This window comes from Coregonus lavaretus (genome assembly GCF_964263955.1).
Source record: "Coregonus lavaretus genome assembly, chromosome: 14".
In the NCBI taxonomy this organism is placed as follows: Eukaryota; Metazoa; Chordata; class Actinopteri; order Salmoniformes; family Salmonidae; genus Coregonus; species Coregonus lavaretus.
This window is the reverse complement of record NC_140001.1, coordinates 20877027-21020748: the sequence shown is the minus strand read 5'-3', so window position 1 is coordinate 21020748 and position 143722 is coordinate 20877027. Positions and strand designations below refer to the sequence as shown.

The window sequence follows — 143722 nt, the reverse complement described above, 5'->3', positions numbered from 1 at the left end:
TTTGTTATATACCCTTTGTTGGCAATGACACTGTTACGGTCCGGCACTGTTGGTCCTGTTTCCGCTTGTTTCCCTTTTCCTTTTTTCCCTGTGTGTGTGTGTTGTCTGTGTCTGTCTCCCCCTGCTGTGCAGACCAGTCAGAGGATCTAGGTCAGGGGGCGTGGCCATTCTCTATCATGCTCCGTTACCTCCAGCTGCGGCTCATTGTCATCAATCAAACAGCAGTTATCTACCCGGGCTGGACACCTCTCCAGCGCCAGTTCGTTCCTACACCACCTGTGGTAACTTGGCCCTGTACAGCAAATCTCAGTTTAGTTGTACTCTCTCAGTATTATCGTTGTTTCTGCCACGTTTGTAACCTGTCTCTCCTTCGACCAGATCCCGTCTGTTCCTGCTGCCTGCCTGCCTGCCATTCCCACGCCGCAACCTGCTCCTCTGTTGTCTGATATCCTTGTCATCCAGCTCTCAGGACTACTGGCTCTCCACCCCACTCAGCTCCTACCCCGGCCTGAAGCTACTCCACCTTGAACTGCTTCTCTCTGCCAAAACACGCTGAATAAACTACATCCTAATTCACCCTCTTTGTTCGTGTGTCCGTCTCTGCACCTGAGTCCCCCACCCAGCCTAACAGAACGAACTGGCCAACATGGACTCAGCAGAGATGCCACATGAAACAACGGGTGATGGCGTACAACGCGCCCTCCATTCACAGGGAATGTTATTGGGACAACACGACCAACTCATCCGGACTCTATTGGATAACAACCAGCAGTTGTTGGATCAAGTATCTCATCTCACCTCTCAGGTAGTTAACCTGGTCACTCAGGCTGAGATCCCTGTTAAGCCCCTGCCTAAGCCTATTACAGTAACCGCTATAGACGGCCGTCAGTTTGCCAACATCACCCACCAAACTGTCCCCGTTTCTCTCATGCTGTCCGGCAATCACAAAGAAACCATCCAGTTTAAAGTAGTCTCCTCCTCGGCCTCCCCCCTTATCCTCGGTTTCCCTTGGCTTAGCCTTCACAATCCCCATATTGACTGGCAAAACCACAAGATACACAGTTGGAGCACTCACTGCCATTCTGCTTGCCTTGGGTCGGCTATTCCGCCCTCGGTAGGTTCCCCTGCTTCCCCTGTCAAAACCCCAGACCTCTCTTCAGTCCCTGAGGAGTACTTGGATCTGGCCGAGGTATTCAGTAAGTCCAAGGCACTTTCACTACCACCTCATAGGCCATACGATTGCGCTATTGAGTTACTGCCTGGAGCCCCTTTGCCGTCCAGTCGGCTTTTCAATCTATCCCGTCCGGAGAGAGAAGCTATGGAAACCTACATAGGCGACTCCCTAGCCTCTGGCATCATTCGTCCCTCATCTTCCGCTGTTGGTGCTGGGTTTTTTTTTGTAGAGAAGAAGGACAAAACATTACGCCCCTGCATTGACTACAGAGGACTAAATAACATCACAGTCAGAAATACATACCCCCTGCCTCTCATCAACTCAGCCTTTGAACCCCTTCATGGTGCCACCGTGTTTACCAAACTCGACCTGCGTAACGCTTACCACCTCGTTAGGATCAGGCAGGGAGACGAATGGAAAACTGGGTTCAATACCCCTCTCGGACACTTTGAATACCTAGTCATGCCATTCGGTCTCACCAACGCCCCAGCAGTATTTCAGGCCATGGTTAACGATGTGTTGAGGGATTTTCTACACCGTTTTGTGTTTGTCTATTTGGATGACATTCTTATATTCTCTAAGTCACAGGATGAACACGTCTCCCACGTCCGTCTGGTTCTCCAACGCCTCCTGGAGAATAAACTGTATGTGAAAGCAGAAAAATGTGAGTTCCACCGGCAGTCCGTCCCCTTTTTGGGCTTTATTATCGAGCGGGGACAAGTGTCACCAGACCCTGACAAGATCAGAGCGGTTGTGGAGTGGCCCACACCCACGTCTCGGAAGCAGCTACAACGCTTCCTGGGCTTCGCCAACTTCTACCGCCGCTTCATCAGGGGTTTCAGCCGAGTGGTTGCCCCCCTGACCAAGCTCACCTCCCCAAAGGTGCCATTCCTGTGGACGCCTGAGGCCGAGTCAGCCGTGAGTACATTGAAGGAACTGTTCACCACCTCACCTGTTCTTATTCATCCAGACACTAGCTTGCAGTTTATTGTGGAAGTGGACGCCTCTGATTCGGGGGTGGGGGCTGTCCTGTCACAACGTTCCCCCACGGACCAGAAGCTCCATCCTGTGGCCTTTTTCTCCAGGAGATTGACCCCTGCTGAGAAGAACTACGACGTGGGTAACCGGGAGTTGCTTGCTGTCAAGTTGGCGTTGGAGGAGTGGAGGCACTGGCTAGACGGAGCAGAGCAACCCTTCATAGTCTGGACAGACCACAAGAACCTGGCTTACATCCAGTCCTCCAAGAGGCTAAACTCCCGTCAGGCCAGATGGGCTCTGTTCTTCAGCAGGTTCAAGTTTATTTTAACATATCGTCCTGGCACACGTAATGTCAAGCCTGATGCTCTCTCTCGCCAGTTTACAGACAATGAAGACTCCAGCAATCCTGAACCTGTTCTGCCCGCTTCCTGTTTGGTGGCGGCTGTTCGCTGGGAAATCGAGTCCCTCGTCCGATCGGCACAAGAGTCGGAACCTGGACCGGCCGATGGCCCCCCCGACCTTCTCTATGTTCCCGCAGCCGTGCGGCCACAAGTGCTCAACTGGATCCACACCTCGCGCTTCTCCTGCCACCCTGGTATGAACCGTACACTGTCGCTACTGAAGAGGCACTTTTGGTGGCCATCCGTCGAGACTGACGTCCGGGAGTACGTGGCGGCCTGTTCCATCTGTGCCCAAAATAAGGCTTCCCACCGGGCTCCTTCGGGCCTGCTGCGGCCTCTCCCAGTCCCGAGTCGTCCTTGGTCTCACGTGGCTTTGGACTTCGTCACTGGACTTCCTATGTCTGAGGGTAATGACACCATACTCACCATCGTGGACAGATTCTCTAAATCTGCCCATTTTGTTGCATTACCAAAATTACCGTCTGCCAGTGAGACAGCCGACCTCTTTGTCCTACATGTATTCCGTCCCCATGGAATACCTGTGGACATAGTGTCCGATAGAGGTCCACAGTTCATTTCTCGGGTATGGAAGGAGTTTTGTTCTGCTCTGGGTGCCTCTGTCAGTCTCTCATCAGGTTTCCATCCCCAGTCCAATGGCCAGACTGAGAGGACCAATCAGGACCTGGAGGCTGCTCTACGCTGTGTGACATCCCAAAACCCGTCCACCTGGGCCAAACACCTCCCGTGGGTCGAATATGCCCACAATTCCCTCACCTCATCTGCCACCGGCCTTTCACCATTTGAGGCGGCTTTGGGGTACCAACCGCCATTGTTCCCGTCTCAGGAAAAGGAGTTAACCGTCCCGTCAGTTCAGGATAACCTTCGTCGCTGCCGCAAGGTGTGGGTGGACACCCGTGAGGCCCTTCTACGGACAGCAGAGCGTAACAAGAGGGTGGCGGACAGGCACAGGGTAGTCGCTCCCCAGTTCCAGCCTGGTCAGCGAGTCTGGCTCTCCTCCAGCAACATCCCCCCGCGCACTGACTCCCGTAAGCTGTCGCCCCGGTATTTGGGTCCTTTCGAGATCGACTCCATCATCAACCCTTCGGCTGTTCGGTTGAAGCTTCCCCAGGCCATGAGAGTCCATCCTACATTTCACGTGTCCCAGCTGAAGCTGGTCTCCTCCAGCCCTTTGTGTCCGCCTGTGGATCCCCCTCCGCCACCGCGTATTATTGACGACCATCCAGCCTACACGGTGCGGAGACTACTGGACGTCCGGAGGCGTGGTAGAGGGCTTCAGTACCTGGTGGACTGGGAGGGATACGGTCCCGAGGAGAGGTCCTGGATTCCCCGACGATTTATACTGGATCCACAGCTAGTGGCTGACTTCCATAGGGACCACCCTGACAAGCCGGGTGGGTCGCCGGGTGGCGCCCGTTGAGGGGGGGGTACTGTTACGGTCCGGCACTGTTGGTCCTGTTTCCGCTTGTTTCCCTTTTCCTTTTTTCCCTGTGTGTGTGTGTTGTCTGTGTCTGTCTCCCCCTGCTGTGCAGACCAGTCAGAGGATCTAGGTCAGGGGGCGTGGCCATTCTCTATCATGCTCCGTTACCTCCAGCTGCGGCTCATTGTCATCAATCAAACAGCAGTTATCTACCCGGGCTGGACACCTCTCCAGCGCCAGTTCGTTCCTACACCACCTGTGGTAACTTGGCCCTGTACAGCAAATCTCAGTTTAGTTGTACTCTCTCAGTATTATCGTTGTTTCTGCCACGTTTGTAACCTGTCTCTCCTTCGACCAGATCCCGTCTGTTCCTGCTGCCTGCCTGCCTGCCATTCCCACGCCGCAACCTGCTCCTCTGTTGTCTGATATCCTTGTCATCCAGCTCTCAGGACTACTGGCTCTCCACCCCACTCAGCTCCTACCCCGGCCTGAAGCTACTCCACCTTGAACTGCTTCTCTCTGCCAAAACACGCTGAATAAACTACATCCTAATTCACCCTCTTTGTTCGTGTGTCCGTCTCTGCACCTGAGTCCCCCACCCAACCTAACAGACACAGGTCAAACGTTTTCTGTAAGTCTTCGCAAGGTTTTCACACACTGTTGCTGGTATTTTGGCCCATTCCTCCATGCAGATCTCCTCTAGAGCAGTGATGTTTTGGGGCTGTCGCTGGGCAACACAGACTTTCATCTCCTTCCAAAGATTTTCTATGGGGTTGAGATCTGGAGACTGGCTAGGCCACTCCAGGACCTTGAAATGCTTCTTACGAAGCCACTCCTTCGTTGCCTGGGCGGTGTGTTTGGGATCATTGTCATGCTGAAAGACCCAGCCACGTTTCATCTTCAATGCCCTTGCTCAAAATCTCACGATACATGGCCCCATTCATTCTTTCCTTTACACGGATCAGTCGTCCTGGTCCCTTTGCAGAAAAACAGCCCCAAAGCATGATGTTTCCACCCCCATGCTTCACAGTAGGTATGGTGTTCTTTGGATGCAACTCAGCATTCTTTGTCCTCCAAACACGACGAGTTTAGTTTTTACCAAAAAGTTATATTTTGCTTTCATCTGACCATATGACATTCTCCCAATCCTCTTCTGGATCATCCAAATGCACTCTAGCAAACTTCAGACGGGCCTGGACATGTACTGGCTTAAGCAGGCGGACACGTCTGGCACTGCAGGATTTGAGTCCCTGGCGGCGTAGTGTGTTACTGATGGTAGGCTTTGTTACTTTGGTCCCAGCTCTCTGCAGGTCATTCACTAGGTCCCCCCGTGTGGTTCTGGGATTTTTGCTCACCGTTCTTGTGATCATTTTGACCCCACGGGGTAAGATCTTGCGTGGAGCCCCAGATAGAGGGAGATTATCAGTGGTCTTGTATGTCTTCCATTTCCTAATAATTGCTCCCACAGTTGATTTCTTCAAACAAAGCTGCTTACCTTTTGCAGATTCAGTCTTCCCAGCCTGGTGCAGGTCTACAATTTTGTTTCTGGTGTCCTTTGACAGCTTTTTGGTCTTGGCCATAGTGGAGTTTGGAGTGTGACCGTTTGAGGTTGTGGACAGGTGTCTTTTATACTGATAACAAGTTCAAACAGGTGCCATTAATACAGGTAACGAGTGGAGGACAGAGGAGCCTCTTAAAGAAGAAGTTACAGGTCTGTGAGAGCCAGAAATCTTGCTTGTTTGTAGGTGACCAAATACTTATTTTCCACCATAATTTGCAAATAAATTCATTAAAAATCCTACAATGTGATTTTCTGGATTTTTTTCTTCTCAATTTGTCTGTCATAGTTGACGTGTACCTATGATGAAAATTACAGGCCTCTCTCATCTTTTTAAGTGGGAGAACTTGCACAATTGTTGGCTGACTAAATACTTTTTTCCCCCACTGTATTGGGGTTGACATCCATACAAGCATTATACTCTGATTGTTACCTCAACATAGTGTCAAATACACATAAACAGTAGCCTAAATGTAGGCTAATTTTTCTGGGGGATAATGAGGTGACTCAGGATCTTTTCCCCACGCATTTCCATCGCAACTCAATCAAATGTATTTATAAAGCCCTTTTTACATCAGCAAATGTCACAAAGTGCTTATACAGAAACCTAGCCTAAAACCCCAAAGATATGTAGAAGCACGGTGGCTAGGAAAAACTCCTTAGAAAGGCAGGAACCTAGGAAGAAACCCAGAGAGGAACGAGGCTCTGAGGGGTGGCCAGTCCTCTTCTGTTGACTAGCAGGGTCAAATAATAATCACAGTGGTTATAGAGGGTACAACAGGTCAGCACCTCAGGAATAAATGTCAGTTGGCTTTTCATAGCCGAGCATTCAGAGGTCGAGACACCAGGTGGACTGGGGATGTGGACAGCTAGGAGTCATCAGGCCAGGTAGTCTCGAGGCATGGCCCTAGGGCCCAGGTCCTCCGGGAGGGGAGAGCGAGAGAGAGATGGGAGAATTAGAGGGAGCATACTTAAGATCACACAGGACACCAGATAAGACAGGAGAAATACACCAGAAATGATAGACTGACCCTAGCCCCCCTTGCACATAGACTATTGCAGCATAGATACTGGGGACTTAGACAGGGGGAGTCGGGGGACACTGTGGCCCCGTCCAACAATATCCCCAGACAGGGCCAACCAGGTAGGCTATAGCCCCACCCACTTTGCCAAAGCACAGCCCCCTCACCACCAGAGGGATATCAACAGACCACCAACTTACTACCCTGAGACAAGGCGGAGTATAGCCCACGAAGATCTCCACTACCACACGAGACCAAGGGGGCACAAGACCGGACAGGAAGATAACGTCAGTGACTCAACCCACTCAAGTCGAGTATAGCAAAAAAAGACTGGCAAGGTGTGATGCACCTCTCCTAGGGACAGCATAGGAGAGCACTAGCAAGCCAGTGACTCAGCCCCCGTAATAGAGTCAGAGGCAGAGAATCACAGTGGAGAGGGGAGCCGGCCATGCAGAGACAGCAAGGGTGGTTTGTCACTCCAGTGCCTTTCCATTCACCTTCGCACCCCTGTGCCAGACTACACTCAATCATAGGATCTACTGAATAGATTAATCTTCAGTAAAGACTTAAAGGTTGAGACCGAGTCTGCGCCTCACATGGATCGGCAGACCATTCCATAAAAATCAAGCTCTATAGAAGAAAGCCCTGCCTCCAGCTGTTTGCTTAGAAATTCTAGGCACAATAAGGAGGCCAGCGTCTTGTGACCGTGCGTGTAGGTATACTATATATACAAATGTATGCGGACACCCCTTCAAATTAGTGGATTCAACGGCTCAGCCGCGAAGTGGTAGGCCACACAAGCTCAAAGAACGAGCAAATGGAATGGCAACAAACACCTGGAAACCATGTGTGTTACGAACCCCGTGGCTTTAAACGTCTAGGGTGGATGGACAAGAGACCCGTAACATAATTCATGCAAATTAGAAGCGTGACATGGAACAGTGAGAACAAAAACTACACGACAACCATAAACTACAGTCAAACATAAAAGGTTTATTTTTGAACACACGGTAAAGGTTTGGGAAAAAGGGCTGAGCAGGACCCAAGAAATGAAACAATAGTGTAAAAAAAAACTAAACTGTTCTTGCCTGCCTCAAGAACCGCTAAGCTACTGCTAATCATACAAAAATTACAGTGGGTGGTCCGCTCAGGTCTAACTAGTGTTTTTAGACAGTTTTCTTCCTACGGGTAATGTACGCCCAAGGGCAACTTGCTTAAATTCCCCTTTTCCCAGAAACACAAAGTTACCAAACAGAGTAACCAGCAAATGAGTGAGTACACAAAACACAGGACACCACAGTATCCATACTCACATACGGAAAATAGTCTAACAAAGTTACCAAACAGAGTAACCAGCAAATGAGTGAGTACACAGGACACCACAGGATCCATACTCACATACGGAGAATAGTCTCTCACAACAAACACAACTGACCGGCTTTTAAACAATGGGATGTGTTATTGACAAACCAGAAACAGGTGGTGCAATGCAGAGGAATGTCCACTGATTGGTCCACCTCAGCAATCAGCAGACACCCCAACGACCACCAATCAGGAACATACAGGACACCTGTGATTAGGGCAGAAGGAGAGGAAAAACACAAAAAGACACAGGATACCTGTATCCGTAACAATGTGTTTGATGTATTTGATACCATTCCACCTACTCCGGTTCAGTTGTTAACACAAGCCTCTTCTCCCCAATTAAGGTGCCACCAACCTCCTGTGATACATACATACAGTCTAATACTCAATGGGGAGGTCATGAATGGCAACAACAGCGGGACACGGTGCCCTTCACTCCCGCTTGGCAAGCAGGACTGTCCGGCAACGGCCTGGGAAGTAGCTACCTAGTAGCCAATATCAGGGTGACAGTCTCAGTAAGCACATGCATACAATGCATGAAGCAACAGTACACCCATCATCAATAATTTTAATCAGAAATAAACAATCGTCTGAAAATGAAAATGTCAAACTGAAATGTAAAATTATTTGTGTAAAACTAACAGTGAAATACAACTCAGACTTATCCTCTGTCCAAACTCTCGTGGTACGGTGGAGTTTAACGGCGGTTGGCATCCAATATGTTGTACTACCGCCCCCAACTGCCCCAACTGAACAATAGTATAAATCATTACACTTTTTAATAACCCTACACTCATTAAACCCCACAACCCCATTCCACTACTTTAACCCTATCTGATCCTTCCATAGTCCAACGATCTGAGAGGACGGGGCACCACCACTCAACACACCCTGTAACTCTTCTGAAGTAAATTATCGTACCCCAAGGACTTCTCTGCAGCTGCCACCACAACAGACCCGGGTTCGATCCCAGGCTGTGTCGCAGCCGGCCAAGGCCGGGAGACCCATGAGGCGGTGCACAATTGGCCCAGCGTCGTCCAGGTTAGGGGAGGGTTTTGCCGGCCCGGATGTCCTTGTTCCATAACGCTCTAGCGACTCCTTGTCGCGGGCCGGGCGCATGCACGCTGACTACGGTCGCCAGCTGTATGGCGATTCCTACGACACATTGGTGCGGCTGGCTTCTGGGTTAAGCGAGCAGTGTGTCAAGAAGCAGTGCAGCTATGTTTCGGAGGACTCATGGCTCTCGACCTTCGCTTCTCCCTAGTCCGTACGGGAGTTACAGCGATGGGATAAGACTGTAACTACCAATTGGGGAGAAAAAGGGATAAATAATACCCCCCCCCCCAAAAAAAAATAACATGTATTTTTTTATTCTGTGACTTATGTTCCATCACTGCGGTACAGTTGATAACCATTGCTAAGAACACTAAGAAGCCAACCTTACTTAAATATACAGTACCAGTCAAAAGCTTGGACACACCTACTCATTCCAGGGTTTTTCTTTATTTTTACTAAATAATAAATAATATGCCATTTAGCAGACGCTTTGGACTTACAGTCATGCGTGCATACATTTTTGTTTTTGTTTTTGTGTATGGGTGATCCCGGGGATCGATCCCACTACCTTAGCGTTACAAGCGCCGTGCTCTACCAGCAGAGCTACAGAGGACCACGTTGTAATAAGACACATGAAATCATGTGGTAAGCAAAAAGGTGTTTAACAAATCAAAATGTATTCTATATTTGAGATTCTTCTAATAGCCACCCTTTGCCTTGATGACAGCTTTGCACACTCTTGGCATTCTCTCAACCAGCTTCACCTGGAATGTTTTTCCAATAGTCTTGAAGGAGTTCCCACATATGCTGAGCACTTGTTGGCTGCTTTTCCTTCACTCTGCGGTCCGACTCATCCCAAACCATCTCAATTGGGTGGAGGTCGGGGGATTGTGGAGGCCAGGTCATCTGATGCAGCACTTCATCACTCTCCTTCTTGGTCAAATAGCCCTTACACAGCCTGGTAACTCTAATGAACTGTCTTGAGCCCCACCTGTTTTGCATGTTATTTTGTCATTAATACGTGTCACATATCAGTTTGCAAACAATATTTTTAAAAAAAGTTAATAAAACCGCATACAAACATGGTCTCTTTTTTGCTTTCTTGAGTAAGGCAGCTCCAAAATGCAGGTGTTTCAACCTTGCTCCGTGCTTTCTGTGGTGGTGGGGCAGCCAGCGGAAAAATGGAGCGTAGGGGTTGGTAATGTTCTCTAGTTGCGCTGTGATTGGCTCAGTGTTCTGTCACTCATGGGGACACAACATCACCACAAAATCTACTGGGAGAGCTTGAAAATTCAAACCCCTTGGGTGCTCCCATACAGTTACATTAGAAGTGCCCATCCAAGAAGGCTCAAGGTCATTGGCCACAGATAAAATGATGTCAAATCACGTTATATCTACTTTAGCGTGGATTGGACTGATCATGTCAACATCATACTATCAAAATCTTAGCTAGCAAGCTAGACAAGCAGTCATCATCATGAATCAAGTTGACAATCTACTGGCAAATCCTTTTCAATCCTTGTCATATGAAGAGAAATTATAGATAAAACGTATCGGTGCTCATCGGCCATTGGACATAAACATTACACAATAAGTTGGAAATCGCAAATTCAACAACGAGTGGTTTGGAAGGAATCAGTGGCTAACAGCAAGCGTTGCAAAGCAATCACTAGCATGCTATTAAGTGGAGTGGGTGTGTGGTCCAAGTCTGGGTTTAAGGGTCTCTTTTCCAAGCTTAAAAGGATAAACATTCACATGCAGCACCATGGGCCAAAAAAGTTGACTACATTGGCCATGCTGTCAATCCAAAATGACTTCTGCCGTGTTCACAACAACTGGAAACTCGGAACTGGGAAAATACGTTTTGAACGGTCATCCAACTCGGAATTCCAAGTCGGGAACTCGGGCCTCTTTCTAGAGCTACAACCTGAAGATCACTGACGTCATTATTCAACCTTGTTTTTTTCAGAGTTCCCAGTTGTCTTGAAAGCACCATAAATCCAGAGAATGCCAGACTTTGATGACAAAGTTTGATGACAAAATTTGCCCACAAGAAGGACCGCCGCGCCACCTTCCTGTTCAAGTGAGCACAGCACAACAAGGTGAGTCCACAAATGTATTGTATGCTGCTGTATAAATTATGTAATATGCCAGGGAGATATGTATACTGTAGCTAAGAATGTAACACTAAGTGTATATTGTATAGTAAGCTGTTAGTAGCCAATGTGCCTTACCCTAATAATTTGGTCCCTTTCCCCCTCATAACTTAGCCTATTGTTCTGACTTGGTGGTGGACATGTAGCCTATAGCCTGTTTTAAAGAAATGTAATCATCGAATATTGTAAGAGCTTTCATTGTCTGCTTATATGCCTACCTTATTTATCCTACGTTTCTGACTTGGTGTACAGGGAGAGTACTGTAAGAACGGCCCATGTTCTGAATTCTGTCACTGTACATTTCAAAAGTGCTGAACAAATAGTTATATTGACTACGTCCGTCCTAGCTCGCTCATTAATGTCTTAATCCAAATTACAGATTGCTTCTTATCCGCCCGTCGTCCCCTTATGCCATAGCTTGTACATCTCAATTGTCAGTAGAAACCACATTTGTTTAAGCAAGTCAGCCATATCAGCTATGTTATTTAAAAAGGCAGTAAATGAGGCTGAATTAACCATTTTTGCTGTTGGGACAGCTTTATGCAGGCCCTAACAGTTTGTGGGCACCGTTTGTCACCGTTATAGTGTAATTAATGTATTGTTTAGTATTGTGTAGTGGTTTTGCTGGCATGCATCAAAACATTGTTTTAAAAATTTGTCCCACCAAGATTTACATGCTAAAATCGCCACTGGTCACTAGTGATGATGATCAATGGGACGTCGGATTATCGCGTCTCATTGTTTGTGGACTATTGCCACGTTCATACACTAGTTGGAACTAGGAAACTCAGAAATTGCCGAATTGCTAATACAAACAGTTAGCGAATCGGACATTTCTGAGTTTCTTAGTTCCGACTAGTACATGAACGCAGCATAAAATATAAATCCCTGTCATAGCTCACAAGGGCATATTGGGAACTGTAGTTGAAATAGTAGAGGGACTGGATGAGTTGCCAAAGTCTTCTGTCCTATAGAGTTTTATAGGCTACTGGCTACATTATTACAAGGCGATTTAAGGTTATCTTTACGGACACATATCGTTTATAAGTATTTTGAATTTACATTCTAATTTGTGATGGCCTATATTTAATTTTAAATCGAAAGATTAGCTTGCACGCCTATACCGGGGCAGATTGATCTGACTTCCTGTTGCACTGCGGTGCTTTGTACGTGCTTTGCCTGCTGTTAGTTTACTAGAAATCGCTGTGAATATCATGCAACAACACAAGATAAGTAGGGCCTAGTTATGATTGACAGGTAATTATAGGTTTATAGCCTAGATAAAGAGGACACTAGCTGCTTGGTAACATGATAAACCTGTAGGTGAGATATCATCCACAACCATGACAATTGGGTGAGTTATTATTATTATTATTATTGCGCAGACCTATCATGTTGCATTCGTCCCGAGTTTTTATGGGCTACAAGTCTAGCTTTTACAGATCTTTACACAAGATTCTGTCAGAGATTCTGTCATGGTTTTATGCGATTGAATGATGACACGTAGGCAAGCATGAGGGCATTAGAGGCAGGAATGTTGGATACATTGAGAGGGGGGGGGGGGGTGAGAGAGACAGACGAGTGTGTTATGGATGGTTGTCCCCATTCCTGTAGGGTTTGTTAATATGACAGTTCCTCAAGGCAAGGCAGCAGACAACGAGCGTATAGGCTATAGCTCAGTGGAGGTAACTGTGTAGTTGTGCCAGAGAGGTTCTGTGGGGGCGTGCGTCTCGGTGGACTGTGATCGGGGTTGTGTTTACCTGAGAGGAGATGGCTGTTCTGGCAGTCAAAGCAGGTTTTCCGGACCATTCTTGGTGAGATGGTTTTGCAGGAGAAGCATAGGAAGTAATGTACAGTGTGAGCTCTGCTTATGCGTGTTTATGTTTACTGCATACAGTGCATAGTTTTCTTGTTACAGTGTATCTTTTCTGCGTCGTGACTCGTGATTGTGGGTGCTTCATACTGCAGTTACTGTTCATGTATATATGCTGGTGCTAATCCTTTGTTCTGTTCATGCACATCATTGTTGTTTTCATTGCCATGATCCTGTTTCACTTTCCTAAGGGACAGTTCGAAATTTACTTGAGGGGGGCTGGTCCAAAATAGGGGAGGGTTGTCAAAAAACATTTTTGCTTTGGGGAGTGTTGTGTTTTTTTATATTGGGCACAGGGGAGGGTAGTGCGTTTTTTCCCTGATTTACATTTGCCATTCTGCATGTTTTACTATATAATGTCTTCCATATAGCCAGATTTCCTAATCTGCTTGCATGCTCCTCCCCTATCAAGGTGTTTTGGTACTTCCCTTATGCACTATGCTTTTCCTGCACGCTTACTATACCACACACAGGTCAATATAGTCTACCAGTCAACTGTCTATCCTGCCCTCTATTCATAGTGACAATAGTGGTAGGTGGATCATTTGTCCAGATCTGGAAATAGGTTAAGAAGAAATCATACCACACAAAATAATTTAAATCTGCACCATTTTTCAATATACACTACCAGTCAAAAGTTTGGACACACCTACTCATTCAAGGGTTTTTCTTTATTTTTACTATTTTTTACATTGTAGAATAATATTTTAGACATCAAAACTATGAAATAACACATGGAATCATGTAGTAACCAAAAAAGTGTTAAACAAATACAAATATATTTTATATTTGAGATTCTTCAAATAGCCACCCTTTGCCTTGATGACAGCTTTGCACACTCTTGGCATTCTCTCAACCAGCTTCATGAGGTAGTCACCTGGAATGCATTTCAATTAACAGGTGTGCCTTCTTAAAAGTTAATTTGTGGAATTTCTTTCCTTCTTAATGCGTTTGAGCCTATCAGTTGGGTGGCTATTTCAAGATTCTCAAATATAAAATATATTTTCATTTGTTTAACACTTTTTTGGTTACTAGATGATTCCATGTGTTATTTCATAGTTTTGATGTCTTCACTATTTTTCTAAAATGTAGAAAATAGTTGTAAAACATGTTTTAAAAAATTTGAATGAGTAGGTATGTCCAAACTTTTGACTGGTACTGTATATCACAAATTTGATGACTTGTGACTCGACTTGATATAAAATAAAATAACTTGCGACTTGACTTCAACTTGGAGCCTCAAGACTCGGGACCCGACTGATGACGTGAAATTATCTGGCCAGGTTTTGTAATGTTTTGTCACTTATTTTGTGGCACAGAGTCTCCGTGGATTAGGCTACTCTCCACACAGCCAGAGACAGTATTGCACATGCAAAAAAACAAATTAGCTAATGAAACGCACACTCGGCCCTCTGATTGGACCAGCAAACTGTCAATTAACACAGGTCGGGTGAGCTACAGTAGCGCAGTGAGAAGGTTTTGAGGGGTCACCTGGCAAAAACAGAGTAGTCTACCTACGTTAATATTATCCATATACAATTCAGTTTAGCAATCTGCTACGGACACATCTTTGCCAGAACAATAGGCTACCTGGGGATTTCGTTGATAATTTTTATATTTCAGATAGGCCTAGTTTGGGTGAGTTATAATCATATACCTCAGTGGTGGTACTGGCTGTATGTCTAACATCGCACTACCTTCAGTACTTATGGGATGAAGATGTAACATATTCTGGTGAATTAATGATAATATTTGTGAGGAAGAAAAAGACTACGACAGATCATGCTTTCCATCCGATCCTGCAACCCCCGCTGCATCAGGTAGGCCTTATGATCCTGCTTGCTATGGACTCCAGAGAAGTGAAAATTGTGACAATATATCCCTAGTTTATATTGACTGCTAATATGAATGACTTTCAGCTCAAAATGCAGGTGTAAAACACAGTTTATTTCTGTATCTTTCGTTTTCAAAAATGCATCACATGTGCGCGGGTGCATGCGTGGGGGGGTCACAAGTTTTGAACCACTTCATTTAGGGGTCTGTGGGTCAAAAAGTTTGAGAACCACTGAGCTAGCGAACAGATTGCTGATTTGCTGTACAGCTATAGGAAGCAACAATTACTAGCATAGGGCTACTGGTCTTTTGGTATGTCAAAATTGCTTGAAATTGATAATTGACTTATGAAGCTTGCATTTGGAATTTGTTGTTAAAATGAATTATTACATAATCAAAATGTGTTGTAGACAAAATAATGAAAAAAGTTGTCTGGTAGCGTCAATAACTGCACTAAGATTTTGTGACATTGGGACTATAAGGTTCTATCTGCGTGAAGCATAGTTCTGAGATATTGAGCATCAAAGTTTTCACATCCCAGATCTCAGAACTGTTTTGTACAGTGAGGGAAAAAAGTATTTGATCCCCTGCTGATTTTGTACGTTTGCCCACTGACAAAGAAATTATCAGTCTATAATTTTAATGGTAGGTTTATTTAAACAGTGAGAGACAGAATAACAACAAAAAAATCCAGAAAAACGCATGTCAATAATGTTATACATTGATTAGCATTTTAATGAGGGAAATAATTATTTGACCCCCTCTCAATCAGAAAGATTTCTGGCTCCCAGGTGTCTTTTATACAGGTAACGAGCTGAGATTAGGAGCACACTTAAAGGGAGTGCTCCTAATCTCAGTTTGTTACCTGTATAAAAGACACCTTTCCACAGAAGCAATCAATCAATCAGATTCCAAACTCTCTATTCCAGCATGACAATGACCCAAAACACACGGCCAAGGCAACAAAGGAGTGGCTCAAGAAGAAGCACATTAAGGTCCTGGAGTGGCCTAGCCAGTCTCCAGACCTTAATCCCATAGAAAATCTGTGGAGGGAGCTGAAGGTTCGAGTTGCCAAACGTCAGCCTCAAAACCTTAATGACTTGGAGAAGATCTGCAAAGAGGAGTGGGACAAAATCCCTCCTGAGGTGTGCAAACCTGGTGGCCAACTACAAGAAACGTCTGACCTCTGTGATTGCCAACAAGGGTTTTGCCACCAAGTACTAAGTCATGTTTTGCAGAGGGGTCAAATACTTATTTCCCTCATTAAAATGCAAATCTATTTATAACATTTTTGACATGTGTTTTTCTGGATTTTTTTGTTGTTATTCTGTCTCCCACTGTTCAAATAAACCTACCATTAAAATTATAGACTGATCATGTCTTTGTCAGTGGGCAAACGTACAAAATCAGCAGGGGATCAAATACTTTTTTCCCTCACTGTATATGATTATAAATAAAGCATCAAAATGTAGAAAACCTGATTTCCCCCTAGCTGATCATTGTCTGCAACCGGATCTGATCGTAGTGTAATGATACAGGCAGGGAGAGTGAGCATGTCCGTGGTGGTCGGCGAACCCTTAACTTCCAGGCCCGTTAGCTCTGCGTGGCATCGACTGTGCCACAAAACCATGCTGAAGTGGTAAAGTTGATAGATTTTATGAGGGAGGAGGGTGTGCAAAAAATGTTTTCCAGTACAAGGGGAGGGTCATGTGAAAATGTGTTTTATGTTGGGGAGGGTGGTGCAATTTTTGGGGGGACACCTAGAATTGGACCAGCACACCCCCACCCCCAGTACATTTCTAACTGTCCCTAATGTATAACAAGCCTGTACAGTAGTGCTATTCTAGAACACCGTAGTGGCTCTCATTTAGTATACACAGCCTTAGAGCTGCTCTCACTATTGATTCATATAGGCAGATGTCAACACTGTCTATTTATGTTTCATGCAAAATCTTATCCGAATGCGTGCTCTCTCTCTCTCACTCACTCACTCACTCACTCACTCACTCACTCACTCACTCACTCACTCACTCACTCACTCACTCACTCACTCACTCACTCACTCACTCACTCACTCACTCTCTGTCTGTGTGTGCAGTGTTTCCCCTAGGATTCTTTTCAGCAGTGATGGCAAAGTTAGTGAGGGGGTAGTGGGCGTGGCCAATGGTGCGGTTTTAAAGGCTGCAGAGACAAAATGTTACAGTTTTAAAGCTAATTTCCTGCAATTCTACACATTTTGTCATGGGGCTGAGAGAAACATTGCAGTTTCATAGGTCATTTCCTGCAATTCTACACATTTTGCCATGGGGCTGAGAGAATTTGTAGTTTTAAAGCTAGTTTCCTGCAATTCTACATATTTTGCCATGGCTAATGTCGTATTCTTATGCTATCTGAGTGACTCAAACTTTATAACAAAATCAATGGGGGCCCCATGCCATGCCATTTTTTAAATATGAGATTCTCCTTGTCTAGTTTTTATTTTGGTGATTGTTAGTTCTCAAAGATAATCTTATAAAAAAATATATTGCTCCATTTATATTGTCTACATACTTTTATATCTGGTTTTAGTCAATTAAGTTTACACTGAAAAAGTTTTACCAAGTTTTACCATACCAACCCCCCCCCCCCCCCCCCCCCCCCCCCAAAGTGCAGTGGCGGCCAGGAATTAGCAATGGCACACGCCGCTGAAAAATGCATATAGGGGAAACACTGGTGTGTGTGCATTTGATAGACAGAAATAGACATATTTAGGTGTTTAAATGCAGCAATGTGACTCATGGCTTTGTACAATGCAGTGCGGAGGTGTGTGGAGACCTGAATTTGAAAGCCATCCGAATGGGTGTGCATGGTGCACTGTGTATGTCCAGTGCTGAGTGTGGGGGTGGGAGTTTGTACAAAGGGTGGTGCAGAGGGTGGGAGTTAGCTGGTTTAATACGGAACTAAGTGGGGGAGGTCATGTTGAAAACGGAGCTTGCAATGAGATCTGCATGTTGGTACTCTACTTCTGTATTAGGTGCTGCCTAACGTCTTGAGTGTATCTGTTTGTGCAATGCCTATGTCTAATGACCTATTCCCTGTCTTTCCCCCCATCTCTCTCCCTGATGTAGAGGCCAGATACCCTGAGGTGTGTTGTCTGTCTGCATTTGTCTAAAATGAAAAAGGGAGGGAGCAGCACAAATACCGCACAGCCAGACGCCATGCAGGGGGAACCCTCCCCTCATCCCTGAGTGCTGAAATGTCTGGACTGGAGCCTTAGTGTGTCATATCAGATTGTGTCAGACTGCATCCAGTAGGGGGAATATAATAATAATATATAATATGCCATTTAGCAGACGTTTTTATCCAAAGCGACTTACAGTCATGCGTGCATACATTTTTTGTGGATGATAAGAGCTTCTTGAAAGCCTTTCAGACACTCTGTGGAAGATTTTCCTCTAAAAGCCATTTTCAGTCAGACAGGTTCGGTCATTGACCTTCTCAACAGTAGTTTCTCCATACCAGACCGTCAGTGGTTTTAGCGAGGAGCCAGTATGGAGTGGTCACTAGAAAGGGTGAGGGAGATGGTGGCTGGAGGGATGCAGTCTATGAGGGACTGTGAGTCCAGTGCCTTTGGCACAGCCATGTGTCTGCTACTGCTCTTTGTGTGGTACTGTTACAGGGTAGGTCGTGAGCACAGCTCCTCTCCCCTGCGTGGGGGGTACAGCACTGAGCCCAGTCGAGTAGGAGGGGGTGGAGGGGCCTTGATCAGCACTGAGAGGGATGGTAGGGCTAAAGGCAGGCCGGTGTCAGGGGTGGAGGAGCAGAACGGCTTTGCTTACTGCCAGTCCACCGAATGTTTTCGCTGCACCAACACAGGGGAGGGTCTTAATCAGAGGCTGTACCACAGTTTACAGGATTACGCCAAACGCTACACCTGGTCAGGCATGGGCAGGGTGCACAAAGGGGTACGAGACCAGGGCCGCTACCTCACCAGCCGGCCCACCATTCAGAGGCCAGAGGTGTTCTTCCTCCCTGACCTGCCCTCAGCACCCTTCTTTTCCCGGGATGCACAGAAACACGATGTGGAGCTGCTGGAGAGGAGCTTCCCTGCTCTGCTGGCTGAGTTTGAGAACATCTACCATGCCCCCCCAGCGCGGGCTGGCTCCTCCCTGCCTCCGGGCTGGAAGGCCAACAGCACCCCCCATGGCCAGTGGTGGACCTTCTACCTGGTGAACCAGGGCACTCCGCTGGCCCTCAATGCCAGGAGGTGCCCCCGGGCCTGGAGGATGCTGGGCCAACTGCGCACCTTCATTGCCAACAACGTGTTTGGAAACGCCTGCTTCTCTGTGCTGACCCCCGGAGCCCTGATAACTGAGCATTACGGCCCAACCAACGTCAGGCTGCGCTGCCACCTGGGTAAGAAATGGAGGGAGCCCCCTGGAGGGCTCCAACACTGTTCAATTATAGGGATTTCAAAAATGCACCTGTGTCTCTGTGAAAGTATTACAATGATAATAAGGATCTTTACTATAGTATGGTTGATTTTAAAGCTTGCTTTGCTTGCAACATATACAGCTGACATTTTAGAATATATTCATATGTGTTTGTGTCATATAATATTATCCTTGGTTTCTTTAGTAATTATATAGACTGACTTGCTGTCTGTCCTCTGTAGGTCTTAGAGTACCCTCTTCCTGTGAGCTGGTGGTTGGAGGGGAGCCGCAGTGCTGGTCTGAGGGGAGCTGTCTGCTGTTTGATGACTCCTTCCTCCACAGGGCCTTCCATGAGGGTGAGAGGGGGACAGCTGTTTGTGAGGAGGGGGTGAAAGGGGTCGCCTTTTTCTACCCTGGGTTGCGTGTGTGTGTTTGTAATATTCTGATGTGTTATTAAGCTGTTATAAAGGGTTGATTGGAGGAAGACTTTAATCTGTGTTTTCTCTATGTTCAGGCGGCCCAGAGGACGGCCCCAGGGTGGTCTTCATGGTGGACCTCTGGCACCCTAATGTGGCAGCTGCTGAGAGGCAGGCTCTGGATTACATCTTCACCCCTGGACGCTGAGCAGATGGGGGGGGTGGGGGGGGGGGGGGGGGGGGGGGGTGAGAAAGAGAAACAGAGCTACAGAGAGAAAAACAGAGAGGTAAAGAGAGACAGAGAGAATGTGTCAGAATTTAAGAGAGAGTTGGTGAGAAAAGTAGAGAAGAACAGTGTGAGTGGGGTGGGAGAGAGCACTTCTTTGTCTCTTGTTCCGTTCCCACACTCACTGTGTACATATTCTTGTTCGAGTCGGCTCTCTCCCTGTAACTCTCCCTTAGCACCTACTGACTTTGACCAAACAGACGTAATGTATAATGTTACATTTGAATGTTTACAGCCCCAATCCTTATCTCTGTGATTATCCCTGTGTGATAGTTTACTGTGCTCTCCTTTAGAAATCAATACAGCTTTCACAAAAACTGTTGGATAAGCACATAGAAAATGTTTTTTAGAGATCAAATGATTTGCTTGAGACTGCCTGTGTTGTTGCTACACAGGAGAAATGGTTGTATTTGCAGTAGCAGTGAGCGGGTAAAATCACTGGGGAAGCAAAAAAACAAGCCTTATTACAACATATGTGTTGTGATAATTGCGTTATTTGCTCTATAACTTGTTAATTCATATGCCTTGCGACCGTGATATGTAGGCCTAAAGGCCGAGACAATAAGAAGACAGTGGCAGAATAAATTCAACCACACCTTGTGTTTTTATAACAAAACCGGATAGCAACCTCCGTCTGGTTTAGTCCACAAAGCATATTGCATGTAACAGACAGTTACATGACCTACAGCATTGTCAAGCAAGTTAATGTTGGCGACATTTTTGGACCACTAAACAACTATTGATTTAGAACCACAGAGAGTTACCGCAAGTCGCAAAGAAAACAGGAGCTGCCTCCACTATTTCAGCACCATTTCAACTTCTACATTTCAACATCATCAAAGCACCTCTGCTTAGTCTAATACAGTGAACTAAAAGATACCAAAAACAATTTAGTCCAATCAACTTAAGCTAAATATGATGTGGCTGTCCATGATTCTAATTTCTGTGTGCGTTCGTGCAAGTAGAATAATAATTTGATTCACCCTACTTGTAGAGAAATGCCAATGCCATCCTTCTCTCTTTCATGTTGACGAAACTGTATATCACTCCTAGGCTACCTGGCTAAAATGCTTGCTGACCTAACTTCCATTCATGGGCAACGTTAGCTAGTTAACATTTGCCTTCTACATCTAGCTACATATTAAACTAACATCCTCTCAGGCCAGAGTCACAACAATGTATGAATGAATGGTCAGAATGAAATTAAAATCATTGGCCAGTACGGAGAATTAAGTAAAACAACAATCCATGGCTAATTTAGGAAACTGGCTAGCTAGCCACTGGAAGACAACAACACAACGAGATGCAACAATTCAAGTTGTTTCTATCAATGATGTATGCTGTCAATGCGATTTTGATAGTAGTGATGCCAAAATCCAAGCTGGCTTCCCTTGACACTTTTTTTTTGGTGTGCCAGGACCATTCACAGTTGAGCTCGCTCAGTTTAGCTCAACGCTGATTGGCAAAACATTTTATACTTTTTTTTAAATCAAGGGAGGCCAAATGCTCGCAGGCTTTCCTTGCATTCCATTCAATGCTAGGGGCGGCAACAATGTCATACATCTATCTGATGTTGTCCATCGTTTGGACCAGACAGCATCAGATAGATGTCATACACGTAGAAAGACAGAGGGGCGCTGTTTCGCTTGTTCGGATGCTTTCTCAGGTGAGATATATTCAGCCTCTTGCGAATTGAAGGAAAATTATGAAACAGAGAGACGAAAGATAAATGATTTTGTTTTTTTCTTGTTTTCTTGGTCAATTTTTTGGGGGAGCCTGGCTTCCCTTGGCATACATGAATACACGCCACTGTGTATTTGGTAAATTATCTAATTAATTAATGGTTGTAATATGGTTGGTTGTATTTGATATCAACTTTGTATTTCTGTAAATATAGGTGGAGTACAAAACATATCTGAGAGGTTTTGAAATATAATTGTCTTACAATCAGTAGTTATTGTGTGGTCTTAACTTCCTGGTACTGTAATGTCATCTTCTCTCCCGAGCATTTGTCATTTTGATACATTCATTTTTAGATATTTGAAATGTTTATCAAGTGGTTTGGCTATTGTTCAGTAACATTTTATACCATTCTGTGATTTTTCAGCTGCATATCAAATGTATGGTGATATTCTTCCCCAATAGTCATATTTGTGGCATTTGTACTCATTTTGAACAGTATTTAATAAATGGCAAATTATCTGAATCAGCCAACTTCAGTCTTGAATTCATAATCTAATTTGTGCATGGTAACATGGTTGTAACAGTTTATGTATTCAGTGTGTGTGTCTGTATATCAATTCCCTTGGGTAGAAGGTTATTCTGCAGTTTCATATTAGTGGCACCAGGCGGGGTAGGTGTGCCATATTTCAGTATGAGCAGATGGAGAGGTGAATATGGAGATTCCACTGATGCAAAGCAAGGACAGTACACTAACACACCTATGCTACTCAACCTTAGCAGCAGAGGAATTATAATGTACTGTAAAAATATTTTAAAGTTGTATAGTCAGTAAAAAAAAAATGGTTACTGGAATTAACACCTGTTCCTCTACATATTACAAAGTACACTGAACAGAAATGTATACGCAACATGTAAAGTGTTGGTCCCATGTTTCGGGAGCTGAAATAAAAAATCTTCCATACGCACAAAAAGCGTATTTCTCTCAAATGGTGCATACATTTGTTTACATCCCTGTTAGTGAGCATTTATCCTTTGCCAAGATAATAAGGGGGGGGGGGGAATCAGTCAACTAAAGAGTAGCCAGTTTCTGCTCTGCTTACTTTTACAACTCGAAGAAAAAGCACAAGACAGCAGCTGCCTCTGTTCATCTCTCCTGTGCTGGTCCTATACGCCAGCCTTTCAGGAGCTTTGCCTTCACACAGCCTGTCAGCACGATCTGTGGTGTCCGTGTGGTCCTAACTACACCCGGCTGAAACCGGAAAACAGCCTACCTGACCGCTCTGAGGCGTCTGCATGGTCCTAAAGCACGCCGGCGCCACGTTTTGTATCACAGTGCAATGATAAAACTGAGGGGGACAAATATGCAATTTCAGAATGTGGCGGGGGGGTCATGTCCCCCACCCATCCCCAGTGAAAGTTGCGCCCCTGCAATTATTCAATAAAGTGTGTACATGTGTTTGTGTGTGAGAGTGTGTGTAGCAGGGAGGGGTCAGCAACCTGCTGTTAGGGGAAATTCACTACCTCCTGTGCCATAGAGTGATGGGGAATATATGATCTATTATGCACATTTGCTTACATTATTAAAAACTATGGAGGCCTTGACAGCAGAAAGACCTCAGAAACCTGCAACCACAATTGCCACATTGTCTTTAGACATGTCTGGTTTTATTGTCTGACACCTCACCCCCTGATACTGACTTCGTGGGAAGACAGGATTAGGAAGAATACTTTGTTGTTGCTAGGGCAAGTTCAGGGTCAGGGGTAAACATCACGCTATGGGAAGGGAGTGCTAGTATAAAAAGCAGAGATTGTTTTAGACACTTTGCAGAACTTATGAAGAGCTATACAAATCCTGTTGACTCTGTATTAACTTCTGCCTGCAATTGCATAACTAAAGATATTTTACATATACTCAGAAGCCGTTGTCTGTGTCATTTTCTAAAGTTTAAAGTTTGTTTAAGAATAAGAGAATATCATCACTGTGCAAAGAACCCTCAACAAGAGGTCTAGACCTTTTGGCAGACATTTGCTTGAAATTATGCTTACATAAAATGGCCTACTGAGTATAAATAAATGCAGTTGATAATGTGAGTGTAACGGAGTTAAGAACGTATCGTAAGATCAGTCCACAGCTAGCTTGAAATGTTGCGGATGGAGCCTTCCAATCGGTAGTTTTTGGGTGGCTCAACCCCCATGGAACGTTGTCAAGAAAGGCAGTCACGTGTGCTGCGAAGCAGAGGATCACTGGTTCGAGCCCAGTATCGGACAGGGGGGGAAGCTTTTAGCAGCAAACTGACCCCCGTTACACGAGCATAGAGGAAGGATTAGACGTTAATTAATTACAGTTGATAGTATGTTAAAAAAAAAAGTACTTATGTATCTACATGTTTTTTGATAGTATCTCAAAATGTTTAAATAGTATCACAACATTTTGAGATATGTCAGTCAAAATTTCAAGATACTATCTCAAAATATCAAGATGTACTTACGTATCTAAACATTTCTACATACTATCTCAAAATGTTGTGATACTATTTAAACATTTTGAGATACTATCAAAAAACATGTAGATACATAAGTACTTTTTTATTTTTTTTACATACTATCAACTGTAACCTACTGTAGTCTGATCAACTGTAGCCTACTGATAACAACCACAGCTGCAGGTAGCCTAGAGAAGCCTATGCGCTCTGATCCCCTCTGGCCAGGGGAAATGTAGCGGGTAAGGCCTGTTCACCCTGCTATCATCCAGAAGGCAAGGTCAGTACAGGTGCATCAAAACTGGGACTGAGAAACTGAAAAACAGCTTCTATCTCAAGGCCATCAGACTGTTAAATAGCCATCACTAGCCGGCCTCCACCCAGTACCTTGCCCTGAACTTAGTCACTGTCACTAGGTGTCTACCACCCGGTTAGTCAACCCTGCACCTTAGAGGCTGCTGCCCTATGTACAGTTGAAGTCGGAAGTTTACATACACCTTAGCCAAATACATTTAAACTCAGTTTTTCACAATTCCTGCCATTTAATCCTAGTAAAAATGCCCTGTCTTAGGTCAGATAGGATCACCACTTTTATTTTAAGAATGTGAAATGTCAGAATAATAGTAGAGAGAATGATTTATTTCAGCTTTTATTTATTTCATCACATTCCCAGTGGGTCAGAAGTTTACATACACGCAATTAGCATTTAGTAGCATTGCCTTTAAATTGTTAAACTTGGGTCAAACGTTTCGGGTAGCCTTCCACAAGCTTCCCACAATAAGTTGGGTGAATTTTGGCCCATTCCTCCTGACAGAGCTGGTGTAACTGAGTCAGGTTTGTAGGCCTCCTTGCTCGCACACGCTTTTTCAGTTCTGCCCACAAATGTTCTATAGGATTGAGGTCAGGACTTTGTGATGGCCACTCCAATACCTTGACTTTGGAAGTATGCTTGGGGTCATTGTCCATTTGGAAGACCCATTTGCGACCAAGCTTTAACTTCCTGACTGATGTCTTGAGATGTTGCTTCAATATATCCACATACATTTCCTTCCTCATGATGCCATCTATTTTGTGAAGTGCACCAGTCCCTCCTGCAGCAAAGCACCCCCACAGCATGATGCTGCCACCCCCGTGCTTCACGGTTGGGATGGTGTTCTTCGGCTTGCAAGCCACCCCCTTTTTCCTCCAAACATAACGATGGTCATTATGGCCAAACAGTTCAATTTTTGTTTTATCAGACCAGAGGACATTTCTCCAAAAAGTAAGATCTTTGTCCCCATGTGCAGTTGCAAACCGTAGTCTGGCTTTTTTATGGCGGTTTTGGAGCAGTGGCTTCTTCCTTGCTGAGCGGCCTTTCAGGTTATGTCGATATAGGACTTGTTTTACTGTGGATATAGATACTTTTGTACCTGTTTCCTCCAGCATCTTCACAAGGTCCTTTGCTGTTGTTCTGGGATTGATTTGCACTTTTCGCACCAAAGTACATTAATCTCTAGGAGACAGAACGCGTCTCCTTCCTGAGCGGTATTAAGGCTGCGTGGTCCCATGGTGTTTATACTTGCGTACTATTGTTTGTACAGATGAATGTGGTACCTTCAGGTATTTGAAAATTGCTCCCAAGGATGAACCAGACTTGTTGAGGTCTACAACATTTTTTCTGAGGTCTTGGCTGATTTCTTTTGATTTTCCCATGATGTCAAGCAAAGAGGCACTGAGTTTGAAGGTAGGCCTTGAAATACATCCACAGGTATACCTCCAATTGACTCAATTGATATCAATTAGCCTATCAGAAGCTTCTAAAGCCATGACATCATTTTCTGGAATTTTCCAAGCTGTTTAAAGGCACAGTCAACTTAGTGTATGTAAACTTCTGACCCACTGGAATTGTGATACAGTGAATTATCAGTGAAATAATATGTCTGTAAACAATTGTTTAAAAAATAACTTGTGCATGCACAAAGTAGATGTCCTAACCGACTTGCCAAAACTATAGTTTGTTAACAAGAAATATGTGGGGTGGTTGAAAAACGAGTTTTAATGACTCCAACCTAAGTGTATGTAAACTTCCGACTTCAACTGTACATCAAACACATGGTTTCCAGGTGTTTGATGCCATTCCATTTGTTCCGTTACGGACATTATTATGAGCCGTTCTGCCCTCAGCAGCCTCCTGTGATGAATATACTGTATTCTACTGTAATCTAGTCAATGCCACTCCGACATTGCTCGTCCTAATATTTATATATTTCTTACTCTCTGTTTACTATCTATGCATAGTCACTTTAATAACATTACATTTACATTTAAGTCATTTAGCAGATGCTCTTATCCAGATCCAGTTAGTGAGTGCATACATTTTTCATACTGGCCCCCCGTGGGAAACGAACCCACAACCCTGGCGTTGCAAGCGCCATGCTCTACCAACTGAGCTACAGGAGGCCTCAATAACTCTACCTATGTACATATTACCCCAATTACCTCGACTAACCGGTGCCCCCGCACATTGACTTGGTACCGGTACCCCCTGTATATAGCCTCGCTATTGTTATTTTTACTGCTGCTCTTTAATAATTTGTTACTTTTATTTTGTATTATTTTATATTGTATTTTTTTGTGTGATTTTTTTTTGCATTCTTTCTTAAAACAGCATTGCAGGTTAAGAGCTTGTAAGCATTTCACTGTAAGGTCTACACCTGTTGTATTCGGCGCATGTGACCAATACAATTTGATTTGATTTGATTTGATACTAATGCACTGTTGGAGCTAGGAACAGAAGCATCTCGCTACACCCGCAATAACATCTGCTAAATATGTGTATGTGACCAATAACATTTTATTTTATTTTATTTCAACACCATGTATTTATAGCCTAAACTATATACTGTATTTATAGCCTAAAATACGCCAATTTATTTGTGTTAAGAGAAAATGTGAATGTGATCAAATTTTGTTTATATTCAAACTTCGGGTGGCTAGGATACCTAGTACCTTTCAATACAAAATGATTGACTGGAATTAATCAATCAACACAATAGTGATTGAATAATGGGTGAGTAACTTTTTAATTAGATTCAAAGGCCTACATGATGCAACCCTGCATAAAGCAAGCTCAGCCCTGTTAGTTCTATATTCCAATCGCAGTCGCGATTTGTTTCCTTTACACACTTTGTCTGTGTAAAGGAAAATTGCCACACAATGCTCAGAATTCATATGAACAAGGTTGCCGCAGTTTGTTTACTGCTTCATTTCCCATGGCCAGAAGGGATCAGGGCGCATAGGCTTCTCTAGGTCAGGGTTTCCCAAACTTTGTCCTGGGGCCCCCTTGGGTGCACATTTTGGTTTTTGCCATAGCACTACACAGCTGATTAAAATAATCCAGGCTTGATGATGAGTTGGTTATTTCAATCACCTGTGTAGTGCTAGGGCAAAAACCAAACGTGCACCCCGGGGGGGCCCAGGACCGAGTTTGGGAAACCCTGCTCTAGGCTACCTGCAGCTGTGGTTGTTATCAGTAGGCTACAGTTGATCAGACTGAAGCACAGATTAGTTGTGCACGAGTTGACAAATCACGAGGCAAATCAGTCTAAACAACATTACTTTGTCCTTATTTTTAATGGCTTTGTGTCAATAATTTGTATTAAACCAAATCAAAAATGCTGGGGAAAATGCCAGCTCGCCACACTTTTGATGGCGGCCCTGCTGTGCTGATCTCTGCAATGTCAATGTGGATAGATGGAAATCGCCACACAATGCTACAAATGAAGAAACATATCCTCTATGATCTACTATTTCAACATTTTAAAATACTATCTCAACATTTTGAGGTAGGCTAGTATCTAAAAAATGTGACTTGGGTATCTCGAAATGTTTACATAGTAGCCTATCTCAAAATGTTTAGATAGTATCGACATTTAAAGGCCCAGTGCAGTCAAAAACGTGATTGTCCTATGTTTTATATATATTATGATAATGCCCTTTTAGTGTAAGAGCTGTTTCAAAAGACTGCTTGAAATTTCACCCTGTTTTGGTGGGATGGAGTTTTGGCATGCCTGTTGACATCTCCAGGTCATAAATTAGTTCCAAACCTCTCTGCCAATAACAGCTATATTTCAGTTTTCCCCTCCCCACTCAGACCACTCCCAGATTATTATTTTTTAAATCATTTGAATTGAAAACAATTACAGTAAGGTACTCAATTGTTACCCGAAAACAATTTAATATTGAGATAAAAACTGCTGCATTGGAACTTTTTTTTTAAATGGTGGAGGAAATGGGTTTCCATATCCATAGTTATTATCTGCATTCATTTTGGAGCTTTGCCCTCTCGTTTTAAATCATTAGGGGTGTAGCCTGCCATAGCTGGCAACCGAGAGATGGGCATTGACATTTACTGCTGAATTATGACCCATTCCATTTGAAAACAGCATAGACTACCACAATAATTTATGAGCACGGTGTTTGGTCCTCCCACAACGGAACACGCACGGTAAATTTAAGGTTCCACGGACGTTCACATTAGTGACAGGATAACGCGACGTGAACATCGTGCTCTCCCTCATCACTATGATTTTGGTTACGCGTCTGCGCGCGCCCTGCATCAGCCGCGGGGCCACATAGCAATCAGGTGGTAAAATCAACTTTTCAGGATAGCTTTTGAAGACAGCTATGGTGTTGTTGTTACCTTACGAGGGCCGACAATGTGAGAAACGGACATATTTGATAGGTAACCAAACGGCAATGAGTAGGTTAACCGGATGAAACGAGACAAGGAGTAAGACACAATCATGAGCTCCTCTTTTCCCAAATCCGAATCCAAGACCTCATTGCTGAAATCTTCCTCGGCAAGCGGAAGATCGACACACTTACCTGAACTCACGACAGAAACCGACCGAAGTCATCATCATCACCACCGTCCAGCTGCAAGTCAAGTAAGCAATGCCGCAGAGGAGTCATTCTGGTCCGCAGAGTGCGACGTTAGTGCGCGGAGACCCCTGTGCCACCCCTCGCTCCTCGGTACCCGGAATAGGGCAACGACCCGAGCTAGTAAGAGCCAGTCCCACGCCCCGCACGGCCACGTCCCCGCCGCCCACTCCCAGGATGACCCATCTGAGCAACATGGTGTGGGCCGAGGTGTGAGAGAACGCTGCAAGTCATCCAAGCATCACCGACACCACCGGAAAACGACCCGGGACGACCCGCCACCTGCACATCAACACATTCACACTCACCCTACCCGCTTAGATCCAAGAATAGGCAAACAGCCCCACTCAGACTGCAAAGACGACACCGCGCTCTTGTTTGAATCGAGGGACCATACAAGGGCCAGTTCGTCCGCTAGCGGGGATGCCAGCATCCCGTCCCCAGGTTCCTCCTCACCTATCCCCGTATCCAGCCAATCATCACATCGCTCTGGAAGGTCCAGTGCGGCATCATGTGAATCCGACTTTTTGCGGCCAATTCTCAACTCGGTTTTTGGACAGGTAAGACCCTTGCCTAAAACATAATACACATTAAATTGTTAATTAAAAGTATTTCTTAATTATGAAAAATAATGATTCATTTGCAATCACAAATTATAAGGCTAAGCTTCTTCAAAGCGTTTGGTCTTTATGATTAAACAGATTAAATTGTGGTGAGGACATGAATGGATAGACTGTATTTCATAATCAATAAGGCCTATTTAGCCCTGTAATGTAGGCTATTTCTTAAGAGGGAGTAGGCCTACCTTTATCAGAGTATTGATCTCAGATAGAGAGGTAGTAGTCTGAATGTAATTGATAGTGCATGAAAACTATTGTATTTGAGGGTCACATTACTGTCTTGTAGTGGAATCTTACAGCCATTGAACATGCCTGGCTCACTGAGCCCAGTAAATCAATGACATTAATAATGGATGAGCTTGTCTGTGAAAGTGCAGAGGGCTTCAGTGAGTGTTTTTATTAGAGCTCCTCTGTCAATGAACCGTGAACAGGAAACCTTATAGGCTATCCTCATTGTACATTTCACATTAAATCATCCAGAAATGCAATGCCCACATTTGGTGCACACATTGTTATCCTCACATGTACCATGATGTCACAGGTGATTTAGCCTTACATTCCAGATTTTTCTGGCATTGTAATATTTACAGCTGCACACATTGCCATATAAAGCCATGTCTCGATTTATGGTTTCTCAGCATGGATGTACAGTAGTAGGCCTACACATTGGAATGAGAGAGGGGAGAGTCAGAGAGGCAGAGGAGAGAGAGAGAGAGAGAGAGAGAGAGAGAGATACAGAGAGTAGAACGTTCTGAAGTGTTAATTTGTATTACACTGAAATCAATGCTATTTGCATATTCATAGATACATTGATTTTTAAAAAACTATGAAGATATATTCTTTGTATTTTGTTCTTTGAAGGTAGCCTAGTCACTTTGAAGTATCTCGTCATGATGAAAGGATGTTAGATGTTCCTCACAGTTGTCACTGCACCCAGAACAGGTGTTTTCCAAACATGTGTTGGATGTGTTTATAGATATTCTAATTATTGCCCAGAAATAAATAGCCAATTATTATTCATGTACAGAGCTTGAACTCAATAGTGACATAGGCCTTCACATAGTCGATTTACTGGTGTTTAGGTATGCCTATCTATAGCTTAAGTAATTGGTTTAGGATGGTTGTGTAAATGTCATAATACATCAACTACCATTGATGCTTATGAGCCACATGGTATACAGTAGTAACTACATTAAGGCATTATAATGTCACTTCACACTAGAGGGCACTCTGATAATGTATTAGTATTGCTCAAAATGAAACATGATAAGATCAGAAAACATTCATATATGATTTGTGTCCCTGCTCTGTAAACATAATAATGTGCTTGTGCTGACCCTTCTGCAGACTGGGGTCTTTAGTGTTCATAAAGAGGAAGTTGGTATTGGTCTCTCAATGGGAGTGTGCGGAATCATGGAATGGGCTCTTGACTTTGTGGATCGCTCTTGACTTGTATAGTGATGGTGTGTTGTGATATGCTATGCCTCATACTTTGGTATTATCTTTTCAATAAGTGTCCTGCGGATTAGGTGGAGTATATTATTTGTTCTCAACGTTTAATTAGTTTCCTTTTTATTGTGTTTTTGCTGAGCATTTGCAAACTGAAGCTTTGGTGCTTCTAACAATGAAGTCAGTGAGTCTGTGTGACAACCCTCAGCTCAGCAGCCAATCTATTTCCATAATTGTTTTGTCTCTCGGGTGTTTTCTCTGTCATCTGTGAGGCAGTCAGGAAGTGGGTGCCAGTGAAACATAAGCTCAATATGAATCAGCTCTTTATGACACAGTAATTGAGAGGTGGTGAGACACAGGGAGAAGCATAACACATGTTCTATCAGATCCCCATATAGCATGTGTTATACGACACAATGTTTCTGAGACAAATAAAGCAGACATCTCATTCTACCTAGTTGCTTTTTTTTAATAACAGAATGTTCCAAAATGAATGCAATGCTCCAATGTTCTCCCTCCCTCTTCTCTCCCTCCATGGTTTTCTCTCCCTCCCCTTCTATGACGTTCTCTGTGCATTTGGCTCTGTATGTCTGTTAGGTCAGTGTGACCTTGTCATAGTCTACAGAGGGGTGGAGATGGGAGAGGAGAGGGGAGGAGAGTGAAGGATAGAGGGATGACGGGGAAAATAGGGGGTAGGAAATAGAGAGCCAGGTGACAGTTGAGCAGAAAAATGTATTCATCTCCGATGTACCTGTACATTTACAATGAATTATTTACAGGCACATTAAAAAGAACTGTATCATTTGACAGTCAGAGTGCCATCTAGAGCTTATAACCAAGTGTCAAATTGAACATAGGTTGATGTGTACGTGTGTCTGTGTGTCTACATGTGGATGTGCATGCGTAAACATTAGCATGATGCAAACATGATGCAAACAAACCAAGAATGTCTCCAATAAGATGTGTGATGTGTTCTGACGTTCACCATAACCCTGAGAAAGAGTGCTACATTAGCTAAATGTGCTCCTACCTAGATGAATCATCACCTGAGAGAGAGAGAGAGAGAGAGTGCGAGTGAGGAAGGTTATATCAGAGATTTTGTACGAATAACTTACACCATCTGAGTGATTCAGTGTCATCCAATGTGTCATCCAATTCTCATTGCCTGTCTCCCAAAGTAGCTGCATATTTTGCTGGTTTGACATTTATAGCCTATTCATGAACAATTGAAGGAAATGGCTCAATAAATGAGTAGGGCATGTTGTATTCGTCTCACAGTGATAACTGTGATATCAATGGCAGTGCTTCCAACCACAGCAAATTGCCCCCTCTGCTACGGCTGAAAGAGAAGACTCTAGAGGTGTAGAGGTCTACTGTTTCATCCAGCAGTACTGTACAGTCAGGGATCATTTTCATGGCTCGGCAGTTAAGAGAAAGTGGAATTAAAAACACTCAATGGCACAGCAGTATATAATAATCCATTAATTAAACAATTTATTACTACTAGTCCCACCTAAACATGCAGTTAATCCATAGTGAAAACATTGTTACAAATACTTTTGATAATTACCCTGCATATATCCTAATTTTGTTATATATTTGCTTAACATTGTTGATGTTGTTTAGTCAAGCTTGCATTCTTTATATGTGCCAGAAAATGGTATCCTGCCGCTTTTATTCAAATGTGCCTTTTTTTAAACACCTGCTGCCCCGTAAATATCTCTACACAACCTTCCTGCTGATTAGAATTGTGTATGTAATGGTATGTGTCATGTGTTTTGAGAGAGACGGAAGGAGAGTAAGTGGGTAAAGGATCGGCATCTTCTCTCTGCATTATTTGTTTCAACTTGTGCATTTCATGGGGAAGTTGGACCTACCTCCTCCTTTCCCCCCTCTTCCATCTCTTGTTCCCTGCCTCTTACTCCTTCTTCCTCCCTGCTCTCTCCTTCTCTCTCCCTCTCTTTGACTGTTTTTGTTGGTTCTGTCACAGTCGTTTCCACTTTCGTTAGGTGCTAAGCAGCTCAGCTCTCTCTCATAATCATTCTTACACTCAGTACCTCAAATAAAATAAAAGTACATTTTATTTGTCACATGCGCCGAATACAACAGGTGTAGACGTTACCGTGAAATTACTCTTACTTACAAGCCCTTAACCAACAATGCAGTTTTAAGAAACTGTGCGGGGGTACAGGTTAGTCGAGGTAATTGAGGTAATATGTACATATAGGTAGGGGTAAAGTGACTATGCATAGATAATAAACAGCGAGGAGCAGCAGCGTTAAAAAAATGAGGGGTCAATGCAAATAGTCCGGGTAGCCATTTGAAAGGTGAGTTTGTATTTGATGTGATGCACTGTAGCCAGGGTTGATGAGTAATTGATTACATGTAATCAGTTACATGTTATCTGATTACAAAATACTGTAACTGTCATCAAGATACGTTACCTGAACAAATATTGTAATCAGATTACAGATACTTTTGAAAAACTAGATGATTACTTATTGGATTACTTTTAAATTCAGAAAGGATGTTTGCGAAAAAATACATTATGACACCTTTCTGTTTTCTTAATGACATTCAATTCAGCATTGAAAAAAGGAGGAAGTTTAAGTTTGTTGAGTGAGTCTAACCACAAGTCAGAGACCACTATGTGCGTTTGATGGATCCTTTTTGTGTTCTTTTATTGCCACTCAAGGGTAAAGTAATCTGAAGTAATCAGATTACGTTACTGAGTTTGGGTAATCCAAAAATTACGTTACTGATTACAATTTCAGACAGGAAACTAGTAACTGTAATGGATTACATTTACAAAGTAACCTACCCAACCCTGACTATAGCGCATGTGCCCTACCTCTCCAGCTGTCTATCCTCTATGTCTTGTGTCTGTTCCCATGTGCTGGACTATTTCACAATTTGTACAAACTGCTGTACAGAGATATGCTAGTTGAAACAGTAATGAAATGTGAAAGGATTTTTATTTGTAGAACTGCTTTTACTACTGTGTGGTGTATTTAGGGACATTCATATTTACAGTTGGTGTGTGGAACTGTTGCCCTGATGAGGAGACTTTATTTTGTTACTATGCACTGCGTATTTCGTTTTAATCTACCACCTGACAATTATGTCAAATATATTACTAGAATAAGAACAAGTGACTTGTCATTGATTTATTACATTTACATATACAGTAAAGTCCATTACAATCTGCAGACTAGAGAGCACTTCAGCTCTGTAAATTAGTTTACAAAGTGATGGAGAGTATTATTATGCTGTTTGCCGACTGATGTCATGCCACGTTTTTACAATTATATTTCACTCATGACAGCAAAAAATAAAAAAGTGGGACATCTACTACTTTCACAATGTCTCTTACCATGAGTAATTATACCTCTACTTGGCCTGCCTCTTGAAACATGCACTTTCGTAGAATCTTTTTTTTTAACCAAACCAACATTGCAAGTGAAGTCTTTGGCACAAATGGTCGGTCCTGGGCATCAGTGTAGAATGATGGGCAGATCCAGGTTCTAGTAGCAGATCCAGGTTCTAGTAGCAGATCCAGGTTCTAGTAGCAGATCCAGGTTCTAGTAGCAGATCCAGGTTCCAGTAGAGGATTAAGAGTTAAATGGAGTGCAGTCCTAGTTCACTGAAAGAAAGTGTCTTCTCTTCAATCTATTCTCTGTCTTTCATCCATTAGTCTCTCTCCCCTCTCCCCTTGTGTGTGTTTACTGTCGTTTTGACAGTGTATAGGTCTCAAGTGCCAGTCTACACAATGTGACCAGTAAACTGTTATGATGAATGAATGGAAAGTTGTCCACACACTTTTTTATTGATGTGGATATACAGCCTCCACCCCTCTCTTTTGCACTCTCTCTCTCTCTCTCTCTCTCTATCTCTCTCTCTCTCTCTCTCTCTCTCTCTCTCTCTCTCTCTCTCTCTCTCTCTCTCTCTCTCTCTCTCTCTCTCTCTCTCTCTCTCTCTCTCTCTCTCTCTCTCTCTCTCTCTCTCTCTCTCTCTCTCCCTCTCTCCCTCTCCCTCTCTGTCTCAAACACAAACACACACACACACACATTAAAACATTCACATTTAGAACACATTTTACTGACAGCAATGACAGCAAGTGTCACATTACTGATAACAAGCACTGTAAATGTCTCCACTGATGTGCCAACAGGCTGGCTAACAGACCCCATCCCACTGGCAGCATTAGCAGATCTACTATAACTATAGCAATCAGTAATGTTTGGTGTGTGAAAGGTTTATGTAAAAAAAAAACACTTTCATAAATGAGGAAGTGGGAGTAGGATGAGTGGGAGTAATGTATTAAACAGGAGAGGGCTTTTGGGTGTGAAAGCTGTCGATAATTCCTGCTAGACTAGCGTAAAGGAAATTTGATAAAAAGTAGCAAGCAGCACAAGCTAATGACTGATAAGTATTACAACATGACTGCAGCATGACAGAATTAACAGGTCAAAGGTAGGGCCCTAAACACATTGAACAGGTCATTCATATGAAAAGGATATTATGCACTACAGCCCTTACAACGTGTTTTTTTTTCTATCAAATTTATTTGACAAGGCATGTAGATTGTTAAGAAATTAGAGACTCACTGACACTATACACATCAAATTTACTGACTACTCCCTCTCAACTCTACCTCTGAGTTCATTCTGTCCCGAAGCTGCTGTTGACTACGGGTCTCTGGCCCCCTATACCCGAACCCCCCTGGCCCCCCTGGAAAGCTGGTCCAGGAAGACAGGAGGCAGTACAGAGGGGGTTCAGTCCTGTGATGAAAGGGGCCTCCCCCTTTGAGGGGCCTATCAGGAGCCCCTCATAACCCTAGCACTAAACTGCGCTCTCATTCACAACATTATGGGGCCCACCTGCATCTTCCTGCGCAAGAGCCTGGCCGATATCAGGCAGGCTGTAAGTAAGTCTGGACACACACAAACACATATACACTGAGTATACCAAACATTAAGAACACCTTTCTAATATTGAGTTGCACCCCCTTTTGCCCTCAGAACAGCCTCAATTCGTTGGGGCATGGACTCTACAAGGGGTCGAAAGCGTTCCACAGGGATGCTGGCCCATGTTGACTCCAATGCATCCCACAGTTGTGTCAAGTTGGCGGAATGTCCTTTGGGTGGTGGACCATTCTTGATACACACGGGAAACTGTTGAGCGTGAAAAACCCAGCAGCATTGCAGTTTCTTGACACAAACCTGTACGCCTGGCACCTACTACCATACCTGTTCATAGGCACTTAAGTTTTTTGTGTTGCCCATTCACCCTCTGAATGGCACACATAAATCCACGTGTGTTATCTCAACGCTTAAAAATCCTTCTTTAACCTGTCTCCTCCCCTTCATCTACACTGATTGAAGTGGATTTAACAAGTGACATCAATAAGGGATCATAGCTTTCATCTGGATTAACCTGGTCAGTCTATGTCATGGAAAGAGCAGGTGTTTTTAATGTTTTGTATACTTAGTGTACATTGATGTATCAATGTGTGGGTGTGTGTATGTGTGTGTGTGTGTGTTAAATGCAACCAGACATGAGGTGTGTGGCAGATAGAGTACAAATATGTGGATGAGACTGTAAACAGGGACTTACCTACCTGGAGCTACTGTATTCCTTGGCCAACGCTCTGTGTTTTACATTCTATGTTTGTGTTGTGACTGATGTCAAAAGAAACCCCCGCGCTTTGTGTGACATTATTGGATTAATTTAGGATTCTGATGGCTGCTTTATGTTTAGCCTAATATATTTCATTGGGCCACTCTGGTTCCGGTCAGACAGTCCTTTGGGCCTGACGTCAGAGTTGACGCTGTGTTTACAGTTCTCCCTGCAGATTAACCCCTAAGGTTTCTGGAATATGTCTCTCTCTCTCTCGCTCTCTCTGTCCTCTATCTCCTTTAAAGGTTGCTTTCATCATAAGCAAGAGCTGAAAAAAGAACACAGCTACATTCCTTGCAGACTGAAAGAGATGCGTTTCCCGGTTGTGCTCTGTCTCTAATGACGCTGGGAGCAGTCTGAACGGATGTCATTAAGATATTTGAAACATTCCAGTGACTATATAGCTATTGTCCCTTGCTTGAGTTCCACCAGAATAGATAGAGGATTATCATGGAGCAGACTGCAGATTCACCTTTTGAAGTCACTATGTTCCTGGTATTGTTAACATCAGATAGTGTAAGAATATAATGTGATGGACTTTGACGATTGTTTTCTCTAAATGACTTAATCATAATCTTTATTTATTAATTGTCAACTTAATTTTATTGGAAATTCTGATTACACTGACACTGTCTTCTTTGCCCCAATAGGACAGAGACCTGAGGCCAGAGGAGATTGATGGTAAATTGTTTTTCATTTATGTTCCTGTGCTTGTCTCTCTGTAGTTGTGTCTCTGGTAGTGGCAGTAGTTTTCAGATTACCGCAGAGTAATCTTTCTCTGTATTCTCTCTGCAGAGTTGCGGGATGCTTTTAAGGAGTTTGATAAGGACAAAGACGGTTTCATCAGCTGTAAAGACCTGGGAAACTGTATGAGAACCATGGGATACATGCCTACTGAAATGGAGTTGATAGAACTGAGCCAACAGATCAACATGAATTGTAAGAGTGTGCCCTAGTCTAGATATTTGCAGTACAGGTACATTACACCATGGTTTGCTAATTCCCTCCCCTAACATCTTCTCTTTCCCTCGTTCATTCTCTTTTTGGGAAGTGGGAGGTCATGTCGACTTTGAGGATTTTGTAGAGTTGATGGGCCCCAAACTTCTCGCTGAAACTGCAGATATGATTGGTGTGAAAGAACTAAGAGATGCCTTCAAAGAGGTGAGAAACTGGATTGCCAGAGAGAGGGAGGAGAGGGTGATTACGGAGAGAAGTAGTTATGTTGCCTGTCTATCTAATATTTCATGATCTGGATTATGAATGTGATCATTTGTTTTTTTCCTCATGAAGTTTGACACCAATGGTGATGGAGCGATAAGCACAGCTGAGCTGAGAGAAGCCATGAGGAAGTTGCTGGGACAACAGGTGAGGTTACAGATTGAAGTCTGTCTGAGTAGCTTAATCGATGTATGCATCACTACTAAAAACGGTTTGTTCCACACACTTATTCCTCCTATGTTACTGGACTGTAGGTTGGCCACAAGGACTTAGAGGATATTCTGAGGGACATCGACTTGAATGGTGATGGGCATGTTGACTTTGAAGGTAAACTGATGCAGGGTTTGTTTATCTATACCAACAGAATAATAAAATCACAGAAAATATTGTAATAGCTAGAGATTTTGCTATTTATGCTGTGTGCAAGCTAGTCTCCAGCTGATGGGACAGGAGTGCTTCATGAACGCTTCATGTTGACTGGTCTTCCTTACTCTTCAATTTCATTATATTTCCTTCCTCTTATCCACTTTCTGGCAAAGCTTCAAATAGATTTGACATTTGCAAACTGTCTGTTTCAACCATGTAAGGAAAGTGTGGTCTCCTCCTGTGTTTTCCTTATGACAGCGAGAACACAATCCCTACAGTGAGGGAAAAAAGTATTTGATTCCCTGCTGATTTTGTACGTTTGCCCACTGACAAAGAAATGATCAGTCTATAATTTTAATGGTAGGTTTATTTGAACAGTGAGAGACAGAATAACAAAAAAATCCAGAAAAACGCATGTCAAAAATGTTATAAATTGATTTGCATTTTAATGAGGGAAATAAGTATTTGACCCCCTCTCAATCAGAAAGATTTCTGGCTCCCAGGTGTCTTTTATACAGGTAACGAGCTGAGATTAGGAGCACACTCTTAAAGGGAGTGCTCCTAATCTCAGTTTGTTACCTGTATAAAAGACACCTGTCACGGTTCTCTAAGACAGAACCCAGAAGCAGACCAGGACACGGTGAGTTGAACGAAGGTGAGGGTTTATTTACAGATTCAAAAGATGCAGAATAATCCAGGAGACGGAGCGGGTGGCGGAGATGAGTAGATGGAGGTGAAGTGGCAGATTAAATGATGGCACGGCAGGGGTTGGGTGAAGGTTCCGGGAGAATGACTGTAGACAGAAAAAACTGAGGTAAGTACAAGGCAGGTCAACAAGGTGCAAAAACAACAAAACTAACGCTAGTACTCAGAGGCTGATACGCTGACAAAACATACTGTTAATGGCTAACGATCCGGCAGGGAATGGATGTCAGGTCAGAGCTTAAGAAGGGGTGATGATCAGGACCAGGTGTGCCGAGGCTGATGAGAAGCAGGTGCGGTTAATCGAGAGATCACCCGCCTAGCAACGTCGCCCGGCAACCGGACAGGGTGCGTTCAGGCACCTACAGGAAACAGGAGATACCGAGCAGAAAAACGGCAACACAGGCAGGAACAGACTCAGGACGCAGGGTTCATGACAGAACCCCCCCTCCGATGAACGCCACCGGGCGGACTACCCGGAGCGCCAGGATGGAGGCGGTAGAAGTCACGAAGGAGGTCAGCATCAAGGATCTGACACCGAGGAATCCAACTCCTCTCCTCAGGACCATACCCCTCCCAGTCCACGAGATACTGGAAACCCCGGCCCCGCCGTCTGGAATCCATGAAGCGGCGCACCGTGTAGACAGGACCTCCTCCGATCATCCGAGGAGGAGGAGGCGGAGGGGGCAACAGAGGGCTGAGGAGAACAGGCTTGAGGCAGGAGACATGGAAGGTGGGATGGACTCTGAGCGTCCTAGGCAACTTGAGTCGAACCACAACCGGATTAATCACTCTCTCCACCACAAACGGACCAATTAACCTCTGCGACAGTTTCCTTGACTCAGTCCGCAGAGGAAGGTCCCGTGTAGCCAACCAGACCCTATCTCCGATGGCATAAGCGGGGGCTGGAATACGGCGACGATTCGCCTGGAGCTGATACCGGTCAGAAACTCGAAGGAGGGCCTTTCTGGCCCGATGCCAGGTCCGATGGAACGACAAATGTGGGCCTGGACAGAGGGAACCGAGAGATCCTTCTCCTGAGAAGGAAACAAGGGGGGTTGGTAGCCATATAGGCACTGGAAGGGAGACATCCCAGTGGCAGAAGTAGGGAGAGTATTGTGGGCATACTCAACCCAAGGCAACAGAGAGACCCAAGAGGTGGGGTTGGAGGAAACAAGGCAGCGCAGCGTGGATTCCATCTTCTGGTTGGCTCTCTCCGCCTGTCCATTGGATTGGGGGTGAAATCCAGATGTGAGACTGACTGTAGCTCCAATGGCCAAACAGAAGGACTTCCAGACAGCAGAGGTGAACTGAGGACCACGGTCGGAAACTATGTCACTGGGCAATCCGTGAACCCTGAAAACCTCCCTAACCAGGATCTTGGACGTCTCAGAGGCAGAGGGAAGCTTGGAGATGGGCACAAAGTGGGCGAACTTGCTGAATCTGTCCACAATAGTCAGAATGACCGTATTCCCCTCAGAAGAGGGCAACCCAGTGACAAAGTCCAGGGCCAGATGTGACCATGGTCGCCGGGGGATAGGTAGGGGGTGAAGAAGTCCAGAGCTGGGCCGATTGGCACTCTTGTTCTGCGCACAAACTGGACAGGCAGCAACAAACCTCTGAGTATCCTCTCCCATGGCAGGCCACCAAAATCGTCTGCGTAGAAGCGCCATCGTCCGAGCCACGCCAGGGTGGCAAGCCATCTTGCTGGCGTGGGACCATTGGAGGACAGCCGAACGGACCGACTCAGGCACAAACAACCGACCGGGTGGACCGTTACCAGGGCCGGGCTGCGTCCGAAGGGCCGCCATAACCTCCTCCTCAATCCTCCACATAACGGCTCCTACGACAAGGTTCCGGGGAAGAATCGTCTCAGTCTTGGCCCCACTCTCCTCCGTCTTGGAGAACATCCGGGACAAGGCGTCCGCCTTGCCGTTCTTAGACCCCGGTCGGAACGTCAAGGAAAAATTAAAGCGTCCAAAAAACAACGACCACCTGGCCTGACGGGAGTTGAGACGTTTAGCCGATTGCACGTAAGCAAGATTATTGTGGTCAGTCCAGACAACAAACGGTTGCTCCGCCCCCTCCAACCAGTGGCGCCACTCCTCCAAGGCAAGTTTCACTGCGAGAAGCTCCCGGTTACCCACATCGTAGTTCCTCTCCGCAGACGAAAGACGACGAGAGTAGTAGGCGCAGGGATGGAGTTTACCGTCAGTGGAGCATCGCTGGGACAGGATGGCGCCAACCCCCACATCAGACGCATCCACCTCAACGACAAACTGACGGGCAGTGTCAGGTTGAGAGAGAATCGGAGCGTTGGTGAATCACCTCTTCAAATCCAGAAATGCTCGGTCCGCCTCAGGATTCCAACTGAAGGTTCTGGTACTAGAAGTCAGGGCAGTTAAAGGAGCGGCCACACGGCTGTAATCACGGATAAATCTACGATAGAAATTCGCAAACCCCAGAAACCTCTGAAGCTGCAATCTCGTACCGGGCTGGGGCCCAATCCAGAACCGCCCTAACCTTCTCTTGGTCCATCCTAATCTCTCCCCTGGAGATGATGTACCCGAGGAAGGATGTAGTGTGGGCGTGAAATTCACACATCTCGGCCTTCACAAACAGGCGATTCTCCAACAATCGTTGCAGAACCTGCTTGACATGCTGGACGTGGCTGGAAGGCTCCTTAGAGAAGATAAGAATGTCATCCAGGTAAACGAACACAAAAAGACCGATCATATCTCTTAGGACGTCATTCACCATACTCTGGAACACTGCTGGAGCATTGGTCAGTCCAAACGGCATCACCTGATACTCGAAATGACCCATCGGTGTATTGAAACCAGTCAACCACTCGTCACCCTCTCTGATCCGGACCAGATGATACGCATTGCGTAGGTCCAGCTTGGTGAACACCGTAGCACCCTGTAAGGAGTCGAAAGCAGAGCTCATCAAGGGCAGGGGATACTTGTTCTTGACCGTGATATCATTCAACCCCCGATAATCAATACAAGGTCGAAGAGAGCCATCCTTCTTACTCACAAAGAAGAATCCTGCCCCCAGGGGTGATGACGAGGGACGAATGAGACCAGCAGCTAGGGACTCCTTTATGTAGGTCTCCAAAGCTTCACGTTCAGGTCGGGAGATGCTGTATAACCGTCCCTTGGGATAGACAGCTCCAGGGAACAGGTTTATGGCACAATCATATGGTCGGTGGGGAGGAAGTGACAGAGCCCTCTGCTTACTGAACACCTCCCCCAAATCGTGATATGTTTCGGGGACCAGGGACAAATCTGGGGGGTTAGCCTCAATGACCTGACTGGGAACAGAATGGGAACAGGCAGTCTTGAGGCAGTTAACATGACAATCAATGCTCCAACTAGTTACCTTGCCAGTCACCCAATCGAACGTGGGATTGTGTTCCTTCAGCCAGGGGTATCCAAGGACCAGAGGAACATGGGGAGAAGGCAGAATGAAGAATGAGATAACCTCAGAATGATTCCCTGACAACAGCATCTTAACCGGTTCCGTCCTCATCGTGATACGTGCCAGACTACTGCCGTTCAGAGTGGTCGCTTCAATGGCTTCCGGTAGTCGCTCCTTGGGAAGCCCCAGCTGTTCCACCACGTCGGCATCAATAAAGCTGCCATCGGCACCTGAATCGATGAAAGCGTTAATCGCTAAACTCTGATTCTTGTTCATGAGGGTAGCCGGGATACGGGGTCTGACAGGGGTATTGAGAGGTTGAAACCGGCTCGCTAAAAGTCCTCCCAAACTTAGCGAGCCGGGCAGTTTGACGGCCGCTGGGAACAAGTGGAGATGTAATGTCCCGAACTACCACAGTAGAGGCAGCGGTTGGTCTCACGTCTATGTTGGCGCTCCTCCTTGGTTAACCCGTGCCTCCCCACTTGCATGGGTTCAGAATCTGGAGCCAGGACCTCTCCACTAATCCCGTGTGGTGGACAATGATCGACGCGTTCTGGTCCACCTCCTGACCCGACTGGGAACCGAGAATCTGATTGATTGGACGGGCCCCATTGCTTCTCCCTCCTTCTCTCTCCAACTCTGTTATCCACCCGAATAGACAAAGCGACCAAACTGTCCAGGTCACTAGGCTCCGGATAGGAGATCAGCTCATCCTTGAGTTGCTCCGACAACCCCTGATAAAAGGCCGCTTGCAGTGACTCTTCATTCCACCCACTCTCCACAGCCAATGTCCTGAATTCTATTACGAAGTCGGCAACTCTGCGAGCTCCTTCCATAAGAAAGGAACGGCATCTTCCCAAATCCCCCTCATATTTATCAGGCGTCGGAACCTTGGGCTCACGGAAGGGCACAGCTCCAGAAGCGGCAGGCGAGATGGGTGAAACCGGTGGTGGATTCTCCACCGGCAAACTGAGCTGAGCCTGGATCTTCGTCAGACTGGTAGAAAAGTTCCGAACTGACAACGCTATCTCCTGTAGCGCCGTGCTATGTTGTCCCAACATCTTCTCCTGATGGGTAATGGCATGGCGAACAGAGTCCAGGTCCGCTGGGTTCATTTCTGGCCGGATCGTTCTGTCACGGTTCTCTAAGACAGAACCCAGAAGCAGACCTGGACACGGTGAGTTGAACGAAGGTGAGGGTTTATTTACAGATTCAAAAGATGCAGAATAATCCAGGAGACGGAGCGGGTGGCGGAGATGAGTAGATGGAGGTGAAGTGGCAGATTAAATGATGGCACGGCAGGGGTTGGGTGAAGGTTCCGGGAGAATGACTGTAGACAGAAAAAACTGAGGTAAGTACAAGGCAGGTCAACAAGGTGCAAAAACAACAAAACTAACGCTAGTACTCAGAGGCTGATACGCTGACAAAACATACTGTTAATGGCTAATGATCCGGCAGGGAATGGATGTCAGGTCAGAGCTTAAGAAGGGGTGATGATCAGGACCAGGTGTGCCGAGGCTGATGAGAAGCAGGTGCCGTTAATCGAGAGATCACCCGCCTAGCAACGTCGCCCGGCAACCGGACAGGGTGCGTTCAGGCACCTACAGGAAACAGGAGATACCGAGCAGAAAAACGGCAACACAGGCAGGAACAGACTCAGGACGCAGGGTTCATGACAACACCTGTCCACAGAAGCAATCAATCAATCAGATTCCAAACTCTCCACCATGGCCAAGACCAAAGAGCTCTCCAAGGATGTCAGGGACAAGATTGTAGACCTACACAAGGCTGGAATGGGCTACAAGACCACCGCCAAGCAGCTTGGTGAGAAGGTGACAACAGTTGGTAGGATTATTTGCAAATGGAAGAAACACAAAATAACTGTCAATCTCCCTCGGCCTGGGGCTCCATGCAAGGTGGAAACATTATGCTTTTGGGGGTGTTTTTCTGCTAAGGGGACAGGACAACTTCACCGCATCAAAGGGACGATGGACAGGGCCATGTACCGTCAAATCTTGGGTGAGAACCTCCTTCCCTCAGCCAGGGCATTGAAAATGGGTTGTGGATGGGTATTCCAGCATGACAATGACCCCAAAACACACGGCCAAGGCAACAAAGGAGTGGCTCAAGAAGAAGCACATTAATGTCCTGGAGTGGCCTAGCCAGTCTCCAGAACTTAATCCCATAGAAAATCTGTGGAGGGAGCTGAAGGTTCGAGTTGTCAAACGTCAGCCTCGAAGCCTTAATGACTTGGAGAAGTTCTGTAAAGAGGAGTGGAACAAAATCCCTCCTGAGATGTGGGCAAACCTGGTGGCCAACTACAAGACACGTCTGACCTCTGTGTTGCCAACAAGGGTTTTGCCACCAAGTACTAAGTCATGTTTTGCAGAGGGGTCAAATACTTATTTCCCTCATTAAAATGCAAATCAATTTATAACATTTATTACATGCGTTTTTCTGGATTTTTTTTTTGTTATTCTGTCTCTCACTGTTCAAATAAACCTACCATTAAAATTATAGACTGATCATTTCTTTGTCAGTGGGCAAACGTACAAAATCAGCAGGGGATCAAATACTTTTTTCCCTCACTGTATACCCCAATCCTTAGACTGGTAAATCCATTATGATACAGTATTCAATATGTATGTCGGCTGTAGACAACTATGGGGCCCCACTGGTCACTGTGACTCAAATATAGACATGTGCAGTAACATATGAAACTGTCCACTTTCACCCATAGTCTGCATGTCCTATGCATATTTTAACACACACACACACACAGACTGAACTTCTAATATTTGACAGATCTTATCGTCTCTTTTCACAGAGTTTGTACGAATGATGTCCCGCTGAGAGGAGGAATGGTCGATATGGCTTCAAGTTATTTATGCTGAATGTGAACCTCTGTCCTTTTGTCATCATCATCGAATGAGCAAAACGGAGGAAACACTAGGACCTCTGAGCTATCTTTTCCTGAGAAAAACTGGAATTAAAGCCCTTACCTCTAAGGAGAAATGGAAGACCACGGTACTCCTCAAAATAGTGTTCTTCCCTAAAAGTCCCACATTCCAACTGAGACAGATTCTACTGTAGCTTACAGACTGACCCGCTAATGGTTTCCACACTATTAACCCTCCACAAACTGTATACACTTGTGTGTAGCCTGCTGTTTAGGCAAGTTTAGTTTCTCAACCTTTAAATGGCAATATTACTTGTGACAACTGATATGTTCTTCAAGTTTGGGTAATAGAGTGAGAAAAGCAGAGAGTGTTATTTGTGTGTATGTGTTTGTCACTGTGATCTTTTGTGAGGTGATCACTGTGTTTACCCAGCACCATAAAAGCACCGGATCCTCTCTAATGCACTGGGTTTATAGGACAAGCAAGAGCTAAGAGGACCTCAGCAAACACGCCAACCCCAGATCTGGAAAATAGTAGCTTTTCTTCACATTTGTGTGCAGTGCACTCATAAAAAACATGATGGTTTATGTGTACAGTATCTTGTCTTTCTGTCTGTGTGTCTGTCTGTTGGTACAGTTTGACAAGAAATTGCGGAGTCCTAGTATGTCATTGTGCTGTTTTTATGCATGCCAGAGACAAACCTTATTTGAAATACAGTATGTATCTGTATGGGTGTGACACAGTAAATGTAATACATTGTCTAATGTATATAGTACAGTCGTGGTCAAAAGTTTTGAGAATGACACAAATAGTAATTTTCACAAAGTCTGCTGCCTCAGTATTGATGATGGCAATTTGCATATACTCCAGAATGTCATGAAGAGTGATCAGATGAATTGCAATTAATTGCAAAGGGCCTCTTTTCCTTGAAAATGAACTTAATCACAAAAAAACATTTCCACTCTTATTTCAGCCCTGCCACAAAAGGACCAGCTGCCATCATGTCAGTGATTATTTCGTTAACACAGGTGAGAGTGTAGACGAGGACAAGGCTGGAGATCACTCTGTCATGCTGATTGAGTTAGAATAACAGACTGGAAGCTTTAAAAGGAGGGTGGTGCTTGAAATCATTGTTCTTCCTCTGTTAACCATGGTTACCTGCAAGGAAACACGTGCCGTCATCATTGCTTTGCACAAAAAGGGCTTCACAGGCAAGGATATTGCTGCTAGTAAGATAGCACCTAAATCAACCATTTATCGGATCATCAAGAACTTCAAGGAGAGAGGTTCAATTGCTGTGAAGAAGGCGTCAGGGCGCCCAAGAAAGTCCAGCAAGCGCCAGGATCGTCTCCTAAAGTTGATTCAGCTGCGGGATCGGGGCACCACCAGTGCAGAGCTTGCTCAGGAATGGCAGCAGGCAGGTGCGAGTGCATCTGCACGCACAGTGAGGCGAAGACTTTTGGAGGATGGCCTGGTGTCAAGAAGGGCAGCAAAGAAGCCACTTCTCTCCAGGAAAAACATCAGGGACAGACTGATATACTGCAAAAGGTATAGGGATTGGACTGCTGAGGACCGGGGTAAAGTCATTTTCTCTGATGAATCCCCTTTCCGATTGTTTGGGGCATCCGGAAAAAAGCTTGTCCGGAGAAGACAAGGTGAGCGCTACCATCAGTCCTGTGTCATGCCAACAGTTAAGCATCCTGAGACCATTCATGTGTGGGGTTGCTTCTCAGCCAAGGGAGTGCGCTCACTCACAATTTTGCCTAAGAACACAGCCATGAATAAAGAATGGTACCAACACATCCTCCGAGAGCAACTTCTCCCAACCATCCAAGAACAGTTTGGTGACGACCAATGCCTTTTCCAGCATGATGGACAGTGGCGGCTCCTGAAAAAATTCTCAGGGGGGGCAATTTTTCTGATGATTTAGGTGACCTACACACATTTTTAAAAAGATATGTCCAGCAACAACATGAAGACAGGGGCAGCATATAAGTCAATACTGATATACACATTACTTGCTTCAAAAAGGCCTCATGGTTGAATTGGAAATATGTGCACCTGAGCAAGCAGGAGCTTTTGATAGAGGCTACTGAAAACATTGATGCAAGTTATTGGTAATAAGAATTTTTATAGACTTCCATATTCTGCCCTCTTGTATAGATTTGTGAAAATGAACAGTGATAGACATTTTGCCTGAAAACAGAATTTGAAAATAATTTCTAGAAAAGGTAAACACAGCTATCTGTATGGCTTTGTAAATATGAACAACCATATTCTGGCCAATTGTATAGATTTGTAAAAAAAATTGTTTACTTTTTTTAAAATGAAAAATAACTATTTTAAACAACATCAACTGTGAACTGATTTGGGCGTGTGTGTGTTAAAGAGACAGACAGGGAGGGACAAAGAGAGAGAGAGGCTACATTACTTGTACTGAAACTGTTCTCTTCTCTCTTTCAATGCAGCAAAGCGGTCAATGACTTTCTCATTGAAATCAGGCATGCTGAGGACTAGTTTACTAGTTACTTTTTAGCTTGCTGCATGATCCAATTCAGCTGATGCGCATAGCAATGCACGTAATGGCCTTTCTTGAAATGCTCACGCACCTTTTGCCTTCTCTCGCCTCATCACACTGGCTCCATCGTAAGCTTGCGCAATGAGTTTGACTTTCACGTCGTCGGCAAAAAGACCGGTCAGTCTCTCCAAAAGCACACTGGCGATTGAGACTGAGGTTGATTCCGAGATGGGAAGGAACTCAAAAAAGCGCTCCTGCACTTTGTGGTTGTCTCTTTGATGTGAACTTCTTTCAAAGAGACAATCGAGTTGCACTGAACGCTATAGCCATCTTGATAGTAGTACGTGAATTGATTGATGCTGCTACCCGCTCTTTTCTTAGTTACGTTCATGGTTACGTTACGTATGACGAAAGCGCGTAAGTGCAAGCCCTCAGAAACCCATAGAGATTGTATTGAAAGCTCAGAAATTTGAAAAAAATAGATTTTACATGGGAGTCTATGACAGACTTCTGGGCGATTTTCAACCTGACTGAAATCTCCCCAAAAGGGGGGGGGGCCATTTGAAGCACGACTTTAGCCTGATTGGACATTTAGTGGCAGTGTGGCACTGTGGCAGATCAGACGTCTAGATTACAACACTGATAACTACTGTTGCCGTGATATAATTGATTAGAAAAAAAATCCCTTCCTTTTCCCGTTTGGCAGTGCGTCGCCCATATCGCCCTATTGAACACACCGCCCCTGATGATGGAGCACCTTGCCATAAGGCAAAAGTGATAACTAAGTGGCTCGGGGAACAAAACATTGACATTTTGGGTCCATTGCCAGGAAACTCCCCAGACCTTAATCCCATTGAGAACTTGTGGTCGATCCTCAAGAGGCGGGTGGACAAACAAAAACCCACAAATTCTGACAAACTCCAAGCATTGATTATGCAAGAATGGGCTGCCATCAGTCAGGATGTGGCCCAGAAGTTAATTGACCAGCATGCCAGGGCGGATTGCAGAGGTCTTGAAAAAGAAGGGTCAACACTGCAAATATTGACTCTTTGCATAAACATAATGTAATTGTCAATAAAAGCCTTTGATTCTTATGGAATGCTTGTAATTATACTTCAGTATACCATAGTAACATCTGACAAAAATATCTCATAACACTGTAGCAGCGAACTTTGTGAAGACCAATACTTCTGTCATTCTCAAAACTTTTGACCACGACAGTAGGCTACGCAATCTACTAAAAATAAATGTCTACTTGTGAACCTCTGTTTTTTTTTCCAGTGATGCAATAAGTCCCAGGGCTATAGCCATATGCTGTAAAGCCAGGAAAGAAGAGATAGATTTAACTATTTCAATACAAGACAAACATGTAATGGGCCTATACTAGGGGCTACTGTGAAGTGAAGAAATGTCACACAAGGACATTGGACTGACACATTAAACCTTCTTTTTTTTGTTGCATAATAGACAAACAATACAAAGCAATAGGCCTAGACCATTCTGGGCTCAAACAATATCAAAACTAAAGAAAACATTCAAACAGAGATGGCTAAAGGTCGACCTCGACAGAACATAAATGATTTGGAGACTACCGGTATTAACGTTTTTGTGTTATTAGCGGGAACAGGATCCGAGACAGAGACGTTTTCATGGTACCGGGACACAACACTGGTGCGCGAATGAGTGGCTGGCTGGAACAGAAGAACAAGTTGTCATGGCAACTGTCTGCTCCTCCACCTGGATCAGCAGGAGCGGCGCAGCATCTCTCTTCTTTGTTCACTATTGTCTGTCTTGACAGGACCCAAAATCTGGACGGGCTCCATCGTGTGGTAAATGTGACTAACATTTTGTTTTGAGTTCTTGATGTTCTCAATTTTCGAAATTCAAGAGACACAACTGGCTCATCGCTAGCATACAGCTAGCTACAACAGGTGTAGACCTTACCGTGAAACTCTTACTTACAAGCCCTTAACCAACAATGCAGTTTTAAGAAAAATAAGAGTTAAGAAAACGTTTACTAAATAAACTAAAGTTTAAAAAAGTAACACAATAAAATAACAGTAACGAGGCTATATATAGGGGGTACCGGTACCAAGTCAGTGTGCGGGGATACAGGTTAGTCGAGGTAATTGAGGTAATATGTACATGTAGGGAGAGGTAAAGTGACTATGCATAGATAATGAACAGCAAGTAGCACCAGCATAAAAAATAAAAAAGGGGGGTCAATGCAAATAGTCCAGGTAGCCATTTAATTAACTCTTCAGCAGTTTTATGGCTTGGGGGTAGAAGCTGTTAAGGAGCCTTTTGGACCTAGACTTGGCGCTCTGGTACCACTTGCCATGGAGTAGCAGATAGAACAGTCTATGACTAGGGTGGCTGGAGTCTTTACCATTTTTAGGGCCTTCCTCTGACACCGCCTGGTGATGTACTGGGCCATACGCACTACACTCTGTAGCGCCTTGCGGTCGGATGCCGAGCAGTTGCCATACCAGGCGGTGATGCAACCAGTCAGGATGCTCTTGATGGTGCAGCTGTATAACTTTTTGAGGATCTGAGGACCCATGCCAAATCTTTTCAGTCTCCTGAGAGGGAATAGGCGTTGTCGTGCCCTCTTCTCGACTGTCTTGGTGTGCTTGGACCATGTTAGTTTGTTGGTGATGTGGACACCAAGGAACTTGAAGCTCTCGACCTGCTCCACTACAGCCCTGTCGATGTGAATGGGGGTGTGCTCAGCCCTCCTTTTCCTGTAGTCCACAATCAGCTCCTTTGTCTTGATCACATTGAGGGAGAGTTTGTTGTCCTGGCACCACACTGCCAGGTCTCTGACCTCCTCCCTATAGGCTCTCATCATTGTTGGTGATCAGGCTATTATTAGGCTTTTATTAGCAGTTCGTCATGTCTATTTTAATATTGAGGAATATTTCACTTTCTCTGGTCATAGCATGAATTTGTGCATGAGGCAGATGCAATGCGACTCGAGTTTCGCCATCAGGTGGAAGACATTGTCCCCTCTCTCTGGTCAGTCTCACCACTGAGACTAAACTCAAGCTTTGATAACAAAATACATCTCTGACTTCAGTCCGTTCAAGACAACTGGGAACTTGGGGAAAAAACGAGATCCGACTGGGAAAAATCGTTTTGAACGGACATCCAACTTGGAATTCCAAGACGGAAACTCAGCATCTTTCTAGAGCTCTGACTTTCCGACCTGAAGATCACTGACATCATGATTTTAACCTATTTCCCCCTCCTCAAGTTCCCAGTTGTCTTGAAAGCCACATAACCATCAGATGCAGTTCCATCAGTCCAGTAAAATAAAAAAGCAAATGATTAGCAAATTATTTCAATTTATGCTCAGCTGTGCCTTGCACGTGCTACACCAACTGATCTATTTTGTTATCAAAGCTTGAGTTTTGAAATAGCCTATAATATGGTCTGAGAAGAACAATATTGGCAGGCCAGGTATAGGCCAATAGCGACTATGCTGTGATAATGTATTAGGCCACATTCCTACAGAACTATTTTTATTTAGTAAACATTTTTGAGCGGTAGATCTCGGCTTTGTTTTTTGACTGCGAAAGTGATCCTGACTCCTGACAGGTTGGTGACCACTGTTCTAAACCATACTAAACTATCTTTGCCCAGAGAGCACTCATATGAAATCTAAGCGTCAATTGTTACTACGGCAACGTTATTTCTTCATTCATTCTTTTTGACAAACCAAGGGTGCTCTGCAAGCGCGCTGCGTTGGGCTCTCCTGATTGGCCAAGATTTAAGACATCAGTTAAGTTCAAGGTCGTCTATATTCTAGTAGCGCAGCGCCGATTATCAGATCCCAAAATGCCTGAGAGGGGGTTTTAATTTATCGTGAGCCACATTGCTTAGTATCATATTAATGTTCTTCCCGAGAAGTTAAACACTTCTCCTGTCATTGTGAGATCGGATCATCTGCACAGCACAACTACAATAAATGCGACCTGGAATAGGGCCACTGCAATACAGTCGTTTAAACAATTTTTGTGATTAGGGGAATCGTCCTTCAAGTTTGCACAAAATAAATCGCATACATGTGGACTGCAAATTTATTTTTTAATGACATTCGTATATATATTGTATTCTAAATGTTTCATTTTCGAAGATTAATACAATTACGAAAAACTCCCATTAGGTGTGTGTACCTTTCACTTTCTGCATTTTCCCAACTAAACAGCGTTGCACCTCAAACATATACAGTGGTTGTATGGAATTGTATTTGATTCACGAATCCGATGCATTTTCTATGAATATGCTAAACATTCTATACATATATAGAAATGGTTCAGTAATGCCATGTGATTGGTTGTCTCTTCAGTCATCCACTCCCTCTACTGTGAACCAGCAAGTTCACAAGCTCTCTCTCGCCTCAGCCTTCATGCACTGTTTGTGCCTCTGAGGAAATCAACGTCAGTCATACCGGTTTGGTAGAGAATACTAAACGGTCATTGCTGTCAATGAGAGCTGCAGTGTAGATTGTGGACTATTCGATTTACATCTTAAAGCAAACAGGCATAGAAGCAAGTTGCACCAAGGATTTTGAAATGTAAGAACATCATATTCCGCTAGAGCTTCTGGGAATGTTGATGACCGAGCAAGAAGAAGTCAGCTAGCAAGCCAGAGATAGCTTATAGCTACTCTAGTTAGTTATAGTAAAGGCCAACGAGGCTGTTCGTTTAGCTGAGAGTATTGGAGATTTAGCCATGTTTAGTGTTGGCGAACATTTGCCAGCTGCAACAATTCATCAGTCATACTTGGCTAATGTTAGCCAGGTAGCTAGCTACCTAAATATATTTGACTACCATATCTGGGGAGGGGAGGGTTTTGTGCTGTCATTCATGCTAGTTGGCTAGCTAGCTACAATTGATGCCTTCTCTCACACAGCTTCCTTGGGCCAACTCGTGTGTGTCTGCTTGTACCAAGCTGTGTATGGCAATGCGGCGGGTAACGGTGCCATTGGTCGCCGGGCTGGTCGTGGTGGTGTTGTCGCTGCTGGCTGAACACTGTTGGGCGGATGGTGGGGGCCCAAGCCTTGCTGAACGAGTTATTTGGGCAGTGAACGCTGGCGGGGAAGCTCATACAGACATGCATGGCATTAATTTCAAGAAGGATCCATTGGAAGGAAAGCTTGGGAAAGGTGAGTCTATGTAGGCATGGCTGGGTCATCAAAATGGCCCTATTAGCTTGGCTAACTATTTCCTGTTAATAATAGCAAAGGTGACTGCTAAATTGAATTGAACGCTATAGGCAGCTAGTCAGATCTGTGTGAAATGAGCTACAATTGTAACCATTTGGCTAAAAGCAAGTTAAATATTTGCTTCTGCCAGAGGGTGATCATGTTGTTGTAGAGATTTGTATTTCCCATAAGAAGATATGTAAAGCTAACTCATGCATGGTTTTGACTTCCGCTATTGAAGCTATTTAACCCAATGAAGAGTCTGCATTAGTAGGGCTGTCATATTTGTTGAGCTTCTCCCTCGAAATTGAAGCACCTCATGGAAGAATAGTAAACCCAACTGTGATAATGACTGATGATATTCAGAAATGTATTTCTTTAAAAGTAATTGGAAACTAATAACATGAGCAGTTAACAGTAAAGTATAATATAATGAGGTAAAGGATGCATTGATGAAATTTCATGTTTGATGTTGGATTATAGCAACTATGCTTAGTTCCACTGCATGTTCATTGATTTTTAAAAACACTTCATTCTGAAGGACATTTCATATTGTTTCTGACATCCATCCCACTAAAACTAAAGACCAAATGGGTCTGTCTGCAAATAGAAACCAGACAGCTAAGGAAACACTGACACTTGACACAGGTATATCGCCTCCCACTTGCCAGAACAGATACATCATGAATATTTTAACATGCCAAGCTATGGTTAGCCAGCAAGTTTGCATCTCACGTTTTTAAAAGGACCTTATCAGCCATAAAATGCATGTGCTATTTTCCTGGTTTTCACAGTTTGTGTGCAAATACAGTACAATAAATAAATGTATGCAGGTATCACTATACTGTTCGAGTACATGGGTAAGCAAATGGGTTTGTATTGTGTAAGCTTATGTAAGGAGTGTGTTGGGTGCATATGTGACAGAATTGCTTATAAATCGACAACGTAGTGAACAATCTACTCTGTATTTCCCTCTAGCTTCAGATTATGGAGTGCGTCTGCCCATATTGCGCTCTAGTCCCGAGGACCAGATTCTCTACCAGACAGAACGCTACAATGAGGATACTTTTGGCTATGAGGTGCCGATTCGTGAGGAAGGAGACTATATACTTGTCATGAAGTATGCAGAGGTCTACTTTGCCCAGTCTCAACAGAAGGTACGACTCAGATTCCAATCAAATCATCAAAATATGTTTTCTGTTTACATCTCAAAGTTATCACGCCTGTAAACATGAAGTCATAGTAATGTTATTCTAATTTGGCAGCAAATAATGTTGTTCAACTTAGATGATGTTGATAGTCTCCAAAAAAAGACAGTTTCCAACAGATGTTTTATTGCAAGGTAATTGATTACAAACTTTGACAAACTTGTGCACTTTGGACTGAGGATGTCTCATGCTATTTTCATGTTGCAAATCTGTCTGACTGAAATTATCCATTCTCTAGGTATTTGACGTGCGTCTTAATGACCATGTGGTGGTGAAAGATCTGGATATCTTTGAGCGGGTGGGTCACAGTACAGCTCATGATGAGATTGTGCCCTTCTCCATACGCCGCGGTAAGCTGAGTGTCCAGGGGGAGGTGTCCACCTTCAACGGCAAGCTCACTGTGGAGTTTGTCAAGGTGAGTTGACACAGCCAAAGTGTGTCACTGCTCAATGTTTTCTCCTCTCCTCCTGACCCATTAAAAAAATATTTTTCAGATGCATCCTCAAATTAAACAGTCAAGTACAAAATTGTCTTACCTGCACACAACTCTGAATGTATGTTTGTTTATGATTTTCTCTGTGTTACTAATCTTTTTTTGTGCAAATAATGGTAGGACAGTGTTTCTCTGCATGTTCATTCGACACATGGCTTTATCTCTGCTGTGAACTGATAACCTGCCCTATGTTTTCTCAGGGTTATTACGACAACCCCAAGGTCTGTGCTCTGTACGTGTTGAAGGGGACATTAGATGGTGAGCCTCATCAGTCTATTAACAGGAGAGTCTTCAGCAGTGCCAGTCAAAAATAGGACTTTCTAAGATGTTGTCTTTATAATTCTGAAATTATTAAAACAATTATAATGGCATGTCGTATTATTACAAAATTATTGCTCCCTTTTTTGTTTTAATCTCGCATTCCTTTTCAATAACATTATTAATTGGCTGCTCAATTAATTAATTGTATGCACAATCCAGTCTAAAGACATCACACCCTCTCCTCAATGTCTTACCTCTAAATTCTGTATGAACTTAATTTCACTCAACCCTATCTTTAAACCCATGATATCTCCCATATCTATATTTTCTGCATCTCAGATGTACCAAAACTCCAGCCTCACCCTGGACTGGAGAAACGTGAAGAACTTGAGGAGGAGGAGGACGAGGAGACTGAGGCAGGAGAGGAGGGTGGTAAGAAGAGTACCACAACAGCTCCCAAGTACAGGGTCCAGTCAGGCCCCAGAACGCCAAACCCGTATGCGGCCGACAATAGCAGCCTCATGTTCCCTATCCTGGTGGCGTTCGGGGTGTTCATACCTACACTCTTCTGCCTGTGTCGGCTGTGAGAATGTAAAATAGAGGGGGAAACAGGGGACATGATGGACAAGAGACTGAAGAGGGAGGGGGGGGGGGTCAAAGTGACATCAGAGACACAAGGAAAGGCAAGCAAGCAAACAGACAGGAGAGAGCATGAGAGCCAATGGTGATAACAGAGGACAAAAAAGAGACAACAAATTTGGAATGCAGGCGACAGAATAAAATGCCTTCCTCACTGACTTTAAGGTCACGCAGAGAAAAGGGGATGTAGAGAGTGAGTTTGTGTGTGTTGTACACATTTTCACCATGTTGTACATTACCACATCGCAAAGACATGATCTCACATGAGACAGGATTGACCACTTTCAAACCAGGTTTGTCTTGTCTTGCAGGAAGAGGCTGGGACTATACTGAGGGGTGCTGAAATGTGATTGGCTGTCCCTCTTTATAGACTAGTATGGCTTTGGATGAGGTGTGGCTTGACTGCAGATAGTATTTAGTCAGATGGTACAGGAGGTGATATCCAGAAAATTTACTGATTCTTAAAAATGTGTTTTAGAGAATGCGTGTTTGGAGGGGGCGGTGGGAGATGGTTGCCAATGCGGTCAGTTAGGCTTTTGAATGTTGTTTTTGCTCGCTTTTTTTTACTTTATTTTTGTTCTTGATTATCTCCAAACATGCTAATGTTGTAAAGCTAAAATTTATTTGAGCTTTTGATACTTAAGCTGTGCCATAATTTGTTAAGAAAAATAACATACTAATAATTTCAACAAGTCTGTACTGTTACAGCCTCATCTTATTCTATAGCAGAGAAATTATGTGTTTCATGTGCTGTTTGAAATGAAGGCTAATTGTGTTTTCACATCCAAGGTGGGTTTCACAATTATGTTGCATAATGTGTTTAAAATTGCAAGTTTCCTCAAATGTGATACTAGCAGGTACCTTTTTGAGACAGCTAGACTATGGAGTTATCAGAAATTGCAGGGTAAGAGTGCAGGGCTTGACATTAACTTTTTTAGCCACTTGTCCTTTGGACAAGTAGGACAGATGTTCTTTTTTTTACTTGTCCAAAAGCTCAAGTCACATGTCCAAAAATAAAAAATGGTCTGTAACACAATTTTTACATAATTGTAAGATGCAAGGAATCACTTTACAAAATAAAATGCATTTATATCTTTTTTTATCATAGGGAATGAGACAAAAATGTAGGCTACACTCTGCCTATTGGCTTCTTTGCATATTCAAGCCTGTCTCAAAACACAACACTGCCCCTTTAAGGCTCTCCTGGAGGATGGTTGGCCAATGGCCACCCTTGGTAGCCTATAAAATATTGCAACATTACGATTACAACCAAATACTTTCTTGTCTTTATAAAATAATTCCCTCCAGGGCTCGAGATTAAGGGACGATAAAAAATGTATATGGTTCAAAACAGACTAAAAAAGCAATGAGGCTGATGCAACAGATCAGAACGTTTAGCTTAAAATGTTGATAAAGTATTATTTCTTCATATTATAAGCTCAACAATGTGCTCATGGCTGTAGGCTATGCGGGAAGGTTCCAAAATGCAATTAGCGGGAAAACACTTGCCAAAAGCACACCACACGTGTGAGCGGTTTCATGTGATAGAGATAAAAATATATGTTAGAAATTAAGAAAGAGGGGAGATCTAAAGATGCATCAACTAGCATGGGTTACTTATATGACTAGGATTATGCCTTTGGCTGCTGGACATAATTTTTTTTGAAAACCAATAGAACATTTGGCATGTTAGGTGTTTCTAAAATAATTATTTCAAAATGTCTATGGTTGTATTTTGGCTAGGCTAGGCTACTTTTAAACAAGGTAAGCAATGCTTCATAAAATGACATAAAACGTCCAGGTTTTAAACAAGTTTATGGTTAAATAGTTAAATGCTGACCGCCTCCGCTCAGATTCAAGGTGGGTGATGTGCGGTGCGCAACAGGCACTGTCCTTCACTCTCCGGTCTTGTGACCATTTCATCTGAACGAACCGTGCTTCGAGTATGTCGACAGAATCAAGCCTTTAGATGTTAATGCTAATTATCCTGCATTATAATTGTCAAAAATGACTGACGTTTAGCCTATATTTCTGTCATTAAAAGTCTCATTAAAGTTTGGCTACATTTTCTGTCACCTCCCTCATGTCAGCATCGGTTTGGACATAAGGCTGTAGCCAATATGCATATCACCTACACTTTGACATGTAGGCTTTTTAATTTATGTATATGAAAAATAGATTTGAATATTATTCCAATGTTGGCCTCTGATTTAATTCTGATCTGAGTAATTGTTGGATAATGTGATTTTTTTTACTTGTCCATTCGGACAACTAAAATCAATATTGTTCTTGTCCCGGACAAGAGGACAAGCCTTAATGTCGAGCCCTGGAGTGTTTGAATCCTTTGAGGGTTTACATGGTTTTTAATCACATTGATGAAACCCTCTAACTTGTATGGGTTTTCCACTTAACGGTACATGGCTTGGTTTTCATCTGGTGAAAGGCCACCTCTGAAAGATAGTAAAATAGTTCAGAGTGATTTAGTTACATTGCCAACACCGAGGGACCTGGTAATTTAACAAATTCTCAAGCGAGTGGGACCGATCCCAATTCAGGAACATGTCTGAATTGTCACAGAGATGCATGTAGTGTAGTCCTTTGTCATGGTCACTGCCTTTTCCACTCATGACTGTGCATGCCTTCTTTTGATTCACCAAAGTGTTTTGTGTTGTAGAATTTTGTTCTATAAATCTCCTAGTAATCCTCCGTTCATAACACTGTGATTGATATGATTTTGTTTTTTAACTCACAATGTTGGTGCTGGAGTGATGATTAAGTACTAGGTCAAGATATAACGTAAACATCAGAGAAGTTATCCCAATACAATTTGGGTCATTAGGATGAATAATAACCGGAAGGTCCTAAGTATTCTTTTGGATTGATTTACTATTTATGTAAAGTCCTCATTTTGAAAGACTGCTGAATTATTTTAGTATATTGGAATGTAAACTTAGGACTTACAATTGTGTTGTGTGTGTGTGTGTGTGTGTGTGTGTGTGTGTGTGTGTGTGTGTGTGTGTGTGTGTGTGTGTGTATATATGTGTGTATATGTGTGTCAGCTATCCATAGCTAAACAGCTACCTAGAGGGTTAGAAAGTGAAATGAGGGGAGTTAACTAGTTCTTTCTATGTTAAATATATTTTGCTGAGGCAAACCAAGATTGTCAATGGTAGCCTAAATTGAAACTGTCTTTGAGTAGAAAGCTTGAGAGCAGCCTTCTTAACAATTATTTTATTGCATTTTGTGACATTTTTAAATTATGATATTCCCAGAGAAAAGTGTTTCTAAAAGCCTGCACACTTTTAGAACTAATTTGGGGAGCTATCAGTCAAATCAACATGACATAAAAACAATGTGCTTGCACCAGTCTTAATCATGATCTATATTCACTGTGCACCTGTGAGTAGATATGGTTGTGTGTGCATGTTTCACTATTGGGAATATTTTCCCTCTTCCCCATCCCATCTCTCCATTAAATAATATTTGTTAAGTTTAGGCCTGTTTTTTTTGTCTCATCAATCCCTTCGATTCCTTTCAAAAGCTGTTTCAAAAAACTTGCCTTAAAGTGGACTGCAGCATTTTGTTATTACTAATCTCTAAGGTTTCCCACGGACATATCCATATATCCTTCAATACAGTTAGCCTGGAAGTCAGTAGCTGCATGTTTGCATTATTTGTGTGTGTGTCTAACTGCCTCTGTATCAGGAACATAGCTCTTTCCATGAGGGACAAATCTTTTACCAAGCCTATTTTACACTTGCCTCTCCACACTTGTCATTGGTTTTATACTTGCTGAATACTTGACAAATAGATGATCCAGGTGTTTTAAATTATCTCTCTCACTCCTGAGGTTTCCCCCTCCATGTTCCATGCTGCTGGAGAAAAAAAACAGCCAGGGAGAGGTTACGATACTTGATGGTTAGCTGATAGTTGTTGTTTTGTATTTAAAAATACAATCCGTATCTAATAAGACAGAAGCACCTTTGTTACTTATTTGAAAAAATGAAAAAAAGTTAATTTAATTCAGCACCTAAGTTATAATCTTTTGTTGGCTAATTGACATCTCTACACAGTTGCGTGTGTATATACTGTAAGGTACAATATCACACTTATTGTAGTGTGACAGCGGTTATTTTCTCATCTAAATATTGCTATTATTGAGGTGTTAGGGTTTTTTAATGGTTAATTTTAAAGAAAACTGTGGCCTTTCTGCTGGGGATGATTTACAATGGTGGCATTGTAGAAAAGAAAAGGTCTTGACTGACAAATACTGACTGTCAGGAAGAGATGAGATTGGCGAAGTATGGAATTCTTTACATGTATTGTATAATTTAAATAAGAAAGTGGGGTTTAATCTTGAGATATTTGCTTAATGATGTAATAAGGATTTGTAGCTTTTTATTTTTTCTCAGGTTCTGTTTTGCTTTACTTTTCACCAGGATGTTTTAGTGGTGTGAAATTTTGCACTGCTTGGTTTATTTTCAAAGCATTTGTCTGTCATTTGTTGTGTGTAATTTTTCTTTTTATTGAGTCCTTGTTGCCTTGATTTTGAATACATTTGTGCGTTATCAGTGTCTGCTTTTGAGGTTCCTTTTTTTGGTGTGCTTTTGATTACTTCATTGCATGTTTAATTATTTTTTTATGTGAGCTCACCTAAGATAAGAACCAAATACTTGCTACATCACTCTCTCCCATTAGCCCTATTGAGGTACAGTTGGAACAACCATACACTCTTGTGCAGTCCAGTCTTATCACAGAATGAGAGTATATGAATTAATTAGTGTGAATGTGTGAGAGAAAGCATCAATGTCAATAAGGAATCCTACTCAACGTATTGATTTCTCCCACCCCAGGAGGGCTTCAGGCTTCAGGCTTCAGGCTGCAGGTGGACTGATGGAGTCATTTGAGATGCCCCCTCCTTACTCAGTTGTGGCTGTACAAATAACATCTACAAAGTGGGAACTGCTGATAAATGCTGTCTCTTTTTTTAATAAATGTGCTATTTTATCTAACTGATGTTTTGGCAAATTGTTTCCTTGTTTTGATTTATCTCATGTTTTACTATCCTTAGGGTTATTGTAGTACCCCTCGTGTAACTGAACAGTTCAACACTGTATAACGCTGAGATACTGTAGCCATCACAAGTAATGGGGAGACCTTAGAATTAGATTATATTTCTATATGGGAGACATGTAGAGCAAAATGACAGTAATGCAGATGAGAGATGTAAGAAGAGATGCTGTTACATTTTATATAAATGCAATGCATGGGCATACTACATTAGTATATTGAGCAAGTTCACCATACTTATGAAGTTGTACCATACTCAGCGGCGCGTTCAGCAGGACACAACGTTTTGGAACGTTAAGATAGAAATATAATATGTAGAACAAACATGTCTCTGACGTGTAGAACAAGGAATCATGTCGGCTTTATTGGTGGCATTTCTATCTGCAGTTTGGCAACTGAACGTGGCCGCTGGTGATCTCTAATTGGAATGCCATTTTTACCGCAGCGTTTCTAAACAGTCCGCCCTACTGGTAACTATGGTAACCTACTAGCGTTTTTCAGCCAATTACAATCGACTATTCTCAGCATGAGTTCTCCGTAGAGACGATTCGCCATCTTGAATTTAGTTAAAGTTGCAGACAGCCATCGACACAGTCGCCTCAACAAACACAAAACAACCAAGATATGAGCGGCTCTAACTCTCGAAACAAGACTGCAGCCACAGTCAAAGGACCGGACACCGATATCGGCCCAGCTGCAAATTCCAGGGAGCGAAAGTCCGGTGGAGGTGTGCTGAAGAGACTCAAATCGCGACGAAATCAAACCGATAAACAGCGGCCTGTTGTTACAGAAGACGAGCTAAGGGCGCTAGGAAGACACATCACACCGGACGAAGTCCTTGGTCTGCGTGTTGTTACACGGGGTAACGTTATGTTTAGAGCTGATGGTTGATGGGATTTGGATAAGATTCAAGTTAATGTATTCTACCTAACGTTAGCTTTGTTAGTGAACTAGCTAGCTAAGTTTGTACCAATGGTTTGAGGTAACCAAACAAAGAATCCGTCAACACACCAGATTCCCTGTCTGTATTTGCTGCTAACTACGAATTTCCTTCCAGATTATCTATGTAAACCTGAGGACAATGTCTACAATATTGACTTCACACGTTTCAAGATTAGAGATCTGGAGACTGGGACAGTGCTCTTTGAGATTGCTAAACCTCACAACTGTGGTAAACTCAAATAACGTTATATCTTGCCCAGCATAAAGTTTCAACTTTTCTGCCACACCATAAATAAGAGAGCTTGGATAGGCCACATCTTAAAGGTAAACTCAGCAATATGACATCATCATACACATTGGAGCATCTTCCTACTTATAGAAATGAAGTCCAGGTAGCTGTCAGCTTGAACAGGGCACCAGGCTCGATCTGTAAAACAGACCAGTTGGAAAAACCACTGCTAACGGGTGCACTCGTGGTGTTAGGTTGGGGCGCAAAACTAATGGTCAAATTTGCCAAGCCTGCCACTATATTTTCACTTTCCAACGAGGACTTGCCTCATTAGAAGGTATAAATGGGAAAGCAAAATATTCTTGGCAGATTTGAGCATTAGTTTAGTAAGCAGGAAGTTGTCCCGCTGTGTATGACAATGTCATATCGCTAAGTCTACTTAGAAGGGCTCAGACTAAATGAATTTGTCTATTATTTGAAAAAAGCCAAATTATTCCCTCTATGATAATTAATGTAGTCCTTACACACATGTTGTGGATACAATTTCAGGTTGAAATCAGAGATGACATGTTGACACTTATTTGGATGTCAATTACATTTGAATTCATGTTCTCTATCAGACCCTGAAGATGAAGAAGAGAATGGAGACGTAGACACCAGTGCTGGGCGCTTTGTGCGGTATCAGTTTACGCCGGCCTTCCTCAGACTGCGGACTGTTGGTGCAACGTAAGTCAGTGGATTAAACAGGAAACATCACATGCATGATCATTATTAGAAATCATATAACTCGTCGTTGAAAAACCACATACTGTGGTTATGCCTAAATGTTCCATAGTATATGTGCTTTCTGCTTTCCAATATGGCTGGCTTACCTCAAGCTCTAGTATGCTGTTAGCAACCTCACATTCAGTTGAGGTCTATTGCTTATAACTCAGCAGTTACTTATGCAGACGAATCATGATCAGTTTCATGCTCAGTTTCGTTTGCTGGTGTGGCTTTGCAGCTCTGGCAACTAATCAAACTGTGGTGACAGAGAGGATTTGGCAGAGCCCTGACACCACACTCCTAAAGTTGTATCACATGGCTGGAGACAATACAATTGAACGAATCATCCTTCATTTGGACTTTTAGGAATATAGATGTTCAATGAATAAAGCTACAATTCAAAGAGTTTAGGCCCTTTTATACAGCTACTGTTATGTTCAGCATATCCCTACTAGTATCTCAAGTGCCTCTCTTTCTTCCCCGCTTTCAGTGTTGAGTTCACCGTGGGGGACCGGCCTGTTAACAGCTTTCGCATGATAGAGAGGCATTATTTCCAGGATAAAGTTCTCAAGAACTTTGACTTTGACTTTGGATTCTGCATCCCAAACAGCCGCAACACTTGCGAACACATCTATGAGTTTCCCCAGCTCCCTGAGGACCTCAGTAAGTCTACTAGTAGTAGGAGCGCACCAGCAATGCCCCCTCTCACTTTGTCTATCAACTTTGTCTTAGCCTGGGTCCCTACAAGCTAAAGTAAAGACTGGCCACAACATAGCTGGCCAAGTCTAAGTCTATACTATACACATCCATAGAGAGCCAGTCAGGCCACTCACATTGTAAGATAAGTAATGTGGATACTAGACAGTCACACGGATCCCCTCCAGGAGTAATTTACTGTAAGCCAGGCTAAATGTGCATTCTGCTGTTCCTTATTTAGTTATTTCCAAACTGAAATCCCTTGTTTTTTTGTCTTTCTTTGAAGTTCGCCTAATGGTGGAGCACCCGTATGAGACCAGGTCAGACAGCTTCTACTTTGTGGACAACAAACTGATCATGCACAATAAGGCAGACTACGCCTACGATGGGGGCGAGTAGTGCCTGAATATTAACGTCTTGTGTGCAATGCAACGCAGGGGTCACATTGCCCCTGAACACAACAACCATATAGCCCTTTTGGGAACAGGAGTGTACTTCCTCCACTTCAGACATTCCAACAAACTTTACCAGTCCCAGGTTTGGGAAAACAGGACCATATCTGCCTTCAAAACAAGTTACTTCATTTATTTGATACCTCGTACCCCTCTGTTGCTGGGACTCATAGGAAACTCTTGTCAATCACTCTTTTGTAATGTTGAACACGTTTTTCTTTTAATATTTTCAAAATTTTCAAGTTTAAATGGTTAATTTAATACATATTATTTTAATCTGCCTTGAGTTAGTTCAGTATTTGTTGCAATATCCTTGTTTTTGAGTTGGACTGCATTTAGGCATGTCTTGTGGGTTTGTGTAACTCTTATCAGTCTAATGATCTAATACACTCATTCAAATTGAATAATATTAGTTTCAATTTCTCTAACATTTTTCGGGGTTGCCATCTCCCTGGTGAAAGGCCACTCTGTTACCAGACAGCTCTGCAGAGGGAATCGGGAACTTTACATGATCCCAAACTGAATGTTGAATACTGAACATTTTTAGCCCGTAAGATGAAAACTGGTTGAAGTTGAGCATGTTTTATGTTATTTTGTACACACAACAATAGTTGACAGATGGCACAATTGGATGGCAAGCCAATTCCAACTGTTTGATACTATCTAATTTGATTGAACAATAGTAAATACAGTTTTGCTACTCATTGTGCTCTAGTAACAATCATTATCCTTTGCTGTGTCTTCCCTCCTTAGATAGTGGGCTAAATATTCAGCTTTGAGACTAACAAATGCTCCATGACTTTGAAATCTTGCCTTGATAGAAGCTGTATTATTCATATTGGGTGTCCCATTTCACCTCTCTAGCTGTATATACAACCAATAATCCCTGTTGACTGAGACAATTTTGCATTAACTGCCTTTGGTAGTAAGTGACAGACAACACCCCTGGTCTTTTAAGTTGTTAGCATGTGTGACAGTGCTGTAAATGTACTTGTAGGGTGTTTGTGCCTGCTGGAGTGATACTGAGTCTCCCAATACTAAATTAAATCTCCCCCATGGGCTTTGTATTCAGACTGCTCAACTCAAGAGGCTTTGTGTGTGTGAGAGAAATCCCTGTCAAGTCCAGCTGTCGATCAGCTGTGCTCCACTACACATCTCTCCAACAACACACTCATCAACAGTAGTCAAAAGCAGGCTGGAAGAGATTGAATTACTTAACTCAGTCAGCTATGAAATGGTAACTACAAGTCAATGCTCAGTGGAAGGTATATTGTATGATGTGATGTTAATCACTTTCGAGACTTGTGATATGTGTCTGTTCTTTACAGTTACTGATGGAAAATTGTGATGGCATCCTCCATTTTAAATTCTGTATTTCTAATAGCACCTTCAAATGAACACTAATTATGGCTTTTACAAAATGGTCGCTACTGATATAATTTTTCCCTCTCAACCCCATAGATTTTTATTGAGCATATTGTACTTTTGCCTATTGATGAATGTGTTTTATGACAGACAAATCTCACAATGACTACAAAGTGTGCTGTCTTTTGAATGTTACATTTCAGGAACCATATCAAATACTATTGTCTACATCTATGGCTGTGTAATGGGTGAGGATCTGGTAAGAACTAGAAGCCCTCCTAACATTGCCTTTTATGTTCTGTTAGATTTGTTTTGTTTCTGCAAAACGAGGGGGAAATAAAAAAAACAAAAGCAATTTAAGAAAAAATGTTGCCTTCACTCATCAAACTAACCATTGTAGCATGCAGGTTTGCCCCTGTCGCCACTAGTTACCGCAGCCACAAAGTCATAATTATGGCTATACCACGCGCATTTCTACAATTTATCTTCTTCAAATCAGATTTTAAACCAAACCTTTAACCACGCTGCTAACATTATGCCTAACCTTAAATTAACACCAAAAAGCTAATTAGTATTTTCATTAATTTTTACGATACATAGCCAATTTGGACTTTGGCTGTGGTAACTAGTGACAACCGTTTGCCCTGAAATAATTAATTACCCATAGTGTATTGCTTTGTAGCAACACGTGCTTGATCGAACATGTCAGAGCCCATTGGAACGATGGTTGAAGCCTCGAGCAGTGAAGATGAAGATCTAGAACATTTTAAGGAAGCAGCTTGGAGTTCTGGCACATGTGGAACTAATGGTACACACAATGCCAACACGGCAGGTAAATTCAGCCAAACTTTAGTGTACCTTTACTTTAGCTAAGAACCAGGATGTAGTTAGCTAACGCTAACAGTTAGTCATAACAACAAATGTGGGGTGGGAGATGGATATCTAAGTGTGTGAAATCTTGAGCCAACGAGCAAATCTATTTTACCCCAAAAACGGCAGCAAAGTCCTAACAGTAACTACTGCTGTTTTAGATGGGGAAAGCAATGTCAAGCAATCCCGTCGGTAAGTTTTCATTTACTCTGAAATCCTGCTATCCCCTCTCTATTTTTGACTCATCATGAATATAAGTTTTGCATCAAGTTTGGCTTTACCAGCTACACTTTTACTGTTTTATGTTATGCCATGGTCAACAGTGTGGCTGAATCTAAACATGAACATGATGGGAACGATCTTCAGACGACCCCGGAGTTCCGTGCGCACGTTGCAAAGAAATTAGGGGCTATGCTTGAAAGGTATTTATTATTTATCATGTGAAAATGTTAATAAACATCAATTTTACTATTTTAGCTAGTTACATCAAACTGTTATAGCCTTTGCCTCATGTTACCGCCACCTGTCTACTTTTCAGTAGCCTACTTTAATCTAACTATGCAATTTGATGTTCAGTTGTATTTCAGTGATATCTGCAGAAACATCAAGACCCTGCACAGAGTCAACCAAATGTGAAGATGAAGGTGAGGGTGTATCCAGAAATGGGTTTGCATTGAAACTGATACAGTAGTTACAAAATGTATGATGTGTTGTCAGATATGATGTAATGTAGATGCTGGATGTGGTCTTGATCTTATTTCTTGGTTTTAAAGGGTTCCGGCTGTTCACCACATCCGTCCCAGGAGAGTTTACCATTGATCCCCCTCCTTCTCCTGTAAGGCGTTGGCCCATCCCCAGCTCAAGGTGATGCTTGTTCTATGTAGGGCTGGCCTTTTAACCTTTGGGATGTGTGAGGTGGTTTGATGTCACCTTCATTCCTACTTTGGGAAGGAATCCTTATACAGTAGCATTGCATACTGTAATAAATGTTTGTTTCTGCAATGTTCTTCTAGTGACAGTGACAGTGAGATGGAGATGAGACTGAGAGAGGCGGCAGTGTCAGTCACAGACCTCCTATCATCGGCTCTCCCCAGCGCGGTTACACCTTCCCTGCCGGAGTCCCCCAGCTCAGAGAAAATTAAGAAGAAGAAGAACAACGAAGGAGAGGAGGTAGAAAGAGAGGACCGTAATAACAGCCCTGTCCCAAAGACAAATAAGAAAAGGAAAGCTCTCCAGGGGGAGTGTGAAGAGGGAGAGAACTGTGGAGAATCCTCACCTAATGCTAAAATCGATGAGGAGCAGAAGACGCCAGAGGAGGACAGTCTTCCCCTGAAGGTCAAGAAGAAAAAGAAACAAAAAGGCACAGATGAAAGGGTGGAAGATGAAGTATAAAAGCACTGAGCGACTTCTGAACTTGTGTGCTGTGATTTGCGATATTGGCTGTTTGTTCCATACTTGTGAGACCTGTTGTACTTGGGAATCTTAGCATTGATTATAACATGGTCAGGTCATACACTGTCATATCACAGCAATTTTGTACTACTTTGTAGATTGCATTCCAGAAAATAACAATGTGATCTTTCAGAAATGTGAAATAAGTATTTCACCAGATATTTGATGACCTTTTTCTCTTCCCAAAACACAATTTGTGCTATGCCTTGTTTTGTAAAGAAAGTAGTTTACACTGAGGTTGAGTTACATGTACATTTAAGAGCAGAATACTATACAAGAATTGAGAGCATTTTTATTAACACTTTTCTATTGATAACGTACACACACTGGCCAGTTTATTAGGTACACCACCCCGTTCACAAAAATGGATCGCTTGTACAGACAGTGAGTCACTTGGCTGTGGCTTGCTATATAAAGCAGGCATCGAGGCATTCAATTACTGTTCGATTGAATGTTAGAATGGGCAAAACGAGTGACCTAAGTGACTTTGAGCATGGAATGATCGTCGGTGCCAGGTGAGACAAAATGGTGCGACAAACAAAAACATCCACTCAGTGGCAGTACTGTGGGAGAAAACAGCTTGTTGATGAGAGAGGGTGAAGGAAAATGGCAAGAATCGTGCAAGCTAACAGGCGGGCCACAAACAGACAAATAACGGAGCAGAACGGCGTCTCGGAACACACAACTCATCGATCCTTGTCACGAATGGGCTATTGCAGCAGACGACCACACCGGGTTCCTCTCCTGTCAGCTAAAAACAAGAAGAAGCGGCTCCAGTGGGCACACGATCACCGACAAATGCTGTTGCGTTATGCTGATGGCAGAGTCAGGATTTGGTGTAAGCAGCATGAATCCATGGACCCATCCTGCCTGGTGTCAACGGTACAGGCTGGTGGCGGTGGTGTACTGGTGTGGGGAATGTTTTCCTGGTATACGTTAGGTCTCTTGATACCAATTGAGCAACAAACGTTTCCGACACCTTATAGAATTCATGCCCCGAAAAATTTGGGCTGTTCTGGAAGCAAAGGGGGTCCGACCCAGCACAAGATGGGCGCAGTGCATAATTTGAGCCAGATCTTGCCAGAACAGGATCCGGCACCTCTCCGTTTTGGACTATTTCGTTCCGCAACCTATTTGGCCGGATCCGGTACCTCTCATGGTATGAAAAAAAATATTCTCCGGCCACCCCCCAAAAATAAACTTAATCTGAAAAAATAGATCTTCAGCCAAGGCCTGATATTCTAAGAGTTGATTCGGGTTGGGCCGGCCCGGGTTTATGGTTTGCCCAACATTTCAACATATGTTTGAGACCAACGTGTGACCGTGGCTGTGTGAGAAGCGCGCCTGTATCACAGCTCTAGAATGAGATTCACTTTCTATGATCTTTCTCTGCTCTGATAGACATGAGCCTGCAACTCATCTCTCCAGCATTGCACGTCATTTATTTCCTTATAGAATCATAGCAGGGAGAAGGGTTCTGGAGGAGCTGCAGCGCCCCTGATGAATTGAAATACATTTGCCAAAGTTTTAGAATTACTGCTGTCTGTTCAGAAATAAATGAAATTATTCAGAATAGTCTGCTACACCTATAATTTAGCCACAAAGGATTAATTGCTTCTTTAAAAAAATAGCCAAGCTGTGGATTGTGTGTTGCCAAATAACAAGGCATAGCCTACAGTCGGGAACGCATGGAGAATCTGTCAGTGAACAGCATGCAGACAAAACAGGCCTTCCAACACAGGTTGGAAAGCAAATGAATCCTGCTGAAAAGAGAAGACTAATCTGTCTGCTGTAGGCTTCCAAAATATTTGATCAACTTCCAAATATTGTTTTACAAAGTAAAATAGCCTCAGCTTAGGTGTGTGTGTAGGTGTTTTACAAAGAAAACGAGAGAGAGAGGCTTTTTGCATGAACACCGGCTGTCACCAGCGAGTGAGCTGTGCATGGTGAGTAAGTGAAACTGGAAAGCATTTTTAGGACTATAATGTCCTCCTCATATTGTAGCCTACAATACAGTGCCTTGCAAAAGTATTCATCCCCCTTGGCGTTTTTCATATTTTGTTGCATTACAACCTGTAATTTAAATGGATTTGTATTTTTATTTCATGTAATGGACATACACAAAACAGTCCAAATTGGTGAAGTGAAATGAAAAAAAAGAAGTTGTTTAAAGCAATTCTACAAAATACATAACAAAAAAGTGGTGCGTGCATATGTACGGTCGTGGTCAAAGGTTTTGAGAATGACACAAGTATTGGTCTTCACAAAGTTTGCTGCTTCTGTGTTTTTATATATTTTTGTCAGATGTTACTATGGTATACTGAAGTATAAATACAAGCATTCCATAAGTGTCAACGGCTTTTATTGACAAATACATTAAGTTTATGCAAAGAGTCAATATATGCAGTGTTGACCCTTCTTTTTCAAGACCTCTGCAATCCGCCTTGGCATGCTGTCAATTAACTTCTGGGCCACATCCTGACTGATGGCAGCCCATTCTTGCATAATCAATGCTTGGAGTTTGTCAGAATTTGTGGGGTTTTGTTTGTCCACCTGCCTCTTGGGGATCGACCACAAGTTCTCAATGGGATTAAGGTCTGGGGAGTTTCCTGGCCATGGACCCAAAATGTTGATGTTTTGTTCCCCGAGCCACTTAGTTATCACTTTTGCCTTATGGCAAGGTGCTCCATCATGCTGGAAAAGGAATTGGTCGTCACCAAACTGTTCTTGGATGGTTGGGAGAAGTTGCTCTCGGAGGATGTGTTGGTACCATTCTTTATTCATGGCTGTGTTCTTAGGCAAAATTGTGAGTGAGCCCACTCCCTTGGCTGAGAAGCAACCCCACACTTGAATGGTCTCAGGATGCTTAACTGTTGCACTCACACCTGCCTGCTGCCATTCCTGAGCAAGCTCTGCACTGGTGGTGCCCCGATCCTGCAGCTCAATCAACTTTAGGAGACGGTCCTGGCGCTTGCTGGACTTTCTTGGGCGCCCTGAAGCCTTCTTAACAACAATTGAACCTCTCTCCTTGAAGTTCTTGATGATCCGATAAATGGTTGATTTAGGTGCTATCTTACTAGCAGCAATATCCTTGCCTGTGAAGCCCTTTTTGTGCAAAGCAATGATGACGGCACGTGTTTCCTTGCAGGTAACCATGGTTAACAGAGGAAGAACAATGATTTCAAGCACCACCCTCCTTTTAAAGCTTCCAGTCTGTTATTCTAACTCAATCAGCATGACAGTGTGATCTCCAGCGCTGTCCTCGTCAACAATCACCTGTGTTAACGAGAGAATCACTGACATGATGTCAGTTGGTCCTTTTGTGGCAGGGCTGAAATGCAGTGGAAATGTTTTTTGGGGATTAAGTTCATTTCCATGGCAAAGAGGGACTTTGCAATAAATTGCAATTCATCTGATCACTCTTCATAACATTCTGGAGTATATGCAAATTGCCATCATAAAAACTGAGGCAGCAGACTTGGTGAAAATTAATATTTGTGTCATTCTCAAAACTTTTGACCACGACTGTATTCACCCGCTTTGCTATGAAGCCCCTAAATAAGATCTGGTGCAACCAATTACCTTCAGAAGTCACATAATTAGTTAAATAAAGTCCACCTGTGTGCAATCTAAGTGTCACATGATCTGTCGCATGATCTCAGTATATATACACCTGTTCTGAAAGGCCCCAGAGTCTGCAACACCACTAAGCAAGGGGCACCACCAAGCAAGCGACACCATGAAGACCAAGGAGCTGCCAAGACAGGGCCGCCCACCAAAACTCATGGACAGCTGCAAGTCTCTTGGGGTATGTCTCTATAAGCTTGACACATCTAGCCACTGGGATTTTTGCCCATTCTTCAAGGCAAAACTGCTCCAGCTCCTTCAAGTTGGATGGGTTCTGCTGGTGTACAGCAATCTTTAAGTCATACCACAGATTCTCAATTGGATTGAGGTCTGGGCTTTGACTAGGCCATTCCAAGACATTTAAATGTTTCCCCTTAAACCACTCGAGTGTTGCTTTAGCAGTATGCTTAGGGTCATTGTCCTGCTGGAAGGTGAACCTCCGTCCTAGTCTCAAATCTCTGGAAGACTGAAACAGGTTTCCCTCAAGAATTTCCCTGTATTTAGCGCCATCCATCATTCCTTCAATTCTGACCAGTTTCCCAGTCCCTGCCGATGGAAAAACATCCCCACAGCATGATGCTGCCACCACCATGCTTCACTGTGGGGATGGTGTTCTCGGGGTGATGAGCGGTGTTGGGTTTGCGCCAGACATTTTCCTTGATGGCCAAAAAGCTAAATTTTTGTCTCATCTGACCAGAGTACCTTCTTCCATATGTTTGGGGAGTCTCCCACATGCCTTTTAGCGAACACCAGACGTGTTAGCTTATTTTTTCTTTAAGCAATGGCTTTTTTCTGGCCACTCTTCCGTAAAGCCCAGCTCTGTGGAGTGTACGGCTTAAAGTGGTCCTATGGACAAATACTCCAATCTCCGCTGTGGGGCTTTGCAGCTCCTTCAGGGTTATCTTTGGTGTCTTTGTTGCCTCTCTGATTAATGTCCTCCTTGCCTGGTCCGTGAGTTTTGGTGGGCGGCCCTCTCTTGGCAGGTTTGATGTGGTGCCATATTCTTTAAATTTTTTAATAATGGATTTAATGGTGCTCCGTGGGATGTTCAAAGTTTCTGATATTTTTTTATAACCCAACCCTGATCTGTACTTCTCCACAACTTTGTCCCTGACCTGTTTGGAGAGCTCCTTGGTCTTCATGGTGCCGCTTGCTTGGTGGTGCCCGTTGCTTAGTGGTGTTGCAGACTCTGGGGCCTTTCAGAACAGGTGTATATATACTGAGATCATGTGACACTTAGATTGAAAACAGGTGGACTTTATTTAACTAATTATGTGACTTCTGAAGGTAATTGGTTGCACCAGATCTTATTTAGGGGCTTCATAGCAAAGGGGGTGAATACATATGCACGCACCACTTTTCCATTATTTATTTCTTTGAATTTTTTGAAACAAGTTCTTTTTTTCGTTCCACTTCACCAATTTGGACTATTTTTTGTATGTTCATTACATGAAATCCAAATAAATATCAATTTAAATGACAGGTTAATGCAACAAAATAGGAAAAACGCCAAGGGGGGTGAATACTTTTGCAAGGCACTTTAGTTTTTGATCAAATGCTAAGAATTTCTGTTGCATCTTTATCACAGTTCTCTACTTACTGTAAAACATTTTGTTTCACCCCCTCTATCCCCACCCCTTCACATTACATAGTGGTTACATTATATTGCTACTGTGCAGTAGAGACCATCTGTTCAGGAATGTAGGAGTTGATGTCTGCTGGCGAAGAGGAGAGGAGGTGAGGTGGATGAGTTTCATTAGACTGAGATGGAGGATACAGCTCTAAGTTCCCAGAGGAAACTAGAAAAAAAGCGATGGTAAGTTATTCGTTTCCAGTTTCTCTACTATCATTCCAATTACAAACCTGCATTTAAAATGCCCTATTTTCACTGCCAACTAGAGAATACCATGGATTATATTTACCCCTATCTAGCCTAAGTGATGTTAAATTACTTTCAAATATGTGTTACGCTAAGTAGTTTTTTTAATGTCTTGAATCTCCCCTGTAGTGTCAGAAACTGCATCTTCAGGGAAATATTCCACACCAGAGTAATATGTTTCTTACCTGCCACAGGTGAAGGGGTTTGCAGGTGTAGGGAGGCATCCTTGATGGGTTGGTCTGTCTCCTCCTCAGGGTCTGTGGTCAGAATCTAACCAATGCAAAAGTAATTATCAGATTCAATCCACATTAATACTATTTATGATCATTAGCCAGTGAGTCTAGACTTTTCTGTACCTGTATCCTATGACTTAGCCTATATTTAAGTGATTATTAATGGCATCACTTTCATATTGGTAAATGTTTGGCTTCACAGTACCTGTCTGACTGCACTTAGACTGGTCAGTGTTCCAAGGCTGCTGCTGTCAGTGATGACCGTGGCTTGGGACAGTAGGCTGGACGGAGGGTAGGAAGACATATCGGACTTGCTGTACACTGCAATGGAGAAATTGAGAGCAGGCGCAGAGATACTTTATGAAACTTAGTTCTAGCTGTTCTATTATGTCACTTATTCCTTGTTTCATACATGTATTTCTGTCAACAGGACAACTGAAGGAGTAACATGCTGCCACTGTGGCCTTACTGTGACATGGAAGCTGTGCCATGGTTGCCATGAAAGGACTGTGGCCCATATGACTCTGGAACTGCTGTGTGAGTTGCTGCTGGGAAGAGGAATGAAGCTGCTGCTGGAAAGAGATTGGCTGAAGGGTGGTGAACCCGCCTCCCACGTTGTTGATGACAGGTACTGTTTGACCTGTTGACCAACATAGGCCAGGAAAACATGGATTAGGCTACTTTGTAAATGTCAATTAAAGTTTATCTGACAGCTTTCTGATCATCACTGGAAAAGGAAACAATACACTACAGTGGATATATTTAAAGATTACCATTTGATCATATCTATGCACTGACTTAGAGCCGTTTGAGTGGAGGGTACTATGTGTAGGATTTGTATTTATTAAGGATCCCCATTAGCTGCTGCCAAGGCAGCAGCTACTCTTTCTGCAGTCCAGCAACATTAAGGCAGTTATGTTCTGAGCCAATTGTAATTTTCCGAGGGCCCTCTTTGTGGCACCTGATCACACGACTGAACAGTAGACCTGCCTTGTTGATAGTGTTGTTAAAAACGAAGAGCAGCGCTTTAGGGACAGACTTCTCCCCATCTTAGCTACTGTCGTATCAACATGTTTTGACCATGACAGTTTACAATCCAGGGTTACTTCAAGCAGTTTAGTCACCTAAACTTGTTCAATTTCCACATTATTTATTACAAGATTTAGTTGAGGTTTAGGGTTTAGTAAATGATTTGTCCCAAATACAATGCTTTTAGTTTTTGAAATATTTAGAACTAACGTATTCCTTGCCACCCATTCTGAAACTAACTGCAGCTCTTTGTTAAGTGTTGCAGTGATTTCATTCGCTGTAGTAGCTGACGTGTTGAGTCATCCGCATACAGTGAGGGAAAAAAGTATTTGATCCCCTGCTGATTTTGTAAGTTTGCCCACTGACAAAGAAATGATCAGTCTATAATTTTAATGGTAGGTTTATTTGAACAGTGAGAGACAGAATAACAACAAAACAATCCAGAAAAACGCATGTCAAAAATGTTATAAATTGATTTGCATTTTAATGAGGGAAATAAGTATTTGACCCCCTCTCAATCAGAAAGATTTCTGGCTCCCAGGTGTCTTTTATACAGGTAACGAGCTGAGATTAGGAGCACACTCTTAAAGGGAGTGCTCCTAATCTCAGCTTGTTACCTGTATAAAAGACACCTGTCCACAGAAGCAATCAATCAGATTCCAAACTCTCCACCATGGCCAAGACCAAAGAGCTCTCCAAGGATGTCAGGGACAAGATTGTAGACCTACACAAGGCTGGAATGGGCTACAAGACCATCGCCAAGCAGCTTGGTGAGAAGGTGACAACAGTTGGTGCGATTATTCGCAAATGGAAGAAACACAAAAGAACTGTCAATCTCCCTCGGCCTGAGGCTCCACCTCGTGGAGTTGCAATGATCATGAGAACTGTGAGGAATCAGCCCAGAACTACACGGGAGGATCTTGTCAATGATCTCAAGGCAGCTGGGACCATAGTCACCAAGAAAACAATTGGTAACACACTACACCGTGAAGGACTGAAATCTTGCAGCGCCCGCAAGGTCCCCCTGCTCAAGAAAGCACATATACAGGCCCGTCTGAAGTTTGCCAATGAACATCTGAATGATTCAGAGGATAACTGGGTGAAAGTGTTGTGGTCAGATGAGACCAAAATGTAGCTCTTTGGCATCAACTCAACTCGCCGTGTTTGGAGGAGGAGGAATGCTGCCTATGACCCCAAGAACACCATCCCCACCGTCAAACATGGAGGTGGAAACATTATGCTTTGGGGGTGTTTTTCTGCTAAGGGGACAGGACAACTTCACCGCATCAAAGGGACGATGGACGGGGCCATGTACCGTCAAATCTTGGGTGAGAACCTCCTTCCCTCAGCCAGGGCATTGAAAATGGGTCGTGGATGGGTACTCCAGCATGACAATGACTCAAAACACACGGCCAAGGCAACAAAGGAGTGGCTCAAGAAGAAGCACATTAAGGTCCTGGAGTGGCCTAGCCAGTCTCCAGACCTTAATCCCATAGAAAATCTGTGGAGGGAGCTGAAGGTTCGAGTTGCCAAACGTCAGCCTCGAAACCTTAATGACTTGGAGAAGATCTGCAAAGAGGAGTGGGACAAAATCCCTCCTGAGATGTGTGCAAACCTGGTGGCCAACTACAAGAAACATCTGGCGACTGTGATTGCCATCAAGGGTTTTTCTACCAAGTACTAAGTCATGTTTTGCAGAGGGGTCAAATACTTATTTCCCTCATTAAAATGCAAATCAATTTATAACATTTTTGACATGTGTTTTTCTGGATTTTTTTGTTGTTATTCTGTCTCTCACTGTTCAAATAAACCTACCATTAAAATTATAGACTGATCATGTCTTTGTCAGTGGGCAAACGTACAAAATCAGCAGGTGATCAAATACTTTTTTCCCTCACTGGCTTTACTTACTCAAAGCCAGTAGCATGTCATTAGTAAAGATTGAAAAAAGTAAAGGGCCTAGACAACTGCCCTGGGGAATTCCTGATTCTACCTGGATTATGTTGGAGAGGCTTCCATTAAAGAATACCCTCTGTGTTCTGTTAGACAGGTAACTTTTTATGCACAATATAGCAGGGCGTGTAAAGCCATAACACATATGTTTTTCCAGCAGCAGACTATGATCGATAATGTCATAAATTACCTATGAGGAGAGAAGACTCTCCCAGACACATGACGCTGGGCAGGGAGGCCATGATGAGTCCCTGGGGGGGAGAAGGCGAGGCAGACAGACTGTGCAGTGAGGTCAGGGTGCTTACTGGGGGCAGTGGACCACCTCCTGATACCTGAGATGGGAAAGCGGGTGGTTGGCAGATAGTGACAACAACAGTCATAGATTATTATGAGGATTGAGATGCTTTGTAAACTCAAAGGTTTATGATGACGGGAAGTATTGTACGATCTTACTAGTTTGATGCGATATGTCTCTTAATTTCACTGGCTTACATGATGATCTATCCCTTGTGATGATATGAAATGGATTGCGATCTCATTGGCTTATGTTATGATGTAATAAATATGGTCCGCGATCCCACTGGCTTTTTGTTATGATGTAATATGGTTTGTGATCTAATTTGCTTATGATGATGTATTGTGGTTTGTGATATCATTGGCTTATTATGCTATAATATTATATGTGATCACACTGGTTTGCATGATGTTGTGATGCAGTTACTAATCTCTGTATTGTGATGTGTATTGTGATAATGTGAACATATTTGCTGATCTCTCTGGTTTGTGAAAATGGGAGGTTGTTTGTGATCTCACTGGTTTGTGACAATGTGTGAGATATGGTTAATGATTATACAGTGCATTCGAAAAGTATTCAGACCCCTTGACTTTTTCCAAATGTTGTTACGTTTACAGCCTTATTCTAAAATTGATTTTCCTCATCATTCTACACACAATACCCCATATTGATAAAGCAAAAACATGTTTTTAGAAGTTTTTGCAAATTTATAAATAAATACAAAACTGAAATCACATTTACATAAGTATTCAGACCCTTTACTCAGTACTTTGTTGAAGCACCTTTGGCAGCGATTACAGCCTAGAGTCTTCTTGGGTATGACGCTACAAGTTTGGCACACCTGTATTTGGGGAGTTTCTCCCATTCTTCTCAGTAGATCCTCTCAAGCTCTGTCAGGTTGGATGGGGAGTGTCGCTGCACAACTATTTTCAGGTCTCACCAGAGATGTTAGATTGGGTTCAAGTCCAGGCTCTGGCTGGGCCACTCAAGGACATTCAGAGACTTGTCCTGAAGCCACTCCTGCATTGTCTTGGCTGTGTGCTTAGGGTCATTGTCCTGTTGGAAGGTGAACCTTCACCCCAGTCTGAGGTCCTTAGCGCTCTCGAGCAGGTTTTCATCAAGGATCTCTCTGTACTTTGCTCCGTTCATCTTTCCCTCGAGCCTGACTAGTCTCCCAGTCACTGCCGCTGAAGAACACCCCACAGCATGATGCTGCCACGACCATGCTTCACCGTAGGGATGGTGCCAGGTTTTCTCCAGACGTGATGCTTGGCATTCAGGCCAAATAGTTCAATCTTGGTTTCATCAGACCAGAGAGTCTTGTTTCTCATGGTCTGAGATATCCTTTATGTGCCTTTTGGCAAACTCCAAGCGGGCTGTCATATGCCTTTTACTGAGGAGTGGCTTCCTTCTGGCCACTCTACCATAAAGGCCTGATTGGTGGAGTGCTGCAGACATGGTTGGCCTTCTGGAAGGTTCTCCCTTCTCCACAGAGGAACTCTGGAGCTCTCTCAGAGTGACCAAGGCCCTTCTCCCCCTCTACGGACAATTCCTTCAACCTCATGGCTTGGTTTTTGCTCTGACATACACTGTCAAATCAAATGAAATTGTATTTGCCACATGCGCTGAATACAACAGGTGTAGACCTTACAGTGAAATGCTTACTTACAAGCCTTTAACCAAAAATGCAGTTTAAAGAAAAATAAGTGTTAAGTAAAATAAAAAATAACTAAAGAGCAGCAGTAAAGTAAAATAACAGTAGGGAGGCTATATACAGGGGGTACCGGTACAGAGTCAATGTGCGGGGGCACCGGTTAGTTGAGGTAATATGTACATGTGGGTAGAGTTAAAGTGACTATGCATAGATAATAAACAGAGTAGCAGCAGCATAAAAGAGGGGGTGGGGTGGGGTGGGGTGGGGTGGGGGGGACAATGCAAATAGTCCGGGTAGCCATGATTAGCTGTTCAGGAGTCTTATGGCTTGGGGGTAGAAGCTGTTAAGAATCCTTTTGGACCTAGACTTGGTGCTCTGGTACCGCTTGCCGTGCGGTAGCAGAGAGAACAGTCTATGACTAGGGTGGCTGGAGTCTTTGACAATTTCTAGGGCCTTCCTCTGACACCACCTGGTATATAGGTCCTGGATGGCAAGAAGCTTGGCCCCAGTGATGTACTGGGCCGTACGCACTACCCTCTGTAGTGCCTTGCGGTCGGAGGCCGAGCAGTTGCCATACCAAGTGGTGGTGCAACCAGTCCAGATGCTCTCGATGGTGCAGCTGTAGAACTTTTTGAGGATCTGAGGACCCATGCCAAATCTTTTCAGTCTCCTGAGGGGGAATAGGCTTTGTCGTGCCCTCTTCACGACGGTCTTGGTGTGTTTGGACCATGATAGTTTGTTGGTGATGTGGACACCAAGGAACTTGAAGCTCTCAACCTGTTCCACTACAGCCCCGTCGATGAAAATGGGGGCGTGCTCAGTCCTCTTTTTTTTCCTGTAGTCCACAATCATCTCCTTTGTCTTGATCACGTTGAGGGAGAGGTTGTTATCCTGACACCACACGGCCAGGTCTCTGACCTCCTCCCTATAGGCTGTCTCATCGTTGTCGGTGATCAGGCCTACCACTGTTGTGTTGTCGGCAAACTTAATGATGGTGTTGGAGTCATGCCTGGCCGTGCAGTCATGGGTAAACAGGGAATACAGGAGGGGACTGAGCACGCACCCCTGAGGGGCCCCCGTGTTGAGGATCAGCGTGGCAGATGTGTTGTTACCCACCCTTACCACCTGGGGGTGGCCCGTCAGGAAGTCCAGGATCCAGTTGCGGAGGGAGGTGTTTAGTCCCAGGGTCCTTAGCTTAGTGATGAGCTTAAAGGGCACTATGGTGTTGAATGCTGAGCTGTAGTCAATTAATAGCATTCCTCTTGTCCAGGTGGAAAGGGCAGTGTGGAGTGCAATAGAGATTGCATCATCTGTGGATCTGTTGGGGCGGTATGCAAATTGGAGTGGGTCTAGGGTTTCTGGGATAATGGTGTTGATGTGAGCCGTGACCAGTCTTTCAAAGCACTTCATGGCTACAGACGTGAGTGCTACGGGTCGGTAGTCATTTAGGCAGGTTATCTTAGTGTTCTTGGGCACAGGGACTATGGTGGTCTGCTTGAAACATGTTGGTATTACAGACTCAGTCAGGGACATGTTGAAAATGTCAGTGAAGACACTTGCCAGTTGGGCAGCGCATGCTCAGAGTACACGTCCTGGTAATCCGTCTGGCCCTGCGGCCTTGTGAATGTTGACCTGCTTAAAAGTCTTACTCACATCGGCTACGGAGAGCGTGATCACATAGTCATCCGGAACAGCTGATGCTCTCATGCATGCTTCAGTGTTGCTTGCATCGAAGCGAGCATAGAAGTGATTTAGCTCGTCTGGTAGGCTTGTGTCACTGGGCAGCTTGCGGCTGTGCTTCCCTTTGTAGTCACCGGAGCCGGCGTAGTACGATTCAATCTTAGTCCTGTATTGACTCTTTGCCTGTTTGATGGTGTGTCGGAGGGCATAGCGGGATGTCTTATAAGCGTGCGGGTTAGAGTCCCGCTCCTTGAAAGCGGCAGCTCTACCATTTAGCTCAGTGCGGATGTTGCCTGTAATCCATGGCTTCTGGTTGGGGTATGTGTGTACAGTCACTGTGGGGACGACGTCATCTATGCACTTATTGATGAAGCCAGTGACTGATGTGGTGTACTCCTCAATGCCATCGGAAGAATCCCGGAACATGTTCCAGTCTGTGCTAGCAAAACAGTCCTGAAGCTTAGCATCTGCGTCTTCTGACCACATCCTTATTAACCGAGTCACTGGTGCTTCCTGCTTTAGTTTTTGCTTGTAAGCAGGAATCAGGAGGATGGAATTATGGTCATATTTTCCAAATGGAGGGCGAGGGAGAGTTTTGTACGCGTCTCTGTGTGTGGAGTAAAGGTTGTCTAGAGTTTTTTATCCTCTGGTTGCACATTTAACATGCTGGTAGAAATTAGGCATTAAAGTCCCCGGCCAGTAGGAGCGCTGCCTCTGGATGAGTGTTTTCCTGTTTGCTTATGGCCTTATACAGCTCATTGAGTGCAGTCTTAGTGCCAGCATCGGTTTGTGGTGGTAAATAGACAGCTACGAAAAATAGTGTGGTCTACAGCTTATCATGAGATACTCTACCTCAGGCGATCAAAGCCTTGAGACTTCCTATAGCTCAGCTGGTAGAGCACGGCGCTTGTAACGCCAAGTTAGTGGGTTCGATCCCTGGGACCACCCATACACAAAAAAAAAATATGCACGCATGACTGTAAGTCGCTTTGGATAAAAGCGTCTGCTAAATGGCATATTATTATTATTAATATTGTATTTCGTGCACCAGCTGTTGTTTACAAATATACATAGACCGCCACCCCTTGTCTTACCGGAGTCAGCCGTTCTATCCTGCCAATGTAGCATTTATCCCGCCAGCTGTATGTTATCCATGTCGTCGTCAACTGTAGGACCTTATATAGACAGGTGTGTGCCTTTCCAAATAATGTCCAATCAATTGAATTTACCACAGGTGGACTCCAATCAAGTTGTAGAAACATCTCAAGGATGATCAATGGAAACAGGATGCACCTGAGTTCAATTTCGAGTCTCATAGCAAACGGTCTGAAGACTTATGTAAATAAGCTATTTCTGTTTTTTATTTTTAATACATTTGCAAAAATTCTAAAAACCAGTTCGCGGTTTGTCATTATGGGGTATTGTGTGTAGATTGATGATTATTATTTATTTAATCAATTTTAGAATAAGGCTGTAACGTAACAAAATGTGGGAAAAGGGAAGGGGTCTGAATACTTTCTGAATGCTTTCCGTATAATGGTAGGTGATCTCACTAGTTTGTGATGGCTTGTTTCCAGGAGTGTGTGGCTGGGCTCAAGTTGGATGGGGCTGGCCAGGCAGTCTGCCAAGCCTCGGTCTCCACTGTGACCCTTCACTGATCCCAGACTGTCACATGTGATTTGCTGGCTGTACTTCATGCCTGGAAGAGAGGAAGAGTGTTAGGATGAGTTAGGATCAGGTGGTATATCCAGGCTCTGTCGTAGCCGGCCGCGACCGGGAGACACATGGGGCGGCGCACAATTGGCCCAGCGTCGTCCAGGGTAGGGGAGGGAATGGCCGGCAGGGATGTAGCTCAGTTGGTAGAGCATGGCGTTTGCAACGCCAGGGTTGTGGTTTCGATTCCCACGGGGAATGATAAAATAAAATAATAATGTATGCACTCACTAACTGTAAGTCGCTCTGGATAAGAGCGTCTGCTAAAAAAATTATAATAATAAATAAATAAATAAATAAAGACATTTTGCACCCTGGCAGTCTTGGTTCTGTTCCTCTGTATAGCGGTACTAATAATAGTACATAACACAACATCTGAGGACAACATGAATGATTCATTATGCTGTTTGTGGATTCAATGAAATAATATTTTTTATTCACTTTGGTGTTAGTGAGTGTTACCTTGCACAGGGTTGTGTGAGAAAGTTTGGTTGGTGGTGCTTGCTGATTGGCTGGTGTAAGGCGAATCGAGAGCCAGTTTATGGCGGAAGGCCTCCTCCTTGCGGCGGTTAGCGAACCAGTTGTACACTCGTACCTCTGTCACCAGGTTAGAGCCCAGGCCAGCCAGCTGCGATGGAGACACACCCCTCTGGAGACACTCAGCACTGAGGGAGAGCCAGAGAGGCCCCAGAGCAAGAAAAAACGTGTTTAAAGGGGGACACGCTAAAATGACAATGACAGCTCCTCCATTGCACTGGAACTGGGAACATTTCTTACCATTTCTGTTACTTTTTATCTGACCCCTCCCCTCTATCTCACCTGTTACACTCCTCCACTAATCCCTCTCTCTCCTCTTTAGTTGGGTTCTTCTGTCGTTCATAGGCGTGGAATAGGATTTGCTGGGAGGCGGGTCCCCATTTGAACCTGTTCCTCCGTCCTTTCCTCACGTCTTCTCCCTGCTCCTCTCCAGTCCCAAGGCCATGCCTGGCATTGGTAAACTCTGTGTGGAAAACAAGCATATTTTTGTATTGTTCATCTGCTATCGTCATATTAATATCAGTATTTACATTAGTATCAGAATTATTCAGACCGGATTGTGTTATACAGTTGAATTCGGAAATGTACATACACTTAGGTTGGAGTTCAACCACTCCACACATTTCTTGTTAACAAACTATAGTTTTGGCAAGTCGGTTAGGACGTCTACTTTGTGCATGACACAAGTAACTTTTCCAACAATTGTTTACAGACAGATTATTTCACTTATAATTCACTGTATCACAATCCCAGTGGGTCAGAAGTTTACATACTGTGCCTTTAAACAGCTTGGAAAATTCCAGAAAATGATGTCATGGCTTTAGAAGCTTCTGATAGGCTAATTGACATCATTTTAGTCAATTGGAGGTGTACCTGTGGATGTATTTCAAGGCCTACCTTCAAACTCAGTGCCTCTTTGCTTGACATCATGAGAAAATCAAAAGAAATCAGCCAAGACCTGTCTGGTTCATCCTTGGGAGCAATTTCCAAACGCCTGAAGGTACCACGTTCATCTGTACAAAAAATAGTATGCAAGTATAAACACCATGGGACCACGCAGCTGTCATACCGCTCAGGAAGGAGACACATTCTGTCTCCTAGAAATGAACGTACTTTGGTGCGAAAAGTGCAAATCAATCCCAGAACAACAGCAAAGGACCTTGTGAAGATGCTGGAGAAAATAGGTACAAAAGTATCTATATCCACAGTAAAATGACTCCTATATCGACATAACCTGAAAGGCCGCTCAGCAAGGAAGAAGCCACTGCTCCATAACCGCCATAAAAAAGCCAGACTATGGTTTGCAACTGCACAAAAGATTGTACTTTTTGGAGAAATGTCCTCTGGTCTGATGAAACAAAAATAGAACTGTTTGGCCATAATGACCAGCGTTATTTTTGGAGGAAAAAGGTGGTTGCTTGCAAGCCGAAGAACACCATCCCAACCGTAAAGCACGGGGGTGTCAGCATCATGCTGTGGGGGTGCTTTGCTGCAGGAGGGACTGGTGCACTTCCCAAAATAGATGGCATCATGAGGAAGGAAAATTATGTGGATATATCGAAGCAACATCTCAAGACATCAGTCAGGAAGTTAAAGCTTGGTCGCAAATGGGTCTTCCAAATGGACAATGACCCCAAGCATACTTCCAAAATTGTGGCAAAATGGCTTAAGGACAACAAAGTCAAGGTATTGGAGTGGCCATCACAAAGCCCTGACCTCAATCCTATAGAATATTTGTGGGCAGAACTGAAAAAGCGTGTGCGAGCAAGGAGGCCTACAAACCTGACTCAGTTACACCAGCTCTGTCAGGAGGAATGGGCCAAAATTCTCCCAATTTATTGTGGGAAGCTTGTGGAAGGCTACCCGAAACGTTTGACCCAAGTTAAACAATTGAAAGGCAATGCTACAAAATACTAATTGTGTATGTAAACTTCTGACCCACTGGGAATGTGATGAAAGAAATAAAAGCTGAAATAAATCATTATCTCTACTATTATTCTGACATTTCACATTCTTAAAATAAAGTGGTGATCCTAACTGGGAATTTTTACTAAGGTTAAATGTCAGGAATTGTGAAAAACTGAGTTTAAATGTATTTGGCTAAGGTGTATGTAAACTTCTGACTTCAACTGTATATATTTTTAAACATAGGGATAATTCACAGGAACTTATGTTACATATTAGAGTATGAGCAGGGTTGGGTAGTAATGGAATACATGTAACGGGGATTATGTAATGGACAATTCCACGGTAACGGAATTACGCTTTGACTCAGATTTTTCACTTTAAAATGTATGCCAAACAAAAAAAATTGATTTCAAAGTTTTAACAAACCATACAACTCTATGCACAATGACTACTTTGAACAATGCACACAAACAATTGAACAAAAACACATTTACTGGAAGAACTGTGCAGATGCAATGTTTGGTAACAGAATTACAGTCAAATCTCCCTCAATTTTTTATGCGATCACGTTTTCAAGATTCAAAGATGGCTGCAAAAATAACGGGGTGTCAGCTATGACATGACACCTTGAGTTTGAAAAACAAATGTTTTGGTTATTGAACTACAGTAGTTGAAGTGGATTTACATCTGGTAATGGAATTATGGTGACGGAATTCAGGGCCAGCACTAGCCTTTTGGGTGCCCTAAGCGAAATTCTACACATTTTGCCATGGGGCGTTGAGAAAATTTTGCAGTTTTAAAGCAAGTTTGCTGCAGTTCTACTCATTTTGCCATGTGTCAGAGAGAAATCTTTGCAGTTTATAAGCTAATTGCCATGTCTTTTGCCATGTTAATATGACATCTGAGTGAGAGAGACTAACAAAATCAGTGGGGACCCCTGGAGGTCAGGGCCCCTGGGCACTTGCCCGGCGTGCCCAATTGGTAATTCAACCATGATTACTACAAGTTTAGATAGCTGACTAGACTAATTTACCAATCTAAAATGTTTTTGCTGACATGGCAGTGTTCATTTCGTCACCAATAAATGACGAAAAGCCCTGGAAAAATACATAACTATTACAAATTACTTATCATTTTATACTGAACAAAAATATAAACGCAACATGCAACAATTTCATTGATTTTACTGAGTTACAGTTCATATGAGGAAATCAGTCAATTGAAATAAATTCATTAGGCCCTAATCTATTGATTTCACATGACTGGGAATACAGATATGCATCTGTTGGTCACAGATACCTTTTTTAAGAAATGGGCCTCACAATCGGCCTCAGGATCTCGTCACGGTATCTCTGTGCATTCAAATTGCCATCGATAAAATGCAATTGTGTTCGTTGTCCATAGCTTATGCCTGCCCATACCATAACCCCACCGCCACCATGGGGTACTCTGTTCACAACATTGACATCAGCAAACCGCTCGCCCACACGTCGCCATACACGTGGTTTGAAGTTGTGAGGCCGGTTGAATGTACTGACAAATTATCTAAAATGACTATGGAGGCGGCTTATGGTAAAGAAATTAACATTAAATTATCTGGCAACAGCTCTGGTGGACATTCCTGCAGTCAGCATGCCAATTGCACGCTCCCTCAAAACTTGAGACATATATTTTCATTGTGTTGTGTGACAAAACTGCATTTTTGAGGGGCCTTTTATTGTCCCCAGCACAATGTGCACCTGTGTAATGATCATGCTGTTTAATCAGATTATTGATATGCCACTCCTGTCAGGTGGATGGATGTTCTTGGCAAAGGAGAAATGCTCACTAACAGGGATGTAAACTAATTTGTGCACAACATCTTTGAGAAATAATTTTTTTGTGCATATGGAACATTTCTGCGATCATTTATTTCAGCTCATGAAACATAGGACCAACACTTCACATGTTGCATTGATATTTTTGTTCAGTGTAGTTGACAAAAATGGGACGAGACAACAATTCCACGTGAGACTAATGGACATTTAAATTTGACATGAAGCGCCTTTTAATCTGTTTTTAAGAATGTGTAGTGTTTAAACAGTTTATGACTTTGCTAATGGTTTCAAATGGTTTTAGAGGATGTTGACTAAGCTTAAGGGAGCATCTGGAGAGTAGTTCTATAGGGGCACCCTAAAGCCGAGGAAGTCTGTTAGGTGGAGTCCTGGGATTGGTTTATGGGAAAACACCCATATTATGTTACATAGGGCATAGGATATAAATACCACGGTTAAAACAAAGGAGGACAGAACAACATATTATTTTGAGTCCGTTGTTCTCCAGATGCCTGCAGATATCTGTCAATTTACGCTGAAATCTTGTTATATAAATAAACCTTTACAATTTTGTGCGCTGGTTGGTTCGCTTGCTTATGGATGTGTGCGCTGGAGAAATGTACCGTTTAACAGACTTATGTGTGCAAGTTTTGCTGTTATTTGCTGTGGGATAGGAGTCCGTTCTAAAATTCTAAATTTGTTTGCACTGGTAACAACGCAAACAGGGGGGGAGTGTCTATAACTATTGAAGAATGGAATGAAGGAATAAGGCCAAGGAAAGTTATACAAATTAGGACATTGCGAATCTATGGAAGCCCTCAAACGAGGCGATCATTAGGATGGGCCGAAAAATCCTAAAAGCATGTTAGGTGAATTTAGGTGAGTCCAGGGGACTTGGGGTTGTGGTATATACAGTGGGGGGGAAAAGTATTTAGTCAGCCACCAATTGTGCAGGTTCTCCCACTTAAAAAGATGAGAGAGGCCTGTAATTTTCATCATAGGTACACGTCAACTATGACAGTCAAAATGAGGAAAAAAATTCCAGAAAATCACATTGTAGGATTTTTTTATGAATTTATTTGCAAATTATGGTGGAAAATAAGTATTTTGTCAATAACAAAAGTTTCTCAATACTTTGTTATATACCCTTTGTTGGCAATGACACAGGTCAAACGTTTCTGTAAGTCTTCACAAGGTTTTCACACACTGTTGCTGGTATTTTGGCCCATTCCTCCATGCAGATCTCCTCTAGAGCAGTGATGTTTTGGGGCTGTCGCTGGGCAACACGGACTTTCAACTCCCTCCAAAGATTTTCTATGGGGTTGAGATCTGGAGACTGGCTAGGCCACTCCAGGACCTTGAAATGCTTCTTATGAAGCCACTCCTTCGTTGCCCGGGCGGTGTGCTTGGGATCATTGTCATGCTGAAAGACCCAGCCACGTTTCATCTTCAATGCCCTTGCTGATGGAAGGAGGTTTTCACTCAAAATCTCACGATACATGGCCCCATTCATTCTTTCCTTTACACGGATCAGTCGTCCTGGTCCCTTTGCAGAAAAACAGCCCCAAAGCATGATGTTTCCACCCCCATGCTTCACAGTAGGTATGGTGTTCTTTGGATGCAACTCAGCATTCTTTGTCCTCCAAACACGACGAGTTTAGTTTTTACCAAAAAGTTATATTTTGGTTTCATCTGACCATATGACATTCTCCCAATCCTCTTCTGGATCATCCAAATGCATTCTAGCAAACTTCAGACCGGCCTGGACATGTACTGGCTTAAGCAGGGGGACACGTCTGGCACTGCAGGATTTGAGTCCCTGGTGGCGTAGTGTGTTACTGATGGTAGGCTTTGTTACTTTGGTCCCAGCTCTCTGCAGGTCATTCACTAGGTCCCCCCGTGTGGTTCTGGGATTTTTGCTCCTCGTTCTTGTGATCATTTTGACCCCACGGGGTGAGATCTTGCGTGGAGCCCCAGATCGAGGGAGATTATCAGTGGTCTTGTATGTCTTCCATTTCCTAATAATTGCTCCCACAGTTGATTTCTTCAAACCAAGCTGCTTACCTATTGCAGATTCAGTCTTCCCAGCCTGGTGCAGGTCTACAATTTTGTTTCTGGTGTCCTTTGACAGCTCTTTGGTCTTGGCCATAGTGGAGTTTGGAGTGTGACTGTTTGAGGTTGTGGACAGGTGTCTTTTATACTGATAACAAGTTCAAACAGGTGCCATTAATACAGGTAACGGGTGGAGGACAGAGGAGCCTCTTAAAGAAGAAGTTACAGGTCTGTGAGAGCCAGAAATCTTGCTTGTTTGTAGGTGACCAAATACTTATTTTCCACCATAATTTGCAAATAAATTCATTAAAAATCCTACAATGTGATTTTCTGGATTTTTTTTTCTCAATTTGTCTATCATAGTTGACGTGTACCTATGATGAAAATTACAGGCCTCTCTCATATTTTTAAGTGGGAGAACTTGCACAATTGTTGGCTGACTAAATACTTTTTTTCCCCACTGTATATTCGGTTGCAAGTTACCGCTCAACTTATAGTTGACGAAGTATATGATTGATGTAACCGCTCATCGAATGTCCGCGAACTCGTGGTAGCATAAAATTAGGAACAATGGAAATATACGGCGCAATGGAGGTAGCATACTGCCTTAGAGGTCCGTAGGAACAGGAAAAGCCTCTTAAACTGTGTGTGTGTGTGTGTGTGTGTGTGGGAGAGAGAAAAATAATAAAATAAAGACGTCTCTGTTGTGTTTAAACTGTGTGTCGACTCATGTTAGGATAAGATTTATGTTAGAGATATGTACATATATATGTTTTGGTTGAGGATAGGGGTTTTTGTTTTTATAAGGAAATACGTAAGTTAAGGTTAAAAAATCTTATGAGTCTCCGTTGGTGAGAACGTTCATAATTGTTAACTATATATGAGCCCCCTGGAAGGACGTTAAGGTTAAAAGTCTTATGAGTCTCTATAAAAAGAAAACGTTTACTAACTATTAGAACATCATGAGCCTACAGGGAGGAGTTTTAACAGTGTATAGAGATGTTTTGTAATGGATAAGAAAATCACTATAAATCTGCAGATTAGGATAAGTGACGTTAAGAAACTTCAAAGTAGGATTTGTGTTTTATGTTTTATGTTGGGTTGTGAGTTCTGTTAAGTGTTACTGTTTGTCTATGAGGGGAAAGAGAGGAAGTACAGCGGGACTGTCTACTTTCTGTTGTCTAGCTGGGAGAGAGCTCCCTCCACTCTGAAATCGCACTGGTGAATGTACTACTTATGCGTGTGATTTTATGACTTTAGAGTTACGTAGAGCAAATATGCCACTCCACTGCCTGCACTGAGCTGCTGGGAGATGCAGACTCAGAGCAGACAGAGAAGAAAGAAGAGATTTAGACACTAATAGTGTAGTCTGTTTGTTAAATCGAATGTTGTTTAACGATGAAACTATTTGCTTGAGACCTATCGAATTGATAAACTAGAGATATGTTGACGGATTAAAATAAATAAAATAAAATGTTATTGAGCTATCTATAAATATTCCTGAGTTAAGTTGTTTGCTTATTTTTTAGCGCGAATGTGAACAGAGGAATATTGAACGGTTGAAATAACCCAGTGAGTGCATAAACTACTAAATTCTTGTCTGTTTCTTTGTTCTTCTGTGATATGAGAGACGATAAGGAGGAGACAGAGAGAGAGAGGAAGTGCTGACAAGTGCATCATGTGACAGAGTGTGCTGCAACGGATCAAGTCAAATCAAGGCTAGTACTGTTCTATTCACAAAACTTACCTTCCCATAGAGGATATTTTGGGTGCCTAGCATATTTGATGTTATGACAATTTGACAAGGACTTGGCAACAGACTGATCAATTGATGTAATTAAGAATTGCATTTTGGAGTTTTTGTGCATGAGTGGGTTTGATTAGAGTTGAGTGGGGAAATCGAGTACTGACATTATTCTGTAAAATTAAGGTAATTGGGTGCTTATTAAGCAATTGGTTTGTGAGTGCTGTAGTGTTGCTGGATTATAGGTCTTTATTTTTTGGGTTGCTCTGAAGTTGACTACTTTCATTTATTTTCTGATGGGATGTGGTAAGATTGCCACTAATCAATAATTTGGTAAAATAAAATAAAATAAAATGAATAAATAAGTAAATTGATGAATAAATTAATTGATTAATTAATTAATTTGGGGAAAAAAGAGAGAGAAAAAAAGGAGGGAACCATAAGCTATATAGTCTAAAATAATAAAATAATTCACAATAAAGGAATATAAAAGAGTTGTTACAAGGGGGAAAAAGGACATAAAAACTATGAAAGTAATTACTCCTGTTGATGTAGTAGAAAATAGTAATCCTTTAGTTAATGGTATTGCAAGGTTATCTGGAAAAGGGAATAAACGTTGGCCTGACATTGAACAACCATGGCCAGTGGAAGGGATTCTTAATCCAGACGTCATCAACATGATGAAAGTAATTGAATAATAGAGAGAGGAAAAGCAGAAACGACCATAAAGATGAATCCAAACTCCAAAATTAAGAAGAAAACGAGACGTCTGGAAACTAAGGGTGGAGTGAGGTTCAGGAGGATGGAACTTGAAGATGATGATGATGATCAGAGTGATTGAGAGGAGATCATGGGTAGATATGACCCTGTGATCAGAAGGAAGTTGGCAAGAGAGGAAAGAAGGGGTGATGGATGTTTGAAGAAGAAGAATACAAGATATTCTAGTTCTGATGAAAGCGAAGATGAAGACAGCGATAAAGATTTGGAGATTAAAGGTGCTTCATATTCAAGAGGATTTTATCCTACAATGACTTGCACAGAAGAAATAGAAAGAGATATAGACCGATGCGTATCATGCCTGGATAAAGCGAATAATTTAGAAGAAGTAAGAGAACTGGAACAACAACTCAAGAAGCTGAAGATACAGAAGAAAAAACTGCTGAGAAAAGGATCCCAAGAATTTGAGAAAAAGTATACATTGAGGCCAAGGAAAGAGGGCACCAGTAAGAAGATGATGCCAGTGATCATTCGAGGACAAAACCTAGAATATAAGCCTTTGCAAAATACCGATATGTCAGATATACTTGAGAAGCTGCCTACTCTTCAAGATGGAGCATATCCTTGGATTTCAAAATTGGAAGAAATTACGGTGGGAACACAGTCAGCCATAGGAGACATTAAGAGACTTTTGGCTAATCTCCTTGGGATTCCAGATATGGAAGAAATATTTCAGAGAGCTGGACTCAATAGATATGTGGGGACTGAAGTGAATGACTCTGAATTGTTGGCTGCAAGTGGAAACTGGCTGTGGGGAGCACTGAAAGATATGTTTCCAACAAATGTGCATTCTGACAACATTCTGATTGATCCACTAGGTCAACAACAAAATCTGAGAGCCTATGTGTCAAGAGTTCATCAAGTGTGGAGAAATATTATTGGAAATTATCCAGATGTGAGTCAAATTGAGCAGTCAATTTTGAGAGCTAAACTGCAGATGGGACTGCCCTCACCAGTAAGGAGCAAACTGGCAGAGGTGGTTGGACTTGGAAGCATGACGAAAGGTGTCTATAGAAATCATATTGCCCATCAAGTGGATCTGTAGAGGAAAAAGGAACACAACTAGAAAGAACAGGACCAAGAAACTCTCAGAAAACTCAATCAAATACAACTGGTGGACAAGAAGAAGGAGAAGAAATAAGCTTTGGTTATGAAGAATCAGTATGCACCAAATCAACAATCACTGCCACAGCTTCAACTGAACAAGGTCAAATGCAATTGTACCAGCCACAATAGCGGTACCAGTTGTTTCATATCCATAGACAGTTTCTGGAAAGACACAGAATTGGAGAGGAAGATACAGGAGCAAGTGAAGATCATCTGGAGGACAGGTGAACCCTTATAGGGGCAAGGAGCAAGGATTCTAGGGGTGCCTAGAAGATCCAAAAGGGGGGTGTCAGCTGGTAGCACCAGTTAGGGAAAAAATATCCAACAATTGAAGTGAAAATAAACAACGGACCATTGGAAGTGATGATGGATAGCAGAAAGGCTTTTTTACCTGCGTTCGGCCTGAAGATGCTACACATCTCCCTATGTTCAATCAACTAATTAGGACAATCGGATTCGAGGGAGTGAAACAGTTGATTCCTCTTACGGAACCAATTGAGCTCTGCTATAAAAATCAGAAAATTACAATACCCATACTGGTATCAGAACATACACCTATTGCTTTGTTGGGAAGAGATGCATTGTGGAAGTTGAATTGTAAAATAAGATGTACACCAGATGGCTGTCTGGTAGAAGTGCCAAAGGAAAAGGTTTACCAATTGTTAATGATGACAGAGATGGATTTGTCTACAGTATTCTGGATGGGAAATCTCAGTGAAGATTTTTAGAAGCCAGACCTCCTTGGAAGAATCAGTATCCATTGAAAGATGAAGCAATCCAAGGGATTGAACCAGAAATTGAAGGACTTTCAAAAGCAGGTGTTTTGAAGACAAAATAAAAACTCCTTAGAGTAGGAATCAATTGTTGTTTTGGGAGAAACCATGAGGGGTTGATAGTAGCGCCTCTGGACCTATTAGGTCTGATGATTTAGGAAGCTAGGGGTTAGCTAATGTTGCAAGGGGGGAGATTAGGAGAAAGATTATAAAGGAGTAGGGTTTTTGGGAACCATATTTGCTTGACAATATTGACTATGTCATAGGCAGGAGGACAATCTGTCTGAAAAATGATGTTTACAGGGGGTGACTGTTATTCTTGGTTACATTCCTACACCAAGAGGGGAATAAGATGACAAACTAAGCTAAAAGATACTCAATCGTTTGCCAAGTTTTTGTGTAAAGAAGTCATAAGCAGGTGGGGACTTCCCGATCACATATCCTAAAATTAGTGGGAACGGAATTTGTGGATAAATCAGTAAAATGGTTTTTGGAAAATTAGAGGGAAAGGAATTTGTGGATAAATCAGCGAAGTTGTTTCTGGGAAAAAATTAGGGGAAAAGTCAGACTAAAAAGTTATGAGAACTAGGGTTGAAGGACCTCTAGGACAGTCAGCTCAGCTTCAATGTTAGTAGTAAGAGAGAGAGAACAGTGGTGAAGGGAAATTTAGAGTTCAGTGGGAAGATAGATATGGCAGGAGTTTAGATCTGTTAGGAGCAGTTGCATTGAGAAAGTATGCGTTGCTGAATGATAAGAGAAGAATGAAGATTGAGGGTGATTGTAGTCTCTATGTGTACAATTCCCAGCAGGAAGATCAAGGTGATTATACATGTATTTTTTATAATCAACAGTTTGAAAGTGAGGGATTAGAGTTGGGACTGAGAGTTAATGTAGTGACACTAGTGGTGATAGATGGAAATACAAGTAAAGCTTTAGGGAGAATGGATGAATCAACAACAATGACATCAACACTTCAGCCTATTATAACAACAGTGAGAAGCAATTCAACTCTTTCAACATTGACAGTTATTAAAGCTATAAATGTATCACATTTGATTACAAGTGAGCCAATCGCTCCAGTACCAATTTTAGAGGAAAAGACTGTCATTAGGGTTAGGATGGGTGGTACAGCTCATCTTCCTTGTAGATGTGAGAGAAGGAATGTGTAGAGGTGATATTCCTCTCATGTGGAGAGATAATTATGGAGAAGAAGTGTTGTTATGAGGACAAGAAGTAGAAGCTGTTTCACCTAGTGAAAGGAAGTATATTTTGTACAACGATATGAAGTGGAAGAGGGTTATGAGTGATTGCTCACTTATTTTGCGTAATGTTACATGGAAAGATCAGGGAGAATATATGTGTACTTATTTAGTGCAAGCATTAAAGTTTGTTCCGGCTAAGAATGATTGGTTAAAAGGCTATGTAACTCGTAAGGTGACGCTTATGATGGAAGATTTGAAGTCTGTTGAAGTTTCCACAGTCACCAAAGGAGTTCAGGAGAAGTATATTACAGTAGCCACTCCAACAGTAAATAATACACAGAGGATATCTGTAACTTTCCCACTGGAAATAGTTAAGAGTGTTAATACATCAGCTAAAGCAACTATTTTAATAGCAACTTTGAAAGAGATTAATGGTACGACGGCAATAACAAATTTAGGAAATATGACACAGACACCAACAACAACTTTTCTGAAACTAAAGGATGTAGCAAGAGTGACTCAGGAGTTTATGATACGGATGGAGAGTGCTGTCAATGGTAGTAAGGATAGTGTTGAAATAGGAGAGCAGATGGTAGTAGAGAATGATGTAGATTCATCTGAAATAGTGCAGAATACTATCATGGAGGTACAGGATGAGTTCTTTGATTTTAATGGAAGACAAGAAGATATATCTGATCAATACAGTTCGTTAGGGAAGAGATAAACTAAATGGAAGGCATATGGATTTGATTCTTCTATTTGGAAATTAAAGATGGATGGGCAGGTAGGAATCTTTGGTTCCAGCAGTTAACTCATTCTGTAAGATCAGTGAGGAATCTTGAGGGTCCATGTCTGTTGAGAATTTCAGCACCAGGCACATGGGGTTCTATCTTAGAGACGGTGGCTAAACCTCTATCAAGTACGTGTCAATTTTATGCTTTATCATGGCTGTTGTATCAGCAACAATCATTAACAGATACAATAATGTCGTTGTCGAAACATTTGTTTAGGCCTTGTTTTTTTTTCCATGGTATGGTGTAACATTTTTGGCAGATCACATTGATAATATTACCTATACTTTGCAGGGTTTTGCAAATGAAACGATAAGAGGGTTTAACCTTCTGTCGAATACTCAAAGAAGTCACAGACTGACGCTGTTGAAACATGACATGGCTCTTGACTATATTTTAGCAAAACAAGGTGGCTTATGCTTGGCTATGAACTTGACGGGGGATGATTGTTATACTTTGATCCCAGATAGTTCCGATAATATCACTAGTGTTATAGATGCATTGAAGAATATAAGGGATGCGTTTGGTAGATCTGAAGGAGCTGGATGGTCAGCGAAGGCTTGGTTGCAAGATCAGTTAGGCCCAGTGGGAGCAGTGATAGTTCAGATTTTAGTAGCAGCTCTGACAGCGCTGTGTGTGATGTTTTGCTTTTGTACTTTGTTATTGACTTTTGCGAAGGCTATGATATTGAGATGGGTTGGAGTTGTGATGCCTGGAGAAAACACTCAGATGCCGTTGTTAACTGTTACTGATCTAGATGAAGATGAACAAGTGGGACTGGATGGAGTATTGATGGATAGATATTCATTTTGAATATCCGATCATTTTTTCACATGGTTTTAAATATTAGTGTGATTTTAGTATTTTGTGATGAATCAAAGGGGGGTAATGGAATGTGATTCATTTTATATATCATTTTATATATCATTTTTAGTTGATATTGATGTTTTAATTTGAATGTGTTGTTTTGCAAAAGATACTGTTTGGTCTTTTCTTTTCTTCCAGAAGCATATGGGGGAATGTGTAGAGGGGATTCAAATACTCAAACATGGACAATATGAAGGGACAATATGAAGGGACAATATGAATGGACTGGAGGAAGTGGAACAAGGAAGGTGTGGAAAGGTTCAGATTCCATCATCGAAGTTGAATTGGAAGTCGACACTGCTGAGGAGATGAAGTGTAGTGGACTACATTCCAGTGTCTGCAATGATATATAGACATATTTGCATGTGTAATACATAATTTCTGTCATATTCTTTCTGTATTAATTTTTGAAGAATGATATTTGCTGTTATTGGGTACATGTGGGGATCTCAGATGTTTTTGTTTATTTCGTGGATGCTTAGGGATATTGGGTCTAGGCAGGGATAGAGAGAATCCATAGGAGGGTCCGATGGGTCGACCAGCCTGAATGTGGACATTTTTGATTGTATTTTGTTTGCTGAGGCTTTCATGTGTATTCAAATTGCATCATAGTTTAAAATGCATTGATAAAGATTTATTGTGGTCCTCTGTAGCTCAGCTGGTAGAGCACGGCGCTTGTAACGCCAAGGTAGTGGGTTCGATCCCCGGGACCACCCATACACAAAAATGTATGCACGCATGACTGTAAGTCACTTTGGATAAAAGCGTCTGCTAAATGGCGTATTATTATTATTATTATTATGAATTGATCTGGAGTACTTAGGTGGTTGCCTGGGGCAGAGGGGCCGTGAGAGAATTTTACTGTCTTGATTGATTGATGGATATTTGGAAATTAAGCTGCCAGACAGGTTTTTCGCTCTCACACTCCATAAAGATTTGTTCATATTTCATAGAAATGTATTTGCACTCCATAGAAAAATGTGTTTTTGGTTTATTGTTAAAGATACTCAATAAGAATCCTATTCTTTTTGTTTTCGAGACTTAATTAGTCTCGAAGGGGGGAAATATGTAGTGTTTAAACAGTTTATGACTTTGCTAATGGTTTCAAATGGTTTTAGAGGATGTTGACTAAGCTTAAGGGAGCATCTGGAGAGTAGTTATATAGGGGCACCCTAAAGCCGAGGAAGTCTGTTAGGTGGAGTCCTGGGATTGGTTTATGGGAAAACACCCATATTATGTTACATAGGGCATAGGACATAAATACCACGGTTAAAACAAAGGAGGACAGAACAACATATTATTTTGAGTCCGTTGTTCTCCAGATGCCTGCAGATGTCTGTCAATTTACGCTGAAATCTTGTGATATAAATAAACCTTTATAATCAAAGTACAGTGTAAGCGGACTCCTTGGTCTCACAGCATAATTAGCATTATTATTTGGATGCAACAAATGCATGCAGAATATTTCATTCAATTCTCTCATTGGCAGAATTGACATCACATTGACGTCTGATTGAGCTTATCTGCCCAGTTCTCCAGCACAGCTCCCAAGCGGTCACTTCAGTCTCTCACCAATCTTTTGAACTGACGTTAAGCCAGGACACTTGACTTGTAACTAACCTCAACTAGAAACAACGTTTACTCTACTTTTGCTTTGTTCACATTAGAAGCTGTATTTTCCCATGTGCACTGTTATTTACTCATCTGTGTTCCCACTCTCGCGCTGTGGTCCGCAAATGCAAGTTGCGGTTGTTGTTTTTTTGTGCTATTTGTTGAATATTAGGAGTACAGTAATACTTCTGGAATTTTTGTAAAGCTCAAATTCTCCCCCTTTCAAGGAAACCACTGTTATTTACCCCTTGATGGTTATGATGGGGAGAAAATCAGAGCTATAAATTGTTGAACCTGTAGCCAAGGCTTTATAGCAGGGATCATCAACTAGATAAATCCTCGGGCCGATTTTTTCTTGAGCGGCTGGTCGGGGCCAGAACATAATTACAAATAATTTGTAGACTGCAAATTGACCGCAAGAAGCCCAAACATATATAATGTTAGACTAAAACATAATCATTTCAAACCTTGCTTACATTTTGTAAACAGTCACGTGTCTCTCTATTATGCGTAGGAATACTTGGGAACAGATTGCTTAAATGAAAATGACTTTCCTGGTGTTTTTACAGTCTTAAGTCCAACAATGAAATGACTCAAATGTGATTGACTAAAAGGTATTTTAAGACTAAGACTAAAACAGAATCTAAAATAGCTGCCAAAATTAACACTGTGACATGGGCTAATTGAGAGACTGTCAGTGACTGACATAAGAAGAGAAAAACTGCTGATGCACAACCAAATTTCGAAATTGCACCTTTTATGTTCTACTATTCTAACTCTCAACAGTAAGTTGAGAACCCGACTGAGTTCTTAATTTGAAAAAACAATAATAATTTGGGTTGGGGGCCCCCTAGCGATCGCTTATGTAGCTTATGCCTGGAACCAGCCCTGACATCATGGGTCCCTGATCTGTAGGCTACTATACAGAAATGCATAATTATGGATATGAATATCATTCTCTTCATGGTGATGTATCCTGAATAGGTACACAAAGGTAAAAATATGCCAAATCCTTATTTTGCATATTTGGGTATTATTCTGCACACTGGCTATTATTGTAATGAGCTCCGGCCCCAAACAAGACCACATTTGGTTGGTCCATACCAGACTAAATCTTAAACAATCATAGATGTCTATGTTTCACAAGTTTGGACATCACAGTACCACACAGTAGAGTACAAAAAAGTAGATATGTTCAGTACAGTATACTGTACCCTACTCTAGTGTGCTCTACTGTACTGCACTCTACTGTTCTGTACTGTTCTCTACTGTACTGTGCTCTCCAAACTTGAGAAACATAGACGTCTATGATCGGTTCAGATTTGGTCAGGCAAGGGCAGACTGACCAAATTTCAACTACTTTTCAACGTCCATGGACGTCCGGTGTCGGTCAGTGCTCAGTGGGTGAGGATGCTTATTATAGTAAATGGAAAGAGTGTAGGTGCCAGTAAGAGCCGAGAGAGAGAGAGAGAGAGAGAGAGAGAGAGAGAGAGAGAGAGAGAGAGAGAGAGAGAGAGAGAGAGAGAGAGAGAGAGAGAGAGAGAGAGAGAGAGAGAGAGAGAGAGAGAGAGAGAGAGAGAGAGAGAGAGAGAGAGAGAGAGAGAGAGAGAGAGAGAGAGAGAGAGAGAGAGAGAGAGAGAGAGAGAGAGAGAGAGAGAGAGAGAGAGAGAGAGAGAGAGAGAAGAGAGAGAGAGAGAGAGAGAGAGAGAGAGAGAGAGAGAGAGAGAGAGAGAGAGAGAGAGAGAGAGAGAGAGAGAGAGAGAGAGAGAGAGAGAGAGAGAGAGAGAGAGAGAGAGAGAGAGAGAGAGAGAGAGAGAGAGAGAAGAGAGAGAGAGAGAGAGAGAGAGAGAGAGAGAGAGAGAGAGAGAGAGAGAGAGAGAGAGAGAGAGGAGTGAGAGGGAGGGGTTGTCCAGACTGTTTTCACAGTCTTGCTTTGACCACGAAATGACAGAAAGAAAGAAAAAGTTATGAGCTGAACATAACAGTATGCCAGTGGAAGGGAGGACAGTAGCAGGTGAGATCCAACTGTGATTTGTGACTACTATGATTTCCCATTGTAGCCTATTCAATTGCAGTAATTCCGTTAAAGATTTGATAACATAATTATGAGTTTTAATGACTTACTAATTCATAAACAAACTTGATATCAGCAAAAACACTAACTAATTAGTACCTTTACTTTACCTACTTTTACTTGTTACTTCTGTGAACTTTCATAATCTTCCCTCCTCATGAGGGAGAGAAATTAGAAAATATCTTAAAGATATGTAGGTTTTGGAATCACAAGGCAATTTTTTTTAAACTTACAGAAGGCATGTAATTTCGCCAAAACGAAATAGAAGTGTTGATATTAGTTGCCAGGGGTCTTTACTTCAACATTATGTTTTGATGTACTCATTTCTAATACCTTTTTAAGACTTTTTCTGGTAGATGTTGTCTAAGACCCCTTTTCCATCCGTTTGACAAGAAATCAAAGCCTTTGCTTATTCCTAATTCTTAAGATGGAAAATGGTTGAAAAGTGTGTGTGTATGTATATGTGTGTGTATATATATATATATACACTGCTCAAAAAAATAAAGGGAACACTAAAATAACACATCCTAGATCTGAATGAATGAAATAATCTTATTAAATACTTTTTTCTGTACATAGTTGAATGTGCGGACAACAAAATCACACAAAAATTATAAATGGAAATCAAATTTATCAACCCATGGAGGTCTGGAATTGGAGTCACCCTCAAAATTAAAGTGGAAAACCACACTACAGGCTGATCCAACTTTGATGTAATGTCCTTAAAACAAGTCAAAATGAGGCTCAGTAGTGTGTGTGGCCTCCACGTGCCTGTATGACCTCCCTACAACGCCTGGGCATGCTCCTGATGAGGTGGCGGATGGTCTCCTGAGGGATCTCCTCCCAGACCTGGACTAAAGCATCCGCCAACTCCTGGACAGTCTGTGGTGCAACGTGGCGTTGGTGGATGGAGCGAGACATGATGTCCCAGATGTGCTCAATTGGATTCAGGTCTGGGGAACGGGCGGGCCAGTCCATAGCATCAATGCCTTCCTCTTGCAGGAACTGCTGACACACTCCAGCCACATGAGGTCTAGTATTGTCTTGCATTAGGAGGAACCCAGGGCCAACCGCACCAGCATATGGTCTCACAAGGGGTCTGAGGATCTCATCTCGGTACCTAATGGCAGTCAGGCTACCTCTGGCGAGCACATGGAGGGCTGTGCGGCCCCCCAAAGAAATGCCACCCCACACCATGACTGACCCACCGCCAAACCGGTCATGCTGGAGGATGTTGCAGGCAGCAGAACGTTCTCCACGGTGTCTCCAGACTCTGTCACGTCTGTCACATGTGCTCAGTGTGAACCTGCTTTCATCTGTGAAGAGCACAGGGCGCCAGTGGCGAATTTGCCAATCTTGGTGTTCTCTGGCAAATGCCAAACGTCCTGCACGGTGTTGGGCTGTAAGCACAACCCCCACCTGTGGACGTCGGGCCCTCATACCACCCTCATGGAGTCTGTTTCTGACCGTTTGAGCAGACACATGCACATTTGTGGCCTGCTGGAGGTCATTTTGCAGGGCTCTGGCAGTGCTCCTCCTGCTCCTCCTTGCACAAAGGCGGAGGTAGCAGTCCTGCTGCTGGGTTGTTGCCCTCCTACGGCCTCCTCCACGTCTCCTGAGGTACTGGCCTGTCTCCTGGTAGCACCTCCATGCTCTGGACACTACGCTGACAGACACAGCAAACCTTCTTGCCACAGCTCACATTGATGTGCCATCCTGGATGAGCTGCACTACCTGAGCCACTTGTGTGGGTTGTAGACTCCGTCTCATGCTACCACTAGAGTGAAAGCACCGCCAGCATTCAAAAGTGACCAAAACATCAGCCAGGAAGCATAGGAACTGAGAAGTGGTCTGTGGTCACCACCTGCAAAACCAGTCCGTTATTGGGGGTGTCTTGCTAATTGCCTATAATTTCCACCTGTTGTCTATTCCATTTGCACAGCATGTGAAATTTATTGTCAATCAGTGTTGCTTCCTAAGTGGACAGTTTGATTTCACAGAAGTGTGATTGACTTGGAGTTACATTGTGTTGTTTAAGTGTTCCCTTTATTTTTTTGAGCAGTATATATATATATATATATATATATATATATATATATAAAAATTTATATAGCTTTCATTTGACACCCACTTTGACATGCTCCTATGAACTTCACGTTGGTGCTCATGGTAGTGGTCCATGGGTCAGCTGTTTGTTCACCCGCACCTGCCCGCAATTGTTAATAACCCATCCGCAACTGCCAGACTACATGTGAAAATCTGAGGCCCGCATCCGACCCTAACCCGCTAGTATGGAAAATGCGCTGTAGGCTACAGTCAGAGACAGCGGAACGATTTTTTGACATGGGGTGCCTGATTTAGATATGTTTCTGCTTATAATTTCCAACATTTTGGTAGGCTATTTGTTAGTCAACTTGTCTATAATTAGATACATGCAGTTTCTCTTCTGTCATTATATGTTGCCCTAGAAGACTGAATAAACCCTTGCTCTCCAGAATAATGTCATAAATCGATAGAATGAATGCTTCAATCTAGTTGACATCGGTGAAGTTCTCAGTCATCTCTGCTTCTTTCACTGAGCAAAGACGTTTAGGGACCAGGGAGAAAATCCAATAACAAAAAAAAAGCTTTTCTGTGCAGAATTTCAAAATTACATCAGTTTGACCGGTTGTAAGGAAATAGAGAGCTGTGAAAACGACCCAACATGTTTCTTATAAGATTTCAGTTCGGCTTGAATGCATATTTTATGTGGTTGAACTATCAGCGTTTATGATGCTGATAAAGATAGCACCTCCTACAAAATCAAATCAAACTATATTTGTCACATGCGCCGACTACAACAGTTGTACAGTCATGGTCAAAAGTTTTGAGAATGACACAAGTATTGGTCTTCACAAATTTCGCTGCTTCAGTGTTATGAGATATTTTTGTCAGTTGTTACTATGGTATACTGATGTATAAATACAAGCATTCCATAAGTGTCAAAGGCTTTTATTGACAATTACATTAAGTTTATGCAAAGAGTCAATATTTGCAGTGTTGACCCTTCTTTTTCAAGACCTCTGCAATCCGCCTTGGCATGCTGTCAATTAACTTCTGGGCCACAACCTGACTGATGGCAGCCCATTCTTGCATAATCAATGATTGGAGTTTGTCAGAATTTGTGGGGTTTTGTTTGTCCACCCGCCTCTTGAGGATCAACCACAAGTTCTCAATGGGATTAAGTTCTGGGGAGTTTCCTGGCCATGGACCCAAAATGTAGATGTTTTGTTCCCCGAGCCACTTAGTTATCACTTTTGCCTTATGGCAAGGTGCTCCATCATGCTGGAAAAGGCATTGGTCGTCTCCAAACTGTTCTTGGATGGTTGGGAGAAGTTGCTCTCGGAGGATGTGTTGGTACCATTCTTTATTCATGGCTGTGTTCTTACGCAAAATTGTGAGTGAGCCCACTTCCTTGGCTGAGAAGCAACCCCACACATGAATGGTCTCAGGATGCTTTACTGTTGGCATGACACAGGACTGATGGTAGCGCTCACCTTGTCTTCTCCGGACAAGCTTTTTTCCGGATGCCCCAAACAATCGGAAAGGGGATTCATCAGAGAAAATGACTTTACCCCAGTCCTCAGCAGTCCAATCCCTGTACCTTTTGCAGAATATCAGTCTGTCCCTGATGTTTTTCCTGGAGAGAAGTGGCTTCCTCGCTGCCCTTCTTGACACCAGGCCGTCCTCCAAAAGTCTTCGCCTCACTGTGTGTGCAAATGCTCTCACACCTGCCTGCTGCCATTCCTGAGCAAGCGCTGCACTGGTGGTGCCCCGATCCCGCAGCTGAATCAATTTTAGGAGACGGTCCTGGCGCTTGCCGGACTTTCTTGGGCGCCCTGAAGCCTTCTTCACAACAATTGAACCTCTCTCCTTAAAGTTCTTGATGATCCGATAAATGGTTGATTTAGGCGCAATCTTACTAGCAGCAATATCCTTGCCTGTGAAGCCCTTTTTTGTGCAAAGCAATGATGACGGCACGTGTTTCCTTGCAGGTAACCATGGTTAACAGAGGAAGAACAATGATTTCAAGCACCATCCTCCTTTTAAAGCTTCCAGTCTGTTATTCTAACTCAATCAGCATGACAGTGTGATCTCCAGCCTTGTCCTCGTCAACACTCTCACCTGTGTTAACGAGAGAATCACTGACATGATGTCAGCTGGTCCTTTTCTGTCTACAGACGGTATGTAACTGCACATTCGAATTCTCTCAAGATGCTGAAAGAAAGATATCATATTTCTCCACTCCTATTCCCGAGTCAAAATGTAGCCTACATTTGGTGTCGTTTTACTGCAAGAATTTCTTTATTCTTTATTTCTGCCTGTAGCTTAATTAGGCTTATAGGCTTCGCACTAATGCCAGATAGCCTAAAATAATGAAAGAAAAACCTAATTGTAGCCTATATATAACCTATAAATTGCACAATAATGATACATTTAAGGATTTTTTTATAGGTATTGTTTTCTCTCTATTCAACCCACCCACCACCCGGACAGTTTGCAAATGTGAAAGCTATTTGAAACTTTGCCAGAAAGTGGATATAAGGAATGACATCGAATTAGAGAGAAGAGTAATGAAGACAAGTTGACATAATTGTTCTTCATGTCCTGAGATTCAGTCTTGTGTAAGAGCTCCCAAGGCCCAGAATCTTATACACTGAGTATACAAAACATTAACAACACCTGCTCTTTCCATGACATAGACTGACCAGGTGAATCCAAGTGAAAGCTATGATCCATTATTGATGTCACTTGTTAAACACCAATCAGTGTCGATAAAGGGGAGGAGACAGGTTAAAGACGGATTTTTAAAACCTTGAAATGGGTTTCGACAATTGAGACCAGTGGCAATGCATCATTCAGAGCCCCACCTGTTTAGCTTAAAAAATAAAATAAAAATGCTATTTTCTGTTGTTGCCTGTTTTGCATATTATTTTGGCATTAATACGTTTCACATCAGTTTGCAAACAATGTAAAAAAATAATAAAAAATCTTTGAGTTAATAAAGCTGCATACAAACATGGTCTCTTTTTTGCTTTCTTGAGTAAGGCAGCTCCAAAATGCAGATGTTTCAGCCTAGCTCAGTACTTTCTGTGGTGGTGGGGCAGCCAGCGGAAAATACGGAGCATAGGGGTTGTTAATGTTCTCTAGTTGCGGCGTGATTGGCTCAGTGTTCTGTCACTCATGGGGACACTACCTCACCGCAAAATCTACGGGTAGAGCTCGAAAATTCAAGCCCCTTGGGTGCTGCCATAGACTTACATTAGAAGTGCCCATCCAAGAAGGCTCAAGGTCATTGGCCACAGATAAAATGATGTCAAATCACATTATATCTACCGTAGCTTTGATTGGACTGATCATGTCAACATCATACTTTCAAAATCTTAGCTAGCAAGCTAGACAAGCAGTCATCATGAATCAAGTCGAAAAATCTACTGGCAAATCCTGTACAATCCTTTTCAATCCTTGTCATATGAAGATAAATTATTGATAAAACGTATCGGTGCTCATCGGCCATTGGACATAAACATTACACAACAAGTTGGAAATCGCAAATTCAACAATGAGTGCTGAGGCGCGACTGCAGCCTCGGTTTCGATCCCAGGCTGTGTTACAGCCAGCCGTGACTGGGAGACCCATGGGACAGCGCACAATTGGCCCAGCGTCGTCCGGGTTAGGGAAGGGTTTGGCCGGCCGGGATTTCCTTGTCTGACGCCGGTCATCAGTTCGACCATGTTTCCTCCGACACATTTGTGTGGCTGGCTTCACGGGTTAAGCGAGCAGTGTGTCAAGAAGCAGTATGGCTTGGCTCTCGACCTTCGCCGAGTCCGTAGGGAAGTTGCAGCGATGAGACAAGATCGTAACATCTGGCCCATGGCGTTGCATGTGAATGTTTATCCTTTTAATTTTTTACCCCTTTTTCTCCCCAAATGGTAAAGTTTGAATACGTTGGCCATGCTGTCAATCCAGCATGACTTCTGCCATGTTCAAAATAACTGGGAACTCTGAAAAAAACTGGGAAAATACGTAAAATAATTTTGAACGGTCATCCAACTCGGAATTCCAAGTTGGGAACTCTGGCCAGAAGAAGGATCGCCAAGCCACCTTCCCGTTCAAGTGAGCACAGCACAACAAGGTGAGTCCAAAAATGTCTTGTATGCTGCTGCATAAATTATGTAATGTGCCCATGTGCCTCACCCTAATAATTTGGTCCCTTTCCCCCCTCATAACTTAGCCTACTGTTCTGACTTGGTGGTGCACATGTAGCCTATAGTCTGATTTAGAGAAATGTAATCATCGAATATTGTAAGAGCTTTCATTGTCTTCTTATATGCACCCTTTATTTATTCTAAGGTTATGACTTGGTGTACAGGGAGAGTACTGTAATAATGGCCCATGTTCTGAATTCTGTCGCTGTACATTTCAAAAGTGCTGAACAAATAGTTATATTGACTACATCCGTCCTAGCTCAGATTACCTCTTATCCGTTCGTCGTTCACTTATGCCATAGTTTGTACATCTCAATTGTCAGTAGAAACCACATTTGTTTAAGCAAGTCAGCCATATCAGCTATGTTATTTAAAAAGGCAGTAAATGAGGCTGAATGAACTGTTGCGCTGCCAGACAAGGCTCCGCTGATAGCCAGGTGTAGCAGTGGTAAGGATTCACTCCATGGTGCTGAAAAGAAAGCTGTGTTGTTGGGACAGCTTTAAGTAGGCCCTAACAGTTTGTGGACACAGTTTGTCACCGTTATAGTGCAATAAATATATTGTTTAGTGTTGTGTTGTGTAGTGGCTTTGCTGGCATGCATCAACAACAAAAAAAAGGTGTTTGCCCCACAAAGATTTACATGCTAAACCACTGATTGAGACATGGATTGTGTATGTGTGCCATTCAGAGGGTGAATGGCCAAGACAAAAGATTGAAGTGCCTTTGAACGGTGTATGGTAGTAGGTGCCAGGCGCACCGGTTTGTGTCAAGAACTGCAACACTGCTGGGTTTTTCATGATCAACAGTTCTGTGTGTATCAAGAATGGTCCAGCACCCAAAGGACATCCAGCCAACTTAACGCAATGAGAAGCACTGGAGTCAACATTGGCCAGCATCCCTGTGAAAAGCTTTCGACACCTTGTAAAGTCCATGCCCCGACGAATTGAGGCTGTTCTGAGGGCAAAAAGGGGGGGGGGGGGTGCAACTCAATGTTTTGTATACTCAGTGTAGATTTATGGTAATTAATTGTGAATATTAATGAATGGTAGTCATGATTTGATATATTGTAAATGTTACACTTAGAGAGTCCATACTGTAATGTCATAGTGCAGTACAGGCAGGGTCAGCTCAACAGCTGGCCAAATACTCACGCTGGCTAATCTCACCCTGCTTCCTGACATACCAACTGTACAAAGCAGCCCGTTTCTGGTTCTTCATGGGCGTGCCTTTGTTGAGGTGCTGGGAGAGATGGGACTGGTTGAGGCCTGTGGACTCTACCACCTCTCTCTGGGGGAGGTTATGCTGCTGCATATAGCTCTTCACCAGTTTTGCCACACGCCATGGATCCTCCCTATCACACACAGACACATACACACACAGACAAAACACATGCACATAAAGGGAGGGAGGGAAAGAGGGGGATGTTGACAATAAGAGATAAGGGGAAGCACAGTAGGGCGAAGTCCAGCTCTCTCCGGTCACTGGAAATAATACCCAGAAACATAGCCTTCTTGCTGTGACACAAACCTTAACGGCTAGCAATAGTACATAACATCGCTATTATGTATATTAAAATATACCAAAGCTTTATCTATGTTTGATACATTTTGATACTAAGGCATGATTGGTTAAGTTCTGTGTTTTCATGCTAGTTGTTGTAAAATTGCCAACTTTAAGCTATATACAATGAGCAGTTATACCATAATCTCAGATATTTGTTGTAGTTTGAAATGTGGTAAAAATTAAATGGCCTTCCAAGTTGTAGTAAATATTGACTAACATCTGTTCTCGCACACACACACACACACACACACCACACACACACACACACAGTAGTACACACAGCACATTTCTGTTCATCTTAACCCATGTAGTTCATTCAGAGATAGAAATGGCCAGAGAATAATGATGGCGTGGGTAATTAGTAACCAGGAAAGGAGGAACCCTCCTTTAAATTCACCTCAGAGGGCGAGAGCGATCTCACAAAGAGGGAGAGGGAGCAGGAGAATGAGGGAGGAAGGGGGAAGGGGGAAGTGGGGGAAGAAATTTGATAAAGACCAAGAAAATGAGTGAAAATGATACCAGGTAAAACTCTCACTTATTGGTACTCTTGTCTTGGTGAGAAAACATCAGGAAAAGAAAGAGAATGGAAAACGGAATCAAGTAACCACCCTAAAATGTATTTGATTTTAAATAATTTTTAACAAATTAGTTGTTTAGACATTGTTTTGAGAAATTAAAGCTTGTGTGAGAGAATAATAGCACAACAAAGGGATGTGGCTATTTTGTTGTTGTATGGGTGTGTGTATTAATAGTTGAAGTTTGATGAAATGAAGAGATTGATGTGTATGTGGTTAAGGAGAGGATAGGATAGGGCGGAGGGCAGAGATTTGGGAGCTACTTACTGCAGCAGTTGGTTGACCAGAGCCCTCTGTCTGGCTGCCTCCTCTGGGGCTAGTGCCTCCAGCTCCTGGAATATTGGGGGTGGAAAATCCATTTCTCCCTCTTCCGAACTCTCTCCATCTCCCCTGTCCCCCTTCTTTGTTCCAGGGGTGACCCTCTCTTGCTCCAGTTCTTCCAGTGCTTGGACCAGGACCTCCCGGGACAGTCCAGACCCCAGCAGAGCCCAGATCAGCTCGTTCTGGAGATTAGTCAGACGCCCAGGGCCGGGCCCTGCTCCCACTTTCCTCTCCTCTCCCTCCATTACACTGTTGCCTAAACCTTACCTCGCTAACACAACACACAGACTACGCAGGCCACAGTTCACAAACACACACACATTCACACACTAACACAGACACACTGCAGTCATGCTCTTACACAAAAGGCAGAGCATTTTGGCTTCTGGTGTCATTACTTTTCTGTCTTTCTTCAGTTCAGGAAAATATAAAGTTTGCTTTCATTTCATTTTCACCAGTTTGATTTTCTTCGCGTCTCGTTCTGAGATGTCTGGTTGAAGCCCTCCACCTGCTGTTATGCTTTCAAAGGTCCTTTTTTTTTTACCTTCTTCCTCCCCATGTGCTCTCTGTGAACTTTGTCCCCATCTCACTCCATTCCTAAAAGTGAGCAAAGTGCAGTCAAAAACAATAAATGAAAATAAACTTTTCCTGTCACATGCACATTCATACAGGCTCCTGTATAACACACAAAAACAATACATTCGTGAAAGGTTACAAAATAAGCTAACTGCATCTTAATACAATCATTACAAACTATGATATTCATTTTTTCAATATATTCAGAACTGACAATTATTTATGACACTTATAAATATTAATTTTAGGATCCAAAAAGGATGACAGCAAAATTAATCTTTGGCCTGCCTTGATGTAATTTATGGCTAGTATAACTATAAAAATGTAATTGTATTTGTCACATGCGCCGAATACAACAGGTATACTATTCTATTTAAAATAAATTGTCATGTAAAGGCCCAATGGAATGGATGTTGTAGCTTAACGCTTATCATGAACACATGATAGGTGTCTTTTGAGACATGTTTGGAATGAATTGGACAGAGAAAATTAAAGTAGGTGTTGTCCTGCACTAGAGGGCACTATTGTGTCATCCTAGACAGATGAGGTCTGATAGAGGTAGCTTTTAGATGCCAGACGTCTGCTGTATTATCTGCCATGATTTTGTCTAACTTTATGCTTACTTCTGAATCAGTAATACTTAAGAACCCCTGCATGTGGCATTGTAGTTATACAGTATTGGTAGTATTGCTTTCACAGTGTGGATTCAACTCCAATAACTCTCTCTCTCCCCTTCTCTCTCCCTCTTTCTCTCTTACCTTGTGCCTTCCACCAGTTCAGCCTATAACCTGCCTTCTTGTGTGGAGCTCTCTCCTCATCCCACCCTACCCCAGGGAAGATGGCATTGTACAGTATTTGAAAGGGGGGAAACTCAGAGAAACAGGGCTCCCTCTATCTCTCTGAGACACACTACTGCCCAGTAATTAAGTCCCATTGTGCCTTAGTTTGCACTGTTCAGAGGACAGCCTAGCGAGGGAAAAGGGGCAGGGTAGTGTGGCCTGTACTGCATTTTAATCCCATACAGTGCATTATATCACACATTCTAGCAGGCATTTGGTGTGAGAAAGTAAATATGCAGTTATGTAATTGTATTATTATATTTAAAAAAGTGTGTTTGCATGTTGTGTTAATATGTAACCTACTGTATTTTCTGTTTCTAGAAATAAAGAACCACAGAACCAGTTTACACTTTGTTTACTTGAAAAGGGAACAGAGCTACTGTTTTCCTGTTGTCCTCCTCATAGTCTCATTAGTCAGCCAACCTCTCTCCCTATTTCTGCCCCCTCCTCTCTCAGCATTGTGTCCATGCCGCCCCACCACCCCCCTCTACCCCCCACGCTATTCAACCCCATTGATCATGCATGCAGAAATTTAACACACGCCTTAGTTCCTGTCCGAATAGTCCCTGTCCCACTTTTGGAGATTCCTCTGCTGAGGACAGAGGCTGTGTAGCCTACGCTGGGTGTCTCCAACAACGTCCAACAACTCACCCAGTATAAACCTCATGGACACTTCACACACAAACAGAGTTTATCATCCAGAGCACAAACAAATAAACAGTTTCCGAACCAGTCAATAGTCATGGCAATAGGAATGTAAGCAAGTTTGGCGTTTCACATATTGAGCAATATTCTTGTTCTTATTGTCATCTGGAATTAGTTTAACAGCTTGTCATGAGTGAACCCCCTAATGGAACAAGCTGCGTGTGTAAAGGGGAGTTGAAGAACCAGAAGCTTGTATGATAATACAGTAGTTATGGTTAGTCCATTTGAAGTTTTAATGCAGATTAGACTTCCCAGAGTTCCCTCAACAGTCTTTCAGAGGCATGTGAATCAACAACATTGTTTACCTTTATCACCCTAGGCATTGGTGCTAATGTATTGCCATTGCTTGAATTATTAGAATGGCTGTTCTGAGAAGCGACATTGTGATCGGCCTCCAAACGGTTAACGAGTCACATGTTGAGTCGGTGTTGGAGAGGAGATTAGGTGGAGCTGGCTTTGGCACTAATTAAATACTTAAAACCCAGCAGTGAATGAGCAAGCACACTGCCCAAAACTACTTCCTATACAAAACACAACCCTCGTCAGGGGGTTATGGGGGGGGTGGGTGGTGGGTGGTGGGTGGATCGTGCCAGAGTGAGGGACTGTCTTACTGATGCTAGTGTTAGGAGTAGGTGAACCAAGGCCTGGAGACACTGACACAGAGTTTAAGATGATGTGGACACTGATATGATGGTCTGTCTTTCTAAGAACAAAGAACATCAACTAGGCCCAAAAGTTTCATTTTCTCAATCCATTATTAATTTATTTTGACAAAAAAGGGCCCATTTTCATGATAGCCTATACTGTAGTTGTACAGTGGTATGTTTTGTGAGATTGATTAAAAGTGGAGAGCAGATTTATAAAGGCATTGTTCTATATTTAGTAATGCAGTGGTCAGAAAGGTAACAAACAACTACTATACATGACCTACTGTGAAACAAAATAGAATTGTAAGCTTGTAGGCTGTACAGGGTTGGAATAAATATGGATTAGTGTGAGCGTCATTTGGTGTTAATGTTCACCAAACCTAGTAATTAGTTTTGTCTACTATGTCTTGTAAAGTTTTGCAGCAGCTTATGTCACCTGAATGAGTTGGGTGAACTCAAGCACATGTATTAGTCCTGTGGGCCTATGCCTGTAGTTCATTCAATCCTGTTATCCAACTGAATGTAGAGATGCTGGCACGTTCAATTTAGGATTGTTTCATTGCAAACCATTTGTCAAACTAATAAAAAAAGGGCTCTCTTTTCAAAACACCTGTTGATATAGAATCTCCGTTAAACCTATGGAGGGGGAGCACCCACAGTGGGGTTTGAACCAGCAACCCTGAGGTTATAGGGAGAGTGCACTATCTCCTGTGCCCTAGAGACAATTATCTTGGAAGAGGCCAGTACATTTTAATCTATCAAGGAGTGGGCACACAAGTTTAATAAACCCAATGCTTACAGATCGAAGCCAACTTACAAAAAGGCATAAGAAACTCTTGAAATATCCCATCACTGCCACCATTGTAGAGATTGAGGGGAAACAGCCATCATAGTCCAGTGGTCATGCAGTAACTGGGCAAGCTCCATCCCTCCTGTGGCATAAAGGCCCAAACCTCTTGGCAGAAGCCATAGTAGCACACCTTACACTTCTATTTCTATTTTGATATATTAATATGGCCAAGCTTATCACCTTAAACAGGTATGATATTTGGAGCCCACATCACAACAAAAAATGATAATTCCAATTATTTCATACAGTATTATCATTTATCCAAAATATAATACATTTATTGATATCTCTATTTGTATATTTTACAAATTGTAAGAAGTTGTTGTATTTATAAGCGTGCGTAAAATGTGCGTAATTTCGAAATAATTTATGGGATAGAGTGGTGCACTGCTAAGACGGATGAGGGGAACCAGCAGCACAGGGAGAGGAGGAGTCTACCAGCTCTCCTTGAGCCCGATATACTCCTCCCTTCTCTCTGCAACAGCCCGTTCCCCCCTTAAAACCCTTGGCCAAACCCCCGCCCCATCACTCCATTCTGCCTGTTTTTCCATACGGTACAGTCTGAACACACGGGCAAGGAATGGAGATGGAAAGAAGCCAGAGCAGCCTGTCCTCCACGGACTCCCCTCACGATCCCTGGTAAACTTACCTTCCCCCGTCGGCTCTACCTAGTCCTGAGATCGGATACACCTTCAAGACAAACCCAGGAGTTGAAAGAAACTGCATATTGGAGTATTGAGATGAAGGAGAGCATGCTCGCACTTTTTGTGTTGTTGGTGGCACTGCTCGTCTTCAAAGCGAGACCGCTCATTTTTGTGGACAGAAAATTTATATTTTGGTTTTAATAACGGTGTTATAACTTATAATAACTTATATAACGGGTCGACATTTCTAAATAATTTAACTGTTATCATTACCTAACATCAAAGCTTACATGTTACAGTTACACTTTCATGTTTTCTTTTCTTTCTTTTTTTTAGCAAAATGTTCATAGGCGGTCTCAGCTGGCAGACGACACAAGGTAAGCTTATTCTCGCCTCAAAACTTGATCGAACTTTAAGCCGTTTATTCTCTTATATAATTCTCAGTTATGAAGCTGCTTTAAAGACAAAGTGAGAGTTGGAAATAAGAATCTGTAAAAGTCATTGTTTTGATTCAAGATTTCTGAAAGTGATGAATGAGTTGTGCTACTTGTAGGCTACTACTCTCGATTGCCGTCTATATAAATTAAATCTGTTGTCTAATGCTGAAATCAAAGCCTCATTCAACACAGATCAGTAGCCTACACGGGGATATAATAAAGAATGTCAAGTTGAAAATAAACCAAGCCTAAAGTCATTCGAAACAACTACAACTGGCCTTAGGCTATAAATCCGTGAAAAATTTGTGGCATTTTGGAAAAGGAGTTTACACAGTTCTGATCAATAAACCTTGGCAACAGGCTATTATTGTTCAAGACAATAATTGCGCACTTATAACATAGAAAGATAGATTTTCTAGCATCCCTTGAGGGATGAGTGTTCTGTCATTGGATCATAATTGACTCTCTTTATGCACTATGTTGGTTGATGTAACTTTAAGGGAGTCTGTTCTGAATAGGCTGTCATTGTCAACTTTAAACATCCCTTATTTTATGTTCTAATTTCTGGACACTGGACAGTAGCATTGTTGATGTCTGAACACAATCACAGACTGCGACCATCAGAAAGTTTAACAATGGTGGCTACAATTTTGCCATAGTAGGCTATATGTCACACGCCACCTGCTGTAGGCTTATGCTACAGACATACAACCATTTTTTTTTTATCTCACAATTTGTTTTCTATTATTATTTCAGAGGGATTGAAAGAGTACTTTTGCAAGTATGGCGAGGTGAAAGAGTGCATGGTGATGCGGGATCCAGTTACCAAGCGCTCGAGGTGAGGGAGGCGTCCGCGGTGCAGCGCCCTTTCAGAAAAGCCCGCTTGGTCACAACACAACAGTTCAACTGCTAGTCATGACATAGGCCTAGTTCATTCATATTCAGATTATTATGTGTGTCGATAATTTGTGTTTGATGATTGTATATTTTGATATTTTTTTGAAGGGGTTTTGGATTTGTCACTTTTGTTGACCAGGCCGGTGTGGATTCAGTTTCAGCAGTAACCAGGCATGAGTTGGATTCAAAAACAGTGAGTTATTAAATCACGAAAAGTATTAATGTAGACTAGCATACTCTTCTAGTCTTATCCGTTCCATTTTACCCAATACTACAATACATGTTTCCACTCTCAAGAACTAACTAAAACATTATTGCATATGGCTGTAGCAGTTTTACCCATTTGAATAGTATTTTAGACATACACTACTTGTTTCTACTTTTTTCAAGTTCTTACATTATCTCTGGGAAATAAGTCGAATAGAAATAAAAAATGAAGTAAATATAGCTAGGCCTACATTATTGCCTTTACATGGCATTATTAAAGAAGTTGCCATAACTCACTTTAATTTAAACAAGACTAATAAACTAGGCTACTAGTAAACTACTTTTGAATGCTATTCCCAAGTGTTCTTCACACATGAAGTGTAATGGGATCTAAAATCTACATGTTGAACCATGGAGGAAAGCTCAGGAATAGACTGGGCTACAGAATGTGCTGTCTCTTTCCCTCACCCTCCCACAGTGAAATGGTCAAGAAAGTGTTACTCAGTGTCAATTTCCATGGTAACTGGGGGTCCCAGACAGGGTTGTGCTCAATAGCACACTTTGCTTCATAGCAAACTCATCATCAAACTTTCTGCATGCTGTTTTGTGTTTCAGTTCGCAAGTAATTTGTCCCTACTGTGAAAATTACCTCAATAACTGTCTTATGTGAACAAATCTATGAATGAACTTGTGCCTCTGCACCCTGAAACCAGTAATCTACAGATGTGATGTAGTTGGGGCAAGATAGTGATATTCCCAACATTGTCATATAGGTGCTATTCCATAGGGAGTGTCAGAATAACCACTACCATATGGAAGGGCATTATGTTTCAGACATAACCTGTTTCTATGTGTACATGTGCGTGAGGGAATGCGTGTAACTTGTGTTTGTAAAACTCTGTTGTGTGTGTGTGTCTTTGTCAGTAATGAATGTGGGTTGGTCTGGGAACAATGCTGCCCGTTGGTCGCCATAGGGACGGCTGAGTTCCCCCTTACTGGGTGGGAGTGGTGACGGCTGTGAGTAGATCAGTGATGGCTGGGGGTAGATCAGTGATGGCTGGGGGTAGATCAGGGTATTGAAATGTGTTGAGGCTCTTTCTTCCAATTTGTGTTTGGAGCGGGACACCATCTCAATATATCTACAGATACACACAAGGAAGATTTGTAGACACTTAAGAGGACACCACTCAGGGAAGGAAGGAAGGAATAAAAGGGGTCAAAGTTAGGGTGGAGCGCTTTATGGGATGGGAACGGTACAGTTTCAAAGTAGATTTAAAAAAGTCAGACCAAATCAAAAGTTACTGCAGCTGTCTGATTTGGCGTGATGATAGTTCACTTAGAATGGGGGCTTTAATGGTTTGTTCCCATGGCTTTTTTGTCTCCATGACACCTCCCTGAAAGAAAATGGACACAAAATCAACATATTTGAAAATGATCATTCCTGCGATACCAAACTAGCCAACAGTTTAAGCTTATAGCACAACCCTAGCGCAGTAATAGGTTAGATAAATGTGATGTCAGCTGGAGGGAGCATGGCTGAGTGTGGTTGGTAACAGGGTGGGACTGTGCTCAGCATGGATGGTGCTCTGTGGCATCTTTAGAGTGTGTGTGTCTGGCAAGGAGAAGGCTCAGTGACCAGCGGCAGGGGTGGGATGGTGAGTAGAGTAGGCTTTAGTTTAGAGAGAATACCCTGCCCCCTCTCCTCTCCTCTCTCACAGCCACAGGCAGGTTATCCTGTTAGAGAGTTCTCCAGTGGCAACAGAAAGAATGTGCCATGCTCTGACAAACTGAACTGCTCCAGGACAAGAATGGAGAGAGGTTTACGGGAGAGTAGAGGGCAACTATTCTCAGAGTTGGAGAGGAATTAATGGACTTTTATTTGTAGCTGCTATCACACTGTCTGCTAGTGACTTGAGTAGCCTATCTACCCATCTATGCAGAATTATTGTATTAAGTTGTTGTAAGATTATAGTAGCTCCCCATGGTGTCTACAACAAAATGTTATTGGGTCCTAGTTGACACAAGTTGACGGAGGGGGATGGGCTGGTTGGCTGCTATGGGGTTTTGATAGAGAGGGCCCAATCTGAGTGACGTTGCACTCTGCCTTAAAGGTTTAGAATAGTGTTTGAGGGAAAATGAGTTTTATAAGATATTATGTCATCCTACATTTCTCCAGCATAGCTTTAGCACAAGGATACTCCAATAGGCAAATATACAGTATATTGATGATAACAACAGTAGTTCAATCTCAAGTTACAGAGTGTTAAAGACCCCTGTAGCTTGTAGAACATATTCTGTCTAAACATGGAGAACTGTGTCAGTCGGACTCAGTACTGAATATGGATGTCATTGGTGCAGTCCCACACCTGCTATGCACCCACAAGGCAAGTGCTCAGTCCTAAGAAAATGAAAATATTAACCTGTCCTAAAAATTGTCCAGGTCAAATCAAAACAGTTTGAGACATCCTAAAATCAATAATTCTATTGATTATAGAATACGATGTTTCAGTTCACCTTAACGTGAAGAGACTAACATGCTGACCCAGGAGGAAGAGGAGGAGGAGGAAGGGAGGGATCACCCCATCTGTGATTAGTATGGATCTACAAAGCAGCTAATAGGATTGAAGGAAAAAAGCTTGGGTTGTTCTTCTGAGTCACAGATATTTTACTTGACAGTGTGTTTGACCCCTGAGTTGGTGTGTGTTGCTAACTAAGACCGGGTCGTGCACCTCACTAACTGTTGCCTATGGTTGGACAGTAATTGATCAATGGGATTGTTCTGATTTGATAAACCCCCTTGCCTTGTTGTTAGGCTTAGCTCTGTGGACAGTGGGGGTGAGCCTGGGTTACGGCCTGGCCTGTCTCTCCAACACCAACACCTCTGCCACGTTTAGCATGGTCCTCTCATACTGGAACTGTTACCATCTAATAAATATGTCATCATTAGATTTTTTAAAGCAGGGTGTTGTTCAATTTACATGATTATGTCTGTTACTTTGTCATAAATATAGAAAAGGGGGGCATTTAACTTTTTTTCATATCAATTCTCTATTCGGGTCATTCATATTGTTTTCTAAAATCCTTTTATTAAAAAGTTACCTCACCTGTCTAATGTCCGTATTTCCCCCCATGGATGTGTGCTGGTTGCTCTATGTTGATTTTGTCTGTTTGTGTGTGTCTGTTTGTTTGTTTTTGAATGTGCACAGGAGTGTTGGACATCAGGAGGGTTGGTGACCGGAGGTGACTATCAGAGTAGTCTAGAGACCATAGAACTAAACAGTAGACTCTGCATCCGATACACCATCCAGTCTAGAGACCATAGAACTAAACAGTAGACTCTGCATCCGATACTCCGTCCAGTCTAGAGACCATAGAACTAAACAGTAGACTGCATCCGATACACCATCCAGTCTAGAGACCATAGAACTAAACAGTAGACTCTGCATCCGATACTCCGTCTAGCCTAGCCTTCTCACTCTGCTCTATAGAACCTGCCGTGATGTCGACACTATACATGTAGACTAAACACTGTACTTTACTCTGGTAAACGCATGTGGTTTACTATAGAGGCTCTAGCTTTCTACTGTAGTTCTGCTCTACCCTGTCATGGTTACGGACTAATATAGTGCTCTTAGCACTGTACTGTCTTACTGTCTCGTAGCATAACAACAGTACAGCGTGGAGTAGTTTAGTCGTTCTTTAGTTCTGTTAGATCAGTATAGACTAATACTATAGCTAGAGGTCTCCAATTGCTGTACTATAGTCTCTATAGTTGCATATTTTTGTCATGGTGTAGTTATTCTTTATTCAATCTGAGCAAATGACTATATTGTAAATGTATGAATTCAATGGGTTTGGCTTTTGTGTGATACATTTCATGGTGAATCTACAATTGACCTGACAGTTGATGTAGTTGCATTGTTATTATATTCATTTAGTATTATTATCATCATAAAATGTCCAATATTTCAGCCTCTGCACTGTAAGTGATAGCTTAGCTCTCACGTTTACGGATGCTTTTAGAGCAGAGGTCAACACAGTGGAAGAACTGTGTGATGAAAACACTATGAAATGTTGGTTTTTAAATAGCGCACGAGATCATCATAAAGTCTTAGCGGGAGAGGGAGGCAAAAACAAACAAACACAAACAAACAAAATGAGTCTGATGTGCTGTCAGTGTGTGTGGTTGATGGTTCTCTCCTCTGTCTGCGTCCATCCATTCTCCCTCCTCGTCTTCCTCTTGTTCTGTGCTGTCGCTCCCTTTCTTAAGCTCACTATGTCTCTTTCTCTGTCCTTTTTTGTGGAGGTGAGATGTGTTTGTGATTGTAGTGCCTGTGTAAGATTCCAGGAGATCACATGTCACATGTTGGTGATGAGAGGAGGAGAGGGCTGTGGAAGGCAGACAGGCCGGAGAGGAGAGGCACCTCTGTGCCTCTGTCACTCCAACATTCCCACACATTCCACCGGCACAAGCACACCAATAAACCAGCACTTCTGAGGTTGGAGCAGTGTTCATTACATCTGATACCAACTCTGGCTAGTGCACAGTGTAGGCCAATGGGGTTATTGTTAGAATGAAGTTAAAATTGGAGTTACTTAGTTCCAAATCTACCAGCAGATTCTTTCAAATCAAAACATTTATTTGTCACATGCTTCGTAAACAACAGGTGTAGACTAACGTTGAAATGGTTACTTACAGGTCCTTTTCCAACAATGCAGAAAAGAGAACATTTCTTCAAAGAGAAACCACATTTTATACTCAACATTTTTTTCACCTTCTATGCCCCACCTTGTGGAAACAATTATCCCTCTATCTATCCTCTACTTGGCTTATTGCTCTAGCTCTCATAATGACCTATGTACTGGTGCAGCATTATAACCCAAACAACCATGCTAAGGAACCCTTACAGGATGAGGCAAGGAGCAGCACCAAAGAGACGATAACCATGGACTTGGTTCACACAGATTTACCTGATTGCTTGGGCTAGTTTATCTGTATTGAGCTGTGTGTATAAACAGGCCTTTCTCCTCTTAACTCCCTCCTCTAGATTGATCCGAAAGTTGCGTTCCCTCGTAGAGCCCAGCCCAAGGTGAGTGAGCCAGTCTAGTCATTATTTGTCAGGGCTTAGTCCTGTGAGTCCAGTGTGAATGACATTGCTAGGAGGGAGCAGGTTAGCCTGTGCTTGCTGTGTTTAGCTTTTCACATTCTATCTGGGCTAATGCCTTGTAATGAGATGAACATGACTGCTGCTGTGACATCACTGTGCTCCATACACTCTTATGTGATCAAGTGGCTTTTGTTAACACCTTATACAGCACAATAATGTACATTGTATATTCTCAAGAGCCTAAAGTGTATACGTAAAGTTCACCTGCATTAATGCTGATTGTGGTAGCAGAAGCAGTTTTCTACATAAGCAGTGCAATAGTATGTTAATAATGTACTGTACTGTTGGTCGTGATGGCATAAAGATCAACATAAAGTCTGACCATTTTGTGGTTATACATGGGCAGAGCTATTTCATCTGACTCCTTTATTTGTCATGCAAAGTGGTCTTTTAGGAGCTTTAGGGGAAATTGGAAACATGCCTGCTGGTGGTTTTTCCATTGGCACCTGAATTAATTTATAATTTAGACGAAACACATGAGAGATGATAACACAAGCATATGATGGACAATACCAGGCTACCCAACTACAGTCACCGTTAATGGTTCATCTTAATCCATGGTGTTATCACAGTTACTCATTCATTAATTCATTCTCCATCCATTAATAAACTGACCCATTTCCCCTTGCAGCTAGTGACTCGGACCAAGAAGATCTTTGTTGGAGGTCTGTCCGTGAACACGACCATCGAGGATGTCAAGGCATATTTCGACCAGTTCGGAAAGGTAAGCAGCATGTGGGCTAGTGTTGATATTGAAATGTGAAGATCTTTATTTGTTTATTTTGCTAGCTAGGTAGTTAACGTTAGCTAGCGCTAGTCGGTTGTACCGGCCACAATCTTTTTTTTAAATGGTGTGCCAACATTTTTTTTTTTATCGTTATAAGTCGTGATACATATACAGTGCATTTGGAAAGTATTCAGAACCCTTGACTTTTTCCACATTTTGTTATGTTACAGCCTTATTCTAAAATGGATTACATTGTTTTTTCCCCCTCATCAATCTACACACAATACCCCATAATGACAAAGCAAAAACAGGTTTTTAGACATTTCTGAATAAAAAATTAATACAAATGAAATATCACATTTACATAAGTATTTAGACCCTTTACTCAGTACTTTGTTGAAGCACATTTACAGCGATTACAGCCTCATAGTCTTCTTGGGTATGACGCTACAAGCTTGGCACACCTGTATTTGGGGAGTTTCTCCCATTAGTCTCTGCTGATCCTCTCAAGCTCTGTCAGGTTGGATGGGGAGCGTCACAGCACAGCTATTTTCAGGTCTCTCCAGAGATGTTCGATCAGGTTCAAGTCTGGGCTCTGGCTGGGCCACTCAAGGACATTCAGAGACTTGTCCCGAAGCCACTCCTGCATTGTCTTGGCTGTGTGCTTAGGATAGTTGTCCTGTTGGAAGGGGAACCTTCGCCCCAGTCTGAGGTCCTGAGCGCTCTGGAGCAGGTTTTCATCAAGGATCTCTCTGTACTTTGCTCCGTTCATCTTTATCTCGTTCCTGACTAGTCTTCCAGTCCCTGCCACTGAAAAACATCCCCACAACATGATGCTGCCACCACCATGCTTCACCATAGGTATGGTATTGGCCACGTGATGAGCAGTGCCTGGTTTCCTCCAGACGAGACACTTGGTATTCAGGCCAAAGAGTTCAATCTTGGTTTCATCAGACCAGAGAATCTTGTTTCTCATGGTCTGAGAGTCCTTTAGGTGCCTTTTGGCAAACTCCAAGCGGGCTTTCATGTGCCTTTTACTGAGGAGTGGCTTCCGTCTGACCACTCTACCGTAAAGGCCTGATTGGTGGAGTGCTGCAGAAATGGTTGTCCTTCTGGAAGGTTCTCCCATCGCCACAGAGGAACTCTGGAGCTCTGTTAGAGTGACCATCGGGTTCTTGGTCACTTTCCTGACCAAGGCCCTTCTCCCCCGATTGCTCAGTTTGGCCGGACAGCTCTAGGAAGAGTCCTGGTGGTTCCAAACTTCTTCCATTTAAGAATGATGGAGGCCACTGTGTTCTTGGCGACCTTCAATGCTGCAGACATTTTTTGGTACCCTTCCCCAGATCTGTGCCTCGACACAATCCTGTCTCGGAGCTCTACGGACAATTCCTTCAACATCATGGCTTGGTTTTTGCTCTGACTTGCACTGTCAACTGTGGGACCTTATATAGACAGGTGTGTGCCTTTCCAAATCATGTCCAATCAATTGAATGTACCACAGGTGGACTCCAATGAAGTTGTAGAAACATCTCAAGGATGATCAATGGAAACAGGATGCACCTGAGCTCAATTTCCAGTCTCTTAGCAAAGGGTCTGAATACTTATGTAAATAAGGTATTTATGTTTTTAATTTTTAATACATTTGCAAAAAAATTCAGAACCAGTTTTTTTCCTTTTTGTCATTATGGGGTATTGTGTTTAAATTGATGAGGGAAAAAAATAATTTAATTGATTTTAGAATAAGGCTGTAACGTAACAAAATGTGGAAAAAGTGAAGGGTTCTGAATACTTTCTGAATGCACTGTAGAATCGCAAAACATGTTGTATCTGCACCTAAGTATTGTGATAATGTTGTAGCTTGATGTCCCTGGCAATTCCCAGCCCTAGTACAGTGGTTCCCAAACTGTGGGGCATGCCCCCCTAGAGTCGGCAGGGCGGGGTGCGGGGGTCCAGCTTTCAACGTACTTTTGAAAGTTGTAATAGTAGAATGCACAAGGTGCAATTTCGAAATTGGGTATTACATCATCAGTTTTCCTCTTTTCATGTCAGTCATTGCATACCTTTGATATTTGAGTGACTCAAACATTACAACAAAATCTTTGGGCTAAAAAACTTTAGCTGACATGGGCTAGTTGATCTGGACATTTCTGACAAGTTATAAATAGCTCTCTAAGATTTTGTTGTAATGTTTGAGTCACTCAAATGTCACATGAATCCACATTAGACATTGCAAAATGTATAGAATTGCAAGAAAATTTGCTTTAAAACTGCACAATTTTCTCTGCACCCCATCACAAAATGTGTAGAATTGCAGGATATAAGCTTTAAACCTGCAAAATGTCCTCTCTGCCAACAAGAGGGGTGTGAACAGTTTGTGTTATGAACAGTGCCCATAGAAATAGACGTGGCGGGTGCGCAGGGGGGCGGGTGCGGGATGTTCCTCAAAAGTTTGGGAGCCCCTGCCCTAGTAAACGTGTGTGGATCTCATAGCCATTAAAACCAGTAGATAGTAATAGCGCTGACGTCATCCACGTATTCCTATGGGAAACTCCCGATGGCGCATGAAGCCGGAAGTATTTGAATTTGAAGGGTGCCATATTGCTGAAAGGCACCAAAAAATCGCTAAATATCATGGTGAAAGTGGCCGTAACTAGCAAAGGATCATGGTCGATGTAGTAATTTTCATCAAATGTAGTACTCAGAATAGATCACTATTTAATTAAATATCTCGATTTGTAGCGAACTTTAAAATAATTCACCTTGGGGATCGAACAAAACGGTCGTCTACATTTTGCCCGTTCTGCCGATCGTAATTTACATATGCTTTCTAGGGCAGACCAAGGCTTTTGGCACCGCTAGTTTCTACGCAGTAGCCGACCAGCAGAGCTCCAGACTGGACACTGAACCTGGTGGATCTGTTTCTCAGACTTTGTTGTTGAGGGGAGGAGTGAGTGGATATGAGATGAGTGTGATGTTGCATCCTCCTCCATGGCAGTGTTTTCCTCAACACATCTTTGTTGTTTAGATAAAACTGATTGCTGAGGTAAAGGTAAAAATTAAGTGGAATAGAAGAGTTGCTTTGGAAGGAAGGAGAGTTACTTGTGGGAGGGGTGGAGGAGAAGAGTGATAGAGAGAGTAGAACCAGAGTGGAGAGGCTTAGGGAGGTATGAAGCACTAGGCTAAGTTAGGGAAAATAGGGAGGAAAAAGTTTTGGAGAGGGAGTGAGTATTGCAATGGTGGGGAGGGATTATCAGAATCTGAATTAATCTGATGTAACAGCTGCTTCTACCCCAACCCCCTCCTGGCCCGTTACCGTGGTGACCCGGCTTGCCCATTGTCCCCAAGTAATTCAGCGGGCAAGGGGTGTTGTGTTGAGGGTGGGGGGTGTGTCAACCCAGGAGTTGTGTAACAATAACACTCATCGACCAATGGTCAAAACAGACCCAAACCAACATACTTTTCACTTCCAGTCTGTCTTCAGTTCATAGATATTTATTTTAATATCCATAGTGTACTCAGTTTTTACTCTTCCCACCATAGATTCCAAGGGCTTTGAAGTGCAGACTGGAGAGAATAAATGAAGGGTGAGTGAGAAAAAGAGAGGGGGGGGGGGGGGAACTAGGCCAGAGAGATGGGATGCAGGGATTTAGTGGGACTATTATGTATTTGAACAAAGCTAGGCAAATATGTTGTTAGTTTGTACAGGAGTTCAGTATTTACAAGGAGGTGCGCTGTGGTGCACTTTTACTCCTCTGTTGAATCTTCAAAATGTTCTTACTTTTTGTTGACACTGTACCTATTTTAAACAGGCAAAACTTGAAATAGTGGCCGCAGGTAACCTACGGACGTAGGTAAGGTGCAATTCAATAGGAAATCAGATAAACCAATGAGCCTGGATGCTAACTAGATTAGCTTTCAACACCAGTAATAGGCTGAGGCAAAGCTCATTTATGTAGTTTAGTCAGCCATTAGTCAGTCTAGTCTAGTCAGTCAGGGCAGAGTTTGATTATATAATATTACATTCAAAGTCTTGATAGTTGAAATGGTACTTCCTGTATCTATCACATACTATACTATATGTGACACATGAAGTGCTTCACTCCCAATCATAAAACAGCATGAATGGAATGAGAGAGATAGAGAGATGGATGGATTGAGAAATGTAGGCTCCAGCCATCCATGGAAGTTCCGGATTAGACTGCCTCACTGGACCTTTTGTATTCTGTCCTGCTCTGGACAAGGGGGTGGAGAAAGAGATGGGTAGAGAATGACAGGGAGGATGAGCGGTGGAAGAGGGAAATGTTGTCCAGTGCGCCATTAAAATGTCCCGTATTTGAAATATCTAGCTTTAAAGGACAGTTATTGACTTAGAAACATTTAGTTAAATGAGGACATTATTGACGTTTTAACTTTTAATTGCACTGGGTGCTTGTGGTGAATCTCTGTTGATTATTCTATGGCACATGTGAATAACATATCTTAAGTGTCAGTTCTGCCTTCTTGCAAGTTGTAGATTTCAGCATATAATTCAGCTTCTATTTCAGTACAGTTTAGTGGTGTAAACCGTGGAGTGACGTTGTCTGTGGTGTTCCATTGCTGTGTCATGGGGCTTGGCCTAGAAAGAGGCAGTCCTGGTTAGGGAGACAGGACGGGTGATAGGGAAATGTCAGAGTGGAAGGAGTCAGTGATTTGAGAGGGCTAAGACCAACAGGTCTTATTTCACACTGGCTGGAGGCGCTCCTCCCTCACCCTTGACCTTTCTGCGTGCAAGCTGCCCAATGATGTCCCCAAGCACGAACACACACACACACTCTGACACACACACACTCACTGACACTAACACAATGTACCAGTTCTGGGTGGAACCATATAGGCGTGTGAATGGTTGTGACAAAAAGTTAGGTGGAACCATGTGCACCTGTCAATGGCTTTATTACAAACTCAAACTCATCAGATATGGAAAACACAGATTCATTTAGGAGTTTATTTGAATATAGGAGTTTATTTGAATTATAATAGGTGTGTGATATTTCATGCTTTTTTATTAGATTTTGTATTGGTCCGTGTTCAGTTGAAGGAGATACCTGGGTCTTTGCACTGTGAAGGGGGACAGAGAGGGAGAGAGAAAGGGCACAAGGAGAGGAGGAATTATGGCTGGCTGTGCCAACAGACAAAGCCTCCACACCTCTTTGTTCTCTTGCTCCCATTCTTTGTCTCTCTCTGTTCTCCTCCCTCCCCATTTTGTCCCATACTTTCTATCTCCACCTCTATCTCACAATACTGTATCTTCTCTCTCTCTCTCTCTCTCTCTCTCTCTCTCTCTCTCTCTCTCTCTCTCTCTCTCTCTCTCTCTCTCTCTCTCTCTCGCTCTCACACACACACTCATCTCTACCTCACCATGGTCTGTACCCGTATTCTCGCCCCAGTCCCTCTTCCTGTCATCAAACACTATACTTGCCCACATTTTTACCTTATTGTACCCCCTACCACTCTCTCTGTTTCTCTATCTCTCTCACTCTGTCTCTCTCTCACACACTTTCACACATTCTCTCTCTCTCTTCACAAATAGTGCTTGTTGCCCGATAAAGCTCTTTAAGAGAACTTCTTGCACAATTGCCATGGGAAGGGCAAACTTTCGAAAGTAGGGGGAACGAGGGTGGATTTTTCGGAGAGACTGCGACAATGCAGTTCAGAGGCAGGAAATCTAACAAAGAGAAACAGTGAAGGGTTTCTGATTTTGTCGTGAATCAAAACCTTTTCTAGCGATCATCTTGTGTCCATTCATTACAAATGTCCCCTCTTAAGGTTTTTTCAGTTTTTTTCTTCTTATCCTCTTCTGTGCTCCCCTCCCTCCTTCCCTCTCCTCCTTTGTAACCCCCCCCCCCCCCCCCCCCCATTCTGCCGCTTCTGTCCATCTGTTGCTGAGCCTCCCTGCAGAACTTGAGAAGGGATGAGGTCAGACAATATGGTGCGAGCATGCGTTTCTTGAGGTGATATGTATACAACTCTGTGTTTGTCTCCTCTAGGTTGATGATGCCATGCTCATGTTTGACAAGACCACCAACAGACACAGAGGTGAAACTCCATCTCTGTATCCTCAACAAAAAATACATTTACATTTTAGTCATTTAGCAGACGCTTTTATAGTTACTGCATTCACCATAAGGTAGCTAGGTAAGACAACCACATATCACAATCGGAGTAAGTAAAACTTTTCTCAAGAAAGCAACTATCAGCAAAGTCAGTGCTAGTAGGATACCCCCCCCCCCCCCCCCCGTAGGCTGAGCAGGAAGAACTGAGCAGGAGGAGAGGAACGAGGCTAGGCTAATTAGTCCGTTAATCGGGATCAGGATAAAGCCTCCTTAAGCTCCTCCTCCCCACCCTGGGACTGATCGATTATGACAGCCCACCAGCTTTACTGGGCTGAGGGAGGAGGGGAGGTTCGTTGGCCTAGCCAGGAGGGATGGGAGGGAGGAGGGGATGAGCCAGGAACAGCGCCCCAGAGGGGGGAGGGTGCCAACATTCTAAGCAGTTATTACAGGACCTAATACAGGAGGTGGTTAGCAGTAGTGCATTAGCCCCACACTCTAACCCCCTGGAGACAGTAGAAGGGATTTACCCAAACTTGGGTCTGAGATGTTCAATAATGGGAACAAGGGCTTTAATCCATTGTGTCGTGCACAATACTTCATGAGTTGACCTTCCTCACATACATTATTTGTATTTTGTCTACTCCAGGATTTGGCTTTGTCACGTTTGAGAATGAGGACGTGGTGGACAAAGTGTGTGAGATCCACTTCCATGAGATAAACAACAAAATGGTGAGCTAAGAAGGCCGTAAATCAATCCTTGGTAATTTATACACAATGTTATTGTGAGAGGTGTAGTTGTTGACTGTTTGTCCCCCTCGTGTGTTTCTGACAGGTGGAGTGTAAGAAGGCTCAACCCAAGGAAGTGATGTCACCCATGGGCTCGGCCAGGGGGCGCTCTCGGGTGATGCCCTATGGCATGGACGCTTTCATGCTGGGCATCGGCATGCTGGGTAAGCTCATAGTAATGTCAACGATGATGATGTGGCCCCTTATATCTTGTTACCCCATATCGTCAAATGACTGTGGAACACTGTAAAGAATCTTCTCGTAATATCATATTTTACATCAGGTGGAGATCATTTACCACAGAAAGTACAACCGCCAGGGGACAGATGTCATACTCTTTATAACATCATCTCCCTTTAATAAGATAATTCCATGCTTGAGCCTGCCAACTGAAAAGTCTATTAAAACATGTAGTACCAAATTAGTTTAAGCGGTACCCTGGAATTTATGCAATCTATGGTCTTAGGGTAAAGTAGTGCTTGTATGTGTGTAATATTGATATTTATGAGACCTATAATAGGATTTAGTGGTTAAAGGGATAGTTCACCAAATGACACATTGTTTCATTACCGTGTAAGCAGTCTATGGACAAGGTATGACAGAAATCCATGCTTTGGCTTAGTTTCCCTGGCACTGTTTCCAAATGCTAACGTTTTAGCATTTGTGGCACAAATCCCATTGAGGTTATGGTACCGATATTAGCATTTTTCACCAATACATGGATTGCTGTCATACCTTATCCAAAGACTGCTTACAGGGTAAGGAAACCAACATGTCATTTTGTCATTTGGGGTTATATGACATCTACTGTTCAGTCTGAGAACTGCAATATTCACAATGACATTGGCAGGACAAGGGTAATTATAGGCAAGGGTACAGTTGTTAAGTTAGTTCAACTGTGGGCCGAGCATACATACACAAAATATCCTATTGGCTGATCTAGAGAATGTAATTGACTGTATTGTTTCTATGAACCTGTTGTTACATTGACAGTATCCTCTTTCACAGGCAGGGGGCAGCACTGTTTCACTCAAACACAGACCCATGACTGTCCTTTCACCATAGGTTACCCAGGGTTCCAGGCAGCTACGTATGCTAGTCGAAGTTACACTGGTATCACCCCTGGATATACCTATCAATTCCCTGGTAAGAACCTACTCCACCCATTCATACTGCCTTGAGTCAATCATGGCGTTCCCTGGACCGTCACTGAGTAGTAGAGGAGTCCAATCATTTGATGATGGTTGTGTAATTCGTAGGGTTTATTCATTTTCACTTGGTGTGTGTTTAGACTCGTCATACTGTAAATAGCTCCCACAAAACACAGACAAACTATTTTACCAATACACAAACTCATAAAGCACTCTGTGTGTGTCATTGGCTGCTTGTAAATATCAGGGAGTGGAATTACATATGCTTTGCATGCTTTTTGTGTGATTGTAAGTGAAAGAGAGAGAGTGGGTGTGTTTGTGAGGGGCAGTATATTCTTAATCCATCCTAACGTATTAGGCTTGTACAACCAGTTAAGCGAATGAATTCTTCTGCTAAGTCAATCTGCCACTTCCCATTCCCTCTCTTCTTTCATTCCTTCCTCTTACTCCATCTCTCCAGCTCAGTGTTGTGTTCCCCTGTTGTCACCCTAGTTGTGTGTTCTCTGCAGGTGTGTGTGTGTGTGTGTGTGTGTATGGATGAGTGTGTCCCTTGCCTCGCTGGTGGTGTGTTTCAACAGCACTCTGATGTTTTTGTTCTAGAATTCCATTTAGAGAGGACCCCCCTTCTGACATCATCCCACCCCCCTGAGCTCACAGGTCAGTCCCTCCTCTGGCCTTTACAAGCAGCATGCTGTCAGTCTGCTACACACCCCTTTACTGTGCTACAAACCAGTTATTACACAGTGACACCAGTTATTATGCAGTAATTACACACTACAGAGTCGTGGGTTTGCTCTCATCAGTGTTTTTGTTAATGTACCTTGCATCACTATGTAGCTCCATATGTTAGAGTTTGACATGATGTCAATGATTTTAAAAAAAATCTGACTGACTTGTCTAGAGAGGTCATGTCTGTTTTTCTAGCCTGAGCTGGATTTGTAACCTGTTGTACCTCCTCCTCCCTGTCATCCTCAGCCATTCCTCTGTCGGCATACGGACCAATGGCAGCAGCGGCAGCAGCAGTAGCTAGAGGTATGAGGCAGTGGTGGTCGGGCCTTTTAAGATGAGGGAGGACGATTATTTTCATGAGCATGACCTTATTTCTCTTACAGCATATTGAATGACTGTCATTCATATTCCATTCACCCAGCTCAATGTAACATCAATAGGTTAAGGCTACTACATGATACTCAGATTGCTACAACCTAGCCATCAAATTAAAGTTTACAATGTACAGTGGGGAGAACAAGTATTTGATACACTGCCGATTTTGCAGGTTTTCCTACTTACAAAGCATGTAGAGGTCTGTAATTTTTATCATAGGTACACTTCAACTGTGAGAGACGGAAATCCAGAAAATCACATTGTATGATTTTTAAGTAATTAATTTGCATTTTATTGCATGACATAAGTATTTGATACATCAGAAAAGCAGAACTTAATATTTGGTACAGAAACCTTTGTTTGCAATTACAGAGATCATACGTTTCCTGTAGATCTTGACCAGGTTTGCACACACTGCAGCAGGGATTTTGGGCCACTCCTCCATACAGACCTTCTCCAGATCCTTCAGGTTTCGGGGCTGTCGCTGAGCAATACGGACTTTCAGCTCCCTCCAAAGATTTTCTATTGGGTTCAGGTCTGGAGACTGGCTAGGCCACTCCAGGACCTTGAGATGCTTCTTACGGAGCCACTCCTTAGTTGCCCTGGCTGTGTGTTTCGGGTCGTTGTCATGCTGGAAGACCCAGCCACGACCCATCTTCAATGCTCTTACTGAGGGAAGGAGGTTGTTGGCCAAGATCTCGCGATACATGGCCCCATCCATCCTCCCATCAATACGGTGCAGTCGTCCTGTCCCCTTTGCAGAAAAGCATCCCCAAAGAATGATGTTTCTACCTCCATGCTTCACGGTTGGGATGGTGTTATTGGGGTTGTACTCATCCTTCTTCTTCCTCCAAACACGGCGAGTGGAGTTTAGACCAAAAAGCTCTATTTTTGTCTCATCAGACCACATTACCTTCTCCCATTCCTCCTCTGGATCATCCAGATGGTCATTGGCAAACTTCAGACGGGCCTGGACATGCGCTGGCTTGAGCAGGGGGACCTTGCGTGCGCTGCAGGATTTTAATCCATGACGGCGTAGTGTGTTACTAATGGTTTTCTTTGAGACTGTGGTCCCAGCTCTCTTCAGGTCATTGACCAGGTCCTGCCGTGAAGTTCTGGGCTGATCCCTCACCTTCCTCATGATCATTGATGCCCCACGAGGTGAGATCTTGCATAGAGCCCCAGACCGAGGGTGATTGACCGTCATCTTGAACTTCTTCCATTTTCTAATAATTGCGCCAACAGTTGTTGCCTTCTCACCAAGCTGCTTGCCTATTGTCCTGTAGCCCATCCCAACCTTGTGCAGGTCTACAATTTTATCCCTGATGTCCTTACACAGCTCTCTGGTCTTGGCCATTGTGGAGAGGTTGGAGTCTGTTTGATTGAGTGTGTGGACAGGTGTCTTTTATACAGGTAACACGTTCAAACATGTGCAGTTAATACAGGTAATGAGTGGAGAACAGGAGGGCTTCTTAAAGAAAAACGAACAGGTCTGTGAGAGCCGGAATTCTTACTGGTTGGTAGGTGATCAAATACTTATGTCATGCAATAAAATGCTAATTAATTACTTAAAAATCATACAATGTGATTTTCTGGATTTTTGTTTTAGATTCCGTCTCTCACAGTTGAAGTGTACCTATGATAAAAATGACAGACCTCTACATGCTTTGTAAGTTTTTTTTTTTTTTTTTTTAAGTAGGAAAACCTGCAAAATCGGCAGTGTATCAAATACTTGTTCTCCCCACTGTATATAGCTTAGTCGGGGTCTCAACATACTGTTGAGAGTTAGAATAATAGGATGCACAAGGTGCAATTTAGAAATGTGGTTGTGCATCAGCAGTCACTCAATTAGCCCAGCTAAAATGTTTTTGATTGGTAAGTTAGTCTAGCGGCCAGCTATCTTAACTTGTAGTAAGCATGGTCGAATTACCGACCGGCATTGATCATCAGTTATCATATTATAACTGCAAACATTTGCCTCCACCCTATGGCAAAATGTATAGAATTGCAGGAAAGTAGCTGTAAAACTGCACATTTTTCTCTCCACCCCATGGCAAAATGAGTAGAATTGCATGAAATTAGTTATAAAATTGCTAAATCTTCTCTCCGCCCCATGGCAAAATGTGCAGAATTGCAGGAAATTAACTTTTAAACTATTTTTTTAATTTCTCTTCGCTGTCACGAGGGGGGCCGCTAAAATGTACTAGATTCATTCTCTGATCCTTTGATTGGGTGGACAACATGTCAGTTCATGCTGCAAGAGCTCTAATAGGTTGGAGGACGTCCTCCGGAAGTTGCCACTATTACTGTGTAAGTCTAAGGAAGGGGGTGAGAACCATGAGCCTCCTAAATTTTGTATTGAAGTCAATGTACCCAGAGGAGGATGGAAACTAGCTGTCCTCCGGCTACACCATGGTGCTACCCCAGAGTGTGATGTTGAGGCTACTGTAGAACTTAATTGTAAAACAGTGTGTTTTAATTAATCATTTGGTAACGTGAATATATTTAGTATAGTTTTATCTAAAAAGGATAACTTTTTTAATGTTTCACTATTTTTCTGAAATTCACTGAGGAGGATGGTCCTCCCCTTCCTCCTCTGAGGAGCCTCCACTGGTATGACTTGAAACCTCTTTCATCTTTATCTCTGTCAGGGTATGACTGAATGGAGAAATTGTCCGTTTGTTGTACAGTATTTCTTCTGTGTACTTAATTGTGTGACTGTCCACTTATTTGCATCTGTATTTGGTATTTTAGGCTCTACCCCCTCTCGTTCGGGGGGGTTCCTGGGCACCAGCAGCCCTGGGCCAATGGCAGACTTATATGCAGCAGCTAGTCAGGAGTCTGCTGTCAGCAGCTACCTCAGCGCTGCAAGCCCCTCCCCAAGCACTGGGTTCGGCCATAGTCTGGGGGTAAGACACAGCCCTTATCACGTAGGTATTTTAGACCCTATTAATTTTTGGTAATGCAAACTATCTGTTCAGTTTGTCATAGGAAGAATATCTATGTTACATAGCAGTGCTTGTAAGATGTTGATCTTGGCACGTGTTTAAAGATCGAGTGTAATATCAAATCAAAGTTTATTGGTCGCATACACAGATTTGCAGATGTTATCGCAGGTGCAGCGAAATGATTGTGTTTCTAGCTCCAAGAGTGCAGTAATACCTAGCAATACACATATAATCCAAAAAGTTAAAAGAAAGAAATGTTGAAACCAATCCAATTAACAATCCAAATGCAATCTATGCATATGTACACAGGATTTATACAAGATATACTAGGAATGATATGTACAGCGTGTTAGAGTGAACTATGTCAAGAATCCAGAATATAAATATATATGCGGTGTGTATAAACAGTGAACTAAAATGCAATGTACAGTAGTAGAAATATTAGAATGAGCTATGTCAAGAATACAGTGTATAAATACACAGTACAAAACCCCATAGCAAAATGGATAGAATTGCATGAAATTAGCTTCCGGACCAGAGTTCGGAATATAAAGAATATATATGAGAATGGTGTGTATAGACAGTATGGTCAGTATGTGAATAGAAAAGGTGTGTATAGCATATAGAATGAGCCTTGACAAGAATACATGATACACATATAAAGTGCGTAAAACAGTATGTAAACATTATTTAAGTGTCCAGTGTTCTATGTACATAGGGTAGCGGTCTCTAAGGTGCAGGGTAGAGTACCGGGTGGTAGCCGGCTAGTGACAGTGTCTCAGTGTCCATTCCTTTGTTATGACTGTATGAGCATAAGATTCTGTCTGTCATTGTGTGACTTTTAAATGAGAGTCTATCTATACTGTCTATTTTGACAGACTTTGCTGGCACATTTGGTGAGGGTTGTGTTATTGTATTGTTGAGTGTGATATTGGTGATGTTGAGGGTGTTGGTCGTTGTGTTGTGATGACTGGGCGCTCCCTCTAATCTCTCCTGTGTGTCTGACTGCTCTCTACAGGGCCCTCTGATTGCTACGGCTTTCACTAACGGCTACCACTGAGAGAGTGAGTCTGCTGCTACACCACCAACAGGATCACATACTCAGAAGAGTCATGTTCCATTCAAATGAATCACTCTAATTGACTGTACATTTATTGTAAGGAATGTATAGATATGTTGTCTAATAGAAACATGGAAATAGAATAAACATGGTCTCTATTTCTCTGCAGGTCTGTGACCTGAGAGATGGAAGGAGTTGAAGCTGCTTTGAGCTGATCTGACATGTCTCTCTATGGTTACTCCTCTCTGGCTGTGTGACCATGCAGTTTGAACCCTGACCCTTGACCCCTGATGTCCCTTCCCCTCCTCCCACTGAGTATCTCTCTTCTTCCTGTGTTCTGTCTTAACATCACCTACTGTCTAACATGTTACTGTATTTAGCAGAAAGGAACAACAACCTTTAAAACGTTTCTGCTTGTATTAGAAAGACATGCAGATAATTCTAGCTACTTTTTTCTTTTGTTTTATTTCACTTAAAAGTTTAGTGAAAATTGTAATGTAATCTCATATGTCTTGATTCTTTGTTTTGATTTTTGGTACATTTTTGTTCAGAAGGTGTTTTATTGAGAGGCGGAGAGGGAGAAAGAGTGATCTCCAGGTACGAAATATGTGAAGGACTGGAGCAATACTTTCTACTGAATAAGTGTATATTTGTCTTTTAGTTCATACTGAATTTTAACAGAACATTTCTGATTAATAAATCAAATTTTTAAAATGTATTACAATGTTGACAAATGCATGTCTTGGTAGGTTTTTAGCAAACATTTGTTATACTAATAATGATCAAAGTAACAAAATTGATAATCATGAGTCTATTTCCAGTTAGATTGAACCGTGCGATGTCTGTTTTTGTAAAATATTGTAAATATAACTGTCTTTTGGATTCTGCAAAAAATGAACGGTGTTGGGAGGGCAGGGGGAAATGGTGAGATGGTATTTGTTTTCAGCAGATGGTTTTGTAGTTTCATTTATCCTGTTCAGTGTTGGAAACCCAGACTGTTCCATATCATAGTATCATAGAAACGGGGGGCCAGTCATTATCACAGTGTTTCTGTCAGTCAGTTTTATAATTCCCTTTCCACTGGACAACATTCATGACACTAACATTAAGTTATGATATAGTTTTATGGGAGGGTTTATGTGCTGGTTTATTACTGATGTATTTGTTTGATTCATAATATTTAGTTGTCTGAGTTGTGAGACTGGCCCAGGTCTGTCAGAGTGAAAGGGTTTTCTCCTATACTGTGAATTCACCCAGGAATCCCTTTTATCAGCACTGGGAGAGAGAAAGCTTGAGATGTTACATTAACGTGGGGGACGCGAGTGTTGGGATACTACTTTAATATGAGAAAAACTAGCTGTTTCTTTCCTCATTACTTGGTACTGTGTTATTTTATTGTTGTTTTAGAATTATCATTTTTAATATGTAATGGTTGTAAAGGAAAATGAAGGACAAGTATGCAGAAAGTCGTAAAACAGTTTCACAATGGTACGATTTCACGACTAAATTCTTCTGCAGATTGTGTTGATGCGAGTGAGTGCGCGTTTGTGTGTGTGTGTGCATTGTATGGCTATATGTGGTCACACTTATTGGCATCAGGTGTGAAACATATTGTCAGGGAATGGATACATTGGTGGTAAATGTGAATTTATTACTGCTATTTTTGTTTGTTACTGAACTTCCTTGTCTCTGTCGGTGTGTGGAAGGGATTTGTTCATTCCGTTCATTGCTAAATTAACATTATCTCAGAGGTGGTCCTGAGGCTCTTCCATGATGAGATTGTTTGTATTTCTCAACCCCTCCACACTGACAGAGACACTACATATCTACTGGGTGATTCAGACTGTAGCCATGAAACTCATAAGAAGCAATATACTTTTTAAAGAGAACGCAATCATTTTGTTCAGAAATGTTACGTTGTTGCACTGGGAGGTCAAAATAAAGTGTTTAATGTTATGGTTAGTTTAAGAAAAAGAGGCGCTGTCAATTTCTATCACCAAGTTGTAGATTTTGATATTTTTCTAAGCCTGCTGATTGCCACGGTGTTGCAGCCTTTGGATTCTGTGTTTACTCTGAAAGGTAATGTTCTTGTCAACACTGTAACCCTCTTTCAGTTTTTTTTCTTCCTGTTCTCTTTTTTTCTTTGGAAAAATACTTTTTAAAATTCCTAATAAATTATTTTAAAACATTCCATTTATGCTTTGTTGTAACTGTCTTTCCAAACATTGTTTTCATGAAAAGGTTTAGAAACCATATGAGAGGAGGAAGGGAGGGGGTAGTAATGGATTGATTTTCAAGCTCCAAAAGGTGTAGCTACATAAAAAGTAAAAACAGTGACATAACATGACTAGTATACTGTATGTCAGATATAAAGGGATTGCAGTCTCTCCATAGACTACTTTCAAGGTTTGGAAACACTCAAGCAATTTAATCATTTAGGTTAACTAGCCCCAATGTGGTATGCATCCATATTGGAAATGTAAGCATAATGGAAAAGTACATTTAAAGTAATCAAAGTAGTGATTCTTAGGTGAATTGCCATTACGTTACTCTTCTGAGCCATTTACAATGGGCAGAGGCCCACAAACGTCATGGTCCATGATTTGTCCATAATCTCCCAACCTCCATCACCATGGGGCTTGTTTGAGTAGTAAGGCTGAAGCACGCGACTGCAGTCTAAAGTCGAGGAGGTGCATCTGTATACAGCCGAAAGTCAGAAACTGATGTAGTTCTCCAACAGCCAAGTTTAGTGCAACATTGCAGTGTAGCCATTAAAAAAAAAGCCTTTTACTTGTAATGTCGAAATAAACATGTCTCCAACCCCCATATCACACACTAAATATGTGCGTAGCCTACATTATACTATCAATTGGGGCGAGAGAGCCTCAAATATCAATTTAATTTGTACATATCCACTGTATACATATGAATTGCAGCAAAGTTGCTTGCTGTTTCAGTCATGTCTTTGGTCCCGTTCGCGTGGGTCAAACAAAAACACGATTGGTTGACAAATAATGCCTCCCACAATGCAGGCGATGGCTGCAAGTTGCAGCTAGTGAGGAGCAACTGAAGAAAATGTATGTTTATCACATGGTTGTTATAAAGTTCATGCAGTCGACATGTAGGCACAAATCGGACCATTTTTATCCCCACAATACAACACACTTAAAGTTGGTCACCGATTTAACAAAAGTAATCCGCTAGAACGCACCCCATGTCTCACTCCTATCCAATGTTGTATATAAACCCACCAGTCGGTCATATTGGACCTCCCCAGTCGGAGTAGTCCTCAATAGGACTTAATAGAATTCTACAGTATATCAATTAAATGTTTCAAGGACAAAATGACATGTAATTAAGTCATTTTTTGTTGTAGACGGGACAGTAACATTAGTCATCTAAAAAATATATATTTTAAGGAAAATGTTTTAATATATTGATATATTTTTTTTATTTATGTTTAGCTCACATAATATAATTTAAAAGTATGCATTAAGGTGTCTGCAATATTATACATGTGGCAAAAACGAATATAGACATTAATAAATACATTTCTATAGTTTCCTAAATATTTTTTAGAACGTGGGGGGAGTGCCAAGATGGAGGCTCACGGTGCCTTCAACACAGCGACACCAATTGGTAATCTAGTGTATATATAAATTATTGCTCCTATCCCTGTGTCAAAATATTTTCCTGCTCTCTTTCTCTCTTCTCTCAATTGGGCCGATTCTGAGCTGAGTTAAGCATGCGTAAATGGAATGTAATTCCCTTTTTATGCGCTTTTCTCTCTATGCATATTCTGACCTTGAATTTAAGAATGAGAATAGTATGCTATTCACCCGCTATTCTTTTGGGGTGAAGGTCGAATAAATGAACGTGTGGCGGAGGTGCAGGTGCAGGTGTGTCTACAGATACTGTGTATTCTGACCTTGACTTAATTCCCAAATAATTCCACCACCTTTACACATTAGGAAACCATGAATGTCTAGCGAACATACTGGTTCCAAGTGGGAAAAGCATTTTTTAAATGTTTTTCTAATAGAAATAACACCATTCGTTATGCACTGTAATTTAGTTCATAAGAGCTACTGATAAGAGGTAGGTAAATTAGTAATCCATTTGGATAAGGGAATTTTAAATATAAACAACACTTGTTTTCGATACATTTTACCTTATACTCACTGGAGACAAATGTGAAACCAGTCATATGGCAGCAAACTGAAGCATATCAACTTTCCCACAGTAAAGTTTATGAAATGTTGTGCCATTATGCAGAATTTAAATTGCTCTACCATTTCCTGCTTGCTAAATTTCTAATAGTTCGCCTAATTTCAGTTTATGTGACAAAACAAGCCAAGTATAGTGTAGAGTACCGTCTAAACCACTGTGAAATATATTTTCAGTAACAAAAAATACTGTACAAAACCTAAAGTAAAAGATGCAAAAACGAAACTTAAGAACGGGACGCATAGAAATAGCGCACATAGAACAGATATACCGCTTCTTAGAGTTGATTTCAATGTGAGTGACAGATCTATAACTCACATTTCTATGTGAATTTGGTAGGGTCACCCAAAAAGTTACATATTGTAGCTTTAACTTGCAGGGATGGGCACTCAAATGTCCCTGACTTTCTCAGTTTCCTATTTCTATCATGTTAAATATTAGCCACTATCAGTATTGACCATCAGTAGGCCTAACAACCACACTGTCACGTCCATTGAGTAAAGGATTGGACCAAGGTGCAGTGTGGTATACGTACATGTTTAATTAAGAAGTAAACACACGACAAAACAACAAAAGTAACGTGACGTTCTAATGGGCTACACATAAACAAGCCAAACCAGAAACAAGATACCACAACATAGGTAGGCAAAATGGCTGCCTAAGTATGATCCCCAATCAGAGACAACGATCGACAGCTGCCTCTGATTGGGAACCACACCCGGCCAACATAGAAATAGATAACATAGAATGTCAACATAGATATTCACACCCTGACCAAACCAACTAGAGATCTCTATGTCAGGGCGTGACAGTACCCACCCAAAGGTGCGCACCAACCTGACTCATTAGGGGAGGGTCCGGGTGGGCATTTAGCCTCGGTGGCGGCACCGGGCGCGACGTCAACCCTACTGTCCTCTCCTTTTCTGGCTCCCCGTTGCACACCTGGTCCGGTCTGGACCCCGGCGCGATGCTTCCCCTCTCAGTCCTCCCACAATGCACCAAGCCCTGTCTGGACCCTGGTGTGGTAGGCCCCGACCCTGTAGAGGGGCTGACATCTGGGCCTGGACCGGCAAGCCTCCCGTGATGCACCAAGCCCTGTCTGGACCCTGGTGTGGGAGACCCCGACCCTGGAGAGGGGTTAACGTCTGGTTCTGGCTCTGCCGTCCTCCCACGATGCACCAAGTCCTGTCTGGACCCTGGTGTGGGAGAGTAGATGACCGGACCCGGACTAGGCACCAGTGAAGCAGACTGCTCTGGCACTGGAGTGGAGCCGCTGACCGGAGCTGAAATGGACCCCGGTGGAGCGGACTGCTCTGGCTCTGGACTGGAGCAGCTGACCGGGGCTGGACTAGGCACCGGTGGAGCGGACTGCTCTGGCATTGGACTGTAGCAGCTAACCGGAGCTGGACTGGGCACCGGTGGAGCGGACTGCTCTGGCACTGGAGTGGAGCAGCTGACCGGAGCTGAAATGGACCCCGGTGAAGCGGACTGCTCTGGCTCTGAACTGGAGCAGCTGACCGGGGCTGGACTAGGCACCGGTGGAGCGGACTGCTCTGGCATTGGACTGTAGCAGCTAACCGGAGCTGGACTGGGCACCGGTGGAGCGGACTGCTCTGGCACTGGAGTGGAGCAGCTGACCGGAGCTGGATTAGGCACCGGTGGAGCGGACTGCTCTGACCCTGGACTGGACCGTACCGGGCTGGGGACATGCACCACTAGTCTAGTGCGAGGAGCAGGCACGGGCCGTACCGGGCTGGGGACACGCACCACTAGTCTGGTGCGAGGAGCAGGTACGGGGCGCACCGGGCTGGCGCCACGCACCACTGGTTTGGTGTGGGGAGCAGGTACGGGGCGTACCGGGCTGGCGACACGCACCACTGGTTTGGTGCGAGGAGCAGGAACGGGCCGTACTGGACTGGATACACGCACCACTGGTTTGGTGCGAGGAGCAGGTACGGATCGTACCGAACTGGATACACGCACCACTGGTTTGGTGCGAGGAGCAGGAACGGGCCTTACCACACTGGGGACACGCACCACGGGTCTGTGAAGGCGCCCTGGCGGCACAATGCGCAACGCCGGTGCATAGCCTGGTGCCTGCACGGTCATACGCTCCTCAAAGCGAGAGCAGGGAGTCGGCTGCAACAAGGCTTCGCCAGCCTCTGCTCTAAGTACTGAGCTCTCTGCTGCTGAAGGGTTAACTCCTCTCTCAGCTCCTCCTGTTGCCTGGCCAACTCCTCTCTCAGTGCATCCACTGACTCCTTCTCCCTGTGAGCTTCCTGTAGCGCCTCCCTCTGAAGGGAGAACTCCTGCTCCCTCTGAGCTAACAGCCCCCGCAATGTGGTGGTCTCCTCTCTCAGACTGCTGAGCTGCAGGTCTTGGAGGGCCTCTACTATAGCGGCCTCCTCCTCCTCCACAGTCAGCCTTTTCACTGCCTCCTGCTGCCTCGTCGACCACCCCGTGTGCCCCCCAAACATTTTCTTGGGGTTGCCTCTCGGGCCTCATTCGTCGTCGGCACCTTTGGCGTCGCCGTTGATTCTCCCTCTGTGTCTCCGTCTGCTCCCAAGGAAAGCGATCCATACCTGCCTGGATCTCTTCCCAAGTCCAGGATCCCTTACCGTCCAAAATATCCTCCCATGTCCATGTTGTCTGCTCTTCCTGTTCACGCTGCTTGGTCCGTTGGTGGTGGGATCTTCTGACACGTTCGTTGAGTAAAGGATTGGACCAAGGTGCAGTGTGGTATGCGTACATGTTTAATTAAGAAGTAAACACACGACAAAACAACAAACGCAACGTAACCTGAGGTTCTAATGGGCTACACATAAACAAGCCAAACCAGAAACAAGATCCCACAACATAGGTAGGCAAAATGGCTGCCTAAGTATGATCCCCAATCAGAGACAACGATCGACAGCTGCCTCTGATTGGGAACCACACCCGACCAACATAGAAATAGATAACATAGAATGTCAACATAGATATTCGCATAGATATTCACACCCTGACCAAACCAACTAGAGATCTCTATGTCAGGGCGTGACACACATATTAAACTAACAATTTACTGTTAATTCCCTTCAGTTGGTATAGCCTACATTATCATTCCATTTAATTACATTGTTTCATTTACCTTAATTTGCTTCCTCTGTAAACGCCGTCATGGCCATGTGGTTGTTGCTGAGGATCATTAGTAGCAGTTGATACATTAAATTGTTATGGAGTGGAGCACAGACCAAGCCGTAACAGTTTGAACCCGATGCATGACGCAATACTTGGCTGTGTCATGACACAGTTCCATGGATAGTGCAGGCAATAGACGACGCTATAGCCTACTATTGTACACCATTCTCCCAAATATAATTCTATGTACACTAATCTTCCAACATTACCATGGGTTGAAGAACTGAATGTGTCACTTTTCAGAATGAATCAAACCACTGTTTGCTTTCTTTCATGCGTAAAGGCTATCCTAAACTGTTTTTTTATGATTCATAAATACTTTCCTAACCCTAAATACATTTCTATCTACCAATTGCTGCAGAAACGGAGACGAATAGCCACATACACTAATCAAAAAAATAAAGGGAACACTTAAACAACACATCCTAGATCTGAATGAATGAAATAATCTTATTAAATACTTTTTTCTTTACATAGTTGAATGTGCTGACAACAAAATCACACAAAAATGATCAATGGAAATCAAATTTATCAACCCATGGAGGTCTGGATATGGAGTCACCCTCAAAATTAAAGTGGAAAACCACACTACAGGCTGATCCAACTTTGATGTAATGTCCTTAAAACAAGTCAAAATGAGGCTCAGTAGTGTGTGTGGCCTCCACGTGCCTTTATGACCTCCCTACAATGCCTGGGCATGCTCCTGATGAGGTGGCGGATGGTCTCCTGAGGAATTTCCTCCCAGACCTGGACTAAAGCATCCGCCAACTCCTAGACAGTCTGTGGTGCAACGTGGCGTTGGTGGATGGAGCGAGACATGATGTCCCAGATGTGCTCAATTGGATTCAGGTCTGGGGAACGGGCGGGCCAGTCCATAGCATCAATGCCTTCCTCTTGCAGGAACTGCTGACACACTCCAGCCACATGAGGTCTAGCATTGTCTTGCATTAGGAGGAACCCAGGGCCAACCGCACCAGCATATGGTCTCACAAGGGGTCTGAGGATCTCATCTCGGTACCTAATGGCAGTCAGGCTACCTCTGGCAAGCACATGGAGGGCTGTGCGGCCCCCCAAAGAAATGTCACCCCACACCATGACTGACCCACCGCCAAACCGGTCATGCTGGAGGATGTTGCAGGCAGCAGAACGTTCTCCACGGCGCCAGTGGCGAATTTGCCAATCTTGGTGTTCTCTGGCAAATGCCAAACGTCCTGCACAGTGTTGGGCTGCAAGCACAACCCCCACCTGTGGACGTCGGGCCCTCATACCACCCTCATGGAGTCGTTTCTGACCGTTTGAGCAGACACATGCACATTTGTGGCCTGCTGGAGGTCATTTTGCAGGGCTCTGGCAGTGCTCCTCCTGCTCCTCCTTGCACAAAGGCGGAGGTAGCGGTCCTGCTGCTGGGTTGTTGCCCTCCTACGGCCTCCTCCACGTCTCCTGATGTACTGGCCTGTCTCCTGGTAGCGCCTCCATGCTCTGGACACTACGCTGACAGACACAGCAAACCTTCTTGCCACAGCTCGCATTGATGTGCCATCCTGGATAAGCTGCACTACCTGAGCCACTTGTGTGGGTTGTAGACTCCGTCTCATGCTACCACTAGAGTGAAAGCACCGCCAGCATTCAAAAGTGACCAAAACATCAGCCAGGAAGCATAGGAACTAAGATGTGGTCTGTGGTCACCACCTGCAGAACCACTTCTTTATTGGGGGTGTCTTGCTAATTGCCTATAATTTCCACCTGTTGTCTATTCCATTTGCACAACAGCATGTGAAATGTATTGTCAATCAGTGTTGCTTCCTAAGTGGACAGTTTGATTTCACAGAAGTGTGATTGACTTGGAGTTACATTGTGTTGTTTAAGTGTTCCCTTTATTTTTTTGAGCAGTGTATTTTGATGGCTTTCTTACATGATCCCTAATATTCTGAACCCGTTCTCTCCATATATTCTAGTGAGTCTGTGGACAAAATTCCAACTAAAAGGTACACCGTATTTAAAGGGATGGCTTCAGATATATTTACTGAAAACCCTATTGAATGAAAACTCCACGAGAAAATCTGTTGGCCAGCAAGTGGGAGGGTTTTCAGCAGTAGAATTACATTAATTCAGCGTGCGCAAGAGAACCACGCCTGCAAAGCCCATTAAGCACCTGCACAAGGTAAGTCTGAATACAAACTACTAAGTGTGTAGGAAAGGCATGGTAAGAAAGGCGTAATTTCCTAAGTCGGAATAGGGCCCTATGTGCATGCCTTAATCTACTTTCTCTTCACTTTTTCTCTCTTGAACCCCGTTCATCTCTCTTTCTTCCCTGTCCCTCCCTCTCTCCGTCCTCTAGTGCCCCTCCTTCTTTTTCAGAAGAAGGATAGTATTCACCCCTGAAAGTAATTAGGTAATCTCTCATCTCTGGCTGGAGCCCCCAGTATGCTTCAGTCTTCTCACGCCTAAGACAGTCTTAAGACACTCTTCCCCAGGTCGGGTTTTTCCTCCCAGACTTTGGCTTACTTTTTTACCTGGCTCCTCTACCTCCTTTCTGTCCATCTCTGACTGACCAGTGTGACCAGTGTGACCTGTTTAGCTGGTCCGATGTCTCCAGGGACGCTCCAGCCTACGGAGGTGAAGACTAAGCAGCCGCTGGATGTGAGTGCTGACCACTTGGGGGACAGGGAGGCCCAGGAGATCCCCCCTCTGAAGAACTATGTCTACCTTACCATCCTCACCTGCTTCTGCCCAGCCTGGCCTGTCAACATCGTGGCTCTGGTCTTCTCTGTACTGGTGAGCCTGATCAATGATATGTGACCTCTTTTATTTCTGGATATTGTTTAGATATTGAGGACTGGTTATTTTGACTGTGTTTAAAAATGTTTATTGAAAAACATTGATAATTTTATTAGCAGTATAATATCATGAATGAAATCTCAGCCATGACATCTCTTCATGGTCGTTTTGTGGTACAACAGTTGAATTGAAATTATATATGCTGTTCTGTGTGATGCACCTGTCTCAGTGAAAGTGTGTCAGTGGTGTATGATCACTGAATGGCTAATGAGTCAGTGTGCCTGTGAACTTCAGTCTCATGAGTTACAAAAATAGCCTGTCCACCTCTTTGAACCCCCGTCTGCATCACACACACGTACACATAATGCTGATGATGTGTGCTCGGTCATGACTGGAGCTGAGGTCAAGTTCAACTACAGAATTGGATATATTTCCACGACTGTGTCAAATCACAGATCACAGATGTGTTGGAGGGTTAACATTCAGGAAGAGTGTAGACAACCAAATGAAATGGACACAGTTTTGCACAATATAATGACTGTATTGTGAGTGTAGTCCTCCCCCCCCCCCCCCCCCCAACAGCAGTACTGTAGGGCAGGAAGAACATATGGACTGATTAAGAGTATGTGACATCAATGTATGATTTGTGTGACAGTCTAAGTTAACCTCTTAAGGATCTGACCCTTTTTTTCAATTTTCGCCTAAAATGACATACCCAAATCTAACTGCCTGTAGCTCAGGACCTGAAGCAAGGATATGCATATTTTTAAACCATTTGAAAGGAAACACTCTGAAGTTTGTGGAAATGTTAAATTAATGCAGGAGAATATAACACATTAGATCTGGTAAAAGATAATACAAACATGCGTTTTCTATTCATTTTTTTATTCCATCATCTTTGAAATGCAAGAGAAAGACCACAATATAATATTGCAGTTTAGGCGCAATTTAGATGTTGGCCACTAGATGGCAGCAATGTGTGTGCAAAGTTTCAGATTGATCCAGTGAAGCATTGCAATACTATTTTGTATCATGTCTGCCAAATGTGCCAAATTGGTCAATTGATACATTTTCAAGTACATAACTATAGAGAA

The 143722-nt window shown here is 43.0% G+C and overlaps 7 protein-coding genes across 13 annotated transcripts; 6 read left to right on the top strand and 1 right to left on the bottom strand.

Moving 5' to 3' along the window:
* Positions 1-12322: 12322 nt before the first annotated feature.
* LOC311141801 (aspartate beta-hydroxylase domain-containing protein 2-like) lies at positions 12323-19890 on the top strand (the record flags this gene model as incomplete). The annotated part of the gene is made up of 4 exons (XM_084177269.1): positions 12323-12502; positions 17962-19249; positions 19509-19622; positions 19781-19890. The coding sequence occupies exons 2-4, from the start codon at positions 18385-18387 to the stop codon at positions 19888-19890; spliced, it is 1089 nt and encodes a 362-aa protein (XP_084033395.1). The 5' UTR covers positions 12323-12502; positions 17962-18384.
* Positions 19891-37226: 17336 nt separating this feature from the next.
* On the top strand, positions 37227-46272 carry LOC311141811 (calcium-binding protein 1-like). The gene is made up of 7 exons (XM_084177282.1): positions 37227-37315; positions 37450-37480; positions 37595-37738; positions 37851-37960; positions 38090-38164; positions 38272-38344; positions 45336-46272. Exons 1-7 carry the CDS (start codon positions 37250-37252, stop codon positions 45359-45361), a joined length of 525 nt encoding a protein of 174 aa, XP_084033408.1. The 5' UTR covers positions 37227-37249; the 3' UTR covers positions 45362-46272.
* A 5994-nt stretch (positions 46273-52266) lies between these two features.
* On the top strand, positions 52267-57795 carry LOC311141805 (malectin-like). The gene is made up of 6 exons (XM_084177275.1): positions 52267-52505; positions 52844-53096; positions 54114-54292; positions 54582-54758; positions 55037-55094; positions 55437-57795. Exons 2-6 carry the CDS (start codon positions 52889-52891, stop codon positions 55682-55684), a joined length of 870 nt encoding a protein of 289 aa, XP_084033401.1. The 5' UTR covers positions 52267-52505; positions 52844-52888; the 3' UTR covers positions 55685-57795.
* Positions 57796-61366: 3571 nt separating this feature from the next.
* Positions 61367-64597, top strand: LOC311141808 (protein unc-119 homolog B-like). The gene is made up of 5 exons (XM_084177279.1): positions 61367-61668; positions 61864-61977; positions 62598-62703; positions 63233-63405; positions 63725-64597. Exons 1-5 carry the CDS (start codon positions 61431-61433, stop codon positions 63835-63837), a joined length of 744 nt encoding a protein of 247 aa, XP_084033405.1. The 5' UTR covers positions 61367-61430; the 3' UTR covers positions 63838-64597.
* Positions 64598-65681: 1084 nt separating this feature from the next.
* LOC311141807 (protein CUSTOS-like) lies at positions 65682-71122 on the top strand. Its single transcript, XM_084177278.1, has 6 exons — positions 65682-66087; positions 66287-66317; positions 66449-66547; positions 66702-66769; positions 66899-66989; positions 67139-71122. Exons 1-6 carry the CDS (start codon positions 65958-65960, stop codon positions 67515-67517), a joined length of 798 nt encoding a protein of 265 aa, XP_084033404.1. The 5' UTR covers positions 65682-65957; the 3' UTR covers positions 67518-71122.
* Positions 67369-109294, bottom strand: LOC311141798 (hepatocyte nuclear factor 1-alpha-like). Of its 4 annotated transcripts, none has more exons than XM_084177262.1 (10): positions 107552-109294; positions 106298-106497; positions 82460-82640; positions 82103-82305; positions 81481-81626; positions 76489-76630; positions 73786-73956; positions 73522-73637; positions 73269-73353; positions 67369-67454 (listed from the first exon to the last, which is right to left on the bottom strand). In XM_084177262.1, the coding sequence occupies exons 1-10, from the start codon at positions 107848-107850 to the stop codon at positions 67408-67410; spliced, it is 1590 nt and encodes a 529-aa protein (XP_084033388.1). In that variant the 5' UTR covers positions 107851-109294; the 3' UTR covers positions 67369-67407. The 4 variants fall into 4 exon arrangements, with proteins under 4 accessions (XP_084033388.1, XP_084033389.1, XP_084033387.1 ...); XM_084177263.1 differs by lacking the exon at positions 67369-67454 and adding an exon at positions 72463-72919; XM_084177261.1 differs by lacking the exon at positions 67369-67454 and adding an exon at positions 72464-73003 and having other exon boundaries at positions 106313-106497; positions 107552-109292.
* Positions 109295-111767: 2473 nt separating this feature from the next.
* Positions 111768-134634, top strand: LOC311141800 (RNA-binding protein Musashi homolog 1). 4 transcript variants are annotated; one of them, XM_084177268.1, is made up of 15 exons: positions 111768-111861; positions 112203-112243; positions 113060-113141; positions 113309-113393; positions 118456-118497; positions 119207-119299; positions 125329-125377; positions 126041-126123; positions 126227-126344; positions 127246-127326; positions 127932-127988; positions 128307-128363; positions 131190-131344; positions 132402-132447; positions 132613-134634. In XM_084177268.1, exons 1-14 carry the CDS (start codon positions 111803-111805, stop codon positions 132441-132443), a joined length of 1044 nt encoding a protein of 347 aa, XP_084033394.1. In that variant the 5' UTR covers positions 111768-111802; the 3' UTR covers positions 132444-132447; positions 132613-134634. The 4 variants fall into 4 exon arrangements, with proteins under 4 accessions (XP_084033394.1, XP_084033393.1, XP_084033392.1 ...); XM_084177267.1 differs by having other exon boundaries at positions 131190-131365; XM_084177266.1 differs by having other exon boundaries at positions 127189-127326.
* Positions 134635-143722: the final 9088 nt, after the last annotated feature.

Coding starts and splice junctions, on each gene's coding strand:
- LOC311141800 (XM_084177265.1), top strand. CDS start 111,803: ATGGAGATGGAAAGAAGCCAGAGCAGCCTGTCCTCCACGGACTCCCCT. Junction 111,862..112,202: donor GACTCCCCTCACGATCCCTG/GTAAACTTACCT, acceptor TCTTTTTTTTAG/CAAAATGTTCATAGGCGGTC. Junction 126,124..126,226: donor ATGAGATAAACAACAAAATG/GTGAGCTAAGAA, acceptor TGTTTCTGACAG/GTGGAGTGTAAGAAGGCTCA.
- LOC311141798 (XM_084177260.1), bottom strand. CDS start 107,850: ATGGAGGGAGAGGAGAGGAAAGTGGGAGCAGGGCCCGGCCCTGGGCGT. Junction 82,641..106,297: donor GCAGGGTGAGATTAGCCAGC/GTGAGTATTTGG, acceptor TTTTCCACACAG/AGTTTACCAATGCCAGGCAT. Junction 73,957..76,488: donor AGAGTCTTCTCTCCTCATAG/GTAATTTATGAC, acceptor GTTGGTCAACAG/GTCAAACAGTACCTGTCATC.
- LOC311141808 (XM_084177279.1), top strand. CDS start 61,431: ATGAGCGGCTCTAACTCTCGAAACAAGACTGCAGCCACAGTCAAAGGA. Junction 61,978..62,597: donor TGCTAAACCTCACAACTGTG/GTAAACTCAAAT, acceptor GTTCTCTATCAG/ACCCTGAAGATGAAGAAGAG. Junction 63,406..63,724: donor CCAGCTCCCTGAGGACCTCA/GTAAGTCTACTA, acceptor CTTTCTTTGAAG/TTCGCCTAATGGTGGAGCAC.
- LOC311141807 (XM_084177278.1), top strand. CDS start 65,958: ATGTCAGAGCCCATTGGAACGATGGTTGAAGCCTCGAGCAGTGAAGAT. Junction 66,088..66,286: donor ACACAATGCCAACACGGCAG/GTAAATTCAGCC, acceptor CTGCTGTTTTAG/ATGGGGAAAGCAATGTCAAG. Junction 66,990..67,138: donor TGGCCCATCCCCAGCTCAAG/GTGATGCTTGTT, acceptor ATGTTCTTCTAG/TGACAGTGACAGTGAGATGG.
- LOC311141811 (XM_084177282.1), top strand. CDS start 37,250: ATGGAGCAGACTGCAGATTCACCTTTTGAAGTCACTATGTTCCTGGTA. Junction 37,316..37,449: donor TATTGTTAACATCAGATAGT/GTAAGAATATAA, acceptor TTGCCCCAATAG/GACAGAGACCTGAGGCCAGA. Junction 38,165..38,271: donor GGAAGTTGCTGGGACAACAG/GTGAGGTTACAG, acceptor ACTGGACTGTAG/GTTGGCCACAAGGACTTAGA.
- LOC311141805 (XM_084177275.1), top strand. CDS start 52,889: ATGGCAATGCGGCGGGTAACGGTGCCATTGGTCGCCGGGCTGGTCGTG. Junction 54,293..54,581: donor TTGCCCAGTCTCAACAGAAG/GTACGACTCAGA, acceptor TCCATTCTCTAG/GTATTTGACGTGCGTCTTAA. Junction 54,759..55,036: donor TCACTGTGGAGTTTGTCAAG/GTGAGTTGACAC, acceptor ATGTTTTCTCAG/GGTTATTACGACAACCCCAA.